Raw genomic sequence first — 123202 nt, forward strand, 5'->3', positions numbered from 1 at the left:
AATCAGTAGATATTTTATTTTCTTTCACATTTCCTGTTCCATGTCGAGTTATAGTTTTTCCTTCTTCACAAAGCGCTGAAATATATAAAATTACAAGGATGCATTGTAATTCGAAAATGTGTTAAAGGAAAGCATGAGGCTTTTACGATGTGGGTAGCGAAGAAGTACTTTCACAAAATAACGGTGAAAGCAATGTTTTGAAAGTAAAAATCTGCTCTTGGACTATCACACTGTTATCACTTTTAAAAAGTTTGGCAGGGACGTCTCCACTAAACTATAATACTTGTTTTTAGAAGTTCTTTATGAGGTAAGGACAATGAATATCTCTACAAGAGTATGCTTTGAAATGCGAAATATGTAGATTGAAAAAGGTCTGAATGTATCACTTAATTAAACCACAACAAAGAAGGGAATGTCTTGTCAACTCGAGCGTAAATCATGTCGGCTCACCATGCACTTTATTATATAATATTCCTACCCAAGCAGATTACAGTTTGTATGCTCATATTTATGATCAACTTGTAACTAATTACTACATAATTTATGTATGTTACATGCAATGTTTTTGTTTTTTGTATTTTAACCCTGGATTTTATGAGTGCCTGTGTAAATTTTTACCTATTTGAATTTTCTGGGAAAATTGGGGAAGGGGAAATTGGTGCTTTTGGAGTCTTCGAGCACCTAAAAAAATAAAAAAAAATCGTCAGCTTCACACATAGATAAACAAATTAGTAATGCAATAAAAGAAATGTTGTTGTAAAAAATTAAATTCACAAGTATTTAGTTGCAACAAATTTCGCTTTGTTGTTGCTTTTAACCATCACAATGTGTGTTCAAGCGCACAGTTGGATACTCAGTGCGTTTTGGAGGGGAGGGAGGAGAATGTGTAGAAAGATGAAAACAAAATATACTAAGTAATGGTAACTAGTCACTAGGGTTCATAGGCGAAAATGTGAATGCAAGTAGTCACAGTGCGAAGATGTGCGAACAATGGAAGGAAATGCGGCCACAAAAACAATTTATGAGATTTCAACAGCGACGAATTGATGCAATCAACAAAACAGCGAAATGAACAAAATAATTTAAACAAATTTGGAGCATTTAATAATTGGTGAGTTAACAAGATTCAACGGACATGTTGCCATTTGAAAGAGTTACTCGAAACTAAGTTAAACTAAGTGGAATATAAAAATATTTGCATTTGGTGTAAATTGCTTTGCAGTTAGACCCCTTGATAGTGAATATAATATACGGGCTTATAAAGAAATCTGAAACAGACAGATGTACATAATTCGAGGCGAACCTGCAGATTTCAGGCTTGATACCTTTTATTGATAGCTAAACTTACGGAGGGAGTATTTTATTATTATTTATATTGCTGTATGGCTCTGAAACCATTCTCGTCTTTTCTAGGTTTTTTTTAAACTCTCTCAAATAATTTTAATGTTTCTGGGATTTTAATTGCTATATTGCAATTGGAAACGGTGAACAGCGATGCCAAAACTATTTATAAAGCGCTTTGAGTCTATCGCAAATTCATTGATTCTAATATCGATTCAATTTAATCGTCTGATTCGTTGAAGGTATGACTATATTTCAACCCCAGTCCAGTAAAAGTTGGGCAGTAAAGGAAAAAGTGTGGAAATTTGTTTGCCTCTATGGAAACTGTAATGTACTACATTTTAACAATTTCAAATTCTCTTCCAACATTTTTTTAATCTAAAATATATGTTTTAATATGTAAGTTGGCAACTCTGGCTAAAATAGTTTTTGATCTAAATATTCTCTAAATCACATGCCGTAGATAAATATGTATGATTTTTCTTCTTTTCTATTCCCAGCGTAATATTTTATTTCTTCAATTTCTAGATTCATTGGATCTGCTCTTTAAGGGAGGGGTCTGGGTTTCAGCGCAAAAAAAAACACTTTTTTGTGACAGAGCTTCCCCTAGGATGTCTTAAAAAAAAAAACAATTTGCGGTGTTCACTGTAACTCGGCCGGAAATTATCCGAAAATGAAAAACCATACACATTTAGTTAAATTTTAAACAAATCTTCCCCCCAACGTTCTCTGATTATTATCTAAAAGTGAGAACCGTTATTTTCGACTAAAATTTCCGCCATTTCGACTAATGTTAAAAAAAAAACGTAGTGAAGAAAATGTGTACCAAGTTTGAAATGAATCGGTCGAGTAGTTTTCAAATGGCAGTGAACACGGACTTCAAAAAAGTAGTTTTCAGAAAAACGCGTTTAAAGCCGTAGCTGTTAGAGTTAGAGCGTTAAAGGCCCCTAGACTAATTAAACAGTAACTTCAAGAATATTGCTTGGATCGGATTCAAATTTTGAGGACATATTCTTGAAATGTTAAACAATAAGATAAAACAAAAAAATACGATTTTTCGAAAGTGAAAACCCAGACCCCTCCCTTAAAGCCTAACAATAAGTATTAAAATCATAAATATGTATATTTAAAACTAGACAAGCTCATGCATGTGGTTGGACTGTTTTGGCCGTACGATGCGTACGATCTTTTTTTGTAACGGGTTAGATTACAGGAATACACCAAGGCATTGCCAATGGATTTTGATGTTCACGGAGTATAGATGGAACTTCTATAACTCGAAGTTCTCCATAACTCGAACAAAATTCATTCCGCAAATCGAACTTTTCGACCAGGACAAAATACAACATTTAAAATTTTACTATCGAGGCAGTATTTTAAAAGAGTCTCTCTATATCGTATGGAGGCCAACAAAAAATATAATATTACCCTTATGGATTGCATAAATCATGTAACAAAGGCATGGGATACAGACGTCAAGAGCCAAACAATAGCAAACTGCAACCAACAAAATTACAAAAAAGGTGTTTTAACGTATGAACATAAAACTTTTTGCGAAGTAAATAAATAAAACTGTATTTAAATCTATATTTTACAGATTTTTGAAAAATTGGATATTTCAATGAAAATTCTATAACTCGAGGTTTTTTTTGGATTATGGTGGTTCGAGTTAGAGATGTTCCACTGTATATTTCTTTCTACTGCCCTCGACCTTTATCATAGGCATATCGAGATCTGTGTGGATATTACACATGTACCATGGTGAACCCGTGATTGTTCGTAGCATTTTAGATTGGAACCTCTGTATTATATCAATGTTGGTTATTCAGGTGGTACCCCACAGTTGAATACCTTGCATTCCAAACGACTTTATTACCGCATAATATAACAGGACTTTGTTGTCTTGGCTAAGTTTAGATTTTTTTCCCAAGACAACTTACTTTATTCGCTTGGGGTACCTGGGCATGATGTTCCCTGATCCGGTAAATACGATATTCAAAACAACTAATGCAAAGTTTGTTTTTGTTATTTTATTAAAATTTATAAAACCCAGCGTTGCTCATAGCACTTATATGGGAGTTAACGATTGGCAAATACGATATTTCCATAAGCGGGAACAAAACACAATAATGGTTTATGTATGCAGGTACACATATGGAGTCATCATTTAAAACGTTACATAATAATCGCGGCGTGGAAGAAAACCAAAACAAATGAAAAGATTTTCGACAAAAAATAAAATAAAGACATGATATAAGAAATAGGTCAACACATGAGAGTGTACGAGATGAATGTTTCAATTTTTCCAAATCAATTTTCAACGATAAAGCGATCAATAAAAACTAAAATAAACGGAATGGAGAAAAATGAAAAAAATATTCCAATCCAAAGCGAACACGAAAGAAAGAAACAAACGCTGTAAAAGAGGCCAACTCAAGCGGGCTATAATTAGCAATGGCAATCGTTTGACGTCATGAAGGTACAAAATGTAAATTGGGCATAAAAAATCATGACTCACGATTAATGGTGGCAAGACGGTGGTTTTGCAATCACTGTTGTGACTTATGGCCGTACGAAATGTGTGTTTCGAATAAAGTGCAAAGTTGCGCTGAAAAACCTGTGAAACAGCCAAATTCATGAATGAAATCAAAATAAATGCTTTAAAATAATGCAGATGTACACACAAACCCATACATACATATATACATATTGAGACAAAATAATAGGATGTCAACTGTTGAAATCAGTTAAGCAGTATACGAGGGCACCATCAGAAGTAATGAAACTCAAATTTAATTATTAAAAACAATTTAAATTATTTTTCCTAACTGTTTTAAATCGAAAAAAGTTCAAATTATCACATTGTCGGCATACTTACTGTCTGTCACTGTCTTGTTGCGGCGCACGCATACGAAATGGGGCAGATAGATCGCGAAGACTGCAGGAAATGTCAAGAGCAAGGTACCAGAAAAACAATGGAGCATCACTTATGTGATTGTCCTGCATTATCAAGACAACGGCTTGATTACTCCTCATTAACTACGTGACGGCACTCCATTTGGTATTGGAAAGGACCAAAACTGATGTATCTGGCTTTCTGGCCTACCAGATTAACCTAATGCTTCTTTGCTTTACCGAATATCATAAATAATATATTTCAATTTAATACTATTAAATAATGTAAATATCTGTGTTGGGCCTCCCATTTTCCCGCTTACTCAATCCTTTGAATCTGGTCACAGTTTTTGATGTAGTCCTTGTAGGTTCTTCACCACCTTGTCTTTCCAAATGTGTCTATATCGACGTATAACTCGTACAGCTCATCGTTCCATCGTCTGCGGTATTTGCCTTTCGCAAAACTTTTCTCTTGAAAACTCCTAATGTCGTCTCATCGGATGACGACATCGTTCACTCTTCTGCACCATAAAGCAGGACGAGAAAGATGAGCAACTTGTAGAGTTTGGTTTTTGTTCGTCGAGAGAGGGGTTTATTTTTCAGTTGCCTACTCAGTCCAAAGTATCACACGTTGGCAAGAGTGATTCTGCGTTGGATTTCTAGGCTGACATTGTTGGTGTTGTTGATGCTGGTTCCCAACTATTTGGTATATGTACGTGTAAATCAGATCGAGTACTTTTGGGCTACCCTCGTATACGATATTTGTTTGCATGAATAATATTAGCACAGCAGCTGAGTCGGTGGGAAAACTCAACCATTACCCCAATGACGCCTTTGATTTAAATACGCCGGTCGTAGACTTTTCGGAATAACCGAAACATTCAATATTGGCGCTAAATAGTGGAAATAACAAAACATACCCCAGTTGAATATGATTAGTATGGCTATGAAAACCGAAAACGATCGATACTAAAGCTAAAACCATTAGCTTTTACTAACATTTTCGCTGGTTTGTATGGTTACGCGTGCCACATTATTAATTTAAACCACAACAACAACAGTAAATACTCATTTTGTCAGCATTTATTGAATATTCCGCGTTCAGCTCACTCGCATGTTTGCTAGCTTCGTGCTGTTGTTGTTTCTTTGTTTACCCAATTCATTCGTTGTGGACGTTTTGTTGAGTATGGTCAGGGCGACCTTCAGCGCTTCAACGACTCTTTCGGTTTTTTTACAACATACTCATGTATTTTGTCAATTTTAAGTTAATCATGTCTCTCATGAGTGCAACAATAACAATAAAGCGTACTTATTTTTTGTTTACTTCCAACACTTGATTATTTCATGCGGTTTGACTCCAATTTTCTGAATAAACGCACAGGTTAAATGTTTGGAAGTAAACGCACAAAAGAGCTTATCACCGTTGCTCATTAACTGTTTGATTTCTCTTGAAACGTTTGAGCAGAGTTGACCATCGGGTTTTCTCCTCACCGGCATTTCAGATTCAGTTTCATTGAACTTTTCTTGAAATTTGAAGAATGATTGATGCGGGCTGATTCATAGAATTATGGAAAAAGCTTTGGACGAGTTTATGAAGATCTTGAAGTAGCATTGTGTGTAGATACTTGGACATTTCCTTATCAATACACATATACTACAATATCGGGATGTGTAAATAACAGTCTCGGCATAGTGAGTGTCGAGAAAGGGATTATGAGTCAAATACCAAGGAAGATATGAGAATAGAAATCTTCTTCATATAGTACTTTAAATGTGTTGTAACTCTCCTTTAAAAAAGGTCAAAATCATACCATAAATTATGAGCCCCCTAATACTGAGTATGGGTCTTCATTATCAGTGCAAACTTTATACCAACTCATTTACCCAATATTGAGATGTCGACCTTCGGGTTGTCTTTATACCATTTAAAGTGGCCAATATGTTCGATACTTAGTGTATTACAATTACCACAACAGCCGATTCTGCGCTATCGGAATTGACCCGGATTTTATCCGGCCAAGAGCTGTATTTCGACAATCGAAACCTGTTTAGATTGGTAAGTTTTAAGTTTAAGTTTATACTTAGTGGATATGTTTTCTTGATCACAATGTGGCTTATTTTTAATATAAACGAAAACGTAAACCTGGTTTTTTCATAATTTAAATTTAGACTTAATTGGCGGTACAATATTTTGCTGCACTTCCAAGCGAATTTCATTCCAAAATTGTTTTTCAAACCCAAAGTTTGTTTCAAATAACAATTATTTGTGATTTTGTTTTAATTGATGTTAATTATCTTGGAAACTAATAAGAAAATATCAAAATTTTTTTTTGAAAACATGAAATGCATTTCTTCTAATAAACAAGTAAGTTTAATATCATAAAAATGATTTACATGCATGTCACATTGAAATCCAGCAATTGGAATGACCTTCACTCCAATGAAATCGATATGTAAACAGACGGTAACTAGAAAAGCAACTGGTAAATAATGCCGCGCCTAGTGGGCTACCTGGATACACGCGTCATGAATTAAAATGCGAAGCACACTGCAAACACGGGTGCGCGACCCAAAATAAATCAAATTTCAATCAATCAAAGCACAGTGAGTCATCATTAAAAAGAGTACATATGTATGTGAGTATTTAATAGTTAGTTTTTATACTCTCGCAACAAAAGTTGCTAAGAGAGTATTATAGTTTTGTCCATATAACGGTTGTTTGTAAGTCCTAAAACTAAACGAGTTAGATATAAGGTTATATATACCAAAGTGATCAGTGTGACGAGTAAAGTTAAAATTCGGATGTCTGTCTGTCCGTCTGTCCGTCCGTGCAAGCTGTAACTTGAGTAAAAATTGAGATATCTTAATGAAACTTGGAACACGTATTCCTTGGCACCATAAGAACGTTAGGTTCGAAGATGGGCGGAATCGGACCACTGCCACGCCCACAAAATGGCGATAGATGGAAAAACACATAAAGAGCTATAACTAAGCCATAAATTAAGCTAAGAAATTTGATACAAAGGATTGTTCTGGGAAGGAGCATATTTAGATGTTTTTTTTTTTTGGAAAGTGGGCGTGGCCCCGCCCCCTGCTATGTTTTTTGTATATATCTCGTAACTACTAAAGCTATATCAACGAAACTCTCAGGAGTCGTTTTTTCAGGCATTTCCTTATACAGTCCAAAAATGAAGGAAATCGGATTATAATCACGCCCACCTCCCATACAAAAGTTATGTTAAAAACTACTAAAAATGCTTTAATTCAGTAAGGAAAACCAACAGAAAATTTTCATTATAAAGAAGGTACAGAAGACCTGCACTCAAAATAGTATACACAATTTTAAATGGGCGTTCTATATATATATATGTATATTAAAATTTGAATTAGAATTTTTTTTATTGGGACAAACTGGAATTACTATATCATTGGGTTGAAGATTTGGTACATCGACAGTAGCAATTATAAAACATTTCCCAAAAAACATTCTCGAATCCAGCTGAAGCCACTCAAATATTTCATTCAAATCGGTCCAACCGTATGTGCATCAAATTACCGGAATGTGTAGTAAAGTGATTGTCGAACAACGAACTTGAGACGAAATATTTTGTAAATTGTCCATGGTTAAGTCCACTAAGGCTCTAATTGAACTAGAAAACTTAAATATCGAGAAGAAAACATAAAAAAATATTGTGCATAAAACACGAATAGTCAGTCGTAACTCCAAACAAGTGAGGATGAATGTACTCATCTCGTAGACGACTTCAGCTAAGGCTAAGGATTTTGTGCAGTTTGTCAGCTCAAATCGGGGTCAAATCCATTCCCCCATAATATGTGGACTGTAAAATAACGGGTTGTTGGCACAATTAAGCGAGTTTTCACTGTGGTTCGACACGCATGCGCATTTGTACCAAACTCGCATATAATTTTACCCTTTACCAATTCAGATTTGCATTAGTGCATGGTACTGAGCGGTGGACTACGTATTTGGTGCTAGCAACAGTTGATGGATTTGTGTATATTATCATAAACAAGTTGCCTGCAGTCGGCTGACTAAAAAAGCGTGGTGCTTTCGGCTTTAATTTCGTATATTTTCATAAATAATATGTATATACGTATGCATCTGCGCACTTTTGAATAAAATCAAAAAAATAGACAAATGGCAAAAATCGCTCAAAATCGCTACACTGACGCTGAGTCAATGCTTTGTTTTCCTGCATTTGTTGTTGTTGGGGAAATCCCCATGGTTGCAAAGCAAAACGCGGCAGACGGCTGTCTCATTGCTGGTTTAATGTTTCAGTTGGCCAAGAATGAGCCGAAGCATGAAACTATTGTCTCAGGAAAAAAAGCTTCAGAGCCGAATAACGCAAGCGAAGTGAACGGGCGATTAAAGTCGATTGCTTTATTTCTTATAATTTTTTAGCATCTTTTGTTGCAATTATGTTGGTGTTATGTACATATGTCTATATATCTAAATCTGCAAATGTTTACTTGCCAATCTCGGGATTTTCCCCAATTGTGTGGCGTTGCATATTCGTTGCATTGGCGTTTGCACCACTTCGCTTCCTGCTTAGTTTGGTATTTTGTTTTCATTTTATGCAATTTCTGGGTTTTTCGTGCTTTTATGGGTGTTGCAACCTCTTATTGCCACTCTTGCAACATTGGCTTGTTTACAAATTGCTGGGAATCGTTGCAATTGTTACACTGTTTCCATTTAGAGGTACATCACTGTTCAAACAAAAGATTTATCAATTTTATTTTCATTTTTAAAATTATCATAATTTCCTTATGGAGAATCGGGCATGAGCGCCGTTATCCACATATAGGCATATTGCTGGTACGAGTATGCTTCGGTATGCTTGCTAGGTCAAAAGTTATGGTCAATGTTACAACATTTGTCCCAGCCGCTGCCTTTCAAACGTCCGAAGTGTGGGCGTTTGACTTAAATGCCAACTGTGTTAAGTGCTTAAATGTGGTAATTATAAAATAAATATGCGACGAAATATGTATATTTACAAATGCGCTAAGGCCACATGCAACCTTGATATGTGACAGATTTCCGAAATTATTTGATCGTATTTACATGTCGCTGACACTATTCGCAAAAACGGTTGCAGAAAATTGCCAACAGCAGCAAACAAATGAAGCAACAAATTAGTGAGGTTAACTGCACTCGAAGCTGTGTTCCCATGACTTTCAATTATCACCGTGGGCGTTTTGACATTCAATCTTCAGGTTATAGATCTGATAGTAAGGGGGGATGAATTTCGAGCTGGATCGAAATACAGCTCAAGCAAAATAAGCTGCGCTTGACATGGGGACTTCGGAGGAGTTAAGAATGGTTGGATGGTTGGTTGGTTAAAAAGGAAGGCGCAGAGAGCCTGACCGCAAGCGTCCGCACTTATATTATTAAAGCGAGTTGTGATTGGTTCAATAAAATATGAATCAAACTGTGTTACAAAAGATGGACAGAAGAATTCTAATTACAGTAGTTTTCCGAAATAACGAATATTCGTTTTAACGAAAATCGCTTATAACGAACAAGCAAATTTGTTACATTGAGTACCTTAAATAACGAACATCGGGGATTTGTAAGTACTCGGTTTAACGAACAACATGAAGAAGACATATGAAGAAAGAGGAAAAAATCAAATAACATCGAACCAGAATTAAAAATATAACTTGAAAAAATTCAAAAGAAATATGCAAATTGAAAAATAAATGAGTTTTATAAAAAAAGTTCAAAATTATTGATCAGCACCAAATAGAAGTATAAGTGTCAGAATTGGTCCATTTTGGAAAAATTTAGGTGATATGAGTTGTTTTATTATGGTTTTTAATATTTTAACAAATAATTAATAAAACAATTTATTAAACTGCAATTTACGGATATTTCACTCATTTTTATTGAAAAACATACCTCTAAGTGAGTACTCGAATTAACGAAAAATTCGATATAACGAACAGGCCTGAAAATTAATGTGTTCGTTATTTCGGAAAACTACTGTGTAAGCTTTGAAGGAATAATAAAAAAACTAGTAAGGAAAGGCTAAGTTCGGGTGCAACCGATCTTTTTATACTATCGCAATTTATTGATGTAATTTTATAAAGATAACACAATTCGACCCATATATTCGGCATAAAGTCCACTAAAATAACGAAAATCATCATATATAGTATATGAGAGCTGAGGTAATTTCTGAACCGATTTTACTCATTTTCACCACCAAGGTACACTATATCCAAGACTATACGCTCACTTAATTTTGCTAAGATATCTCACATGCTAACCATTATATGCGGAATAAAGCCCACCGTATTTCTGAAAAATCTATAATTAGGTATATGGGAGCTAGGAGAAGTTATAAATAATTTTTGGTACAGAGACACACTATTAGAAGAAAATGATTTCCTCTGAATTACATTGAAATATCTGAGACGAGATTTAACCATATTTTCGATGAAAAATTACCCTTAGGCATTGAGTTCTTCATGTTCGATATCCGGGGCCTTGAAAAGTTATAGTCCGATTTCGACAATTTTTCCACAAGTGGAGCCACGGATGATATACAGTATTTTTGTAAAGTTTCTATTTTCATCGGTTCCTTATGTATTACATTATAAAGCGAAGGAATCAGAACCATTTACGTGTCATCAGGTGTCAATATTATGTAACGAATTTCATTGAAATCGGTCGAGTAGTTTCTGAGATATGGTTTTTGATCCATTAGTGAGTGGGAGACGCGACGACCATTTTCCATTGTTTTTAAATCTCCTCTGCCGTTTCTTCTGTAAAATTTAGTGTTTCTGATGTTTTTCGTTTTTGGTTTTCGCCATTTCTAACTCGTTTAGTTTTAAGTGTTACAAAAAACTGTTATGTGAACAAAACTGTAATACTCTCTTAGCAACTTTGTTGCGAGAGTATAAAAAAAGCGCGATTTATGTGGCATGCGAAAGAAGTTAAAAAATCGACTGTAAATTGGCCAAAAATTATCGATGCCGATGCCGATGCCCACACTGAAGCTGATTAATTGGTCGAACTCTGATATAATGTTAAGAAAATATAATGCAATTTTTGAAATTTAAGAAGACATCTTTACGTAATAATAATGTGACTTGTTTGTAAAAAAGAATATAATCGGTTCATTATTTGCTCTAACCCAATTTTATAAACTTATTATCTTTAATCTATACTGTTTTTTTGGTGTCGCAAATTGGCAAAAAGAGGGAGTTAAGCTGGAAAAATGCCTATTTTGAAGGTTCATACCAGCGAACCGGTATCGAAATGTTGGAGGACCCGTAAAACTAAGGTCATTACTCAATATTTGTGGAAGAATAAAGCCATATTTTTATTGAAAAATTACCTTTCATTGTTAGGACACAGACTTTTCAACACATGTACTTGCTGTTGTAGACAACAAATTTATTTATGGAATTAATGGTTAAACATTATTTTTCGTAGGCAAAATAAAATGTTCCCTTATAGAACTGCCGACATGCTTAAATGAACCAAACTCAATTATTACTCGAAGCAATGTTAAAAGAAACTGCTTTAGACTCCATTGTATTCGATAAATAAGATGAAAATTTCATACATGAGCCCCCATCTCTACTTCCTATCATATAAGTGAATGGCCAGCCTTGAGGAGTCACATTAAATTTGAATAAAAAAAATTCTGAATCGTTCAATTTGTATTTAATACTACGCAGTAGCGTAAACAAATTCATATGCATATGTATTTCTCATACATATATACTCATCCATCCATAGATGTGTACGAATCCTTTGTGCGCGTAGATTCTTCAACATCAATACAAGTGAATCGTTAGGACAACAAGTTAAATGATAATGACACCCGCAGCGTCATTAAAGGTCATTTTCGGAAAAGCTTTTCACGTATTAAAGTGCATTGTGATGCCGTGTGTGTGTGGATGTGATATGTAATAGTGCTGTGTACTATAGTTTAAGTGCTTTTGCTTGAATTTCGTAAACATTGTTTGTATTTTACTGCAGCATTTTTCACATTGCAACCAATAATATATTTATAAATATATATCATTATGGCTGATAAATATTATTAGTTAAAAATTATTTGTATTCCAGTAGCTGTATAAATTTCATTTTCTACTGAGCGGCTTTCGAGTTACAGTTGTCACCCGTTCAAAAAACATAGTTTTGAGAAAAACGCATTTTAAGATTCACCTAGCGTTTTGGATATAAGGGAAAAGTTGAAAGAAACCATGGGTGGTAGCTTGACGGTGGAAAATTTGACTGCACTTATGTGCCAGTCCTCTGTTAAGTGGAAAGCTGTTAGCGAAGCGGCAGCCTTAATAATGATGGTACTGAGACATCGACAACAGTCAGTCAGTTAGGCGTTATTTAAGAGTCAATCAGTCCGCGCTATAGAGGAGACGACTTAAATTGTCTTAACACTCCCACGAAGTAATACTTAATCAGGTGGTTCCATGGGTGAGTGTTTGTGTTGAGAGTAGGTTAGGTTTAGCGGATTAAAGTTCCGCACTTCGGCTTTCGATGCTTCCTCCTACTATAAAAAAATAGCGTTTTGGAGTGCCTTTGTTATGTCGAATAACTCGAAAAGTAATTATCGGATCTACTTCAAATTTTCAGAGAATATTTTTAATATATTTCATTTAACGAAAATGCAAAAAATAAAAAACAAATATTTTTTTGAAAATCCTGACTACCTCTAACCCATTAATGAAGACCTAGTCGCAGTAATATATTATATTGATCAGTGATCAAGAGTTTAAAAATAATTAATCTATGGAACTGTAAATTGTCAGACAAGAGCTTTATTGTTTACCGGAATCAACATTAATATTTGCTGGGTCCACTAACCTTGTTATAATATATATGTGAATATATGTGAAGAGGTTAAAAAATCTTTGGCCCAATTTATAAGTATAAGTGCTTCGAAAATTTTCTGGATTTATTCAAAGATGTATTATTTACAGTTAATTTATGGTAATGTCAGTTTCAAGTGACGAGAAAACCCCATAAGCTGCAATGCTGAGTGCGCTAATTATATTGCAACTTCTTATATTTAATTAATGATTAGACTGAGTATTTAAATAAAACTCCTACTTCATTTTATTTCCTATTTTTTTATTTGTTGTGTTAAGCTACATATACGTAATAAGTATAACTGCTCCCACTATCGAAGCTTTGTGAACTCCTTGCGAACTAAGTAGAAGCCTTCAAAATTTGTTTTCCATGAATTTAATGTTTGCTAAGTGATGCTGCAGAAAACACCTCACCAGCATAGTTCCTTGTTTTATTCCGAGTAGTCAAGGAAATTACCACAATTTAGTGCAATCATAGCAATTCACTTGCTGTTTGCACTTTTGTAACAGCGATTTGGATAATTCGACTAACAAGCGCAAAGTGGATTAGATTCCAACTGTTCGACGCCTTGATTGGCAACATTGTGACAGTCTAGAGATGTTCATATGTATATGTATATGTATACATATGTATATACAACATTTATGTATGTACTTGTATGAATCGACATGCAGATTTATGTGCAACGGGATACCAAATAAATGTTAAGGCGGCTCCATTCTTAGATTAAGTTCATTTTAATCTAAAGTGGTCACTAAAATGTATCAGATCTTATTCTCTTCATATCAGTTAAACTATGTTGTATGATGAATATATCCACGTTCATGTTTTAGGCGTCTAAGAAGTCGAATACTTAATGTTTCATTGAGGAATTGAAATTGGTTACTTAGGTGCAAAAAGTATCTGTTTGGTTTCGGCGATTTTGCCGAAAGGAATGTGTAATCTCCCATCACTTTAAGTGTAGACATGTCTGTATTAAACTTTTATATCATAAACTAGTCAAATTAATTGTGTGAGTGGCACCCTAATGCGGTTTTGATGCCGACAAAATTAATATATGCATAATTTGAAAGGCTGCTGGAATCTTAAATGAATAAAGAATATAGATATTCTATATGTATATATGTGCGTGTATACATATATGAATATGTTCTCATTTAAGTAGACATAACAACATCTTTGTAGAGACGCCTTAATAGTGAAATCATTGAGGTAATTTGTCGCCCAGCATGTATAAGTTCAAGAAATATATTTTATATCGCAAAAATGAAAAAAATATACGCAAAATATTTTAAACCGCAAATAGGTTTGCTACACAAAATTTAATCTTTAATGTTTTATTAAAGCTTCTTCTATATTTCAGCGATAGCTCCTATCTTGTATAGCATTATTACATAAAGTTGAAGCAACTAGCGTTTGGCTTGATTCCTAATCTCAGCGCATGTCTGCCTATCGGACAGTGACCAGTAAGCACTCCAATGATTGCCGCATTCTCTAGAACTCTGAAACATTTCAAGGCATGTTCTCCTATTTTGGAACCATACGATTCTTTGATTGTTCCAAATAAAGTAAACTTCTTAAACTTGTGTAATCGAGCGCACAATGGCTGAGTTGCTCACAAATATCACATTTATCGCTATGATATTTAACGTTGACCTATCTGATTGCCTTTATTTTCTCTTAACTAGGCATTGTTGGATTCATCGACGTTGCCTCCGATATGGAGGTGACGACAGGAGAACCCTGCTTTCGCCATTCATTTAGATTGATCTAGCAGTTCATTACATCGTTGCTACTGGGGATGTCCTAAGCCTTGAACCTGTTTGCTCCACAGAAGATAGAAGATACTCACAGAAGATAAAAGGCACACTTGACACAAACTATGAGTCCTAGTTAATCATTATTTATAGAGTGGATAAATCAAGAAATTTCTTAAAATTGCGGAATAGTGCGCGATGACAAGATAGTTCGCATAGTTCAATAGCTTTAAAATTTGGGCACTCCATTCAAGATTCTTGTGTTAGCAATAAAAGGCACTGGAGTGAATTTAAGCTTGCCAAAATATTTCTTTTTCGAGTGAAGCTATAGGGTTGGAGCTTCTCGAAGCACTGTCAACCAATTCGGTCCTTTTACCTTTGGTTGCTGAGTTCTGTATAATTCCTTTAAGCTCATTAGTCTAGTTAAAATTTTCTCAGTATTTTTGATTTGTGCTAATGTGGGCGTGGTATTGGTTTCATTCTTTCTTTTTGCAATACCATTAAATCAACTTTTATGGAAGTTATCCACCGCTCAATTTCCTTTACACACTCTTTAAATAACAAAACATTTTGTAAGTGTTACAAAACTGCTTTAACCAGCGCCAAATATAGCACACCCCAATGTAGATTTGTGTATTTCGACAGCCCAAGTAAATAACAGTTTTTGTTTACTATTATTATTTACACATTTATAGTAAATCTTTCCAACGCCGACTTCCAGCAGGCCTTGACTGTTCATCAATGTTGCGGTGTCAACTTTTAGGCGCGAATTTTACGCATCAACTTCACTTCTCTAACGAAAGCTTCAAAAATAAGCTTCAACCCAACGCGACTTCATATGTATGTATGCGTATGTGTGTGTGAATTGGCATAAGTAAATCAACAAGTTGAAGTTGGCCAAAAATAACTGGGGTAAACAAAAATGGATAACCTACTTTTGCTGAATATTTTGCGGCGCAATTTTTGCTACCGCTATCCACACACACACACATGCACATTTGTTTTGTCAACACTTCCGGCTGTAGTTCAAAAGTTTTTGTTTATGTTTCTTAGCAAATACAAAAATATTTGCCTTGTGAAAAACTTTTCCATCGAATTTTTGGCGCTTCCTATGTCCAAAGCCAGTGGGGCTGGTCGGGATGAAATACACACATACACGTTTAGCTAAACCAGACTGTCATATGTAAATGAGCGTTCAAGAGTGATTTCCATTGACCGAAAGTGCGCCGCTAGTTGTGTGAAGCTCCTCCAAGATGCTGTCTATCCTACGCATATTGAACATACCTACACACATACATATATCTATATTATCTATATTACGCAGCTCTTTCTGTCTTCTGACGGCGGAAAATGTCAGAACGACCGCACTTTGGTTCGCCCAATCTGCTCGCACAGCCCTAATAATGGGTGTGTGTTTTTGTTTTGTCTCTTTTGAATGGACCACAATCCATAGAAATATATAAGTAAAGCCTAAACAAAGAATATTGTTACCGCATTTCAAAAGGATTAACACAGAATTGTTGCTCATGACGCAATAAACAAGTGGGCTCGCCGGTTTCGATCTATCAGCATGAGCGAGTGAACCTACTGCGGTATCCTCAAACTAATTTGAGTGCCTTACTACTTTTCCATTATATATTATAGGCCTCACTGTGTTAAGTTGTCTTCAATTTGCTTGGATTACACTCATGCGATTCGAACTAAGGATTTACATTCAGTTTGTCGAGAGCAAAGAGTTTCGTTAGCACAATTTTCACATTTCTTATTCAATCAGCCCGTCATCGCTTCTTTTCTTAGTTATCTTCTGCTGCAATAACGGTTTCCTGGTTACACAAACGCAGTGTTAAGGCCCCCTTTTGGCTGACCTAAAGTTTGTCTACGCCTGCAAGGACCTTGAATTGTGTTACTGACATTGAATGTTGTGCGTGCTTTGCATGGTCAAATGTAAGCCAAGGCTATTGTACAGTTAGTAGAGATGAACTCGTAATTCCAAGTAAATAAATCGCTTTGTTTGCTAGATTTTATTGCATTTGCTGAAAATGCTTGTGCATGGATCCCTTTCAGCTGTCAATTGCAAGTGATTGCAATTCATTATATATATGAAACATCTTTGTAGGATTGCCGGTGGATAGCAATTTACGAGTTTAATATCGAAAGAGAGCAGTTCCTTTTCAATACCACACAACTAAAACACATTTCTTTCGATAGAAGTTATTACGTTAAAGGCTGTTAAACTAGACGTATGTGCAAGTACAGGTTTAAATATAAATTAAATTAGCTCTTAAGCCTTCTACATGGCAACGCCATCTTTCTGTTCTCAGCATAAGTCTAAAATTGTTTGTAATGAATGTGATTTAGAATGAACCATGTTTTTAATGATATTTAAAATCACCTTATGATTGTTTATTGTCAAGTTAAATAATTTAGGATATACAAAAATCAACAACGATCCGAATATGAATACCTCAATTCTTGGTTAAATATTATTTATAGTGATTTAACATAAAAATGTATGACGAATTTTATTCAAATATATGGTTCCATTAATATTGCGATGTTACCGAGGATCATCTATTTATTCCAAATTTTGAAAAAATCAGAAAACACTCATATTTTGCAAAACTTTGCATACCGAAAATAAAAGTCCAAAAGAACACGTTAGTCGTTCACGAGACGGGCAGTTATTTTCATTTTTAAGACACGAGAACTTATCACTGCAGTAGAGACATGAATTGATCCACTATTGCATTACAAAAGTATATTTTGTAGAGCAGGAACTCCAGTATCCTCCATATGAACTATGAGTTTATATTTCATAATCAAATTACTAAGCGGGATTCTGTTATATAAGTGGTAACTATCCACATACATTCCACAATTACGTGGTTTTATTATGTAACAAAAGGCAGCCTTCTTACTCATACCACAAAATACTAGCATTCAATGTGAAGCATATTCTACGTTATTATTCTGTGTGTATGTATGTATTTCGGTTATTGCACTGCGGATGTGACAAAGAACAACACAATCTCGATAACATTATTTATTCGCATGTACAAATGCATCAAAATGACGCTTCCTATTGCATTTCAAGTATTCGATTATACTCCATTTTATGCATCTATATGTGCACAAAAATCATTTCATATGCATTCATATAGGAATTAATAAGGATGGAATGGTACGCTACTGCCTTGGAAAAACAATATGTACGTATTTACATGAGAGTGACATTGTATTGTGCTTTCAAAGTTTTGCGCACTAAATAATGAGTGGAATATGTTTCGAAGCAGCGAACTAAGTAAGCGAAAGAGAAACGAAAATTTCTTTGTAATGGCTGATGAAAGCCGCTACCAAAAAAAAATTAAATAACTTTTTTTCTATTTAATGAATCTGGTTAATTTTTTTTTATTTTGCAGATTGACTCTTACATTTAACAAAAATGGATAACTGGAACACTGAGCAGATGGACCATAATGAGAATTGTAAACAATTTTGCCGAGCATGGACAGTCAACAGAAGACCTTACTATCGAAACCCCTTCAGTTCGAACGGAGGACACAATCGCTGCTGTCATACAAACGAAAAAAAGGTAAGATGCCGCACATGCATCAACGAGCAGGGGGGGGGGGGGGGGTCATTTAAATTCCATTATTTTTTAAAGTAATTAAGCTATATTTAATAAAATTGAATGAGCTTTAACATGAATAAAAGAAAAATGAATTCCATACACTGAAAAAAAAAAATATTTGAGTTTCTTAATGTAGCGTAGCAAAATTCATCAGCCACCCTGTATGTAGCATTTGGGAGTTAGAATAATTCATCAAATGTTTGACTAAACCACATATTGAGCGATACATATGTTACTAAGTCAACCGAAAGATTGAAAATGTCTATATTAGGTATATGGGGCTAGAGAAATTACTGAATAGATTTTATCAATTTTTAGTCTCAAGTTATAATAGCAAAATAATCCAAAATATGGATATAATCTACAGTTTCCTCTTAATTCAATGTTTTATAAAACTTCTACCATGTGTAGAAGTTCACGCAAGTGAGGAAAGTTTTTGATTGTCATTCACTTGGGAGTGGCCAGAAACGATTCTTCTCCACATGGTTCAAGCAGCTCACGACTTCCGGTTTTAGACCAAGTATCCTCTGGGTAGCCAACAGACATCCGTTTGAAGGCGAGCTAAAGTGAGAAGGCGATGCCCGCTTATGCGGTTGTGCGTAGGGCTTGGGACCCACCACATAAAAACGAAGTACCAATGAAAAAATCTACGAAAGCCTCGGATGGTGTTGGATTTGTGGTGGGAGAGAGACTCCTTCGCAGAGTCCTGGCATTCACCCCGGTGGATGAACGTCTTGCCACAATCCGCATCAAAGCGAGGTTCTTCAACATATCGCTGATTTGCGCCCTCGCCCCAACGGAAGAGAAGGACGATGTCGTGCTTGGCGATTTTAACGCCAGGGTGGGTAAAGAAGGTGTATTTGGTACAACAGTCGGAAAATTCAGCCTCCATGACGAAACATCGCCAAACGGCCTGAGGCTGATCGACTTCGTTGGGGCCCGAAATATGGTCGTCTGTAGTACCAGATTCCAGCATAAGAAAATACATCAAGCTAATTGGCTGCCGCCTGATCGAAACACGCGGAACCAAATCGATCACGTTGTGATAGACGGAAGACATGTCTCCTGTGTTTTAGACGTGCGTTCGCTCCGAGGATCAAATATAGACTCGGACCATTATCTGGTCGCAGCGAAAATACGCACCCACCTCTGTGCAGCAAAGAATGCCCGTCAACAAACACAAGGAAGGTTCGACGTCGAAAAGCTGCAATCGCGAAATACTCTACTCGACTTGCACTCCTGCTCTCTGAGAACACTCATCAGCATCTCGGTATAAGGGAACTGTGGAAGGGCATCTCAAACTCACTGCGTACCGCTGCAGCCGAAACAATTGGTTTTCGGCAACGACAAAAAACAAGCTGGTACCATGAGGAGTGCCGTCTCGCAGCGGAGAGAAAATAGACAGCCTTGCAACGTTGCAAACGACCACAACACGTGCGGGATGGGATAGATACCGAGAGCTGAAAAGGGAAACGAGACGCATCTGCAGACAAGAAAAGAAAGAGGCCGAAATGCGTGAGTACGAAGAGCTTGAGAAGCTGGCAGTCAGAGGGAATGCTCGAAAATTTTATGAAAAAATGAAGCGACTTAACGAAGGTTTCAAGACCGGAGCATCCTCATGTAGAGACCAAGGTGGTAATCTGGTAACCGATGTCCACGGCATACTGGGATTATGGAGGGAACACTTCTCCGACCTGCTGAATGGCAGTGAGAGTACAACACCAGGAGATGGCGAACCCGATCCCCCAATCGATGACGATGGAACAGATGTTCCATTACCCGACCATGAAGAAATTCGAATAGCAGTTACCCGCTTGAAGAACAACAAATCAGCGGGGCCGATAGATTACCGGCAGAACTATTCAAATACGGCGGCGAAGAACTGATAAGGTGCATGCATCAGCTTCTTTGCAGAATATGGTCGGAAGAAAGCATGCCTGACGATTGGAATCTCAGTGTGCTCTGCCCAATCCATAAAAAAGGAGATCCCACAATCTGCGCCAATTACCGTTGGATCAGCCTCCTAAATATCGCATATAAGGTTCTATCGAGCGTACTGTGTGAAAGACTAAAGCCCACCGTCAACAAACTGATTGGATCTTATCAGTGTGGCTTTAGACCTAATTTCGTATACCTGGGAACAAGCATCAACAACACGAACAATGTCAGCCTCGAAATCCAGCGCAGAACAACTCTTGCCAACAGGTGCTACTTTGGACTGAGTTGGCAATTGAACAGTAAAGTCCTCTCTCGACGAACCAAAATCAAGCTCTACAAGTCGCTTATCATTCCCGTCCTGCTTTACGGTGCAGAAGCTTGGACGATGTCAACATCAGATGAGACGACACTAGGAGTTTTCGAGAGGAAAATTTTGCGCAAGATTTATGGTCCTCAGAACATTGGCAACGGCGAATACCGCAGACGATGGAACGATGAGCTGTACGAGTTATACGACGACATTGACATAGTTCAGCGAATAAAAAGACAGCGGCTACGCTGGCTAGGTCATGTTGTCCGAATGGACGAAAACACTCCAGCCCTGAAAGTATTCGATGCAGTACCCGCCGGAAGAAGCCGAGGAAGGGGAAGGCCTCCACTCCGTTGGAGGGACCAGGTGGAGAGCGACCTGGTTACACTTGGGATCTCCAACTGGCGCCGAACTGCGAAGGAGAGAGAGAGGTAGCGCACTATCGTCGATTCGGCTATAACCGGCTAAACGGTTGCAACGCCAATCACACATACATAAAACTGTTTGGTCAAGCTTATATGACAGATGCTATGAAAGGTCAAAGTTTGATCTTTGGCGAAAAAGTTTTATATACCATTGCATTAAGAAACAAATATGGATTATATCTATATTTTAGATTTTTTAGAAGCTATATCCTGTTATCAATAATATTTTTTTGTACTGTTTTCGAACTTCGAATCCAAATATTTCGATTTGGAGGCTAACTTTAAAAATCGGAGAACATTTTTTTTACTTATGACTCAATATCCCGGTCAAAATTAGTTTGGTCCAATACCCAGCCATGTCTCGTTCAGTGTTCAAAATAAGCCCAGGAAATTTTACTAATATTGTTTACAGATAGAGCGATATTTTCGGTATAAAGTCAGTCATAAACACTATAGTAGTCACAATCTGTATACGGGGCCCTTGAAACACGAACAGATTTTAGGTGAGAAGTGTAGTACCTTGGATGTACTATTTCTGCAAAGATTTACATATTGTTTAGTAAGAGAATCATATTGAATTTAAAATTGTGTTGAATACAAAGTTGGCGTGGTTGTAATATGTTTTCATTTATTTTTAAACTTAAATAAATTAATTGATCGAGTAGTTGCTGAGATATGGAATCTGACCAAAGGCGGTGGCACGCGAATTGTCCAATTTTCATACGAACTCATATGCAGACACATTAAATGCCAAATTTTATGCTGCTTTAGCGAGTTGACGCACTTTTGACATTGCAGTATCAGACACAAAGTGTTGACAGGCAATTTGGTTGGTATAACTTTAGTCGTTTGTGAGAGATATAATACGTACATGTACATAAAACCTAAGCCCACGTCCACTTTTCAACCACTTTTAAATCACAGAAGCACCTTTTAATTGGTTTAAAATCTCAGTTTTTGTAACAAAACTATCGTCAAATCAGAATTGTTTCTGGATCTGATTTTAAGATTTATTGCCATCTTCTTCTTCTGAAATTTTAAGAAGTTGTTATGATAACTAAATAGAAGATAATACGGATGTGTAGGCATTCGTTTATATAGTAATTTGTATAGTAATATTTCATAAAATTTTCTCCAACTGTTTATACAAAACCATAATAAATGAAGTACCTCTGTGAACCAAAGGCATCATTATTGTACTCCTGGCAGTTCAAAAGCACCAGAACAACACTTGTGTCTCCAACCGGCTATGGCTAATGACATGTGTACATACAAACATACAAAGTCATGTGGAGCCCAGTTAAACACTTCGCCTCAACCCGCACGACCTTCTGCTGACCAATGCGAATTCTTTTCGTACACACATATGCTTTCATTACCACTCGCCAGCACAACCTGTCGAAAGGTCAATCTATTCAATTGTTTATTAAGTTTCCATTTGAAATTCACAGAATGTTGCAGGTGAAAGGACAACAGCCAAACACCCGATATGTGTGCATGGAAAATTATGCTTCTGAGAATTGATCACTCACCTCTGTGGAAATGAATACACAAACACACGACGAGCTCTGCACGCGCCTATATGTATACTACAGAGCGACACAACAAAAACGCTGGCGCTTTTGTAAATGCATTCTCCCGACTGGACTGGACTGAACTGGGCTGGACTGGACGCCAATTCTCCAATTGTAACATGCGTATTGTTTTGAGATATCCTTGACGTTTGCGAGTGCATCGACACTGTGCCGTGTGTTGTTGTGGTTGGTGGTGGCTGCATTGTTTCGTGTTACTCCCATCACCGCGCGCTTGACCAGCGGCCATAAAATTGAGTTGTTTACCATTCATTGCCATGAACTGAATTTCCTTGAAAGGCAGGCATTTTCATAGGCCTGAAAGTACATTTAAAACATATTAAAACGCCGAGAATTCATATATGTATGTGTAAGTGTGTTTGGAAAAATTATATTATGCTTTTATCATGGAAGGAATTGTTAAAACAAAGCGCACAATGCCAAGTTTGGCCTTAATGAACTGTTGTTCGTCGATTTTTTGTTGTTTTTGGTGGCGGACCTCTTCCATACGAGTATCGGGTGTATTGACATTGTATTGCCAACACTGTTGTGATTGACGCACACATCTTACATTGTTGATGCATTATTTTTAAATCTCGTTCTTTCGTTTTCCTTCTCGCAGTTTGGAGTGAGCTCATTGCGCTACGGTAACCAGCTGTGAGAGTATCAGAGGCCAAAGTCCTCTGCTGTTTACATTGTAGCTTCGGCTCCAAACTCTACAGGATTATAACGGTTCAAGCTGCGAAAGGTAATTGTTATGACGTACATATATATAGTACTTTTATCCTACTGCTACCTTCTCACTATCATACTTTATTAGCCGATCAGAAGTACGTTGTTTATGACGGCACTGTTAATAGTTTAAACAATTTTGAGTACATATTGTAAGTACATAAGAGTCAACTTACTCATTATCGGCGTAAATATTAATATTTGATACATTTGGATCATTTGATTTATAGATGAAAATTTGGGAGAAAAATGAGCCAACGTTTAAACCATATCCGCTAAGAGCTAAGATATAGGGTAGAATCTTGATTTCCATACGATACAGTGTCAGTTTGGTCTAAGCTTCATAACGACCCGAAACAAAGCTTTAACTGTGGTCGTTACAGTGAACATTTAATTGAATGATCCACATCCACATTTTAAAATTATTTTGTGGTCTGCTTTTCTCGAATTAAAGTAGCGTAGTGACAATATTCCAAGCTTCTGAAATCATATATGAAAAGATGTACAAGAAACTTGTATTCGACCAGGCTCTTATTAATTTTAGCGTTGTGGTATAAAATCTTTAAATGATGGAAAGTTTCGTAATTCCAGTTTATTTTACACACATATAACACAGTTTTGGAATCGATTTTATTGCTCACAGTACACTGTGGTTCCGCCCATAGGCCATCTCACAATTTTTTGTCAAAATGTATGTATATAAAGGATCAAGATTATTTTTAATGGAGTTTGAAGTTAATGGTATTTATTTTAACTTGTGAAATTAATTAAGACAAACGTAATTTGTGTTTTTAGTGCAATAAGTGTTTTATATCAACTATTTTTTTGTACTTTTTTTGTTGCGCCTTCTATTTGTTTACATAAAGTTTTAATTGTGTTCCCCGCGATAATTATATTTTATATAGTATTTAGCAGAGTCTTAAGGTAATAAAAGTGTTAAAGTTGCGGATGTATTTGCGTTCGTCAAAATGATAACCCCCTTTGGATCAACTATTTTTAAGTTCAATCTCATCATAATTGGACAAAGAAAGCTTGGAAAGAAGGCTAAATCGTCGTTATTTCAATCTTTGTACGGTTCACTAGAGGAGACATTATAAGTTTTTGTTCTAAGTATAATGGCTGTTGAATGGCATTGAAAAAATGAACTGTATTAAATTTGTTGATTATTTGCTTTTTCCCTAGATGATTTTTTTTATATGATATTATTCTTATAGGTTGAATGTGGGGGTTGGATGAGGGAAACTATAACGACAAATCATGTTCAGCTTTTTTTCTCGCTTTCTTAACTTTTTTTCCAAAGCCTTACTGAATGTTTTGACGCTCCAACTATGACCAAGAGAAGTATTTTTGCGCACCATTACCATATAATGGCAATTACTGTTCTATGGGATCTATAGGACCTAGTAGTCCGATGGGGAAGGTTGCTATCGCAGTTGATTCACTGATTTAGTAGGTATCACTTTTCGATACCATTCCCATTTGAATCAAAATAGGTTTTGGTCTCGGTGCTTAATTCTTCATCTTCTAGAATATAAAAATGAATCGCTAAATGTGTAGCTAAGCGTATAACTCGAGAACATATGAATCGATTTCGCAAATTTCTCTTTTTAAATATTTCTTGAAGTACAAGGATGGTTCTTACGGAGAGAAAATTACAGAAATTCCCTGAAAAAGTCAAAAATTCACATTTTTCTAATCTCCCATACAAACAAAACATACATATATAAAAACGAATTGCTGTTCGTTAGTCTCGCAAAAAGTCGAGAACTGCCACACCGATCTGGCTAATTTTAGTCTTGAAATATTCAAGCATGGCCAAGAAATGTTTGTAGAAAAATTGCGCGGAAGATTGCAATAACAGAACTTTATATGAGTTGACAACAAAATTAAAAAAAATAGAAAAGAAAAAATAATAATATTTTGAAGGTAGTCATTGTTGCTTTGTTAAAATATTTTTGTCATTGTTCAATTGTGTAAGGTTGTGTCGATAGCTCAAAACAATTTGTAACAATTAAGGAAAGTCTAAGTTCGGCTGCAACCGAACATTTTATACTCTCGCAATTTAATGATGTAATTTTATCAAGATTACACACAATTTGACCCATATATACGGCACGAAGTCCACTAGAATAACGAAAATCATGATATATAGTATATGAGGGCTGAGGTAATTCCTGAACCGATTTCACTCATTTTCACCACCAAGGTATAAAGTGAATAGGGGCAACTTGGCACCTGTTAGTAGGCAGATGAACGGTACATTCGGACTTGAAATTACTCGCATGCCTAAAATCATCTAATTTATGGCAACACATAAAGAATCGCCAATTAACAAAAATATCAAACAGGATTGGGAAATGGCGGTGTGATTAATAACATTTACAACAGATTTCTGTCACTCTCTATTGGTGGTAAAAAACAAAGATGTCGATGTTTTCAATGCGACAATTTAGGATTTCGTTCTAGCAGAGTTGACACAGCTACAAACCAGGATGACGTAATCAATTAGAGATTAAGGCAAGCAATATCATCACCGAAGCCAAGATTGAGCCAACTATGAAATTTGCTCATTTGTTACGTATTTCAATATACGATTAAAAAAATTCAAAGTTTAACAAATTATGATGATTTACGCATTTACAGATCTACAATAATGTATATCAATCAATACACAGGTTATAACGTTTTCATATATTGAAAAATTTACTAATTTAATGTATATCTCAGCCACAAAAGCTTGTGGTCGAGTCTGCTAGTTATGAATAAATTCCTTTCTTGATTGCAAATTGGGAGCCAGGTCTGGAGCTTTGTTCGTAATAACCTCTTTTCTATGTGTTTATCGGTGCTTGTATAGTCTGCATGCAATGTAACCAACCACTAACGAAAGGATGCCACATCTGACCCAGAGTCTGCATAGTTCAAACAACTTTATTACATTATTCCATCTTATGTACTAAAACTCAAGATCGCAATGGGAACATGACTTCTTCTGTTGAAGTTGGTGTCAACTGACGAAAGATATATAAATACATGAATTAAATTCACACAAATTTCTCTAAGTGTTCCCTCAGCTGTCAATGCCCTTGCATGATGTGTTAAATCGATGCAATAGGATTAGAGCGGATTACATTAAGCCGATATTTTGCAAAAAGAGCGAATCGAATAATGCTAGCTTTGTGTGCGCATTCAGCACTCAACGGCTTGTCTACGCTGAGTGGCGATTGTGATCATTTGAAGCGTAGGCGTTGTATAGAACACGCTCAACGCCACATTAAATGGGATGATGTTACAGACCAAATGTGTCGTACCAAAGGAATCCCTTAGGAATGAACTTGAGGTATTCGCGTTACGTCTGCCACAATAACAAATGACTTTGGGCCGAGCGATTGAAGTGTGACACACAATTGCTCTTGCGCTCTTGCCAATCAGCGCTAACTATCAACAGTTCGGCGTAGAACTCAAGCACACACCCTTCGACCAGAGTTGCAGAGGTTAGCACAAGTCAATGGAGGTGTTGGTTTACGATCTCATAATTGCGGAATCGGCATTGATGCTCGTTGCGCGCAGCTTCAGCGAAAGTGAAATCACAGCACACGGCCACTAGAATGGCCAAAATGATTGCGCGCTATCGGCGTAATGCTTTGGGGCTTAGGTGGATTTTTGCTTCATTCTTTCATTTATAGCGTTTGTTGTTAGTTTATTGTTGTAGCTGAAATATGATCATTTGGTTTGCTCTGCTATCTTGATGCCGCACGTGTTTGAGGCTTAAAGGCCTGTCTTCCGCTGAAGTTTTTTCCTCTCATTTGGTTCTTATGCCACTTGAGTTTCATTCTTAAAATAATCCTAGAAGTTTTTGCCTCCTTTTCTTTATTTTTTATTGATCAATAAGTTCTATAAAAGCGCTAGAAACTTGTGGTAAGTATTCAATGCGAGTGTAGCCTTCTAGTAAGAAACTTTGTTTAATAGATTTTTATTGTGACAACTCTAGTTCCAGCAGTAAAAATGTTCAAAGTGGTGAGTGCTACAACAACTGCAATTTGAATTTATTTCTGGAGAATAAGATTAGTGCTACTAAAGAGAATTTGGAAAATTTCAGAGATTTGTGAATTCTATATTCAATATTAAGGTTCTAAAATATTTGAATATCCAATTTGATTATTTTATTCTTTCAAAAATATCGTTACTAAATGGAAAAAATTTGGCAAATCTTGAGACAGTTCTTTAAATTTATTTTCTTTCAGTTCAGCATCCTGTTTGTTTGTGCGCTGGCTAATGCCGCACCGGATGAAATAGCGGTGCTACCGTCCGCTCCATTGGCAGCAGCACTGCCGCTCTACAAGTCTACACTTGTCGCCGAGCCCACACACGTTGAAGTGCACGAACCCGCTTTGGCTAAAGTTGGCGAATTGGTCGAGAGTGTGCCCACTGCTGTTTCCCATCAGAGTTCAACGGTTGTGCATAGCAAAGCCCAACGCATTACACCAATAGTGACACCCGCCGTCCGCTCATACGCCGCACCTGCCATTCAAACTTTTGCACCGTTCCTGCAGCACGCACCGCTGTTGCGCACATTGCCATTCGGTTTAGGTCCAGCCGCCGCCTTTGTTCACGCCAACGCTCCAGTACAAGTGCGCTCGTTCGCTGCGGCCGCTCCACTCCCAGCACCAGTCTATCGCTCCTATGGATTCACCGCCTATGGTCATCCGCTGGTCTATGCCTCCACCGATTTTAAGAAATAAACTGGCAATAACTTCGACATGCGGCTCATTCCAGGAACTTTCAAAAAATATATGTATATTTTAATTGATTTATCCAATCCATTCTTTCTTGCGTTCGATAAATGTATACTGAGAAAAGAAGAATAAATCCGGAATTCTGTAAATAGAATGCATACAAATGTTTTGTAAATTATCTTCGCACGCGCTTCCTCTTTATTATGCTCTCACTTTTGCTTACCTTCGTTGCTATTTTTGTCCTGCGGCATAATTAAGTTCTCGTAATCGCATAAATCTGCACTTTTGCAAATGGAGGTATATCTTGTCGAATTCTGCTATATATAGAAATCAGTGGACGCAATCCTTCTTACCAACAGAATGCTTCGGCCAGAAAATTTGATTATTCTCAAACACATAATTATGCCCGTTTCGAGGTATGTCCTGCGTCACTTGGCATTAATATTGTTGGGCGCCTGGTTTCGTTAATAAAATTGAGAGAATTGTTGTTATGCATATTTTATTAATTAATATTCCACCTCGCGCGAGTGTAATTAAGCAGACTTCCTTGTGAATCCTACAAGAATAAGAGATGTATCACAATGCTATTGATAAGGCTAACTTGGTGGGGTTGTTTAAATGGAAAAAAAATAAAAAGGAAATGAAAATATTTTTAACAAGTAAGAAAGAGCTAAGTCGCGTGTAACCTAACACTTTATACACTATTTATTAATTTAATTTTATTAAAATAACACAAAATTTTTTCCCCTATAACAAAAACAAATAGAATAACAAAAATCAATATATAAGTCCAACGGGGAGTTTGAAAATCCGTATATGGGGCTATATTCGGCGATAAGCTATAGTTTGTCCAATATAATACGTTTACTAAATTTGTTTTTTAAGATGTATGTATATATTGCACAATATACATATCGCTCATTTACATGAATAGTATCACAACTCAAAAAAGGTGATTTGTCAGGAGAGCGGTTTAAAGTTTTTAATTGTCTCTTATTTACCAAATATAAACTACTACTAGTAGCCTAAAGCTTTTTCTTGGATAATATGAATTATGTCGTTATTTGTGAAAAATATAAAACAATTTCCATGTCATAAGTTAAAAGTGTCGTTATTCCTGAAAAAGAACGTGAAAAATGTAATTATCTTTTCACAAATATCGTTGTAACATAAAATATGTCGTTCTTTTTGAAAAGAAAATCAACTTCTCCCAATGACAAGAATATAACTAATTCTGGCACAGCAGAGAAGTGTCGTTGTTGTGGTTAACGTCACCTTCTTATTTCACGGTTTATTTTTCTACCTATCCGAATAGAATTTTCACACAATATGGACGATGACATTGCGAAAATTTCTACAAAATCGTGTTTCTTAGTGGTATTGGCTTTTGGAAAGTGCAGTTTTTTCATTGGATACAATCCACATTTTTGCTATGAAGAGATGCTAATACATATAACACAAGTCATTATTTTGATATCTATGGAATATTACGAACCAAATTGTATTTAAATTAGGTTTGGAGTGGCATTTCGCCAATTCTGCTAGTTATCACGCCAGTTTGCTGTCCGATTCACATGTAAACTTTTGAATTAAATTTAATGTTTTTGAAAATATTTATTAGTGACTTCCTTTTTAAGTAATTTTGAACTTAACAGATGTATAAATTATTACCAATTATTTCAAGGTGTTATAAGCAATCCTTAATTCTCTCGGCGAAGAATTACAGTACTGCTTTGATTTTGCTTGGATTTCTTACTTATAGTATGCTTACATATAACGAGCTTATCTGCATTTACGGACTTAACTCGATAATCCGAGATTAATCTTTTGTGCATCCGAGATTAAACAAGTAAGGTAGGGCTAAGTTCGGGTGTAACCGAACATTTTATACTCTCGCAATTTATTCATATTATGTAAAATACAATTTGACCCACATATTCGTCATATATATTGTATAAAGTGCATTGAAAGTTGGAAACCATAATATTAGGTTAGAAGCACCGAGGATTTTTAGAATGGGGCTGCCACACTATAAAGGTAGTATTTGTGCAAAGTTCTGCATCGATATCTTCACTAGTGCTTACTTTATATATTGCAAAGTTAACGATTCAGATTGTCTTCAAAGTTCTGGTATATAGTCAGTAGGCGTGGCTGTGAAGCGATTTGGCCTATTTTCACAACATACCATTGGGATGTAAAGAAACTATTACAAACCAAGTTTCATTGAAATCGGTCGAGTAGTTCCTGAGATATGGGTTTTGACCCATAAGTGGGCGACGCCACTATTTTGTAAAAAAATCTGACGTTTTTCGTTAGTGAGTTAACCCACTTTTAGTAATTTTCAACCTAACCTTTGTATGGGAGGTGGGGGTGGTTATTATCCGATTTCAACTATTTTCATGGTGTGTGGTGGGGTATGTAAGAGAACCGACTGCAGAAAGGTTGGTTTATATAGCTTTATTGGTTTGCGAGATATATACAAATAACCGATTTGGGGGCGGGGTCACGCCCACTATCCCAAAAAAATTACATCCAAATATGACCCTTCCTAGTGCGATCCTCTGTACCAAATTTTACTTTTATAACTTTATTTATGGCTTAGTTATGACACTTTTTATGTTTTCGGTTTTCGCCATTTTGTGGGCGTGGCAATGGTCCGATTTTGTCCGTTTTCGAAAGCAACCCTCTCACGGTCCCAAGGAACGTGTGTTCCAAGTTTCATCAAGATATCTCAATTTTTACTCAAGTTATCCGTTGCACGGACGGACGGACGGACGGACAGACAGACATTCGGATTTTGACTCGTCTCGTCACCCTGATCATTTTGATATATATAACCCTATATCTAACTCGTTTAGTTTTATGACTTACAAACAGCCGTTATGTGAACAAAACTATAATACTCTCTTAGCAACTTTTGTTGCGAGAGTATAAAAATTATGTCGCATTATACAACAAGATTTTCGATGTTATTCTTAGTTTTATCGATTATTTCGCGAAGAGGAGAAATGTCAAATGAAAATGTAAACCAAACTGGCCGACAGCGAGGAAGAGAAGTGTAATACAACAACAAATACAGCTGATTTGACAGTTGATTGATAATCTGCTTTGGTTATATGTAAACGGTTAGATTATTGAATGAGCTTAGAGCGAGATTATTTTCATATGTAATCATAATTTTATCTTACTTATCATTGGGTAATATTGTGGTTTCCTGATGGGGCTTTTAAGATAGTCTGTATTAGTTATAGATTCTATCTTAGTTGGATCTTAAAGTTCAGATCATCAATTAATCTAATGTATGGTAATATTTCTTACGTCCTACACGGGTATACACACACTATAATGAATCGTCATTGCATAACTTTTTAAATGCGATAATATTTAACGCCGGCGGCACCTATGAAGAACGCTGACACATACTTGTATACACACAGGTCAGACATAACATTCACGCAGCAGACAAATTGCGGCAGCGAAATATACAGTAAGTGGGAGCTTATACATATTTACACGTATGTACCTACTTTCATATTCGTTTTGCCTCTTATATTACCTTCTATGATAACAAGTATTTTGTAATACTTGTGCGCATCACAATGAAATGAAAATATTTCAGATGTTTGTGTGTGTGAGTATGTTCACAAGTGTAGGTGTTTGTATTTTTGTGGCTTGTACAAACATCCTTAATTATGTCTAAAAGTGTATAGCTTATACGCCTAAGTGGCCCAATCACACATAGATATGTTTGTGGAAGAGTCGGTGCGCTGTCTGTTGCTGTGGGAGAAACAAAAAAGAACGGAGCAGACGATTGTGGCTGTAGCTTTGAACATAACGCCAGTCACAACAATGTTGGCGTCGCGACACCAATAATAAATGCAATAAGAGAGGTATTAAATACACCCCATCAATAGTTAATGATTGCTTTGCATAATTTCGTATATGAATAAATAAATATATACAGATGTGTTCGACTAAGAATTGTGATACGTTAAATCCTTGTAGGACCATGTTTGTAATTGTTAAACTCAGAGTAGGGTATAATCATTAAAATTTTGCATTTTTACTTAATAAACTAACTCATCCCATTATTCCGGGATTTTTATTTATCGGTACAATAGTTGTAAGCTCAAATATAGAGCATTTACGCCTTAATTAAGCAACCCAGTTAAGTATCGTTTACTCTTTCTCATTCTTCAAAATTTCCGAAGCACCAGAACATATTTATAGTTACCAGTTTTTTTAATAGTCAGTGTAATTTAGATTGAATAACCTTATATAATAGGAGAGAGGTAACTAAGTAGAATTCTACTTTTTACATCTTGATTAATCAGTATGTCAATATTCGAAGGTGAGACCGATAGTGAAAAATAACGAAATATTTTGTTTATTGTGAACTGTTTCACATTATTTAATATGTACGAAGTAATAAATAGGTTAGGTAAGGTTAAGTTTGGTGGTTGTACTCCAAAAGACAACACACTTAGGATATTAAGGACAGTCTTTTGTGATGCCAAAAAATGTGTAGCCCCTCATTTAAATTTAAGAATCGATTAAGCGTTAGAACCTACCACAACTCGGCAGATGTTTTTTACTTCTATAACCGCTGATTCACGAATATGCCCAAAAAGTGAGATTCAAGGAACTTTTGCCTAGATCTTTGCCAACGCTGGGCATTCGAAAATGAAAAGTTTGGAAGATTCAACTTCATCCTCTTTCAAGTAGCTTCTGCAGCTAGCATCCTTAAAAATTTTTAGTTGGACCGCGTGAATCCCGTTGGGACAATTACCAGTTAGAACTTCTATGACTAGGTGAAAGATTGACCTTACTGAGGGTGAAGGGGTTCCCTTGACCCCTTGCGATTTACAGTATCTAGCGACAGAAGTATGGAGCGCACAGTCAGCGAGAAGGTTATCAGAGTGAATCGACAGCAGTGGATCCGCTGCAACCTTTATGACAGCCCCTTCCGCTTGAAAAACGCTGAAATAGTACGGAAGCCTGAATCTGTGGTTGATGAGAAGTTACCGACAATAAACTCCTGCTGAAGCATTAAGTAACTGTTGTGAAAAATTTATGTAATACTTGCAAGATGTTTTTCGAGATATGGTGAGTCTTACTTGCACCTCCCACAAAAAGAGAAAATATATCACAAACAAGTAAGGAAGGGCTAAGTTCGGGTGTAACCGAACATTTTATACTCTCGCATACTCTCGCAATTTATTTATTTAATTTTATTAATATAACACACAATTTGACCCACATATTCGTCATATATTATATTATATATGATATAAATTCTATTGAAAGTTTGAGAACTCTAACAATAGGTATATGGGAGCTTATGACCCGATTTCTCATATTTTAGACACTTATAAAAGAAAGATATTCCCTCTGAATTTCTTCAAAATATATGAGAGACTTACCTACATTTTCGGTAAAAAAATTGTTAGAAGCACTGAGGTCCTAATATTCGATATATAGGGTCTTGAAAACTTATGGACCGATTTCGACGATGTTTAGAAGGGCGATGCCATTCTTTATCGACTTCTAGCTAGGAAGATATTATAAACCGAATTTCAATGAAATTGGTCGAGTAGTTCCTGAGATATGGTTTTTGACCCATAAGTGGACGGAACCACGCCCACTTAAAATTTTGTATACCATTTTGAGTGCAGCTCTTCTGTAACATCTTTATAATGAAATTTAAGGTTTCTGGTGGGTTTCATTACTGATTTAAAGCATTTTTAGTAGTTTTCAACATAATCTTTGTATGGAAGGTGGGCGTGATTATAATCCGATTTCTTCCATTGGACTGTATAAGGTAGTACCGATAACAAACGACTTTGGAAAGTTTATTTGATATAGCTTTAGTAGTTTACGAGATATGTACAAAAAATTAGTAGGGGCGGGGCCACGTCCACTTCCCCAAAACAGTTACGTCCACATATGCCCCTTAATAGTGCGATCCTTCATACCAAATTTTACTTCAATAACTTAATTTATGGCTTAGTTGTTGCACTTTATGTGTTTTCGGTTTTCGCCATTTTGTGGACGGGGCAGTTGTCCGATTTCGCCCATTTTCGAACTTAACCTTCTTATGGTGCCAAGAAATACGTCTTTCAAGATGCATCAAGATATCTCAATTTTTACTCAAGTTACAGCTTGCACGGACGGACGGACGGACAGACAGACATTCGGATTTGAACTCCACTCTTCACCCTGATCACTTTGGTATATATAACCTTATATCTAACTCGTTTAGTTTTAGGACTTACAAACAACCGTTATGTGGACAAAATTATAATACTCTCTTAGCAACTTTTGTTGCGAGAGTATAAAAATAAAGCAAAACATCTTTGGATAATCGATGGTACATCATACATTTAAGGGTTAAATATGTGTATAAGAAATGTTTCGAAGATTGGATGAAGCTATAAGTAAGTTGTAGTTATTGATCATTCAAGGTCATAAACTGAACAGTTGATCTAGTAAATCCAAATACTGAAATAGGTGAAATCGGTGCATCAATTTGTAGTTTTGTCCATCGGGGGTAGTTTTAGAACGCATTAACATCATTCATTTCCATCAGTCCCATTTTCAAGAAGAACTTTCTTATAGTTAACCAATAAATTAAAACACTATCCGTATAATTAAATTAAAAAAAAAAACAGTCATCGACTGATGCCTGAAGCGAACGGTTGTGTTTGGTGCTATTAGTGAGTTTCTTTTGCTCTTTCACTCCCTCTCTCTGAACTATATTTAAAGTGTCATATTTTTCATTTAAAACGCGTGTTATAGAGTGCTAATATATAATCACTGTTTACTACAAGAAATAAGCCCCAAGGGGGACACTCTCTTGGTGATAACAGGTTTGCCCTGTTATCATCAAGTCCCAAACCAAAAAGAAAAAAAAACCCAATCATTTCCCATTAACGATTTCCCAAATCTCCCTCCAACAACAAAAGACAATCCGAAATACCTAGTGTTAAGTGCAATAAATTCACAAAAGCCGATAAGCAAATATTCGTGTTTTGCTGTACATAAAGCATTAAAGATCATTAGCAGTGAAATAATTAATATATCAGAACTAAGAGACGGGAATCTTCTATTATTAGTTAAAAACCAACAAATAGCCAGAAAATTCATAATTACAAAAACATTACATGGCATTTGCGATGTAGAAATAAAACTCCACAATAACCTTGCTGTGCTCTCCACCCTCACCAACCTATCGCTTGCTCTCGAACCTCTTGCGTTAATTGCTCAGGTAATCACCCCTCTTCTGACAAAACATGTCCCAAATATTTACAAATGAAACAAATAATAACAATAAAAACAGACAAAAAATGTTCCATGCGTGAAGCAATAAAAATACATAAATCCTACTCATCTCCTCCTCTCTTTGAAAACTCCACTACATTTGCCAACATAACTAAAAATAATTCTGACAACTCTCAAGAAAACAACAAAAACACCCAAATTACCTCTACAGAACTCTATCTTCTAAAAATAATGAAAAAGAAACAAAAGAAACCAACGAAAACAATTACACCACAGCAAATGCCACAACAAACACAGCAGCATCAGTCGATGACTCTCAAACACAAGCAATGATCTCCTCGTTGCTCTCTTACCTTACATCTCCAGCACTAACATCTTCTGCAATTTTCACTCCACTACCTACAGTATTCTCCCCTCCGTCAACAAATAATGAAATGATAGAGTAAATTATGCGAATTTTGCAATGGAACATAAACGGTCTACTTAATAACTACCCTGATTTAAATATTCTTATTAATGAATTTGGACCAGAAATTATATCACTTCAAGAAACTCATATACCTATTCATAAAAAGATTTGCCCTCCTAATAAATACTTTAGTTATTTTCACAATAGCTCTCAACATACATGCGTTAAATAAGGTATCGCAATATTTATTAAATCAGTAAATCATAAGCAAATTCCTATCAACAGCAACATCTCTTGCTTAGCCATAGAAATCGAAATCGGATTTAAATTCACTATTGTTAACTGTTACATTCCACCTCATCAGAATTTTTCTTATATAGAACTTTCTAATATTTTAAACTCATTCACTACACCAATTATTATTTTGGGAGATTTTAACGCATGGTGTCCACTTTGGGGACCGTGAATAAAAGGGGTGAAATCATTGAAAATATAATTCTTTCACATGACCTTATTGTTTTGAATGATGGGCTCCCAACACACTTCTCTACACATGGCACCTTTACCCATCCAGACATTATCCTAGCCTCATCCCTTATAGCACCAAAACTTTCTTCACATACAATAGATGATCTTCACAATAGCGATCACTTTCCAATAGTTACTTCCCTCTCCATTCCTAAATCTTACAATATCAAACCAAGGTCTAAATTTTTGACTGATAAGGCTGACTGGACAAAGTTCTGTAATATTTCAACATATTTATCTAATACTAGGCGCCCTTGTGAAAATGTAAATGCTGAAGCATTTGCCATTAAAACAATTATTCGATCTGCAGCTCATTTTGCCATACCCTCAAATAACACCAAAATGTTCTCAACAAAGCTGCCTTATTGGACAAATATACTTTCAACCCTTAGAAACAAGAAAAAATATATGTGAAAAAAATTTAAACTTAACAGAACTGACCCTAATCTGATTGAATATAAAAAGGCTAACGCGATCTTTAGAAAGGAGTTAAAATTGGCTAAAAGGCAATCATTAGAAGAGTTAACAGCCAACATAAACCCAACTAAGAATTCTAAAAAAATATGGTCAGACATAAAAATGCTAACTGGGTCCTCACAAAAATTTAATATATCCCATATTAACACACAATTTGGACCTGTTTATATGTCTCAAGAAATCGCGGAAAAATTTGCAGAAACGTGGTCATCATACTCTTCTGATCCAAATTCCCCCCCTAACTTTAACTCATTGAAAGCTCAAAGCGAGAAAGAAACATATACTAACCCAACACCTTCATCAAAAGCGCTTCATATTGAAGCTGATATTACGCTTAATGAATTCGAAACTACAATCTCAACGCTGAGAGGAAAGACCCCTGGTTCTGATAAAATATCCTATCCCATCCTAAAAAATATCCCATACTCCCTTAAATATAGACTTGTCATACTATATAATAAAATACTAAACTCTGGTGTATACCCTCAGCAATGGAAGATTTCCACAATCATTCCTGTTCCTAAACCCAATAAACCAAGTTCCTACATTGAGAATTACCGACCAATTTCCCTTTTACCTTGTATATCTAAGACTTTAGAAAAAATCATCTCTACCCGACTAATGTGGTTCGCTAAAGCAAATGGACTCATAAGCCAGCACCAATTCGGATTTCAAAAAGGGTTGGGAGTTATAGACCCCCTACTACATTTCGAACATTTCGTATCCACAAACTTGGCAACCCGTAACCACGCTTCGGTACTTAGCCTAGATTTCGAAGCGTTTGATAGAGTCGGAGGTCACATGGTACTCAGTGAACTTAAGCGCTGGAAAATTGGCATCAAAATGTTTAACGTTGTAGAATCGATTTTCTATAATCGAAAATTTACCGTATGTGTCAATAAATGCACTTCACAAGTTTTTAAATTATACAATGGTATATCTCAAGGTTCACCGCTCTCCGTTACGCTTTTCATAATAGCATTTAATAAAGTCAGCACCATTATTAGTTCCAACCCTCGAACGCATCACTTTATTTACGCAGATGATGTTGTGGTTTTTACAAAAATTAAAGATCTGAATCAAGTTAAACGTATATTTCTAAAGATACTAAATGATGTCAATAAATGGTCTGAAATATCCGGAGCAAAGATATCATTAAACAAAAGCTCCACATTTCATATTTGTAGAAAACACAACTGCTCCTTCCCTATTCTATCAATTTCTAATATCCAAATCCCACATACCCAAAGTTTAAAAATACTAGGTATTATATTTGATAAAACTCTTTCTTATAAAGAACATTGTAAATATATCCGATCAAACTTATTTCTTAGACTAAATATCATTAAATTTTTGTCATCGAAACATTGCTTATGTCACACAAACACGCTCATTAATGTCACAAGAGCCTTAATATTATCAAAAATTGACTATGGACTTGCTATTTACAGACACAGTGCCAAAACCAATATCAAACTCTTAAAAGCACCAACATCACCGATCAAAGCAATTTTAGCAGAATCCGGATTACCAGATATATCCCAGAGAATCTCATATAACACTATGTTACTCATCCCAAAGTTGCTTCTGTGTCGAAATGAGTTAATACTTAAGGATGTAAATAGCGCTATCCAAAGTTCACGCACGTACCACAAACCTTCAACCATCGTACGCTGTCTCATGACTTCTAAACAAATAGGATTATTTACGTGCCCTTCATTGATTCAATCACCATTAACTCCACCATCGCTGACATTATCGTCGTGCCGGATTAACGACATACAACAGCACCAGAAGAATTCCACCAGCAACACCGAATATATACAACTATATAATGAAAGTATAGGACCATATAGCGATGAGTGGGATTTTATTTTTACAGACGGATCTAAAAGTGATACCTCTACCACGTTTGCTGTGACAAATAAGGTCGGTGCCACAATAGCTGCCTTTGTTTTGCCATCGTACTGCTCAATATTCACAGCTGAAACAGCTGCCATATTAGAAGCTGTACTCTTTGCTTTGAATAGTGGAAATAAAACCATTATCTGCAGTGATAGTAAATCCGCCATAGATGCCATTTTCAACCAATTAAACGATTGCCCTATGGTCACTAAAATTCGAAACCTCATAAACAAATGTAATAACAAAATCAAAATTATGTGGGTTCCTGCACACGTTGGAATCAAAGGAAATGAAATGGCCGACATACGTGCAAAAGCAGCTAGCAAAGAACCACTACATATGTCAGCTTATTTTACCATGAAAGATATTAAGCAGTATGTCAAACAACACATCAACGACTGTTTTCAAAACGATTAGATAAGCTACAACCATCATTACAAACTTGCAAATCCATTAGGGAAAGCACCTCATTATTCAAATAACAACACCTGCAAGAATATAAAAACATTTATACGCATCAGGATTGGACATACACTTGCCACACATGGACACCTTTTGAATGGTACAAACAAACCTAATTGCCCTTTATGTGGCTTTGGAGATTTCACAATAAACCATATCCTCGACAGATGCTCACCTCTACAACAGCTCAGAGTTTTGATTTTTGGCAACATGAAACCCTCGGACTTACTTAATCGTACAGACGACAATAACGTTAACCTTTTTGTAAAATTCTTAAAGTCTAGCAAGTTAAATATTTAAATTTTAAGTAATTGTATATATCATTCTTAACACACTATTAACTATTTGAATTGCAATCGTATTAATTATATACCTTAGATTTATGATTATTCAAGCCGAAGGCCTTGGCAGCTAGTGCTTTGTATATATAAGTGGAGTAATTGTTTATAATTATTTCTCTTCTAAATAAATAAATAAATAAAAAAAAAAAAAATTAAAAAAAAAAAAATCATTAGTTACTAGGATAGCTGTGATGTTATTATACAAAAAATTATATCACACTTATTGTCGCAATGTTGTAATGCACAAACAGGTTATACGTAATATGCGCTCATAATTCAAAGCTTCAATCATCTGCCCAGTGAACCGATGATGCGATGAAAATATAGTATTATTCTATTTCATTGGTACTGCATAGAAATTTAAATGAAATCCAAGACGTTCTGTTCTGTGCGATTGACGTCGAGTCACTCAGCTGCAACGGCATTTAATGAGTATAAAAGCTTCCTGAAAACAATGCTGGAGCATCAGTAAGACACTGGTATTTTCTAAAGCAAACATTTTGAAAGATTGTGCGATATAACAATGTTCAAATTGGTGAGCCTTAATTAAATAACTTAAGAGCTCTTGCTTATACATATTCCAACTCATAAATCTCCATCCGCAGTTGCCACTACTACTAAGCACTTGCATTCTCTGCAGTGTTGCCTCACCGGAGCCGGACGGTCTGTACAATATCATCGGCGGCGGCAGCAGCAGAGCAGCCACTAAGCCATCCCAGACAATATCCTTGACAGCCAAAAGCCAATATCCCCAGCAACCGCAGCAGCAGCAGTTACAATCAAACACTGTTACATCGTGTGAAGACGAGGAGGAGAACAACGATGTGACGGGCCCCGCAACAGGCGAGCAGGAACCTCTGGCGCCCGCATCAGTCACAGCGTTAGCCAACTCTGCACCAGTTTCAGGCACTGCAGCTCCCACACCATCCGCCGCAACTCGCCTAAAAGCCGTCGCCTCTGCTGGTTCGTCTGTAGCCTCTGCATCGGCATCGCGCTCGTCATTGCGTGTCTCATCTTCGATAAAACTACCATCTAGCGGCAGCTCCACAGCAACCCTCCAACATCACATCTTGCCCGCAGAGACTCTGTCTCTGCCCATCACCATCTCGACACGTCCCGGCTTACGTACTGTTATCGCACCGGAAACAATTACCATTCACGAGCCGACCGTCGCCAAGGTAGGTGAAGTGGTGCAGAAAATACCAACTGCCGTGTCGCATCAGAGTCAGACGGTGGTGCATAAGCATGCGCGTGTGGTCACACCCATTGTGGCACCCGCAGTGCGTACAATCACGTCACAAGTGTTACGCGCCTATCACACCCCGCTCATCTTCGCACCTGAAACCACACTCGTCCGTTCCGGCAATACAAAGGCAAGTGCAAGTGCTAGCGCCAGCGTCACCTCGATTGCAAGCAACGCCAACAGCAGTGTCAACTACAAATACAAACAATGAGGCAATGGATGCTCTCATCGCTGATCTAGCAACAATTTACTTAAAAATCTTTTGAAACTGCTTACTGTGTTCCAGGCTGATAATTTAGAAGAAATTTGTTTAGAAATTGAAAATTCAAAATTGTATATCGCGTGTGATTTCTAACCTTTAAATTCACACATGCTTTTTGGCCTCATTATTTTCGTTAAGTTAATACTTTTTGGAATAACAAAATTAAACTCTAATCACATTGTTTTCTTTAATACTTACGACATAGCGCCTATACACCATTTCAGTGCCAACTTCTATAAAAAAACTTTTATATTTCATATATAATATATATTTTACATTTCGAGGTTCCCTACTAAAAAAAAAAAACACAGAAAATACTAATTTATTGGTCTAAAGACCGGCACAATAAATTGATGCCATTCAGGTTGCTCTCTGTCCAAATGCGGTAATTTTCCTTGTTTACATACCCAGCCAGAAATGAGCCTCATCTCTGAACAGAATTTGGTTCAAAGACGTCGGATATCCTTGTACAAGCTGTATTTTGTACCCTTTCAATTTTAGATGTCGACGTAAAATGCACCTTAAGTCAGTGAGACTCACTACGGTCTTCGTGTACACTCTCAGCTACGGCTATATTATATCTTTACTGCGGGGGGCGTGGTCTATTCGGTGATGGTGTTGCGAATAGTACGCTCAGTAGGACGATTACATATGTTGACCATAAGTTGAGAGAAGCGCGCGAAACACTATCCTTACAGAATGTGAATTTTAAGTAAAGTTTAACAATTTGTAAATGTTGTTCAGGCGTAAGCCTTTCCATGATGAAAAGCCAAACAATACTGAACAAAAATAACATGACAGCTTGACACTACTCACCCGTGATTTGTCAAAAAAAAAAACTATTGAAAAAAGTACCTCTACTGGGATCAGCGGTTAGATCCTTCGCTACGGAGTGGAAGACCCAAACAAAGGAGTAGTTATTAAAACTTCGGATTTTGAAAGAATTTATCGTATTTATTAAAATTAAAAGGACCATATATTCTATCACCAATATCAGGTGGAGGCTTATGAATCCAAATGAACTCCAGTTGTCTGAAGAAATCATAATGACTCTGGCCCATTTACGTTCATTTAAGATTGTATAAATTAGGGCTCTTAAAATTAATCGATTAACCTGAAAACCGATTATTCGAATATCCGGTTTGTAACCGTTCGTACTAATATTAACCGTTCGTTCTTCTACGATTTTTCGAATAGTTGCTCTGCTGTTATTATTCGAATAGTTGCTCCGCTGCGAGCATTTGAATAATTGAAAAGTGTTGGAAATCCAAGCAGCCTTTGATTTTTGTTTGTTTTTATTTGTTTTAGCATATTTCATGAGTCTCACATTTTTAAATAAACATAGAAATATAATGAACTTTCACTATTCGAATAGTCGACAACGAACGGTTAATCGAATAGTCGACAACTTACGACTAACCGAATAGTGCAAACCGAATATTATTATTCGAATAATGCCCTATTCGGTTAATTCGGTTAGTCGATTAGTCGAACACCAAGAGCTCTAGTATAAATAGCATGCATAAGTGACTACGAAAATCTTTTTCTTTTTCTATTTCTATATTTTATTTTATTTATGGCAACATTTCAGTTCTGTTCTCAATTCTACTGAGTGCGGTAGTAATGCTTATTCCTTGGACTAGGTACCGATTCTTCGAAACTAATTGCTCTCACCGGTTTTATTTCCGGAAGCATCTGATATACAATGGGCCGTGCCGAGTATGCCAAATGTGCCGGCGTATGTGTCAATGAGTTGACGACGGGCGTACCACCAGCGACAGCTGCAGCTGGAGATGCAATATTTTCCACCAACTGAGCTTTTGGCAAGTCATGCTTTATAACGGTTGTTGGGTAGACACTCAATTGTTGCGTCGTGTAGACGGGTTGGACGACAACGGACGGCTTCGGCTGATGCACCGCCGTTTGTGTGGCTGCCGTGCTGGCGAGTTGCGGCTGCGTGGTCTGGCCGAGTTGGCTGCCGCTGCCGTGCGGATTATGCACGCGTGTGAATGTGGTGTGGGAGACGGCGGAAGGGGTGTTGTGTACAATGGTTGCGATTTTAATGTCGCCCGCTTGCTGGAAATCATCGGGAGACAAGGCCAATAAGTCGGCCCGACATGTGGCAATACAGGCGAAGAGAATAAGCAGAAACTGCTGCAAAGAAATCAAATAAATATATATACAAATGTATGTTTATAGTTTCGAGATGCAAATTTAGATATTACCATTATGTATGTATGTGTTTCTTTTATTCGTTGTATTTTGTTGTTGTCTTGAGACAATGCGTTTGCCGCGCTACGCAAATTGAGATTAGCAGCTTTGATGCGCGTGAATTGAATTTATACGTTGCAGTCGCATTGGCAAACCCATTTGTCTGGCTGGTCTGGGTCTGGCTGTGTTGCCTGGCGCCTTGAACTGGAGTCGCGCTCGTGCAACAGCCACAAATGTTCACGCGGTTTTACATTTCGAAAATGTTTAGTCATATATTTACCTGCTTGCGTATGCAGATGTAGATACTAACGGTAACTGTCTTCACAGTTAACGTAAAAACATATTTCTGCTCTATGTTTTTGTCAACGGTTAAGGTCAGTTGCAATCATGCGTGTATCTCACCAAGAAATATAAATTACTCTTAAATAAAATTTTTGTGATTACTTTCGCGGCGAAGTTGTGTCCTACAATAATTTCGTCGAAAATGTTTATGTGCTTCGGCAGTTCCGTTTTTATGTACAAAAGAACACCCTGTAAGAAAAGCACAGGGTATTATAGTTTTGTTCACAAAACGGTTGTTTGTGTCACCAAAAAATAAAAGAGTTAGATATGGGCTTATATACATTTATATAAATGATCAGGATGACGAGTGGAGTTGATCCTGATGTATGTCCGTCCGTCTGTGCGTCTGTCCGTGCAAGCGATAACTTGAGTAAAAATTAAGATATCTTAATGAAACTTGGAACACATATTCCTTGGCACCCAGAGGAAGAGAGGTTGCTTTCGAAGATGGGCAAAATTGAACCAATGCCACGCCCACAAAATGGGGAGAACCGAAAACACATTAAGTGTCATAACTAAGCCATACATAAAGTTATAAAATTTGTAATAAAGGTTCGCACTAGGAAGGGGCATATTTGGATGTAATTTTTTTGGGGAAGTGGGCGTGGCCCCGCCCACAAATCGGTTATTTTTATTTAACTCGCAAACTAATAAAGTCATATAAACCAACCTTTCTACAGTCGGTTCTCTTACATACCCCACCACACACCATGAAAATAGTTGAAATCGGATAATTACCACGCCCATCTCCCATACAAAGGTTAGGTTGAAAATTACTAAAAGTTGGTTAACTCACTAACGAAAAACGACAGAAATACTAAATTTTACAGAAATACTAAATACAGAAATTGCAGAAGGAAGCTGGACTCAGATTTTTTTTTACAAAATGGAAAATGTGCGTGGCATCGCCCACTTATGGGTCAAAAACCATATCTCAGGAACTACTCGACCGATTCGAATGAAATTCGAAATATAATATTTTCTTGAATCCCTGATGACACGTGTGGAAAATGGATGAAATCGGTTCATAACCACGACAGCTTCTCATGTAACTCAATTTTGAACTCCATCTTATTCCTTCATTTTATAATATATACATAAGGAACCAATGAAGATTGCGAAATAAAACTAAACAAATACTGTATATCATCTGTGGCTTCACTTATGAAAATGTTTTCGAAATCGGACTATAACTTTTCAAAGCCCCGAATATCGGATATAAAGAATTCAGAGCCCCATGGTAATTTTTCACCGAAAATTTCGGTAAATCGCTCAGGTATCTTAATTTAATTCAGAGGAAATATTTTTCTTCTAATAGTGTGTCTCAGTACCAGAAATGGTTAGAATCGGGTTATAATTTCCCCTAGCTCTCATATACCTAATTATAGGATTTTAAAATTGGGTCAAATTGTGTGTTATCAATAAATTGCGAGAGTATAAAATGTTCGGTTGCACCCGAACTTAGACTTTCCTTACTTGTTCTTATAACAGTTTGTCTCTGTACCAAAAATGGTAAAAAATCGGGTTATAACTTCCCCTAACTCTCATATACCCAGTTTTTTACCAATAGCAACGAGAGCTTGTCTTCTTGAAGGTAAACCTATAGAAAACAAAACATTAAGATCTGGCTTCTATTTAGATATTCACTTTAAGACGATTGGTGATTATGTAATGGATACTGCTGAGCATTTTATAAGTTAACGCTGAACGCATATGTTTTAGATCCCAGATTAGAGTACGGAACTTCAGTAACAAGTAAGTTCGTGAGAAATAAGCATGTTTTTTACATAGAAGAGTGATGGAAAAGTAATAATTGTTGAGAAATCATAAACCAATTATCTTTATCTATTAAATATTCAAAACAATTAAAATTATATCCCTAAATATTTATAACGTTTTATAGCCCTCGTTACCCTCAAATGCTTTGACTGTTGCCTCTTTTCCCAGCAGGGCTTGTTAAGGAGTGTGTTTCTTGCTTTTCATTGCGGTTACAATTGCCAATATTTCAACTGAGATAATTTGAAAGCAATTGGTTTTTGGTGGTTTTGAATACATACATACATATGTACATATATATTTATAATATATACCTATACCTCGTATATGTATGTACATAACTACATCTGACCGTGCTTATGTTATAACTTAACTAGATGCTTTGCTCATTTGCTGCGGGCAATTTAAGCTTTTAATGTAGTTATTTAATATATTTTGAACTTAATACTTTTATGCATCCATATGGGTGTGTGTGTGTGTGTGTGCATATTTGACTCAACTCAACTCAACGTCGTGTTCAATCAACCTTCAATAGCTTATTTGTTATTTTTTCTATTTTCATCGTCAACTTGCATTTTATTTTTATTTACTTACGTTTACTTCTTTCACGAAAGCCTCTTACGCAACTTAAGCTTGAGCTAGGAAAAAGTCAACTCCACAATCGCTTTGCTGACACCTACAACCGTAACAATTTAAATAGCTTTGCTTTTTGTGTTTTTTTTATTTATTTATTTATTGCCTTTTATTGATATTTTCTCGTGTACCTTTGCAGTTAGTAAATGTCGGGGTTCTCCCACTATTATGCTATACCCTATCATCATAATTTGAAATGAAAATAAAGTCGAGTCAAAGTATGAATATCGTCGGACATTTTGGAGCTTGTGGGATTCGAATTTGCATATTCAATAATTTAAATTGACGAAATGGCTCATTATAGGCTGTACTTATTCTTATTATAGGCTATTTACTAAGCTTCCAAGTGAGTCTCAAAAACGTACAATCCAGCAGTTCGCGGAATTGGATAATTTTCTGAGTTTCTCCACCTTTCTGAACAATTTCTTTTGGATTTAAACATTAGAAGCCGCGGAGATGTGCCTCGTAAACGCTTTAAAGGTTGAACGGTCTCAGATCTACATTAAAACACGTTTCAATATCTTCCTCACATACATTCGGCCAATTGCGCTTTATTACACTTCTGAAGGTACGATCTCAGTGTAATATTCCATAATATATGTATTTATTACTTAATTTCCTCATTTCTGAAAGTAGGAGACTTTTTGTCTGTCTTCAATTCATAATGTCCCATGTATTTCTGGCGTGTTGCTCTACCATATATTGTCTCAAGAAGCCGAGCGATTAAAGGTTCTGTGTTGTCTCTGGGAATGCATGATCGGTCATTCCAGGGCGAGGCAACTCTTCTTACTTTAATATCGAATTCGACGAAGAATTGAGTACTTGGATGGGTTCCGAAATGTGTGATTGTTTAGATCGTCTCAGAAACGGTAATTCTGTTAATGAGTATCAATGAACTACGAACAACTCGACCATCAGTTTCGTGAATTTTACAAGGTACAATTTTAGCCACAACATAATGCGCACAGAAAGAATAGGTGAAGGGTATCACCATTTAGGCGCTGTTCGCGAGTGTTCCTCCACTTCTCTGCTTGCCAGCCACTCCTCTAATGGCGCGAAAATTACGCATAGTGTGCGCGCCATTGACGTTTCTTATTTCTGCTTCATTTTACACGCTTCCATTGCATTGTTATTACCACTTTTTTTTTGCTTTTGTTATTGACTATTCCAATAAAAGGCATAGGTAAATACAAATACCCTAGAGTACTACTTATCTAGTCACTTACATTTATATATATTTACCCATGTTTTTACTATATTTATTACAATATGTACGTGTTTGTGGGCATATGAAATCAAGTTTTTACCGCAACCGCAACGATACATTGCTGGGCGCATTCACTCGAGTAACGCGTACCCATGCTTTATGGCAGCGATCGCAAGCGTCGACCGGCGAGCTAAGTACCCACTCACCGCGCTCATTCGCTCAGCTGAGTTAGTCAGTCTGTGAGCCAGCAGCGGCAGGCGAACCATCAACCCAGTGATCAGTCAGCCAGTCAGTCTGTCCGCGGCATTGCGCTTTCCTAGTCAACCGTCATTTCAGCAGCGCGCGCTAAGTATCGAGCGTTTTGAAGAATTGGAATTGTTCGAGCACGTAAACATGAAGCACGTAAGTACAACTGTATAACTGTGTAAACGGGATTTAGCCAATCCGCTGTGCTGTTGCAATTACCATTCACATTTTCACACACACACACTCGAACATTTTCGTTTTTTTCTTGCAGTTTTCCACATTTGTCGCGCTTTTCCTCAGCTGCGTGGTTTTCCATTACCATTGTATGGCTCAGCCGGTGGAGCGTGCTGTAGCGGCGGGTATTGTGATCGACGCGGCGCCTTCGGTGGTCTCCTATCAGGGTTCATCGCAGACGCATGCGCATCTCGTGCTGGCGCCTATGGGTCGTTCGTTGGGCTATGTGGAACCGTTGGATGTGAATCGCACGTTGGCGCGCAACGAACGTTTGGACGAGCGGCATGAGGTGCTGGATATCAGTCCCGTCTATGTGCCCGAGTGAAGGGCGCGTGGGCTCTATGTGGGTTGGGATATATGAGTAATGCGAGCTGGTGTACATGTACTACAATATATAAACGTACTTAAATGTGCGCTTGTGCAATATATGTATATGAGGTGAGGAGATCGCGAAAAAGCAGCGATTAAAATGCTTGTTGTTTTTCCTATACTTAATAGATAGTTGTAAATATATATACGAGTTCTACTGTTGATATTATGAGCTAAGAGTACTGTGTATTAGTGAATGTGGTTTGCTTTAGTAGTTAGTAGAAAGAAGCTTACGAAACGATTATTATTGAATTAATTCTGTAGTGAATATGTGTGAATACCTGGAATAAAGATTTTTATGCATAAACGTGTTTAATTTCGAGGAAGAGTTGTTGTTACCTGAAATCTACAAAATTAGAGATCAAAGCATTTATGTGCGAGTGCAAGAATGAAAAGTGAGAGGAGAACCTTACTACTTGTGGGCTAGTTTCACAGTGAACTCTGTAAGAGTTCTCCAATCGTCTTAAAAAATTGTAATTATTGGGTAAGCCGCTAAGTCATATCTTGTTGGACTAAACAACAACGTTACTAGTTCCGCTTTCAAATATTTGATAAAGACTACGAACTTATTTCAAGTTTCCAGTATTTAAATTTAGTAAAATAATCTCCTTTTGTATTTTTGGATACTGAAACTGTGCCGTGTACTGTACTGTTTCTCAATTATTATTAAAAGAGCTCACGTTGGTTCTAACATAGACCTCTACAGTGCATACGTCTCAGGAGGAATTAGCACAAGCGTGCAGTACAAGGTTTTTATATTCTTTACTTTTTAACGATTTGCGAATCGAAAAGGGCTACAAGGTGCTAGTGCACTCTGCTGCTTTGTGATTTACCAGAGCTTTAATCAGTCTTCATATGATCAGTCGTCATCATGATTATCTCGTATCCTTTTTTCCAGCAATAGATTGAAGAAGTCGCACGATAGTGAGTCGCCCTGTCTGAAACCTCGTTTGGTATCGAACGGCTCGGAGAGGTTCTTCCCGATTCTGACAGAGCTTTTGGTGTTGCTCAACGTCAGTTTATATAGCCGTCTTTTGCGATATTGAGGAGACTTATACCACGGTATTTGGGGCAGATTGTGAGGTCTCCCTTATAGGGTGATAATGTAATTGGACGGGATAATAACTCAAAATTCGTATTCTAATAATATAATTGTTTCGCCAATTCGGTCACACTTTCACAACTCGTAGCAAAGTATACCGAATATATGCATTTTTGTCCAACTCAAAATATGTTCGGATTGATGGATTAAGTTATCACAGAGTTATTAAATCACGCAGAAGCGAAAATATTAAAAAAATAGGTATTTTTGTTCATCGTTAGCAATCTCTTCGATTAAATACACAAGAAAGTAAACAATTTTAATTTGAAGATATAAAATGAGGAATATTTCTTGCTATTGAAACCAGCGGTCAATTTCTATAAGAGTAAATATCTGAGAGTTTAATTTTTCATTCCACTAACTTCGGGTAAAACATTAATTTAACTTAAAAAACTGAGAAATTCATTTTCAGATAGAAAAACCAAATGAAATCAATGGGTAATTAAGTTGCGTAATTTTTACTATTCAATTAAGTGGAGAATACTGTATGGTACACTTGTGCGTCTGCCGCGACATACCTGTAGATTTATGTAACGTAAATAATCGTATGAAACATGTTCGCATTGAACTTGAATATCAAATGTTGCGTGTCGTTCAGCAACATTGTTTCTTTGCCACATCGCTTGGGCATACCGAAACCGAAGTGTGCACTGGTTAGCTTCAAGTTTCCCAAATTTAACGAAACCCCTAAACCAAACGCACCCAAATCAGTTTATGAGCGGTTGGCGAATTTGAGTGGTAAATGTACTCAGATACTCTCGTACTTGTACTTCGACTTAAAAACTCAGACTTACTCGTATATACATGATATTATATCTAACAACTGTATTGAGTCGGCTATGCTTTTCAAGTCTGTGTTGGTGATCACGAAGTAGGTGTAGACCTCATTCATTTACACTCTGTGACAAAAGTATACAATGGAATTTTAGCTTATTTTGTTTGAGCCCAAAAACAGTATTTGTACATATTAGGATGACCTTTAAATATAGAAAGTTCATCCATAAAGCATACTGCACAAATTAACCGAAAAAATACTGCTAAAGTTGAAGATTTCGGATATATAGTAATTTAAAGAGTGGCGCAAGAGGCCGCAATTCAAATATTCCATTGGAGATGACGAGAGTTTTTACCGTGAATTTTTCAGTTTAGAAGCTTGTTCGTTCAGTGACGTCTTAATTGAGATATGTTAATGTTTTTGCTGAAGACTACGATGAAAGCGCGACAATTTGACTTTGGTATCTTCCTTTGTCCATTCGCTTATGAAGTTACTTTTTCTAATTTATTACTCTTAGGAGTTAGTTTAGGATCCATTTACCTAATCAATCGTTCAATGCCAAAATTTAAAAAAAAAAGGTGTTTTAGTGTTCGGCAAGTCCGTAGTTCAGTTGTTTTTCTAACTTTTTCAATTAATAAATTTCCTTCGAGTTATTTTTTAGAAGACGATGGAGTATGAATTGTTATGAGCGATTGTCATTTTATGGCTTTGTACAGATCATCTATTCCATCCAAAAATTTGTGGAAATTCGAAAGTCATTTCATTATATTGACATATGTATTTCGGTGATGATCTTACCTTGTATCTTAATAAATACCGTCGACTAGAACACGCAACCTTCCATTTGTAATCCACGGAGAAAAAAGAAAAGGCTACGAGGCTTTTTCCAGTCAACCATGTTTTATTTTAATAACCAATCTAATTTTTAATGATGTACAATGTGAGCAACTGGAGCAGCAACAACCGATTTAACCACAGGGACTACTGGTGCAACCACTGACTTTACAACAGGAACATGATGAACCACAGGGGTAGAGTATGTCTTCACAATTGGAACCACCGGGGCAGCATGAATTACTGGAGCAGAGTATGTCTTCACAACTGGGAAGACCGGAGCAACAGTCTTGACTACGGGAACCACAGGAGCGGAGTAGGTCTTCACAACTGGAACCACGGGAGCTGAGTAGGTCTTCACAAAGGGGACGACTGGAGCAGCATGCACCACTGGAGCCAAAGTTTTCACTACAGGTGTAACAATATGGGCGTTATTATGCACTTGAGTGATGCTCTGGTGAGAGGTTGCCGAGGGAACACTATGAACAACGGCACCTACTTTAGCTACCACAGGTTGAGCGATGAAACCGGGTGCAGCGGTGGCGAAAGCGAAGAGGGCGATAAAAGTTACCTATTTTAAAGAGAGGAATTTTTTCATGTACAGTTATCGTGAATTAAGAACCCTAATTTGTAAACTTACGTATTTGAACATCTTGCTTAGTTAATAGGCTTGTTGAAGCTGAAATGAACTACTTAAAACGTAGAGTCTGACTGATGCTAATTCCATAAATTCGAGCAAAATTTATAGTTTGAGTGTAGCCTAAATTTTGCCAAATGCAGTATTTGTAAAGGGAGAAAAAAAATCATAAACTAAACCAAAATCATCGAAAAAGAGCCGGTTTCCTTCCATTTGTAGTAACAAAAGTACTGCTGCAATGAATATGACAAGTACTTGCATCAAATAACTAAAGTAGAAGACTTGTTGGCGCTTAACATACCAACAATGACAATACACTGTCCTTGGCAATCAATTAATTTGGAAGTTTGAAAAAATTGCCAAATCATTAAACTTACTGCTGAATTTCAAAGGGACTCTGCGCACTTAATTAACGGAGTAATTGAATTGCGTCGTGAAGTAGCGCTTGATGGCAGGTTTTTGAATGGGTATGTGGTGGCGCTAATTAAATCACCTGCTGACTTCACAGGTCGGGCACTCTTTTTCTGTTTTTTGTATTTATTACTAATCAAAAGATTATTCAAAGAGAAACCTTGCTGTAATTAAACCGGCCTCTATTCTCATTTCACTGCTACTGAAATAATAGTGAATTTGTGATTTTCATTCTCAGTTTCATTTTCGGTTTTTACTTTTCGTTTCTCTTCCGCAAATTTGAAGTTCAAGTTCAATACGAATGTATTGCCTAGTTCCATAAGCTCAACTGTGCATGAGCTTTATTTTTTTGCAGTATAAAATTCGCACGGATTTATTAGGAAATTATCAGTCAGCTCCCACACTACTAACTGTAAGGCACCAAAACCACTACCAAAACAGCAACAACATGGTCAAATACGTAAGACCATTAATAGATCAAATTAAAATAAGCTACACTATAATGTACAACTTCATTTCAGATCACATTTGTCGCCCTTTTCGCTATCGCTACCGCTGCTCCCGGTTTCATCGCTCAACCCGTTGTGACTAAAGTAGGTGCCGTTATACACAGCGTTCCCTCGGCAACTTCTCATCAGAGTATTACCCAAGTGCATAACAATGCCCATATTGTAACACCTGTAGTGAAAACATTGGCTCCTGTGGTCCATGCTGCTCCTGTCGTTCCAGTTGTGAAAACTTACTCAGCCCCTGTGGTTCCAGTTGTGAAAACCTACTCAGCACCAGTAGTGAAGACTGTTGCCCCGATCTTCCCAGTTGTGAAGACATACTCTGCTCCAGTAATTCATGCTGCCCCAGGGGTTCCAGTTGTGAAGACGTACTCTGCCCCAGTGGTTCACCATGTTCCAGTAGTGAAGTCTGTTGTTGCCCCAGTGGTGCCAGTGGTCCAGGCTGCTCCCGTTATTAAATCGTTTGTTTCCGCTCCAGTAGCACACTTTGTTCATCACTAAATTTAAATTTTGCGTTCTTCATATACCTTCTTGTTTGTTTTAAATAAATGTACGACATATGCTTAACCTTACTTTGACTTAATTTAGTGTTGTTTTTGTACACTCGTCAAATTGTGGACATATATAGTATATATAATAGTTTTGTTCATAATACCAAAATTTATCGCGACATAAAGTAAGGTACATGTTTCTTTTTCTGAAAAAAAAATAAACCATTTGATTTAAAGGATTATTGCTTGAAACATACAAATTAATGCATTATAGAGGCCTGTGAGCTGTGGTCTCCTGCACATGCGACCACCATATTCATATCGGTCATTTGCGGTTTCCTTCGTTCTATATGTTAATCTTTTTCATGTATTTCTCAAGTTTATCAATCCATTCTGATCTTGTTCTACCCCTTGCTTGAGTGGTGAGTGCTTTGGCTACTACAATTTCTATCTCTTTTCTCGTTACATGTTCTAGCCAGCTTAATCGCTGCGTTTTGAAAAAGCGGATAACATTTAATTTTAAAAGTTGGTATAGAGTCTTCATCATGGTTTCACCATACGCCACTCATTACTATCTTTGACTGCTCCAAAGAGTATTCTGATGATTTGTCTATCGAAGTATTTGTAGTTTGGCTTTGCCTTTTCGAGTAGCGTTTATGTTTCTGCTACGTAGCATAATATGGGTAGAATAATGGTTTTGTACAGTGCAAGTTGACATTGCCTATTGGGCAGTTTTGATTTGTTTGGCTTGTATTTTCTTTTCAATAGTAAGGCTTGGCAAGTTTTCGCTACTGAGTTTTATTCCTAAGTAAGTAAAATACTTCACAGTTTTAAATGATTGGTTAATTTTCAGTCTTGGTGCTGGTTCACCTAATAACATATATATATTTGGTTTTATCTTACTTGATTTTGAGAGCAATTTGGGGACCTCCCGCTTGAATGTCAGCGAAGATACATAAGATTGTTTAAAATTAGTAAACAGCATATATAAATAAACGCTGGACTCATAACATTTCGACATGGGTTGTTTTTTTTGGTTTTTTGGTCTAGTATAAATCTGTCATGTCTAAATCCGTATTGATATTCTAGATGGACTTTTCCGCATGGTCTATTATTATACTGTTATCAATGCTCGCAAAAATACCGTGTTAAGAAAGTGGCTTACTCGTAAATCAAAAGTTGTTAAAAAAACTTATGACTTCACTTTACATAATGTAATCGTATTACATAAATTTTTGATATCTAGTTGAATGCTTTGGCTTTCTGTCACATTTCTAATATTGGTGAATAATTTAAAGCCACTATAACTTATAATGTGCTTTATTGAAGATTTTGTTAACAGTTGAAATTTTGTTAGTTCAAAAATAATATTAATCAATATCCTATCTGATTTTCAGAAATCAACTGAATGTCTCACGCGACATATGCAGATAAAATTTCGACCATTCCTACCGTCATTATTTTTGGAATGGTTCACCCAAGAAATTTGGCTTCAACAAAATTTTTCCTTTAAATAGTTTGTATCGTTTTTATTTTAAGTTGTCAAATCATTTTTGTTTTTCTAAAAATTACAATCCAGTTATTTTCTGACTTAGTGGTGGATGCTGTAGGCCACTGGAGCTGAGGCTACAGTTTTGACTAGAGGAGCTGTGTGGACCACGGAGTGTACAACTGGGGCGGCATGTACGACTGATGCAGCATGGAAAACGGGGGCAGCATGAACCAATGGAGCGGCATGGACGACTGGAGCTGAGTGTACTACGGGGGCGGCATGCACAACTGGTGCGGAGATGGTTTTCACAACGGGAGCAGCGTGTACGACGGGAGCGGCGTGGACAACTGGCACTACAGGCACCTTCCTGACTAGGTTAACGTGGCTCTGGTGAGTTATGGCCGAGGAGGCGCTTGTATCGACGTAGGCAGTTTTAGCAACCACAGCTGGTTGGACGATGGTGTGTGTCTCGGCGAGCAGACCAGGCTTGGCAGCGGCAACGGCGAGGAGAGCGAAGAATGCGAACTATATATAAACAAAGATAAATTTAGTTATTGAATTTTGATAACGAGAATTGAATAAGGAACAGTTCACTTACGTATTTGAACATTTTGAGATTTTGGTTGATTTGTTGCTTGAATTGCAATGAAGTTGGGACTGATGATTTTGTCGGTTCGGCTTAGCGCTTTTATATGGAATCATTCGCTGCTTAGCATCAGACATGGCATCAATCAAATTAGTTGTCAAATCTAATTTGTTGTTGGTAATGAGATTAGAAAATTACACAAATAAAATTGGCGTAAGAAGGAAAGAAAGAAACCTTAAACTAACACTTGCCCTACACCTATGGATATGTGTAGCCGAATACATACATATGAACACTCAAGTGCATAATAATGTTTTGAAGTTAATGAGAGTTAAAGAGTAACCGGTTTCACACTTTGCAATCTATGCTTTATACACAAATTTCAAATGAATAGATAATGAGCGAAAATCTAACTGACCTACGCCTATTGTAGTATTGTTGACATCGTGAAGTGACTCAGAAGCTACACATCTCAATCTCAAAGATAACCTCGGTAAGTTTGCGCAAGTGTAATGAAGTGCAACTAGCCTGTTCCTGAGGACTACTAATGCACAACTTGTGGAAAATAATATTACTTACCATTCTTAGTTTTGACGTGAAAATTTACAAAAATTAAGTTATACTAACTTTTGAGTTTGAGTAATATGTAAAAAAAGTATACATTATTATTAATTACAGGTAACTATATCCTAAGAATCCAAAATACGGATATAATCGACATTTTCCTCACGGGTGCAAGGTGTAAAATTAAATTTAGAGCCATGGTTGGTGTTGTTTTTAATCCTCAGATTCCCATGAGATCCACACTCTAGATACTTAGCAAGTGTGACCATTCCAAGCGCCGTCCACCAGACGACAAAGCCAGGAAACCAATGTTGGTGAGAGTCCCAAGCTTTTTCCCAATAGCTCCTCTACAAAGGTAAAGGTTCACTGAAGCCTTACTCACTCTCTCCTCAATGTTTGGCTTCCACGAGAGCTTCCTGGTTTGAATAACCCGCAGGCATTTCACCTTGTCCACGGGATGCAGATTGCAGCCTTCCAAAGCAGCAGGTCACCACATTTAAGTAACCTTTAGTGATCTTATAGACGATATTTATTAATACGTGGTGTCTACCACGTAGTCTTTATAGCCTTAAACTTTTTGTTTATGGGGATTCTTTCCCTTGTGTACTAGTCAATAGCCTCTTCAGAACTTTCAGAAGAAACGAGAAAAGGCTGATGGGTCTTTGGCAGTGACATGGAAGCCTTTTCTTGGTGTTTATCCAGAGGGTTATTGTATATAAGTTACATCCAAAGTGAAAATACGGGCACAATTAACGTTATCTTCTTATTTCATTGGTCAAGCTTATATGACAGATAATATAAGGGATCAATGCCAGATATTCTTAAAAAAATTATATTTCAACAAATACCGGTCCGATATACGACTATTTCGACTTCTTAAATAATCTAAATTAAAGGTAGTTGCTATATTATTTAGTATATATATTGATTTGAATATATTTCTATGTATATATGCATTTTTCTTCTCATCCAAAAATAAATATTTTTTCATTCATTTTGGTTTTTTACCAAGTACATCCAGTAATTAATAATAATGTTTTTCACAATATTTTTCGAAAACATTGGTTAAGTCCAATATCACTGGTCGACACAAAAAATGAAACAGAGATCAGACAATGATATTCTTATAGGATTTTCATCGCTGAACACGAATATGACCTCCAGAAGTGCCCATCACGTCGAGATTTTGAGCAAAATGGACTCAAAGTCTCAAAAAACCCTGTCTTTGACCTTTTTTGATTACGTGTAGAGAATTATGCTGACGTGCTAGAAGTCTCTAATTAGGCTTAAATGCAAGCTTAAACTGTCAACTATAAGAATAAAATCGAAAAAGTTCTGAATCAGTCAAAAATTTCATATAGCACAACTTTTTCATGTGCGCGCGCGCTCTACTTGCACTCATAGAGCGGTACACTAGGGCACTCTTACATATTAATGAACTAGCACAAATAAATTTCATTCGGGAATAATTTAATCAAATACCTTAACAATCTTATCAACTTCAACTGTGTTTTGTTAATATAACTTAGGTTAGGTTTAATGGCTGTCAGAAAAGTCCAAAAAAAACCCTAATAGCGCAGTGAACCAACTACAAATTTGCATATGTTTCTATACTCTCGCAACAAAAGTTGCTACGAGAGTATTATAGTTTTGTTCACATAACGGTTGTTTGTAACACCTAAAACTAAAAGAGTTAGATATGGAGTCATATATACCAAAGTGATCAGGGTGACGAGTAAATTTGAAATCCGGATGTCTGTCCGTCTGTCCGTCTGTGCAAGCTGTAACTTGAGTAAAAATGAAGATATCTTGACGAAACTTGGCACAAATATGCTTTGGGACCGTGAGAGGGTTGCTTTCGAAATCGGACCATTGCCACGCCCACAAAATGGCGAAAACCAAAAACACATAAGGGGCCATCCATAAATTACGTCACTCGAATTTAAGGACTTTTTACCCCTCGCCCCCTCCTTGTCACAAGTTGCCACAAGTTGCCACATTTTGAACTGAATAAAAAAACAGATTATTCTATTGATTCTTATATTTATTGTATAATCCTTAATAAAATCAACATTTAGTTAAATATTAAAGTACAGAGACAACAGATGACTAGTCAAGAAAATAAATAGATACTTAATTGTGCTAATTAAAAATACAAAACTTAATCATCTTGTGTCCATGGACTTTTGACCCACTCCTTTATATAATTTTTTATTGGTAAACCAGGCACTTCATTTTCGTTCTGAATTTGGATGTCAGGAACATCTTTCGCATCAACATCTTCTTCTTCCATCCATAAAGCATCGTCATCATTCATTAAACAGAGAATCTCTCGGGCACGTCTAGCCGCAATTCTTTGAGGACGAATTTTCGCGATAGGTAACAGCTCTTGTTTTTTATGTGATTGTTTGTGTTGTTGGTGGCTTTATATGAAGGAAAATATAGACCACATATGCTACACGATCTTTTAAATAAGTAGGACTCGACACTAGGGCAATAACTATCATATGGAACTTGTTTAGATGGGATGATGCTTGGAGATTTAATAATATCTGTAGTAATAATGGAGCAAACTTAGCGTCGTTGTCATCACTCCCTGAGACTCCTTAACCTTCTGATGCCTGTTTAATTAACACAGGTGGTGGGAAAAATTCTTCTTTTAATAATTTCCAAAGACTAGAACGTCTTACACCGCTACATGCAATAGTTTCACATTTAATTATTTGTAAAAAATATTGTGTCTCACGTACATGTTTAGCATACCAAGTTGCATTATTTTTCAACATCAAACCTGTTCAATATCCAGTCCAGTAACAGTTGGTGCAACATATTCAGCAACGACTGGAAAATTATCAATGACTAACTTGCTCCAAATCTCAGCCAACACATTGCCCGCACTTTCGAAGTTTCGTTTTTCTAGATCTAAGTCAGTAGTTCGATTAATTGAATCAAGATGTGACCCAAAAGCATCATGTTTTAATAGTACACCAGTAAGTGATCGGCGTGGTACAGAGCAGTCAGTCGTCTAGCACCCAAGAGCGCAGCAGAACGGGAAACAATATTGCTCTAAATTTTGAAATGTGATGTCGCAAAGCTTTTGACCCCTCCCTGCCCCTTGTCACGCAATGTCACTTCTGAGTGATACCCTCCTCCCCCTTCAAGGTGTGACGTAATTTATGGATGGCCCCTAAAGTGTCGGTTTTTTGTATATATCTCGCAAACCAATTTAGCCATATAAACCAAACTTTCTACCCATTACCCCACTACACACCATGAAAATAGTTGAAATCGGATAATAACCACGCCCACCTCCCATACAAAGGTTAGGTTGAAAATTACTAAAAGTGCGTTAACTCACTAACGAAAAACGTCAGAAACACTAAATTTCACTGAAATATTAACAGAAGGAAGCTGCACTCAAACTCTTTTACAAAATTAAAAATGGGCGTGGCATCGCCCACTTATGGGTCAAAAACCATATCTCAGGAACTACTCGACAGATTTCAATGAAATTCGGGGGCGAAATCGGTTCACAACTTCGACTACTTTCCTTATAAATCAATTTTGAATTCCACCTCATTCCAAATTGTTTTCTTCTAATAGTGTGTCTCTGTTCCATAAATAGTCTTGGATATAGTGTACCTTGCTGGTGAAAATGAATGAAATCGGTTCAGGAATTACCTCAGCCCTCATATACGATATGTGACGATTTTTCTATTGGACTTTATGCCGAATTTATGAGTAAATTTGTATGTTATTTTAATAAAATTTCTTCAATAAATTGCGAGAGTATAAAATGTTCGGTTGCACCCGAACTTAGCCTTTCCTTACTTGTTTACTTCTAAATTCGCTAATTCGCAAGGATGCTCAAAAAAGTGAGATCACAGGAATTTTAGTCTCAATCTCGCATAGGCTGGGCATTCCATAAGGAAGTGTTGAGATGATTCCAACTCGTCTTCTTCTAGGAATCATCAGCAGTAAGCACCCGATAAAATTTTTAATGGGTCAATGACCTCTGCAACTACGGAGGTACTGAGAATGAAGAGCGCCCTTGACATATTTCGATTTTCCTAGGGTTAGAAACATCTTTTGACTGGCCAACGTTTACCCAGGTCAGCTGAAGCCTAATTGTCCAGTAGAAGTAATTGAAAACGAAACGTTTGATTTTTATATTGTATTTATTACCCTACTATGTAGGGCAGCCGTTACCGACGATCGAGTTCTTATGACTGACTTTTCGGTGTCTGCACCTAAATGCCTAACGCCTACCAAAACATACTTAGCCAAAGCCTCACGTGGATTGCCGCATGATCCAGAATGCTGATTTGGCAATTCCCACGATGTAAACTGCTGGTGTTGTTTACCACTGGCTAGCGTTTCCACTAGCTTCCGTTTCCGTTATGTCTCCAACATGAGCCGCGCTTGTTGTTGTTTGTGTGTGTTGTTATTTGCGCAGCAATCACAGATATAGTTGCACTTGTTTAGTGCTTTACTGTGATATGTTAACTTAGATCACAAGGGCGTAGGTGGTGCTTCTACGTATTCGCATTCCACTGTAGTTAAGACTGACGTGCCTAGCCTTGAAAGCTCAATAGCCTTACGTTATTACCCAGGATTCCTCCGTGACCAGGCTCCCAAACTAGTCTAATCGTGAAGATATAACTGGTATCGACTGAAAGTGAGCGTAGACATAGTTTACCAGTCTCGAGCGTGAATCGTCACTTCACCGAAGGATGCTACGCTTTGAAGGAATATATCCACTGCTACTTTTTTAGCAGCCTCTTGCGTTTTAAAAACACTAAAATAGTCGTGAAGCGTTTTGAAGCCTCCACCACAAAAGAATCCCGCCAAATATTAATTTAACTTTGGGTTCATACCCTTGTGTGGTGAAGGGCTCTTCAAAAGACTTCAATACTATTTTAGCGTTTTTAAAGTGCAAGTGGCTACTAAAAAAGTAGCAGCGGACCTACTGCTTCGAAGCGTAGCGTCCTTTAGTTTAATGGCAATTCAGGAAATTGTAGGATTACACATGTCAGTCTTATCGACAGGAGAATGGAAACAAGTAGGAGCACTATTCTATTCTGATTTTCTATTGGACAGTTGGGCTTCAGCTAGTCTGCACAAGCGCTAGTCAGTAACAAGATCGTTCTGACCCAAGGATAATCTCGACATCTTACGATTTCTCGACATCTTGGGAGCTCTTTGCCCTCAGTAATATTTTTTTTCTTAGTTGAAGGGGTTATTGTCCCATTAAAAATTAGAACCGGTGCAGAAGTTGGAAGAAGATGAGGTGGAAACATCTCAACACTTCCATATGGAATTATAATTTATTGTTTTATGTAAAAACAGTCGCGTAATTGGCTTTATAAACGGAATCTTCATTTTTAGCCCCAATACGAATCATCAAAAAACCAAAACAAAAACAAAAAATTTAAAAAATGTAAAAAATTTCATTCACACGAAATTTGTAATACGAAATTTTCTTTCATGTGGAAATAAAAATACATGGGAATGCTTTATTCACATGAAGTTTACAATAGGGCTGATTGTATTATTGCATGTATTTGGTGAACTATATATATACCGAAAAAATATTGGTGGTCCATATTTGCCTACATTCCTATACCCATAAATATTAAAATAAGTTAAGGAATTATAAGAACCACTATTAAACTAACTAACATTTTATATTTACTTTCTATTCTCATATAATCTTGGAAGCCATCTTGTATTTCAGCGTAAAACCTGCAAATTAGCTTAACTGACCAGTATCTCCTCGCCAACACTTCTTAAATACTTCCTCTTTAACATATTAATAAGTTCTTAAGCTTCTAAAATTTTAATAACATTTATTCAGTACTACAGAATCATTAATGATGGACAAAGTGGGCAACTGGAGCTGCAACAACCGATTTTACTACTGGTGCAGCATGAACCACTGGTACCACGGGAGCGACAACAGACTTCACAACTGGAACGTGGTGAAATACTGGGGCTGAGTAAGACTTTACTACTGGAACCACAGGAGCTGAGTAGGTTTTCACGACTGGGACGATGGGAGCAGCATGAACCACCGGGACAACTGGGGCAACAGCTTTCACGACGGGTGCAACAATATGGGCATTGTTGTGCACTTGAGTGATGCTTTGGTGGGAAGTGGCAGATGGAACGCTGTGTATAACGGTACCTACTTTGGCCACAACCGGTTGAGCGATGAAACCAGGAGCAGCGGTGGCGAAAGCGAAGAGGGCGACGAATGTGATCTGAAATGGAATTGAAGAATTATTGCACAGTCTAATTTAAATTCATCAATTAGTGCCTTACGTATTTCATCATGTTGTTGATGTTTGGATAGTGGTTGAGGTGCTTTACAGTTTGAAATGTGGAAGTTGACTGATAGTTTTTCATTAAATTTGTGCGAAATTTATAGTGCGAAAATCAGAAGTATAAAATGAGCATAACGTCACTTCATTGGTTTGTTTAGGTCACATTCACCAACCTGTTTAGGTCACTAACATTTTTATGCGCCTAGAGGTGATAAGCCCATATTATATTAATAATTGTATTGGAATAAATTGCTGTTATCGGCACTTATTTTCACTCAATTACAAATAAGAGATACAAAATTGATTTCAAGATACCGAATGCTGATTAATTTCATAGGGAATATTTTACATTTTGCGGGTTGTATTTCATCAACAAGAACAGACAATTATTATTACAAGAGCAATCCGTCAATATAAAAGATATTACGACACACACATTCTGACTCAAAGTCCATCTCATCAGTTTTTTGGTTTAATTTTAGAGATTCACAATGTATACTCGTTCGAATTGGTGAAAATTTGTGTAGACCAGTGTTGCTAAAATTGATAAATAGTATAATGTATCAATAGCACTGCAATGAGTTGCTATTTTAATACAATTCAAACACAACTCCCAGTGCTGAACGAATAACAGAAAAACAGCCAACAAGTGGCCAAAGACCTTTAAAATTGTTTGTGGAAATAAGTGCAACCGTAATGAACTTTATTGATTTTCCGATACTTTATATTTTGCCGTTATTTTTATAAAACGTGTTCTATTTTTATTTGGATAGCAATGAAATTATTTTTATGTACAATTAACCTTGTATTTTTTAAAAAAGTTTGGCAAGAAAATTTTCGAAGATTAGCGTGGAACTTGTGAGCAAGCGACCAAATTGTGGGCGTCTAAGGTTCGTCTAGAGCGTGTTCTACGTTGTAATCCATCACTGTCAATAATAATTTCTTACTCCAAACATTGATATTTCCTCCTCTACTTTTGCGCACTGCTGACGCCGCGACTTATTTCTAATAGGCTTTAAAAAGAGTGTAGCGTCTGAAGCGCATGCGCTGCCAATCACATTGGATTACTGAGCAGAATAGCGGTGCTTACAGTTGCATAACGTAAAAACTGGCTGTTTGTTGCTGCTCAAGGTTTGCCTAGAGAAGGGTTCAAGTTCAATGCTGGCCAACGGGGCATTGAGATTTGCAACAACTAAATTTAAACTAAACAAAATATAACAACCACTTTATGTGAAAGAGATTAAAAAAATGGTATTCTGCTTTCTTGGTAGTAAAATTACCCCAATAGGTGGGACATCGGAACCCATTGCAAATCGTATAAATAATGTGCGTGTATCATTTGACCAACTGAACAATACATAGGCGTTAATTTGTTTATCAACAAAAACCATACTCCGTATCCTCAATTCCCAAATCAAAACCATGCTTATATGGCTTTGAATGTTGATCAATGAAAACTAAAAACTTTCGTCAACTTCGTAGAATTGTGAAAATTTGGTGACCAGATTGACCAGACCCTACATAAGGATGTTGACGAAATTTACCGAAGTACTCTCTGGTAGAATCTGCAGGGTCGAGAAGCTGCGTGGGACCGAAAACCACAAAGCGGCGCATGGTTGAATCCGATAATGAATAAATCCTGTGAAATGTGAAGGTAACAAATTGATAGACTATTTTATTTCTCACGGACTTATCAAACTGCTGGTATCTTATAATAATTATTTAAACAGTGTGAGTTTAAATATGTACATAATCCAATTCCCTTGCTGAAATTTTGTCAAATCACGTTTCAAGATTTAAAAGAGTATGGCTTTGTGTTTTGCACTGTAACTCAATCAGTTCAATTCAAACGACAAAGCTTGCCAACAAAGGTCTGATACTTTTGTATTTAAAGCTGACCTTATATTCATGTGAGTATGCTGCCATTTAAGTAATTGCTTATTGTTAATTTGTCAAACTTGTTAAGCAAATTTGAAGTTCAAGTTCAATGCAAATGAAGTATTAATACCGAACTATGATTCGCTACTATAAATTTCGCAATAATTCATTGGGATAACGTCAATCAGCTTCCACACTTTAATCTGTAAGCAACACCGCCTAAAAAGCCGCAACATGTTCAAATACGTAAGAGCACTAATTGGTCAAACTGAAATAAATTGTGCAATAATTCTTAAATTCCATTTCAGATTACATTCGTCGCTCTTTTCGCCATCGCCACCGCTGCTCCTGGTTTCATCGCACAGCCCGTCGTGACCAAAGTAGGTGCCGTTGTACACACCGTTCCATCTGCCACCTCTCACCAAAGCATCACTCAAGTGCACAACAATGCTCATATTGTTACACCTGTAGTGAAAGCTGTTGCTCCAGTCGTCCCAGTGGTTCATGCTGCACCCATCGTCCCTGTTGTGAAGACTTACTCCGCTCCTGTGGTTCCAGTTGTGAAGACCTACTCAACCCCAGTAGTACACCACGTTCCAGTTGTAAAGTCTGTGGTTGCCCCCTTGGTGCCAGTGGTCCATGCTGCGCCCGTTGTAAAATCGGTTGTTACTGCTCCAGTTGCCCACTTTGTCCATCATTAATGAATCTGTATAATACGAGCTAAATAGTACTGAATAAATGTTAATGATTGAAATTAAAAAAATTCAATGGCCCTCTTATGTGGCAAAATCCCAATATCAGCAACTATTGGGTTAAATCGTTTCACAACCACGTCTTCTTTCCATATAACAAAATTGTGGATTCTATCTTCAAAATATATTAATCAGACTTCGACGCAAATATTTCAATAAAACGTTGCTTTGTTTGTAGCATTGGAGGCATGAATATATGTATATACTTAAAATTTTTCGAAATCATAGCAAACATCTCAACTGAAAATATCTTTAATATCTTATATATTTTATAGAAGTTCAGAGAGATTTTTTATAATAATATTCATGTGTGCCAAATATGGGCAAAATCGGGTAAATACTTCCATTAGTTCCATCTACACTATTATTATAAAGAGGAAAGATTTCTATGTATGTTTGTAATGAATAAACTCAAAAACTACCGTGTCGATTTCAAAAACTTTTTCACCATTGGAAAGCTACATTCACCCCGAGTATATTTGCAGATTGCCTCTTTATCGGCCTCCAACTGCAGTGTGGTGCCCAATCTGGCTAGTTCATCTGCCACACAGTTCTCAGGTATGTCACTATGTCCTGGGACCCATTGCAGGTGTATCGTGAAACATAGGCTATATTTATTGATAGAATCTCAACTTTCTGGAAATAGTTCCCAAGTTAGGGTATCAAAAAGACTCCGGACACCAAAGGCTAGAGGTCGTAATCAAGTTTTAGGTCACTGCAAATAAAATATAATTTCATATTCGAATTTTCCTTCTTTTATTTTTCTTATATACTTATAACTTTTGAAATATTTGTTTAAACCTGTGCGAAGCCGGAGCGGTCTGTTAGTATTATATATTATTATTATTAAAATACAGTGAAATTTCTCTAACTCGAATCACCATAACTCACAAAAAAATTTCGAGTTAGAGAGACTTCAAGTTATAGAACTTTCATTAAAACATTTAAACACAGTTTTATTTATTTACTTCGTATAAAGTTTTATTTAAATACATTAAAACAGTTATTCTGTAATTTTGTTTGTTGCACTTTGCTATTCTTTGGCACTTGACGTCTGTATCCCATGCCTTAGTTACTTGATTTATCAAATCCATAACCGCAATATCATATTTTTTGTTCCCATCCATACGATATAGAAAGAGTCTTTTCAAATTCTGCCAAAATTGTAAAATTTTTAATTTTGTATTAAGTTATTGCCAATTCCAAAGCTCGAGTTATGGAAGTTCCACTGTATGTATGTATATCGATTAATATCTTAATAAAATGAGTATTGTACAGAGTACAATAGTTTTATCGAAATTTTGGTTTTAAAAATATATAAAGTAGGAAAGGACATCTGTGGTTTAAATATATTTTAAAGGTGGGTGTGGTCTTGTCCGAATATGTATGGTGTACATATAGATATGTCTCAAAAACACAAAAGCTACCAACCAAACTTACTAAAAAAATATTTTAAAATATGGCTATTGATCATGGAACCACCGATTTTTTGGAGAAAATTCCAAATCTTTCAACAAATTTAACTCATCAAATCTGGATATCTTTATATTATTGTTTAATTAGGACACAAATGTAATCAAACGACACACGAAAGTAATCAAAAATTTTCCGAAACACAAATCTTTAACTATTCGAGTATTTGAACTATTTCAAATATAAGCAATCACATTAAATGAATTTGAAGTCATCCGAAGATTGAGGTATTAATGTAACTAAAAAATCAACATTTCTTACTGATAATGCTACCAATATGATAAAAGCTGTAAACATAGCCTTTGGAAAAATATACTACATCCTGTGTTTTGCATACACAAATCAACATTTCTTACTGATAATGCTACCAATATGATAAAAGCTGTAAACATAGCCTTTGGAAAAATATACTACATCCTGTGTTTTGCATACACATTAAATTTAGTTGCATATCAGCATTAGGATTCCAAGAATTAGAAACCGTTTTATCAAAAATTAAAGCCGTTTTAGATGGTTCAAACAGCATTGTTTTGTACCTCCATTAATAATAAAGTTAATGCCATTACAGAAGCAGACGTGTTCTGATAGTTCTCATAAAGCTGAAAACTCCTTTAGTATTCGGAGTCATCATCATGAGCATTGTATAAGTAGCTAAAGAATCAGTTGGTTAACGGGACATTTTTCACAGCTGAGATCACCTGATCGATTTACTACGTATTTCTACACAGAGTTTTTAATAAACGTGGAATCTTGTGGATTTGGAAGGAAAATATTAGTGAACAAGTAAGGAAGGGCTAAGTTCGGGTCTCACCGAACATTTTATACTCTCGCAATTTATTAATTTAATTTTTTTAATATAACAAACAATTTGACTAATATTCGGCATATATATGGTATAAAGTCCATTGAAAGTTTGAAAACCCCAACATTAGGTACATCTAGGGGTAGTTATTACCCGATTTCACTAATTTTTGGCACGGAGACATATTATTAGAAGAAACTGGATTTCTTCAAAATATCTGAGAGACTTAACTATATTTTTTCGTGAAATAATTTGTTAGAAGCACTGAGGTCCTCATATTCGATATATAGGGTCTTGAAAACTTTCCGACCGATTTCGGCGATTTTTAAAAGGACGATGATACTCTTTAAATGCAAAGTTCTGTTTCGATATATTCACTAGTGCTTACTTTATATATTTGTAAACTAAACGATTCAGATCGACTTCAAAGTTCTGGTATATAGGAAGTAGGCGTGGTTGTGAACCAATTTGAACTATTTTCACAACCTATCATTGGGAAGCTAAACAGGTATTATGAACCGATTTTCATTGAAATTGGTCGAGTAATTTCGGAGACATGGTTTTTGACCCATAAGTGGGCGGAACCACGCCCATTTAAATGTGTTTGGACTATATAAGGTAGTACCTAAAAAAACGAACGAAGGAAACTTTCTCCTTGATATAGATTTAGTAGTTTACGAGATATGTACAAAAAACTTAGTAAGGGGCGGGGTCACACCCACTTCTTCAAAAAAATACATCCACATATGCCCCTTCATAGTGCGATCATTCATCCTAAATTTTACTTCAATAGCTTAATTTATGGCTTAGTTATAGCTCTTTATATGTTTTCGGTTATTGCCCTTTTGTTTACGTGGCAGTGGTCCGAATACGTAAATCTTCGAACTTAACCTTCTTATCGTGCCAGGAAATACGTCTACCAAGTTTCATCAAGATATCTCAAATTTTATTCAAGTTAGAGCTTGCACGGACGGTCGGACAGACAGACATTCGGATTTTGACTCGTCTCGTCACCGTGATCGTTTTGATATAAATAACTCTATATCTAACGCGTTTAGTTTTAGGGCTTACAACCAACCGTTATGTGAACAAAACTATAATACTATCTTTAGCAACTTTGTTGCGAGAGTATAAAAACATCATTCATAACAATAGTCAATTGCGTATCTATTGCTCTTCCCCACCACCTCTGTGGTTCCAATAGAGGCGAAGTACGATACATAGCTTTTACAAGTCATTAAACAAATATTTGCGAAGTATTTTAGATAAATTTGAAAACATTTTTTAATGCTTTGATACAAAAAATGGAATTGTGATCAACACCATATAAAGTATTCTTTATTATTTAAAATAAAAGAAAAATATTTCAAAAATTACTAATTGTTTATTTAAAGTAATAAATTGTGTACTATAACACGGTCATGAGTCCAAATAAAATGGAAGATAAGCAAAACAATTTGTTAAATATGTTAGACGAGCTATCCTTATACATTTGCGCACTCCAGTTGGAAGGCTAGTGGAAAATTTGCTGGAAATTTGGAACGATTTACAAACACAATTTCCTAAATTATATAAATTAGCCTTCAAATACTTAAGAATTGTTGCTACATCATTATTTTTATAAACTGAAAATATTGAATAACATTATTTTTCAATTACTGTTACACTCCAAATTTATTTAGCAAAGTTGTTTTTAATAGTATTCTTTCAGAAATTGCATAAGTAATATTCCGTAAATATAATACAGTGGAACTTACATAACTCGAAGATCTCCATAACTCGAACTATTGAATTGGCAATAGCAGTCAAATTTCATACAAATTTATTTCCATACAACGAATTTTTCGACCAGGACATAATACAAAATTTTAAATTTTACTATCGAGGCAGCATTTTAAAAGAGTCCCTATATATCGCATGGAGACGAACAAAAAATAAGATATTACATTTTTGGATTGCATAAATCAAGTAACTAAGGCATGGGATACAGACGTCAAGAGCCAAATAATAGCAAACTGCAATACACAAAATCACAGAATATACATTTTAACGTATGTTCATGAAACTTTATGCGAAGTAAATAAATAATACTGTGTATAAATCTATATTTCACAGCTTTTTGAAAATTTGTATGTTTTAACGAAAGTTCTATAACTCGAAGTTTTTTTGGATATGGTGATTCGAGTTAGAGAAGTTCCACTGTATATGCAAACAATAAAATGTAATTCATTTTGCAGTTTTAATGTTTTTAAATCAATTTTTTATACTTTTTTGATACTTTCGATGTGCCGATGTTTTTATTCGATGCATCACATGACATCGATGTCAAGTTTCGATGCATCATATCGAATAAAACATCGATGTTTTTTTAATGGCCATCTCTATTTTAAGGTTTAGGAGGGTTTTCTGCACAAACTATCCCTTACATGATGAGGAAATAATTATAATTTGATAATCCCTAATATAAAGGCTTTACGGAAATTTTATTAAACATTTTCTAAATTCGCATTTTTATTATTCTAATAAAATTGTATCAATTCCAATTCGTTATTTTTTAAAATCATATTTAAGTTATTTCCTTAGTGGTGGATGCTGTGGGCCACTGGAGCTGACACTACAGTTTTGACTAGAGGAGCTGTGTGGATGACGGAATGTACGACTGGGGCGGCATGTACGACTGGTGCAGCATGTACAACGGGGGCAGCATGTACCAAAGGAGCAGCGTGGACGATTGGAGCCGAGTGAACTACAGGGGCGGCATGCACCACTGGAGCGGAGATGGTTTTCACAACGGGAGCAGCGTGTACGACGGGAGCGGCGTGGACGACTGGCACTACAGGCACCTTCCTGACTAGGTTAACGTGGCTCTGGTGAGTTATGGCCGAGGAGGCGCTTGTATCGACGTAGGCAGTTTTAGCAACCACAGCTGGTTGGACGATGGTGTGTGTCTCGGCGAGCAGACCAGGCTTGGCAGCGGCAACAGCGAGGAGAGCGAAGAATGCAAACTATATTTATACAAAGATAATTTTAGATATTAGGTTTTGATAACGAGAATTAAATGAGGTACAGTTCACTTACGTATTTGAACATTTTGAGATTTTGGTTGATTTGTTGCTTGAATTGCAATTAAGTTGGAACTGATGATTCTGTCGGATCTGCTTAGCGTTTTTATATGGAATCATTCGCTGCTTAGCACCGCGTAGGGCATCAATCAAATTAGTTGTCAAATGTAATTTGTTGTTGGTAATGAGAGAAGAAAAGTACACGAATAAATAAATAAGAAGGAGTGAATAGGAGCATTAAGTTTATACTTAACAAACATTTATGTGAATAGCTGAATATGTATAAACACTCAAGTGTATAATCGGTTTTTGTAGTTGAAAAGTAACCAGTTTCTGCACTTAACATTTTATGCTTTGCACACAAATTTCGAATAAACAAATAATAGACGAATCTAACTGACCTACGCCTATCGTTTATGCATTTTGGATGCGTTGGATAATTCGTTATTCTTTTGTTTTATTCGCCTAATATTTGTATAAAACAACTTGAAGTATTCGATCTCCAGTAAATGTGTTGGATCATAGCGTTGGCATGAGGGTACTCAGAACGAACCGACCATAAGAAAATATTTATCCAATTTGGAGCAATAACACTGTGACAAGACAAGACATTGATAGATGAGTCTTATTATTGAAAGAAACGTTAAATGCTTGCCTAAGAGTCAAAATTTAAGCATAGATTACAGAGAATTGAGATAGAGGGAAAAAACATTAAAAAAATGGATTAAATTTCAGTTTTTTCGACATATTGGCTATAAGGACACAAAAAACATTGATTTTGGGGTTTACAGTCATCTAAGAACTTAAAGACGGACTTATTCTGAGAAGCTTTGCCAAAGAAAGTTTACCAAAAAAGTCAACATTAAACAAGTTAGAGACCGAAGAAAAATGTGCCTTTCTCTTACAATGGGCAACTTTGATGAAAAAATTGAACAAAAATTTTTGTATAAAACCATGATTGTAACTCAAAAGAGTAATGATGCAGTTCGATTCGTAGGACCCGAAATAGGGGGAAACCGTCGAACTTGGTCTTGTCTTTTTTTTTTGACTATCACAGTGTAATTGACTGAGGGATGCTTTTATTGTGTTAATGAACACAAAAACCCCAAGTGAACTTGCTTGAGATTTATATCACTCAGATGATATATTATTTTATTATCTACATATATTTACCATCAACACAAGATCACAAACTATATTGACGGAGGGCTTATTTGAAGTAGTTTAATCTAAAACTAATATCTAATACCGTTAAATTCAATATATATCAATCTACACAATCTGCATTCATATTTGGATATCAACAGGAAATATGAAAATTCTAATATCAGATGTATTTTGGCTATATGAAGTACTGCTCCAATTTTATCCAGATCAAATTATTAGTAGGAAAAGATATCGCCCTAATTTCATTAAGATGTCTAAACTGCCCGATAGTTTTGATAAAAAGTCATTCATAGGCACTCTTGTTAAATTTGGACAGGTGGTTGCCAATTTAAGAAATTTCACATAAATGTCGTCGGTGGCATGCCTATTTGATGATTTTTATATCGATTCACATGAAAATCTATTGTACCACCTAACGGTCATAGCTATTATACTCAGCGCAGCATACGTCGATAATGAAAATATGCGTAATCCACCATCAATAATTCATATTATTCACTTCATTTTCAACATCATTATTCTCTAACCTACTTATTCTAGTTTCTGGTTCTCGTAAGAAGTTTAACCGGCAAACAATTACATAGTAGGCCCGTAAATATCTCTCACGATCTAATATCACATGTAGTAGTCCCAAGCAATTAATGTGTTTTTTGAAGGATGTCAAGTGTGGCATGCTTATCAACTTAGTTGCCTTTTCAAAAAAGTATTTGCCGACGCCTGAACAGACTTGTTGTATTTCATTAAACAATTATTTTATTTTTGTAAATTGACAAGTTTATACTAGCTTTTCTCGGTTGTGACGGAAAATCTAAGTGCTGTTTATTCTATCCTGTAAAAGCTTTGATATTTCAATGGTATATGTATGGTTAGGGTCCGTAGACGGAAATAATATTTATAAATCTGAATCATATTTGCCTTTATCATACCAATAAAATGTAATAAAAATACTGTTTCTAAAATTGCAATAATATTTATGCAGTTCTTTTTAACTCGCATAATATATGGGTTCATTAATGGTGGACAAAGTGAGCAACAGGAGCAGCAACGACCGATTTTACAACAGGTGTAGCATGGACCACTGGCACCAAGGGGGAAACCACAGACTTTACAACTGGAACGTGGTGAACTACTGGGGCTGAGTATGTCTTTACTATTGGAACCACAGGAGCGGAGTAAGTCTTCACAACGGGGACGATGGGTGCAGCATGAACCACTGGGACAACTGGAGCAACAGCTTTTACGATAGTTGTAACAATATGTGCATTGTTGTGCACTTGAGTGATGCTTTGGTGAGATGTGGCAGATGGAACGGTGTGTACAACGGCACCTACTTTGGTCACAACGGGGAATACAAAAGTATTACAGCTTTTGCGGACAACGTTTGCGTTTGAATTGAACTGATTGAGAATTGTATTCCTTGATTTCTCGAAATTATTTGGTTAACTATTTTTTCTTTAAGCAAAATGAAGCAAGTCTTTTAAGGTAATGATTTCACAAATTTTCAAAAATTTAATTGAAAGATACATAAATGTAAACACTCGTATTAGTCTACCGGCAGGTGGCTACTTGCGTACACATCTTTTATTCGTTGCTTAAGAAAATAAAAAATGACAATTACACTGCCGTATGTTGGTCAGCTTTTCCTTTCTATAATCGGTACATCTAGATGCAAGGAATAGTTACTTAGTGTAAAATGTAAATTTCGACCGTTTTCGAAAACTGGAACTTCAAACTTGAACTTAAATACTACAACATGTCTAGAATGTTGTAGTAAAATTTCAGCTCCTTCAATCTGACGACGTTATGATCCCCAAGGTTGTTTTATCGTTACCCAAAACTTGAAACGCGTTTTTCTCAAAACTGTGTTTTCAGAGTCTTTTTTTATTTTCACCTCAGATAATCCTGCTAAGAGTTATGTCACAACCCCGAGAACTCGCAAGAAATGACCCGACAATGGCAGGTAATGCATACAAAGCTTCAGTATCTAATATTAAATGGGTGTCTTTAGATAATACAAAATTTGAACAAAATATTAAATTGTACCCTATTGATTTGGCGCTTCTTTCTGTCTATGAATTGCAGCTCCTGTTCTTATTTCATCCTTTAATCCGTTCGTGATTCGTGTGTATTGACCATTGATTACGCTATTGGTACAATCCATGACCGTGTCACTGGTTCTGTCAAATTCTCACTACATTATTTTAATGATTGTAATATTAGCCAATTTCATAAATTTGAAATTTGCCTTTTCAGGCTGGTTAAAGAAATAAATCGACATTTTTCTTTGCAGACATTAAACACCTTGAACAATCTATATTCTTGCCCAGTCGGAGACTTATTCTTAGCGAATTAATAAGCACTGTCTAATATTGCATTTAAGTGTTTAGTAACCAGATACGGGGAATGATCGTTACGACACCCTGTCAATGAAAACTATTACGTTGAATTCTTAATTGTTTACAGATGTTTCGATCATTTCGACGTCATCATGTAGGACAGTATCAACACATTTACCAATAGGATTCTCATGATGCCAGATGGTTACATGTTCGGATGTTGATGATTAAACAAAAAACTAATAATAATAGGACCGCTCCATGTAGCAATAAAGCAAGTAATATACTGGTAAAACACTGGTAACAAATAGTATTTGTTGTTTCATACTAGGTCAGCATATTGATAAGATACCTTCCATGGATTGTCAATATTTTGTGAGAAATTTGTTTCTCATGACAGTTTTTGAATCTCCAATAATCGATACTATGCATCCCTCCAAATCGTTAATGCAGCCGGTTCGCAGTAACTAACACTGTATTTATTTTAATTAATTTTGTATAAACTTTAGATTCACGATATTTAATAAACTCTCCGAGTTTTGCTTGGTATGGTAAAATCTTATATATTTATTCAACAAATTCCCGATCACAGTAATAGATTTAGTGATGTACAATATGGGCAACAGGAGCTGCAACAACAGTCTTGAATACTGGAGCTGCATGGACCAATGGTACAACGGGGGCAACAACAGACTTCACTACTGGAACATGATGAACTACGGGTGTGTGGTAGGTCTTGACTACTGGAACCACAGGAGCGGTGTAGGTCTTCACAACTGGGGCGATGGGTGCAGCATGAACCACAGGGACGACTGGAGCTACAGCTTTCACGACAGGTGTAACAATATGGGCATTGTTGTGCACTTGAGTGATGCTTTGGTGGGAGGTGGCAGATGGAACGCTGTGTACAACGGCACCTACTTTGGCCACAACGGGTTGAGGGATGAAACCAGGAGCAGCGGTGGCGATAGCGAAGAGAGCGGCGAAGGTAATCTGCGATGGAAGAATTGATTATTACGACTTTTCTTAATCCAACGCTAATTATAACTTACGTATTTGAACATTTTGCTTTTTTGGTGCTTGCGATGTTAACTACAAGAAAACTGTGTGGAAACTGATTTTTCAACGTCCCTTACAGTCTATTTATAAGAATTCTTTCGCACGTATAAAATTTGGCATACAGTTGCTGTTATCTTTTGCTAATCATGTTAACCCCTTTGATGTTTTTGTTTAGTTTAAACCAAGTTGTTGCAAATATCAATGCCCCGTTGGCCAGCATTGAACTTGAACCCTTCTCTAGGCAAACATTGAGCAGCAACAAACAACCAGTTTTTACGTTATGCAACCGTAAGCACCGCTATTCTGCTCAATAATCCAATGTGATTGGCAGCGCATGCGCTTTAGACGCTACACTCTTTTTAAAGCCTATTATCAATAAGCCTATAATAAATAAGTCAGCAGTGCGCACAAGTAGAGTAACAAATATCAAAGCATGGAATAAGAAATTATTATTGACAGTGATGGATTACAACGTAGAACACGCTCTAGACGAACCTTAGATGCCCACAATTTGGTCGCTTGCTCACAAGTTCCACGCTAATCTTCGAAAATTTTCTTGCCAAACTTTTTGAGAAATACAAGGTTAATTGTGTATTAAACAAAAAATTCATTGTTATCAAAATAAAAATAGAACACGTTTTATAAAAATAACGGCAAAATATAAAGTATCGGAAAATCAAAAAGTTCATTACGGTTGCACTTATTTCCACAAACAATTTTAAAGGTCTTTGGCCACTTGTTGGCTGTTTTTCTGTTATTCGTTCAGCACTGGGAGTTGTGTTTGAATTGTATTAAAATAGCAACTCATTGCAGTGCTATGGATACATTATACTATTTATCAATTTTAGCAACACTGGTCTACACAAATTTTCACCAATTCGAACGAGTATACATTGTGAATCTCTAAAATTAAACCAAAAAACTGATGAGATGGACTTTGAGTCAGAATGTGTGTGTCGTAATACCTTTTATATTGACGGATTGCTCTTGTAATAATAATAATTGTAATAATAATGGTCTGTTCTTGTTGATGAAATACAACCCGCAAAATGTAAAATATTCCCTATGAAATTAATCAGCATTCGGTATCTTGAAATCAATTTTTATCTGTTATTTGTAATTGAGTGTAAATAAGTGCCGATAACAGCAATTTATTCCAGTACAATTATTAATATGGGCTTATCACCTCTAGGCGCATAAAAATGTTAGTGACCTAAACAGGTTGGTGAATGTGACCTAAACAAACCAATGAAGTGACGTTATGCTCATTTTATACTTCTGATTTTCGCACTATAAATTTCGCACAAATTTAATGAAAAACTATCAGTCAACTTCCACATTTCAAACTGTAAAGCACCTCAACCACTATCCAAACATCAACAACATGATGAAATACGTAAGGCACTAATTGATGAATTTAAATTAGACTGTGCAATAATTCTTCAATTCCATTTCAGATCACATTCGTCGCCCTCTTCGCTTTCGCCACCGCTGCTCCTGGTTTCATCGCTCAACCAGTTGTGGCTAAAGTAGGTGCCGTTATACACAGCGTTCCATCTGCCACCTCTCACCAAAGCATCACTCAAGTGCACAACAATGCCCATATTGTTACACCCGTCGTAAAAGCTGTTGCTCCAGTCGTGCCTGTGGTTCATGCTGCACCCATCGTCCCAGTTGTGAAGACCTACTCCGCTCCGGTGGTTCCAGTAGTCAAGACAGTTGCTCCTGTCGTCCCATTGGTTCACACTGTCCCAGTTGTGAAGACCTACTCCGCTCCTGTGGTTCCTGTTGTGAAGACCTACTCAGCCCCGGTAGTTCACCATGTTCCAGTAGTGAAGTCACTTGTTGCCCCCGTAGTGCCAGTGGTTCATGCATCCCCCGTAGCCCATATTGTTCAAAATTAGTTATTGTTTACTGTTACTGTTTACTGTATACTTTTGATTGTTAAAATAAATACAGTACCTAATATTAAATTCTAATCTAAATATTATTTCGCTGTCGCAAATTTCTGTGCAGCAAGTTTTTAGAAACTGATTGTATTTATAATATTTTCCTATTACTTTTAAGGCACTATTACGAATGTCACCTTATGGATCATCATCTTCGTACTCGCTTGGGTATAGAAAACCCCTTCGATCCCATTGTACTCACTTGGTTTTTTTTTGTACCCAAGCGAGTAAAAAAGGATCCAATGGGTTAAATTCGATATTGTTAGAATGTATGTGTATGTTTGTCGGAGTTTGAGACTAAACTAGAGGTTTCCTATCTATAATAGGCCGGAAATATTTAAACAATTAAAAGCGATATAGACATTTTAGAAGCTATTGAATCATAATTTTATGCATCACGCATCTCTCCTTTTGGCAGATTCGCGCCAATTGGTAGTACCAAATGAAGACAATTGCCAATGTTTAAGGGACCGTAAATCGTTCCCAAACCTTTCTCTAGAAAACTCCTAGTGCCGTCTCATCGGATATTGACATCGTCCACGCTTCTGCACCATAAAGTAGGACGGGAATAATGAGGGACTTGTAGAGTTTGATTTTTGTTCGTCGAGAGAGGACTTTACTTTTCAATTGCCTTCTCAGTCCATAGTAGCACCTGTTGGCAAGAGTGATTCTGCGTTGGATTTCAAGGCTGACATTATTACCGGTGTTGATGCTGGTGGCTAGGTATACGAAATTATCTACAACTTCAAAGTTATGACTGTCAACAGTGCCGTGAGAGCGAATGCGCTGACTGTTTGTTTGATGACAGGAAATATTTCGACTTGTCCTCGTTCGCCACCAGATCCATACGCTTTGCTTCCTTATCCAGGCGCAAAAAAGCAGAACTAACGGCGCGGGTGTTGTTTCCAATGGTATTGATATCATCGTCGTACACCAGCAGCTATACATTCTTATTGAAAATCGTACCATCTCTATTTAGCTCTGCAGCTCGTATTATTTTCTCCAGCATCAAGTTAAAGGAGTCACACTATAATGAGTCACCTTGTGCGATGTGGCGATGCGGAGTTTACGTAATAATTAATCTGTATGTTAGAATAATGAGTTTTTGACATGACATGCATCCGTCATAATTGCAAGACTCTCTTTTATTTTAGCCGCTTCTCAGGAACTCTACGATTGTCGAATTCGTGTGTTTGCTTGTGTTAACAGCCACGCTTTCTTTCCATATAACACAATTTCGAATTCCATCTGATTCGTTCACTCTATAATATATAAATCAATTACCAATGAAGATATCGGAAAAAAAGTTTACACAAATACTGCATTTGAGGAGTGGAAATCGGGCTATAACTTTTCAACATCTCAGATATCGAACATGCTCAGTGCCAATGGATAATTTTAACAACGAAAATGTCGGTAAATATTTCAGAATTTTAAAGAAATTCTGGAGGAAATTGTTAAAATACAGAAAATACTATTTGTGTAATAAGCTCTAAAGATATTATACAAAATCACTTGGTTTGACTTGGCAAATATTCAAATATTGCATTGTTTCAACATACATGCCACATACATGCATTAATCCCATAGAGAAAAAATATCATAGATATCTTTCTAAATTGTTATATTTATAATATTAAGTTTTTGTTAACAAAATTATTCCGTTCTAGTTTTCATATCACAAACAATAGCATGTCCTAATGGTGGATGCTGTAGGCCACTGGAGCTGAGACTACAGTTTTGACTAGAGGAGCTGTGTGGACCACGGAGTGTACAACTGGGGCGGCATGTACGACTGGTGCAGCATGGAAAACGGGGGCAGCATGAACCAATGGAGCGGCATGGACGACTGGAGCTGAGTGAACTACGGGGGCGGCATGCACAACTGGTGCGGAAATAGTCTTCAAAACAGGAGCAGCGTGGACGACTGGGACCACAGGCGCCTTCCTGACTAGGTTCACGTGGCTCTGGTGAGTTATGGCCGATGAGGCGCTTGTGTCGACGTAGGCAGTTTTAGCAACCACAGCTGGTTGGACGATGGTGTGTGTCTCGGCGAGCAGACCAGGCTTGGCAGCGGCAACAGCGAGGAGAGCGAAGAATGCAAACTATATTTAGACAAAGATAATTTTAGTTATTAGATTTTGATAACGCGAATTCAATGAGGTACAGTTCACTTACGTATTTGAACATTTTGAGATTTTGGTTGATTTGTTGTTTGGATTGCAATGAAGTTGGAACTGATGATTTTGTCGGATCTGCTTAGCCTTTTTATACGAAATCATTCACTGCTTAGCATGAAGCATGGTATCAATCAAATTAGTTGTCATGGGTTGTTTGTTGTTGGTAATGAGAGAAGAAATGTACACAAATAAATAAAAAAAACGAAATAAAGGGAGGAATAGAAACATTAAGCTTGTTTTTAACACACACCAGCGATTTGTATATGCAAACGGTTTGTGAAGTTTATATGCGTTAAAGAGTAACTGGTTTATGCACTTTACTCTTTATTATTTATACACAAATTTCAAATGAGCGGACAACGGGCGGAAATCTAGCTGACCTACGCCTATCGTTTATGCAGGCGTTGGATCATTTGCTCTTACATTTGAGTGTAAGCGCGCAACTATTATTTAATTGCATTTGAGGGAAGTGAATTTTTAAATTTTTTAAATTTTTTTTGTTTTCCGTAATTTGCAAAATGTTATAATAACAACTTGTAAGAAAGAATCACTTTGAGCAAAAATTAAGAATAGGAAATATATATGATAAGTTCGGGTGAACCGAACATTCTAAGGGCTTAGTGTAACTCAAAATCTATAATTTTTATTATCAGATAACATAATTCTAATTGATATATTCTCACTTAATGCGACATCTGTAGTAATATAGGAAAAAGTAAACCAAATGGGCGAAAATCACTGTACTGGGGGTATGACTACTAGATTAAGGTCAAGAACGATTTTATCACCAATTTATTTCGATTTTATTAACCAATTTTGTAACTAGGAGAATGTCTATATTAAAAAAACATGTTTCCACTCTCATTATGATAACTCACAACTTGACCGATATATTTGGCATAAAACTACAATATATACGATGTTGTACGTTCATCTCCTTTTTTTATATCCTTATATCAGTTATAGCCCCCATATATTTGATATATTTTTATTAGGAAAAGATAAACAATATAATTTCATAATGATATCGCGGATATTATTTATCAATATTTTCGGTAAAAAGTTTGCTATAAGCCCGCAGGTCCTTTGGGTCAGGGCTTTGACGCACGATATGAATAATTTTTAGACTAGGTATGCCAAACTTGGAACTAACTTTTTTTTTAAGTTTTAGTTTGAAATCTTCATTGGATCTTTAAATATATACATAAGATGTAAGTCAGATGGAGATAAGTATTATGTTATATGGGAAGAAGGCGTGGTTATGAACAGATTTCGGAGCCATAGATGACAATCCACACTAATCCTAGCAACAAATTTTATTTGTATAGATTAATTTGTGTCTTTATTATAGCTCTTTATTGTGGGAGTGGCAATTCTCCGATTGCATCCATCGACAATACCAAGTGACATGGAACGCGAGATCAGAATAAAAGATTTTAACTTCCTAGATTATAGATTTAAATAAATAAGAGTGTAAAATATTATTATATATAATTTTGTGTCCTTATAGTTAGTACATTGAAGTATTATACATAACAATTAATAACATTGCTTATCGAACAACTCTTAATCGAATGTATTTTATATTTTTACTTATATACTAACATTTATTTATTTGTACAGATATATGTTTGCGCATATATCACATAGTTATCTGTAAGCTACACTTACATATGTGTTAATTAAGCCGAAATCCAAACCAATTTTAGTAAGCAATTTAAACTGAATAAAAGTCAAGCTCATCTTTATTACTGTCCCAAATCGATCACAACATTTAATTAAAACCATATTATTACCGGCTTATTTAATGAATGAATTCTCTTACGAGGTGTGGCGGTGAAAAAACGAATGTGGAGTTCCAAGCGAATCAAAAACAAGTAAGGAAGGGCTAAGTTCGGGTGCAACCGAACATTTTATACTCTCGCAATTTATTTATTTAATTATATTAGTATGACACACAATCTGACTCACATATTCGGCTTATATGTATATAGTATTAAGTCCATTGAATGTTAGAAAACTCTAATATTAGGTATATGGCTAGGGGAAGTTATGACCCGATTTCACGATTTTTAGAAGTCGTTGCCACTCTTTAAATGTAGTAGTTTTGCAAAGTTCTGTTACGATATCTTTACTAGTACTTACTTTATATATTGTAAAGTAAACGATTCAGATTGACTTCAAAGTTCTGGTATATGGGAATTAGGCGTGGTTGGGATCCGATTTGAACTATTTTCTAAACATATCATTGGGAAGCCAATCAGACATTAAGAACCGAATTTCATTGAAATTGGTCGAGTAGTTTTGGAGATATGGTGTTTGACCCATTAGTAGGCGGGACCACGCCCATTTAAAATTTTGTAACCCATTTTGAGTGCAGTTCTTCTGTACCAGCTTTATAATGAAATTTAAGGTTTCTGGTGGTTTTCCTTACTGAATTAAAGTATTTTTAGAAATTTTCAATATAACCTTTGTAAGGGAGGTGGGTGTGGTTATAATCCGATTTCCTCCATTTTTGAACTGTAAAAGGTATCACCTAAAAGAAACGACTCTAGAAAGTTTCCTAGATATAGCTTTAGTAGTTTGCGAGATATGTACAAAAAACTTAGTAGGGGGCGGTGCCACGCCCACTTCGCCAAAAAAATTACATCCACATATGCCCGCCCCTTCATAGTGCGATCCTTCATACCAAATTTTACTTCCATAGCTTTATTTATAGCTTAGTTATAGCACTTTATAGGTTTTCGGTTATCGCCATTTTGTGGGCGTGCCAGTGGTCCGATTTCGCCCATCGAACTTAACCTTTTTATGATGCCAAAAAACACGTGTACCAAGTTTCATTAAGATATCTCAATTTTTACTCAAGTTACAGCTTGTACGGGCGGACGGACAGACATCCGGATTTGAACCGTACTATGGGAAACCTCTTTGGGTCTTAGTAGTAAGTAATAAAGTAATGAATTTTGTGTATGATATTAAATGAGCATGTTATGAACCTAAAGAAATCTGCTTTAATTTTAGTATTCGAATTTAATACTCACACCTTCTAATGACGTACTTTATTACTTATACTTACTTATTGTATGTTAATTTAACTTCAAAGCATTACAAAGGATTACTTCCAATTTTTGCTCGGAATTTATTACATCTTTTTTAAGCACTTTGCATAACCTTATTAAAATGTATTCGATTTTCCCAAGATGAGCCCGGTGGACTTTATACCGGATATATTCTTTAATATGTGGTATATTTTAGCAAAATTAATCGAACATATAAACTTGGATATGATGTACCTGGGTGTTGAAAATAAGTTAAATCGATCTAGGAATTACCCCAGCCTCCATATACCATATATAGTGATTCTCGTTATTCTAGTGGACGTTATGTCGAATATATTAGCGGAATTGTGGGGGTACTTGGGGTCACAGCATTCACGGTGTTTAACGGTGCAAAGTTTAATCCGGTACATATTGTTCATATATTTTTATAATGATGCTATATAAATATACATACATTTAGATACGAGCATGAATGTTTTGGCAAACCAAGTTGATGGCGCAAATAATCAGGTCATACATTCGAATCATCTTAACATCAACAACAACAAAAACCCAAGTTTAAAGAAAATAAAACTCCTTTAAATGCGAAATTAAATAAGCAGAAATTAAGGCAATAAAAAAGCATTAAAGTAAACAGAGAACAGCAGCACTAAAGAGAGATTAATATCACTTTTGTTACCGTTTGATGTTGCACTCAGCGGTGGTGATTACGGCGTCAGTTGCAGTTGTCAAAATTATAGGTTAAGTGCTTTAGGGCAACCTTGACATAGGGACATATACACATACATCTGTATATACAGCACTAAGCTCTTGAAAACATCATCAGCCTGCGGTTATTTTAAATCACAAATGTGTGTGTATGTATGTGCATTTCCCTTGGATGCTGCGGTTAGCTTGTGGGCCGGTTCTACGTACTTCAATTTGAAGTGAGCTTAATTGTCTCGCCTTTATTTAAATGTATCTTTTATTTGTACTTTTAATGTTGACCGTGAATCATTCAATTGGATTTGGCTGCAAGTCTTTGCGTGCAACATTTAATTGTTTATTATGATATTTTATCATATAAGTGCAGCTAGAGCGTGACTGAAGGGCATGGAACTTAAGCAGTTTACCAAAATGCAGCTTAAAATTGGTAAAATATTCAAACCCAGCAGAAAATATTACGAGGTACTGATTGTAGTCCACTCAGACTCTGTAGAGGGTGGTATAAGCATGAAGTGTAAGTTCAGTTACCGCTTAAGGCAATACGAAGCCCTTAGCTTTAAAGTAGTATAACTGTTTTCATTAGAGACTTTGGAGACTTGCATATCGAACAAACAATTAAACTGTGTATTCTCCTGATTCATGTCATGATTTGAAAATGGGTGAAAACGGTTCACAACTACACCCACTTGCGGTAAAACACAATTTTGGATTCCAGACCTGGACCTGGTTTTCATATTTATGGGTCGAATTGTGTGTTATCCTAATAAAACTTAATTCCCTTCCTTCCCACGTTCCCACTAGCAAGGAACTAGTTAGTTATTCTGCCTATGAGCTACATATATCTTCTACATACGCACTCGCATAGGAATTGTTGAACAAATTACACGTTACATTTAATGTTGAAATACGTAAATTTCTTTATATCGATAATATGACTTAATCTCATAGAATTAATTCTCCAACAAATTGCAATAATTAATAATTTTTTTTAATTTTTTTTGTGTTTTGTGTATGGTTGAATTGAAGGGCTAACCACTTAGGGCTTACCCAAGGGTAATCTGATTACAATAACAGCCGTGTGATTACTTGATGGAACATGAAAAATTGCTTGCTCATGTTTGGGTGCTACGAAAAGACACACATATAGACATACCTAAGTATACGCCCACAATTAGATATATGACTATGTATTCATGTAAAGTACAATAACTTGAACCGAGTAAATTGTTAAAACGTTTTTAAATTTTGTCCAACTAGCGCGTTGCTCTTCAATTGCACTGAGCCGTAGTCGCTCAAGGTCTAAACGCGGGTACACACAAATAAAACTTGTTAGCAATAGTTCGCGTTGTCGAGTGCTTTAACCGTTTATTCTCTTTGCTCATTAGATTCATATTGTCATTTATTAGAAAAATATAAAATTGATTACTTCAATCAGGTAATTTCAATTTGATTTCCGTCAATTTACTTCCGCTTGATTCGTTTCGGCCATTGTCTATGACTGTGAGCTTGAAAATATTTTTGACTAAAAATCATTAACAATTTATCAACGACTATCTACAATTGCACCCTTTATCTTAGTCCATTTGCAAGGAAAACTAGATATTGCTATTTCCTTAAGGAGTAATCACCTATTTCGGTTTTAGTGTATACCAGGCAGGTCCAAATGTCTTCAATTGGGTGCATTACTGTTTTAGTAGTTACGTAACCGAAACTGAGGTCTTTTCCAAGCCTTTCTATAGAAGTGTCGATCTACCTCCCTGGAGTCTAAAATCCACTTTTTTAAGATAAAATATTTATCTTTAAAATGATACGACCTCCTTTTATAAGTATCTTCTTTTGTTTATAAACAATTTCTTTTAATCAATAAATTTTTTGTTGTTAGAATATATTTCTTTAAGAAAGGAATTTAAAAATGTTGCTAAGAGAGTATTATAGTTTTGTTCACATAACGGTTGTTTGTAACACCCAAAACTAAACGAGTTAGATATAGAGTTATATATACCAAAGTGATCATGGTGAAGAGTGGAGTTCACATCCGGATGTCTGTCTGTCCATCCGTCCTTCCGTCTGTGCAAGCTGTAACTTCAGTAAAAATTAAAATGATGCAACTTGATGCACATATTTCTTGGCACCATAGGGAGGTTGTTTTCGTAAATGTGCAAAATCGTACCACAGCCACGCCCACAAAATGGCGAAAACCGAATACACATAAAGTGTCATAACTAAGCCCTGCGTGGCCCCGCCCCCTACTTAGTTTTTTGTACATATCTCGTAAATACTTAAGCTATATCAACAAAACTTTCTAGAATCGTTTCATTTAGGTACTAACTTATACGGCCCACAAATGGAGGAAATTGGATTATAACCACGCCCACCTCCCATTCAAAGGTTATTTTGAAAACTACTAAAAATGCTTTAATTCAGTAAGGGAAAACACCAGAAACCTTAAATTTCATTATAAAGAAGGTACGGATGAGCTGCACTCAAATTGGTATTCAAAATTTTAAATGGGTGTGGCTCCGCCCACTTATGGGTCAAAAACCATATTTCCGAAACTACTCGACCAAATAGGACAAATCGGTTCACAATCATGCTTACTTCCTATATACCAGAACTTTGAAGTCGATCTGAATAGTTTACTTTATAATATGTAAAGTATAATATTAATAAAACTAAATAAAAAAATTGCGAGAGTATAAAATGTTCGGTCACAACCGAACTTAGCCCTCCCTTACTTGTTTTCATTTACGGTTGTGTCTAACCTTACAAATTATTTTAGAATAATCGTCACACCTACATAACGGTGTCTTTCAAATGTAAAGTAAAGTAAGTCCCTGAGCGGAACTTTCTTCCGACAAATTAGCCATAAATAGACTGCAACTTCAGTTTTAGTGATTTAAAGCTCAATGGTAGTTTTGATCATGTATAAATTATGCGATAATATGAGGCTAAGAAGAAAACCATTATAATTCATAGCGATTTTAGTTAGTCGACCCAACGGCGGGTTCGTGCAACTGCATTCCTACAAATAATTTAAGTAATTTTTTGTTATGTACCATAGTCTACAAGTGTTGACTAAATATACATGATGGAACCAATCTTTATCATTTTAAAAGTCGAAATTCCCAAAATCAAATTTGATATTCCTCAAGGTGTTTTCACAATAACACCAGCAATTTCTGACGACTTCAACTACATATGTACATATATCAACTTTATCTCTTTTGGTTTTAAAAGCAGGTTTCAAAATAAAATAGCTCATTTTTAATTTTTATCACAACTATATTTTCTTTTTATTTTCGCATAACATTCGACAATCAGTGTATCAATCCAAAAAACGTTCTAATGATGCAGAGTGTAGGCAAGTGGAGCTGAAACAATGCTCTTGACGATAGGAGCAGAGTGTACCACGGGCAAAGAGTGCACGACTGGAACGCTGTGGACAACAGGAGCGGCATGAACAACGGGTGCGGCGTGCACAACGGGAGCGGCGTGAACGACGGGAACAACTGGGGCGGCATGAACGGCATGAACGGTTGTCTTGACGGCGTGGGCGAGCACGGGGCTTACAACAGTTTTGCTGTGGACCTGAGTGATGCTTTGGTGCGAAACTGCCGACGGGGCGCTGTGGACCACAGAGCCGACCTTGGCCAACACTGGCTCATGGACTACGTGGTGAGTTTCGAGGAGTCCAGCACTGACGGTGGTGGCTACGGCGAACAGGCAGACAACAGCAAGGATGGCGTTCTGTACAGGAAGGTATTATTGATTAATGATTAGTTGATTAAATGTAATTAGAAGTATATTAACTTACAAGCTTGAACATTTTTGTTTGTTTTTTGGAGTTGTTTGTTTGTAAGAGTCTGAAATACTTCTGATGATGAATGTGTATAACTGAGCTGCTTTTATACGTTGCAGATTGCGTGAATAAGCGCTGCAGGTGCACTATTGCTCTGATGATCGTTTATAGCCAAGGGAGTCGGCGTCAAGTAAACAAAAAACTATGAGCTTGCGATTGCAGGAGTTTACACGTCAACTAGAAGTTGGTAAAGCAAAACAAAATATTTTAAGCACACACATACTCGCACCAAAGCCATCATTACGGGTAATAGCAACAGAAAAATGTTCAGCGCGTAGCTTGCGCAGCAGCAACTTTTTAACGCCAATATGGGTTAACGCCTTTGATGAATGAGTTTTTGAACCTATAACAGCTGTTGCGCCGCGTCATTATGTTGAGAACTTTTACGCACACACGCACGCAGACTCAAGCGAAGCAGCTTTAATGATATTTTAACATTACTTCATTTTCCCGTCTTTCATTTACCTCATTTACCGTCATTTAGGTATAAAAGTTAACGGCACAACAGCATCCAACATCAGTCATAAACCACCAGTTCCAAGCTCAACTAATCAGCAAGCTTCAACAACTCCAAAATGTTCAAATACGTAAGCATACAAATAAATACAACAAATGCCGTTATTAAAAAAAGTATATTTTTAAAAACCATTTATAGTTCGCCCTCGTCTGTGTATTCGCCGTATCCGCCGTCAGTGCTGGACTCCTCGAGACCCACCATGTCGTCCATGAGCCAGTGCTGGCCAAGGTTGGTTCGGTGGTTCACAGTGCTCCTTCAGCCGTTTCCCATCAGAGCATCACTCAGGTCCACAGCAAAGCTGTTGTGAGCCCTGTGCTCGCTCACGCCGTCAAGACAACTGTTCACGCTACCCCCGTTGTTCCCGTAGTTCATGCCGCTCCTGTCGTTCACGCCGCTCCCGTTGTCCACAGCGTTCCAGTCGTGCACTCCGTGCCCGTGGTACAATCTGCTCCTATCGTCAAGAGCATTCTTTCGGCTCCTCTTGCCTACACTGTGCATCATTAGAACGTTTTTGGATTGCTACACTGATTGTCGAATATTTTACGAAAATGAAACGAAAATAAAATTGTGATATATATAAAGAAATCTTGTTAGATTTTTTACTGTATTTTTAGATATACATAATTGTAATTAATGAACTTTTGTACGATATATGTACATATAGAACTTCCTTTTCAGCCACAGACAAATAACCATTTCTGAGTTCTGTTTTATTTGGATACATAATCATTTTTCATCTTTTTTGAGCATTTTTTCCGAAAAGATATCAACCGTTCTGATGGGACACTTTTGACTTATTCTTGATAGGACGATTTTCTCGATGAATATATAGTTTAATTAATTACATGGCTCCAATGGATATCCTTGGTCACCTAACAACCACGAAACAATTTGTATGTTATATGTACTTATGAGGCTGCGCGCTTGAGGGGAAAAGAATTTCACTGCCTTTAACATCCACAATTATTTTAGATACAAAATGTAGAGCTGTAAACACAGTGCCTCATAGAAATTATATAGCTATTTCCAACGCATTTTTGGTAAGGGCCATGTCTGTAAAAGTATAAGCACGTCAGGAATCGCAGAGTAAAAGATATATTTGACTTCTGAACATCATGCGGCATTAATTCAGCGATTTGGGTAATCGAAATGTACTTGTAAATGATGTTCTTGCATGGTAAAAGGATCACTGTTGTCTCGCAAACCTTTCAGAACTTTCCTCCTACTCCCCGATTCCTCCTGCCCCTAGTGCTAGTTATAACACTCAAATATTTACATATTTGTTTTCAAAAATGGATGTAAAACAAAACAAACACAGATGTTTTTGTAATGTGATGGCTGCTTTCACACGTCACAGAGGTTTGAGCAAATTGTGAGCATTTGAGCTTTCGAATTTTCGTCAGCATAAGGTAATCATCACAAAAGTCAAAAACTTCACAGTAGTGAGTGTGGTGATTTTTGTGAGGGCATGAGAAAAGGGATAAGTATATGACATTTAATTTTTCTTTATCCGAATTTGACATGTATGTTGCCATTGATTTAACCCATATTTATTCAAAAATCCAAATTTCAAAATTAATAAAAGAAAATGCCGAATACTTTCTGCTTGTGAAATACAACTCGTGGAAGCAATTTATCAATGTTTTGTGCTCAGACTGACAAATTGCTACAAATTGTATCAATATATATTATATTGTTCAAGATAAAAATATATGATAGATATACCTGGGAAAGACTTGACATAGCCGTCTTCATACAGACCAATCAGTATTCTACACTGCCTTTCTAAAATATTTGAAAAGGTGCTACTATCAGAGATGTCTCCTTTCCTCCACGAAAATAATGTAATACCAACGCAACAATTGGGGTTTCGTGCAAAAAATAGTACAATAGAACTAGTAAATAGAATTACTAACGAAATAAGAAAAGCATTCGAGCAGAGAGAGTACTGTTCAGCCACATTTCTAGACGTAGCTCAGGCATTTGATAAGGTGTGGCATGAAGGCCTTTTATATAAGATTAAAAACTTTTTACCTTTAGAATTGTATAAAATATTAGAGTCTTATCTAAAAAATAGACAATTCATGGTTAAACTAGGAGATTTCTGGCTGGAGTACCACAGGGGCAGTGTTTTAGGCCCTACTCAATACATCATACATATATAAAGCTGATCTTCCAACTGCTAATAATGTTTTGACATCAACTTTTGCGGATGACTTTAGTAAGCATCAAGAATATTAGCGGGGCACTTAAGTTCTGTCGGAGAATGGCTAGCAAACTGGCGTATAAATGTGAATGAACAAAAATGTAAATCAGTTACTTTTTCGCTAAGAAAAATGCAGTAAAAATGAACAATATTCTAGTGCCTCAAGCGAACGAAGTTATCTATCTTGGTATTCACCTAGAAGGCTTACGTGGAGAAAACATATATCTAGTAAAATAACTTGCATGAAGATAAGAGCTGCAAACTTAAATTGGCTTTTAAATGAAAACTCTAAATTAGCCTAGATAACAAAGTGCTTTTATACACTGCGGTCATAAAGCCGATTTGGATGTATGACATTCAACTGTGGGGTACGAATTGTGCAACTAATATTGATATAATACAAAGGTTCCAATTGAAAATGCTTAGAACAATCACGTGCTCACCATGCTACATGCGCAATGAAAATATCCATAAATTAAATATATATGTATCTAAACTCCGTGATCACTCAAACACATTTAGTACATTCCTGCGATCAAACACGCCTAAAAAAGATATATATATGCCTGCGTACTAAAAACAACGTTTCACTAATCCAATTAATTTTCTGTGAAGTTTGTCGAAGTTTTTTTGTCGATTATGGTTATTCGAGTTAAGGAAGTTCAACTGTACTTATTTCTGATACATAGATAAATTTGCCCTCCTGTATAATACCCTGCCAGCCAGGCCTAACCACTTTCCCCTCATGTTTCTTCAATTACTAACACCAACGCACACGTTTGGGTTGTTTTGTTTTTGTATTCCTACGTGTGAGGGGAATAGTGGTTAAAAAACTCACAAGGAGCTATGCTGGCCTATGGCAAACTCACCACTTTTTTACCACTTTTGTGGGTTTAAAAAACTTCGGTTTAACCAGCTTTTTCATCACCTTTGGCTGGCAGGGTAAAATCTCAATCACTTATTTAGACAAATAAAATGTCGCCACAAGTCGATCAGTGTGCATACTTTTAGGCATTATGAAAATGATCGCCATATACTGATGCAGATTGGCAAAACCTGAGCTCAGTTTAGGGCGCTAGTGTTATGATCATTAATTGTTTGTTAATCATTATCTTGTGAAATATTGGTCCTATTTGACTTTATTTTTTACGATCATTAATCAAGTTATTTACTTCATGTCAAATTGTTAATACCCAATACAAATAAATACCTTTTACTTCTCATATAAAAAATACAAAAATAAACAAAGTTTTAAATTTTTTCATTGCATTGGATTTTATTTAAAGGTTCACAGGTCTACATTCAAACTAAGTGTCTGTTGATTGCAAGAGAAGTCAACAAAAAGAAAATAAAGTCTCCAATAAAAATGTTCACCAAGAACTGCACTGCAACGCAACGAGCGCAAGATCGGAAGAAAGCATGTTGGCGCGTTTCAAACAACAAACATAAATATATGTGTACTTAGTTCTATGGATATGACTGTACTTATGTGTGCTACTATGGAAGTGCGACTGTGTGTGTGTATGAAAATAGGTGGTGATCGCGTGTGGCATCGTGGTGCTGAGTATTGACGTTGTAGAAGAGTCCATTCGCAGTCGTCAAATGGCGGTCAATATTAACTGTTGTTCGTGCAACAACACTTTAACCAATAACAATGTGCTCAGGATGATGGAGGATGGGTGTTACAATCGGATGCACCGCGGTGACGATTGGCGTGGCGACGAGCACAGGGTGATGAGTGGCATGCACCTGTGTGACACTCTGATGCGAGACGGCGGAGGGCGAGACAAGTATGGGTCCCAGAATGCTGGGCTTTGCGGCAGTGAAGCTCAGCAGCGCAGCGAACACCACGAACTGTGAAAAGTAAGTAAGGAAAGAGCATTTAAATATTATATAATTGCTGCTTGCGATCATAATCGTTATCCTTACCAATTTGTAGAGGTTGAACATGTTTGCGCTAAAACCGTTGCGTTGTACTTGCAGTGAACACGAAATGTAAGACTTTGATGCTACTGCTCCAGCCCGAAGGTGCTTTTATAGCGCGACGAATTATGCATTGTTCTTACTGAGGCAGCGCTGTCGTTAAGTCATATGCATTGCATTGCAATATGAACTTTTCTCTCGCAAACTGCTTGCAACAACAACAATTGAGGCGTTTACTATTGCATTTTCGATCTAGCATAACAAACGTAGCCATTGCGGAAGATAATATTTTCTCGAGCGGCATAAAGTAGCAACATAACTCGAGCATATTGGATTGCCTTTGAAGTTCAAATCTGAAAACTGTTTCGTTATTGTTGGGCTTTGCACGGTGGGTGTCATTTCAATATTAACGCTGAAAATATTTTTACGAAACAAAATGAAACACTTTCAACTATACTCTTCAAAATGAGAGCAAGCCAACTGCTCTCATGAACCTAAAATATTCTTATGAGAACATATCCAAATAAGAGAGTGAGAGAGGGGAAGAGATACATATGTTCATAAAACGTTAGTTCAAACAAACAGTCAGCACATTCGCGTCTTAGCTCTCTCGTCACTGTTGATAGTCATAACTTTGAAGTTGTAGAAAATTTCGTATACCTAGGAACCAGCATTAACACCGATAATTATGTCAGCCTGGAAATCCAACGCAGAAACACTCTTACCAACAGGTGCTACTTTGGACTGAGTAGGCAATTGAAAAGTAAAGTCCTCTCTCGACGAACAAAAACTAAACTCAACAAGTCCCTCATCATTCCCATCCTACTTTATGGTGCAGATGCGTGGACGATGTCAACATCCGATGAGACAGCTGTAGGAGTTTTCGAGAGAAAGGTTTACGGAAGATTTATGGTCCCTCAAACATTGGCAACGGCGAATGCCGAAGAAGATGGAATGATGATCTGTATGTGTTATTCGACGACATACATAAGACAGCGGCTACGCTGGCTAGGTCACGTTGTTCGAATGGATGAAGCTCTGAAATTGTCGATGCAGTACCGGTGCAAGGACCAGGCGGAGAAGGACCTATCTTCACTTGGTATTACCAATTGGCGCCAAAGTACCAAAAGGAGAGATGCGTGGCGCGCTGTTGTGGACTCGGCTATACCCGCGTAGGCGGTGTCTACGCCAGTCAAGAAGAAGAAGAAGAGAACTGAAATCCTTTTCTTCGTTTAAAACTGGTTTTTAATAAAACCGGGCAAACTAGGTGATCTTACCTTCTATATTATTCGAAACTAATTTCCGTCCAAGGAACATTTCTTGATTCATGAAATTTTTAAGAATTCATGATTTGGATGATAGACAAAGTTAATTGAGTTATGCGGAGTAACCATAGCGTACGTGTCCCTGAAATCCAAACTTTAGAAATTTGCAACGTCTCATATGCTAACGTCCAACGGTTGAGTCGAGATACTTCGGTCGCTTGAGACATACTTTTGACCTTATTTTTTAACCAACCAACTAACCAATCACTTTATATTTGGTAAACAGTAACTTCCTATTCGACAACTACGAGAAAAAGCTTAATAACTTAATCGGATAATAATAATTACTAAGATTTCGCTATCCTTAAAACACTGTACGCTGATTCTTATTATGCTTATAGTTCAATTTAAGATATGAATTGCAATACTATTTACATATGTACATACATGTAAATATGTATCTAAGTATATATAAATCCATTTGATACTTAATAAAATATAATATTAATTTAAACTGGTTTTGCAATTGCAATAAGCTCCATTAATCTCGTATATCCACATATACAGCTATGGACAAAAATTTAGCGCATTTGCCTTTACAATTTGAAATACAGTATTACTGTATGTAGCAGTTCCACTCAGGCGTAGTTACGTTTTGTTCAACAGTTATGCTCGGTTTCATAAATATCTACTCTCAGTTGTGAGCTGTTATTTAGAGTTAGTTGAACGAAGCTATTTATGCAACATACTCAAAGGTTTTTAACAGTCTTGGTTTCAATCAATTAAACGAACGAATTTCTTGTTAAAGAATAACCTATTAAGGGATTTTCGTTTCAGTATTGAATATACGAAGAATCCTTAATAAGGGAATGTCTGTTTCTTCCAATTGTATCCTTAGTTTCTGACTGATTTTGTTCGAAACATTTAGTATAGGTATTTGCTATTGGTTTTTTGCATATTTATTCAAATCAAATGAAAAGAAAATACATATTTACAAAAAGTTATTGATAATTGATAAAGGAATACGCAACAATGCAACGAACAAAACACAAGGATATACTAAATTTGCGAAATTCCAAACATTCACGAAGTCATCGATGAAGTAAGGTGAGAAAAGAATAATGGTGATTGGGTGTACATACGGTAGTTGTCCAGGGGAGAATGTTGGCAGTCGAAATAGTATAGTTTAGATACTGTAACCTAACCAACAAGTACAGAGCGATGACCAGCAATGGCACCATGGCCCCAACCCAGTCCGACTGCACCCACTGGTCCGACAACCACCCCAGAGCCAATACCGGGAACGATAGCTGGTCCCACGATACTAGGGTAGGCAGCAGCGATGCACATCAATGCGGCGAAGACGACGAACTAAAGAAAAGTTTAATTAGTGAAGCATCCTTAAAGGAGACGAAGGCTGGTCGGGTCCTTACCACTTTGAAGAGGTTGAACATTTTTGCGGTTAAGTTTGCTGCGGAAGCGAAGACTTGTAATTGATATGAAAGTAAAAACTGTTTGATACCTTTTCCAAACTGCACTCGAGTTTTTATACTAAATCTTTGTCACCCAAATGCAAAACCACAACCTTTATTGAATATTAAAGCCATGTATGCACTTTGAATTATTGCCACTCAGCTGCAAGTCAATTGCATTATGCAATTGGGTGTAGCCGAAAGCCGGTTGCACGTGATTTGTGTTCGTGTGGGTGTGAATTGGTCCACAGGGGTATTTGTTAGTGTTCTAGTATGGTCACTTTGGTGCCTAAGAGTTGAAGTTCAATGTTGTCAACTCGCCTGTCCCGACTGCCGCTTGTAGTTGTTGCCGCGTTGTTTGCAAACATTAGCATATCTATCCATTTGTTGATATTGTTGTAGGTTGTTTGATCGATATTTTGCACGCTACACTGGACATTTCGAAATGAGCTGACAGCGGGTAATGTGATACGCACCGTGAAGTGTTGGTGAGAGTAATTGAGAGGGCCCGCGTACACTGTTGAATTTCTACTTAAGTAATCAGATTATTGGAAATTTGTTTTGTCGCTATACGATTTATTAAGTTAGTACTTTTATGTTCTTGGGACATTTTTGAAAATTTTGTGTGACCCGCCTTGTATTAGTGATTTTCTTTTTTTTTACCATCAAACATGTTTTCTTGCACAGTCTCAGTTGGTTTAAGAATAGAGGCATGATCACTACGAAGCTAATCTTAAGTCGTAATTGTATGGTTGTACAGGCACATCCAAGAGCTACAACTAATGGCATGAGGAATTTCTTTTCAGTTCTACCAGGGATATACAGAAAATATAAACCACCATTTCCTTCATCATCAACTCCGACTCGGACCACTATCTTGTAACAGATACGCAACCGTCTCTGTGTAGCAAAGCGCATAAGTCAACAAACACAAGGAAGGTTCGACATCGAGAAGCTGCAAAAAAAGCTTCGTCAGGACCGGGAAGGACCTCTCCGAGCCGTTCGATACGAAACGAGGCTTCAGACAAGGTGGGTCTGGTGGTGAACGAGGACAAGAAGAAATATATCCAGTCATCAAACAAACAGCGCATTCTCGTCTTGGCTCCCACGTTACTGTTGACAGTCAGACAGTCACATTGAAGTCGTAGATAATTTCGTCTAGCTGGGCAGCATCAATAATGCCAGCCTCTAAATCCAGCGCAGAATCACTCTTGCCAACAGGCAATTGAAAAGTAAAGTCCTCTCTCGACAAACCAAAATCAAACTCTACAAGCCGCTTATCATTCGTAACTTGCTTTAGGGTGCAGAAGCTTGGACGATGTAAACATCTGATGAGACGACACTAGGAGTTTTCGAGCGCAAAATTTTGTGCAAGATTTATGGTCCTCAGAACATTGGCAACGGCGAATACCGCAGACGATGGAACGACGAGCTGTACGAGTTATACGACGACATTGACATAGTCCAGCGAATAAAAAAAAACGGCGGCTATGTCATGTTGTCCGAATGGACGAAAACACTCCAGCCCTGAAAGTGTTCGATGCAGTACCTGCTGGTGGAAGCCGAGGAAGAGGGAGACCTCCACTCCGATGGAAGGACCAGGTGGAGAAGGACAGAATTTAGGTATAACCAATTATAGCCAAACTGCCAAAAGGAGAGATTCGTGGCGCGCTGTTGGGGAATCGGCTATATCCGCATAACCGCATAAGAAGCAGAGAACTGGAATCCTTTTCTTCAGTTAAAACAGGTTTTTAGTAAATTTAAATTTAAAAACCCAAACTTAGTAAAAATGCACTAAATATAAACGAACCACTCACCATGAAAATAGTTGAAATCGGATAATAACCACGCCCATACAAAGATTAGGTTAAAAATGACTAAAAGTTCGTTAACTCACTAACGAAAAATATCAGAAATACTAAATTTTACAGAAGAAATAGCAGAAAGAAACTTCACTCAGGTTTTTTTTTAAATGAAAAATGGGCGCGGCATCACCCACTTATGGATCAAAAACCATATCTAAGGAACTACTCGACCAATTTCAATGAAATTCGGTATATAATATTTTCTTGACATCCTGATGACACGTGTGGGATAAGATGAAAACGGTCCACAACCACAACAACTTCCCATATAACTCAATTTTGAATTCCATATTAATCCTTCACTTTATAATATATACATAAGGAACCAACGAAGACAGCGCAATAAAATTTTACACAAATACTGTATATGATCTGTGGCATCACTTGTGAAAAATTTGAAAATCGGACTATAACTTTTCAATGCCCCGGATATCGAATACGTGGAACTCAATGCCTTATGGTAATTTTTCACCAAAAATATTGTTAAATCTCTCAGATATCTCAATTTAATTCAGAGGAAATTCCTTCTAATAGTGTGTCTCTGTACCAGAAAAAGTTAAAATCGTCATAATAGTCATCCTCTAGCTCTCATATAGCTAATTATAGGATTTTCAAAAATACGATGGCCTTAATAGGCCAAATTAAGTGAGATATAGATATAATGTATGTTGGTGGTGAAAATGAGGGAAATCGGTTCAGGAATTACCTCAACCTATAAACTATATTTGAGGATTTTCGTTATTCTATTGGACTTTATGCCGAATATAAGGGTCAAATTGTCTGTTATCTTAATTACAATATAACAATAATTTGCGAGAGTATTGAATGTTTGGTTGCACCCGAACTTAGCTTTAATTGTTTTTTTTTCATGAAATGAACGCCTACTCTTATGTTTTGAATAATAAGTTTGTGTTTTATATGAAATGTCAATTGCGTTTTTAATCCACAATTTTTTCACGTTCTCGTCACAAAATTGGAATAAAAAGTATCCCCCATCCTAAGCTAGCTCCAAATCAAATTTAAGCCAAGTCGGTTCAGCCGTTCTTCAGTTATAAATAGTGTACACGACTTCCTTTTATATATATAGATTTGACATTATATTTCAAAATCCTGCAAAGGAATTGATTGTAGTACCGAAGCTAATGGAAGACGAAATCATTAAGTTGGCACATAGACAGGGCCATTTCTCTATAAATAAAGCTCAAGATCTGTTAGAAAAGTCGTACTATATTCCCCAAGTCAAGGATAAAGTTTGTCAGGTAGTCCGAGGCTGTATTGAGTGAGAGAGTGATTCCTCAATAGCATAGATAAGGATGATAGACTTACAAAACAGGCAGCTGTATTCGGTAACCCAAGACGTATTATTTCAGCTTTTACAACATTTACGAATAACGGGAGTTCCAATAGGAAACGGACAAGAACATTTTTATACCTAGGTTATCAAAGTTGTGTACGGAAATACCAACTAATTTGTATAAACACGTAAAATATGTGAAGAAGTATATAAACAAGCATGAGTACGAAATAGTCTCCGTTAATGTTATTAACGGGACATGACATGCGAATGCCCAACATGCCAGAGTCAAAGGACATACTTGAATATATAGTTTTAAACGATTTAAATGTTTATTTTAAAAATTCACGAAGAAAACCGGAAGTGATATAACTTACGTAGTCAGAGGGAGAAAAACTAGAAAATAAACGATTTGGTCAAAACTCATTAAAATTACTCAAGTAAAACTTGTTTAAATCACAAGCCAATATTTACATTGAATATGGTAAACACGTTAATAGAAGCCAAATATTCGTGTCAAATCAAACTAATTAATTTCAATCATTATGTGAAAACTTTAAGGGAGTTCATACAATAAGATCTTGCGAAATTTAAAAAAAAATCTCAATTTTAAATTGGAACAATCTTGTCCGTCGACACAACCCGACTCATTACTCCATATTACCAATTTTCGAAATATGAAGCAAACTTAATTTCATAAAACCACGGAGCTAGTCGCGACCAGCAAACTGCGGTCATCATTATGGAACATAAGGGTGATTTATTCAAATCATTAATAGATCAAGGCTCTCAAATCGGCTTAAATTGCCAATAAAACATTCCAATTATTCAATATTCAAATAAAATATGCCAATCACCATAGTATTTCCTAATTCGGATATCAGAATAGATTCACCAGCCAACAATAAGAAACAAGTATGGTCATTATGTCGTGCGACTTCCATTCAAATCCACTTTTCTAGAAATCATAGTTCTAGGCCACTCTAGAATATCAACAGTCCAGCAATTCCTAAGCATGAAAGAAAACTGATCTCATGTTGCACTTTTGATAACAATTACGCACCCTATTTAGCCATTAGGACATCACATCAATTGGTAAAATATAAAATGTAAATAACAGGGTAATTTTCTTTAAAGTTAATTTTATTAAGCCTTGCATTTCACTATTATAAAGTGCGCTAAATTTCTGTCCATAGCTGTATGTCTAACTTCAAAAATAGGATAGTTTATATATACAATTTTAGTCGGAATGTCCATTTGTCTGCCCGATCGGCCATTCGGTCCAGCGATAATTTGTATTAAAATCTAAATAATAATAGAACTTAGTACACTTTACAATTAGCAACATGAGATTGCATTAGAGATAGGCAAAACCGGACCAATGCCAAAAAATAAAAAAAGCTAAGAAAAAACGACTTTTGAGACAGATATTCACAGCGCGGAAGGAATTAGGATTTACATATTTTTAGGTAAGTGGACGTGGTCACAGCACAGACATCCGCTCACACTTAAACCTTGATACTTTGAGAAGGTTGGTATTCTTTATAGCCAAAATCGGACTTCTGCAACGACTAAAAATTAGTAGTTCAACAAGAAGCTACAATTTAAGTTATAAAATTCGGTAAACATGACCTATGTTGGTTCGGAAGAGCATATGTGATTAATTGATAAATTGGCGAGAAAAAACCCAAGAGAGAGTTTTGGTATATTTATCGGTATTTATTTATCGGAAAGGAAAGTAGTAGAGACTTCTCAAGATAGCAGAGAAAGGCTTCACTGAAAAATAGACAATGGACGTAATACTGCCCACTACTCTTTGACCGCTTTGATCCAAATTGGATGCATCCTATTTATAATTTAACATACATATACCTTATCCACAGCAATGCTCGGCCCGGCCAATAGTACATATTAATATATAATAAATATTTTGAGTACATGATAATCATAGCTTACATACATATACATATCGCTCATTTACTTGAATAGTGTCACAACTCAAAAAAGTCGATTTTTCAGGAGAGCGATTTAAAGTTTTCAATTTTCTCTTATTTAGCAAATATAGAAAAATATAGAAAAATGCCATCAGCTTATTGACAAATCTAGTGCCGTGTAATGTATTAAATACAATGTTGAGCATAAATAGACCAAATATAGTGTACTAATGCTTTTTCTTAGGCATAAATGTGACCCACTTTGAATAATTTCGTTATTTGTGAAAAATATAAATCAATTTCGACGTCATAAGTCAAATGTGTCGTTCTTTCAAAATAAAATTCACCTTTTCACAATATGTGCTAGAACACAAAACATGTCATTATTTCGTAAAAAAATATAACTAATTCTGGCACAACTGAGAAGTGTCGTTATTGTAACATAACAAGTTTAAGAACGGCACATTCTTATATCAAAGGTTTATTTTCCTACGCATCGGAATGACATTTTTATACAATATGGACGATGAAATTGCGCACATTACTGCATACTCAACTCAAAAATCGTGTTTTTTGAGTTATGACATTATTCAAGTAAATCAGCGATATGTATATTTTTCTCTTCCAATCACGTTAATATTTTTATTTTTATTTGACAAAAAAACTTCTGCTTTGGGAATATTTGTACTTAGCAGGTCTGCATAATGTAGAGGATCCAGGGGGTTTTGGTTTGATTAAATTTCTTTTAGACCGTAAAATGGGATAAAATTTCTTCAAGAAAATTAGCGGTTTCAGCCGATTTCTTAACGAAATCGGATCGTATACAATTCTGAGATAGTACCACTTTGACTGCTATAAATTTATGTTAATGAATAATCTATTATGGGATTTCATTTCAGCATTGGATATACCAAGGGCCCTTATTAAGTGAATGTCCGTTTCTTTCAATTGTTCCTTAGTTTCTGACTGATTTTGCTTGAAACATCTAGTGTAGGTATTTACTATTGGTTTTTTGCATATTTATTTAAATCAAATTAAAAGAAAATACAGATCTACAAAAAGAATTGATAATTGATAAAGGAATACGCAACAATGCAACGAACGAAACACAAGGATATACTAAAGTTGCGAAATTCCAAACATTCATGAAGTCATCGATGAAGTTAGGTGAGAAAAGAATAATGGTGATTGGGTGTGCTTAGGGTAGTTGTCCAGTGGAGAATGTTGGCAGTCGAAATAGTATGGTTTAGATACTGTAACTTAACCAACAACTACAGAGGGATGACCAACAATGGGACCATGACCTAAACCCAGACCGACTGCTCCCACTGGTCCGACAACTGAGCCAATACCAGGTATGATGGCTGGTCCCACGATGCTGGGGTTGGCAGCAGCGATGCACATCAAGGCGGCGAAGACGACGAACTAAAGAAAAGTTTAATTAGTGAAGTATCCTTAAAGGAGACGAAGGCTGGTCACGTTCTTACCACTTTGAAGAGGTTGAACATTTTTGCGGTTAAGTTTGCTACGGAAGTAAAAACTGTTTGATACCTTTTCCAAACTGCACTCGAGTTTTTATACTAAATCTTTGTCACCCAAATGCAAAGCCACAACCTTTAATTGAATATTTAAGCCATGTATGCACTTTGAATTATTGCCACTCAGCTGCAAGTCAAATGCATTATGCAATTGGGTGTAGCCGAAAGCCGGTTGCACGTGATTTTTGTGCGTGTGGGTGTGAATTGGTCCACAGTATATTTACGGTATTTGTTGGTGTTCTAGCATGGTCACTTTGGTGCCTAAGAGTTGAAGTTCAATGTTGTCAACTCGCCTGCCCCGACTGCCGCTTGTTGTTGTTGTATATGTATATGTAAGTTTTTCTAGAATATTTGTTTTGCTGCTATACGATTTATACAAAACCATATTTAAGATAAGTTCTTTTATAATCTGGGGACATTTTGGAAAATTAGTTGTGATCCGCTCAGTATTATTGAAGATAACGAAATTGCAAATAGTGCATCACTGATATTCGGCATTAATCATCAGCAATTGAGCGTGTTTCCCTAACAAACTTAATATGATGGGTTTATTCATTTAAGTCAAAATGTTTTCGTGACACATGACCTACTCGTATGATCTTGTGACATCACCTGCGTAACACATTAAAACTCACATCTCGTATCACACACATCCACAATATCATACAACACACCAACCACTATCACCACCGATTCATAATCCAAACTATCAAAAGGGATTGATCCTAACGGGATTAGCCTCTATTCGCTTGAAATTGAATCAATTAGCATAATACTTCATGGTATACAAGTTTAAAGCCAGTCGTTAATGAATAATGAATTACATTTCAAAACAGTTACTTTAAACAGGTTTAGGTTCGAAGCTTTAATTGATACAGGGCGGTCATTCAATTTAATACGCTACAATACGTTGCTACTAAGTGGGCTTAAACCAATATTAAGCAATGAGAAAAGAAAACTGTATAGCGCTTGATCAAATGTGATTGAGGTAAGTTGAAGTTTTGATACTTTTATGCATATATATTAATTATTAAAAGCTATCTTAAAATACGAATAATTGTTTTAACAGACGATAAAGAATTATTTAAGAAACAAGGTAACTCAAGAAATTATAAATCAGGTGGTGGCAAATTGAGGCACGATTTTAAATATGTTACAAGGCGAGAACGAAAGGCACAAATATCCACAGGGAATAAGTGAAGTCAGGAATTTGATGCGATCAGTTTACATGAAAGAAATAACGAGACTTCATTGAATTTAGGACATTTCAGTATGGGATTCGCAAGCGTCAGTAGATTCACAATCTACGAAGTTAACCGCTTTCATTACCACAATGGGCAAGCGGAGTTTTGTGTAGATCCCTTCGGTATTTCAAACCCACCAGCTTTCTTTTGTTGTTATATTAATACTGTTTTTCGGACGTAAATCCAGATGCGTATGTATATATATGAACGACTTGATTATCTCCGCAAATAGAGGAGGCGGATGGTATTGAAAAACTAGGAGAAGTTTTAGAAGTTAGCGATTCGAACGGATTAAAGATTAAATGAAAAAAATGTAAATTTCTCCAACGAGGTGTTGAATTTCTTGGGTACATAGTAGGAAGTGGTATCATATAAGTATCGGAAGAAGGTGACTGCTGTAAAAAAGTTTCGGCTTCCGCCCGACAGAAGAATGTTACAGAGGTTTTGATGTGGACTAAACCTTCTGAGGAAAGATTCGGTTTTCAAGTTAGGCGAAGAGCAAGTCGAAGAATTTCAACAACTAAAAGCTAATTTACAAAAGGCAGACATATTACAGTTATTTTCGCAAAAAACAGCTACTGTGGTCCATACAGATGTTAGTAAATGGGGTAATTTTTTACATAAAAATACGGACGATCAGCTCTTACATCCGGTACTGTATATGTATGAGCTGGAAAACAAAGCCACATGTCATCTAGTTTACGTCGTCAAGGGAGAAAAACTTCAAAATAAACGATTTGGTCGAAATCATCAAAATTACTCTTTTACATGAGTTTACCTGTTAAATCACAATCCATTAGTAATATACAATATAATTGACACGTTAATAGAAGCCAAACATTCGTGTCAAATCAAACTACCCAATGGCAATCATCCAAAATCCAAATTCGGATATAAGAATAGATGCATGTATGTGATTGGCGTTGCAACCGTTTAGCCGGTTATAGCCGAATCGACGATAGTGCGCCATCTGTCAAATCAAACTACCCAATGGCAATCATCCAAAATCCAAATTCAGATATAAGAATAGATGCATAAGCCATCGTTCTACCGCAATTAAAAATTTGCATCCAAGCTATGAAGTAAATAAAAAACACTGGGAAAAATGCTCACATCTCAAATTAGCAGATGCCAATTGTCATACCCCATCACAAATTGACATATTATTAGGCAGTAAGTCTCGTACGTATAGAGAAAATCTTCAAAATTTTTGGCACAAAATACAATCTTTTGGTGGATTTTAAGTGGCCAAGTCACTGCAAGAATTAATTCTTTCCCAACACATTTGGATAATATATCAAACGAAAATTTTTGGAAGTAGAAGAATTATCTCAGATCACCCAATCTTCAGAAGAAGAACAGGCATGTGAAGCCTATTACAAGTCTACAACAATAAGAAACAAATATGGTCATTATGTCGTGCGACTTCCATTCAAACCCATTTTTCCAGAAAAAATAGCTCTAGTTTACTCTAGAATATCAGCAGTCCAGCAATTCCTAAGCATGGAAAAAACATGATAAAAAAAATCGAACTTAAATCATCTACACCTAGATAATTTGGAATAAACTGTGCCATATCAAAAAATATCTAAGTGTAGATATTTATATTTTTATCTTCCACATCACTGGGTAATAAAACCAAATAAAATCTTAACGAAAATACGAGTTGCTTTCAATGCATCAGGCAAATTACACGATGAAACGATGTTTAAATCCAATTAATAGCCCAATCAGCTACTACAAAATTAAAATAGTTACCTTTGACAAGAATTGCGCATGCTATTTTGCCATTAGGACATTACACGAAGTGGTAAAAAGTAAAGGTGAAAATAATAAATAATTTTTTGTACAACGTAACGGGATAATTTTTTTGAAATGTAATATTATTAAGCATTGCATTTCACTATACTGAAAGTGCGCTGGATTTACCCTAACGTATTATGGGATTTTCGTGTCAGCATTGGATATATGTATGAAGAGCCCTTATTAAGTGAATGCCTGTTTATATCCAATTGTATCCTCAGTTTCTGACTGATTTTGTTCGAAACATTTTGTATAGGTATTTGCTATTGGTTTTTTGCATATTTATTTAATTCAAATTAAAAGAAAATACATATTTACAAAAAGAATTCATAATTGATAAAGGAATACGCAACAATGCAACGAACGAAACACAAGAATATACTAAAGTTGCGAAATTCCAAACATTCATGAAGTCATCGGTGAAGTTAGGTGAGAAAAGAATAATGGTGATTGGGTGTGCATAGGGTAGTTGTCCAGGGGAGAATGTTGGCAGTCGAAATAGTATAGTTTAGATACTGTAACTTAACCAACAAGTACAGAGGGATGACCAGCAATGGCACCATGACCTACACCTAGTCCGATTGCTCCTATTGGTCCGACAACGACCCTTGAGCCAATACCGGGTATGATGGCTGGTCCCACGATGCTAGGGTTGGCAACAGCGATGCACATCAAGGCGGCGAAGACGACGAACTAAAGAAAAGTTTAATTAGTGTATTATCCTTAAAGGAGATGCATGCTTTTTGCATCCTTACCACTTTGAAGAGGTTGAACATGTTTGCGGTTAAGTTTGCTGCGGAAGCGAAGACTTGTAATTAATATGAAAGTAAAAACTGTTTGATACCTTTTCCAAACTGCACTCGAGTTTTTATACTAAATCTTTGTCACCCAAATGCAAAGCCACAACCTTTAATTGAATATTTAAGCCATGTATGCATTTTGAATTATTGCCACTTAGCTGCAAGTCAATTGCATTATGCAATTGGGTGTCGCCGAAAGCCGGTTGCACATGATTTGTGTGCGTGTGGGTGTGTAATCATCCACAGGGCTATTTGTTAGTGTTCTAACATGGTCACTTTGGTGCCTAAGAGTTGAAGTTCAATGCTGTCAATTCGCCTGTCGCGACTGCCGCTTGTTGTTGCCATGTTATTTGCAAACATTAGCATAAGTGTCCACGCGTTGTTATTGTCGTGGGCCCTTTGATCGGCATTTGCACGCTACACTGGATATTTCGACATGAGCCGACAGCGGGTAATGTGAACCGCGCTGTGAAATGCTGACTGAGTACTTAAGTAATGAGATCATTGGAAATTTGTTTTTATAGAATGTTTATTTTATTGCTATACGATTTATACAAAACCAATATTAAGATCAGTACTTATACTTGGGTGTGATCCGCCGATTATTAATGAAGATAACGAAACAAAACATAGGGTGAATAGTGCATCCGGTAATAAGCGGGAACCATCATCAGCTAACGAGCATATTTGATAGATTTAGTTGATATGTTTTCGTGAGCATACGTTACATGACATACTCGTATGATCTTGTGACAACGCCTACGTAAAACATCATAACTCACATCACGCATCGGATACAGCACACCCACAACACATCACACAATACACCACTATCACCAACGATTCAACCCAAGGATTCAACAACAAGGATTCAAAAGTTGTACGGAAAAATCAATAAAATTCTTGTCGTGAGCTGTGTGTGTGTGTGGTGAATCACCATCACAGCGAAAATAATTATTTATAGTAGACAGAAGCTGGTGTAATTATTGAAAATTCCAAGTGCATTCCGTCTTTCTAACGGAGTGGAAGTCTTCCCCTTCCGCGGCTACAAAAGGCTCGGTTTGATTTTTCATTGGGGAGGCTTTTTATTTCGTCCCTGGCCACTCCCAATTTAATGGCAATCAGAAACTTTTCTTTTTAGCTTCCCTTATTAGTACCAAGTTAGTTGGGGGATGGGGTCATATGTAGAAGTTCACGCAAGTGAGAAAAGTTTCTGATTGCCATTCACTTGGGAGTGGCCAGGAACGATTCTTTTGCATATGACTCAAGCAGCTCACGACTTCCGGTTTTAGACCAAGTATCCCCTGGGTAGCTAACAGACATCCGTTTGGAGGCGAGCTAAAGTGAGAAGGCGAAGCCCTCTTCTGCGGTTGTGCGTAGGGCTTGGGACCCACCACATAAAAAAATCTCCCCAATGAAAACAAACACCGAGCCTCGGATGAGAAACCCTCTTTTTGATGACGACCCTGCAAACGTACTGAGGATCATGATTTGAGGGCATGCACCTGGAATGTCCGGACTCTTAATTGGGAAGGTGCCTCTGCCCAGCTGGTTGATGTCCTCATACAACTAAAGGCTGACATCACCGCCGTCCAAGAAGTGCGATGGACGGGAGAAGGTGGGTCCTTGTGACATCTACTACAGCGGCCATATAAAGGAACGCAAATTTGATGTTGGATTTGTGGTGGGAGAGAGACTACGTCGCCGAGTCCTGGCATTCACCCCGGTGGATGAACGTCTTGCCACAATCCGCATCAAAGCGAGGTTCTTCAACATATCGCTGATTTGCGCCCACGCCCCAACGGAAGAGAAGGACGATGTGACCAAAGATGCTTTCTATGAGCGCCTAGAATGCACCTATGAGCGCTGCCCCCGCCACGATGTCAAAATCGTGCTTGGCGATTTTAACGCCAGGATGGGTAAAGAAGGTGTATTTGGCACAACAGTCGGAAAATTCAGCCTCCATGACGAAACATCGCCAAACGGCCTGAGGCTGATCGACTTCGCTGGGGCCCGAAATATGATTGTCTGTAGTACCAGATTCCAGCATAAAAAAATTCATCAAGCAACGTGGCTGTCCCCTGATCGAAACACGCGCAATCAAATCGATCACGTTGTGATAGACGGAAGACATGTCTCCAGTGTTTTAGACGTGCGTACGCTCCGAGGACCAAACATTGACTCGGACCATTATCTAGTAGCAGCAAAGATACGCACTCGCCTCTGTGCAGCAAAGAACGCCCGTCAACAAACACAAGGAAGGTTCGACGTCGAAAAGCTGCAATCATAACCGACAGCCGAACGATTTTCTACTCGACTTGCACTCCTGCTCTCTGAGAGCACTCATCAGCATCTCGATATAAGGAAGCTGTGGAACGGCATCTCAAACTCACTACATACCGCTGCAGCCGAAACAATTGGTCTCCGGCAACGCCAAAAAACCAGTTGGTACGATGAGAATTGTCGTTCCGCAGTGGAGAGAAAACAGACTGCCTACCTCGCAACGTTGCGATCGACCACAACACGTTCGGGGTGGGATAGATATCGAGAACTGAAGAGGGAAGCGAGCCGCATTTGCAGACGTAAAAAGAAAGAGGCCGAAATGCGTGAGTATGAAATGCTTGAAAAGCTGGCCGACATGGGTAATGCTCGAAAATTTTATGAAAAGATGAGGCGATTTACAGAAGGTTTCAAGACCGGAGCATTATCATGTAGGGACACCGAGTAGGTAATCTGGTAACGGATGTCCAGAGAATACTGGGATTATGGAGGGAACACTTCTCCGACCTGTTCAATGGCAGTGAAAGTACAACAATAGGAGATGGCGAACCCGATTCCCCAATCGATGACGATGGAATAGATGTTCCATCACCCGACCATGAAGAAATTTGAATAGCAATTACCCGCTTGAAGAACAGCAAAGCAGCGGGGGCCGATAGATTACCGGCAGAACTATTCAAATACGGTGGCGAAGAACTGATAAGGTGCATTGCATCAGCTTCTTTGCAGAATATGGTCAGAAGAAAGCATGGCTGACGATTGGAATCTCAGTGTGCTCTGCCCAATCCATAAAAAGGGAGATCCCACAATCTGCACCAATTACCGTGGGATCAGCCTCCTAAATATCGCATACAAGGTTCTATCGAGCGTACTGTGTGAAAGACTAAAGCCCACCGCCAACAAACTGATTGGACTTTATCAGTGTGGCTTTAGACCTGGAAAATCAACAACTGACCAGATATTCACCATGCGCCAAATTTTGGAGAAGACCCGTGAAAAGAGGATCGACATACACCACCTTTTTGTCGATTTTAAAGCTGCTTTCGACTGCACGATAAGGAGCTGCCTTTACGCCGCGATGTCTGAATTTGGTATCCCCGCAAAACTAATACGGCTGTGTAAATTGATGTTGAGCAACACCAAAAGCTCCGTCATAATTGGGAAGGACCTCTCCGAGTCGTTCGATACCAAACGAGGTTTCAGACAAGGTGACTCACTATCGTGCGACTTCTTTAACCTGATGCTGGAAAAAATTATAAGAGCTGCAGAGCTAAACAGAGAAGGTACAATCTTCTACAAGAGTGTACAGCTCCTGGCGTACGCCGATGATATTGATATCATCGGAGGTAACAACCGCGCCGTTTGTTCTGCTTTGTCCCGCATGGATAAGGAGGCGAAGCGAATGGGTCTGGTGGTGAATGAGGACAAGTCGAAATATCTCCTGTCATCAAGCAAACAGTCGGCGCATTCGCGTCTTGGCTCCCACGTCACTGTTGACAGTCATAACTTCGAGGTCGTAGATAATTTCGTATACCTGGGAACCAGCATCAACAACACGAACGATGTCAGCCTCGAAATCCAACGCAGAATAACTCTTGCCAACAGGTGCTACTTTGGACTGAGTAGGCAATTGAACAGTAAAGTCCTCTCTCGACGAACCAAAATCAAACTCTATAAGTCGCGCATTATTCCCGTCCTGATGTATGGCGCTGAAGCGTGGACGATGACAACATCCGATGAGACGACTCTTGGGGTTTTCGAGAGAAAGGTTTTGCGCAAGATTTATGGTCCTCTAAACATTGGCAACGGCGAATACCGCAGACGATGGAACGATGAGCTGTACGATTTATACGACGACATTGACATAGTTCAGCGAATAAAAAGACAGCGGCTACGCTTGCTAGGTCATGTTGTACGGATGGAAGAAAACACTCCAGCTCTGAAAGTATTCGATGCAGTACCCGCTGGAGGAAGCAGCGGAAGAGGACGACCTCCACTCCGGTGGAAAGACCAAGTGCAAAGTGACCTGGCTTCACTTGGTGTCTCCAGTTGGCGCCAAAAAGCAAAAAGGAGGAATGAGTTGCGCGCTCTGGTGGATTCGGCTATAATCGCTTAAAGCGGTTCCTACGCCAAATATATATATATATATATATATATTAGTACCAACACCGAATCGGTTACCCTATTTAGCCATTAGGACATCACATCAGTGGTAAAATATAAAATATAAATAACAGGATAACTTTCTTTAAAGGTAATTTTATTAAGCATTGCATTTCACCATTATAAAGTGCAATATATAAAATAAATATTTTGAGTATGTTACTACGTTTATGCTTCATTTCTACTCGGTTATATTATACACGAATGGATGAAAGTGCTTCAGCTCTGAAAGTATTCGATGCAGTACCCGCTGGTGGAAGCCGAGGAAGAGGGAGACTTCCACTCCGATGGAAGGACGTGGTGGAGAGGGACCTGGCTTCGCTTGGTAAAACCAATTATCGCCAAACTGCCAGAAGGAGGGATACGTGGCGCGCTATTTTGGACTCGGCTATAACCGCGTAAGCGGTGTCTACGCCAGTCAAGAAGAAGAAGTTCAACCCACATGCATAAACACTTTTTCACCACGAGTTAAATGATCTACTCGGATAGAATATACACATTTTCTTTACGTATGTAGACGAGTTAACTCGGATGCATAAACTGATTTAGAGTTAAGTTGAACGTGAAATCAGCTGATTTTTTGAGCCGGTATATATTGTTTTGACAAATTGCATATACAGGGTTCCCGTATTGCCAATTTTTCGCTAAAAATTTAATTATTTACCAAAAATTTTATCAAAATTTATAATATGCCCTCCACAATTTAGCTAAATAAATGTCAATGTGAAGAACTTGAATCAAACAATTATAAAATAAGTGTACTTTAAGATGTAGTTATTGTTTGCTAATATTGAAAACAATTCAAAACAAGTAAGGAAGGGCTAAGTTCGGGTGCAACCGAACATTTTATACTCTCGCAATTTATTGCTATATTTTTATTAAGAAAACACACAATTTGACCCATATATTCGGCATAAATATATTTCGCATATTAAACGATTTATAAGCTATTAAGTCCATCGTATTTTTGAAAATCCTATAATTAGGTATTCTCATATATTCATATATAAGGGAAGTTATGACCCGATTTTAACCTTTTCTGGTACAGAGACACACTATTAGAAGAAAAAATATTTCCTCTGAATTAAATTAAGATACCTGAGGGATCTACCGAAATTTTCGGTGAAAAGTTACCCTTAGGCACTGAGTTCTTCATGTTCGATATCAGGGGCCTTGAAAAGTCATGGTCCGATTTTGACAATTTTTCCACATGTGATGTCACAGCTCAAATACAGTATTTGTGTAATGTTTTATTCCGCTATCTTTATTTGTTCCTAATGTATATACATATGTATTATAAAGTGAACGAATCAAAAGAATTCAAAATTGAGTTATATGGGAAGTAGACGTAGTTGTGAACCGATTTCGCCCATATTCCACCCGTGTCATCAGGGTGTCAAGAAAGTGTTATATACCGAATTTCATTGAAATCTGTTGGGTAGTTCTTGAGATATGGTTTTTAACCCATAAGTGGGCGACGCCACGCCCATTTTCCATTTTGTAAAAAAATCTGAGTTCAATTTCTTTCTGTCATTTCTTCTGCGCAATTTAGGGTTTCTGACGTTTTTCGTTAGTGAGTTAACGCACTTTTAGTAATTTTGAACCTAACCTTTGTATGGGAGGTGGGCGTGGTTATTATCCGATTTCTTTCATTTTTGGACTGTATATTTCCTTATAAATAAACGACTGCCGAAAGTTTGGTTTATATAGCTTTATTGGTTTGCGAGTTATATACAAAAAACTTATTTGGAGGCGGGGTCACGCCCACTTTTCCAAAAAAAGTTACATCCAAATGTGCCCCTCCCTAATGGGATCCTATGTTCCAAATTTCATTTTCATAACCTTATTTATGGCTTAGTTATGACACTTTATAGGTTTTCGGTTTCCACCATTTTGTGGGCGTGACAGTGGACCGATTTTGTCCATTTTCGAAAGCAACCTCCTCAGTGTGCCAAGGAACATGTGTTCCAAGTTTCATTAAGATATCTTAATTTTTACTCAAGTTATCGCTTGCACGGACAGACGGACGGACAGACATCCGGATTTCAAATCCACTCGTCATCGTGATCATTTATGTATATATAACCTGTGCAACAGGTTGCGAGAGTATAAAAAAATTAAGTTCTTGCTTTTGGTTTATTGTACTCGGCAGATTTTCATAAGGTAGAAGATCCAATGGGAGTGTTACACGCATAGACCAGTTATGGTCCTTTGCGATACCAGAATGGAGTGTCTTCACATGTTCCCTGAGTAGTAGTCATCGTTTAGGAAGCCTGCGCCTCATGTGAATTTTAATATTTATACTCTCGCAACAAAAGTTGCTAAAGAGAGTATTATAGTTTTGTTCACCTAACGGTTGTTTGTAAGTCCTAAAACTAAACGAGTTAGATATAGGGTTATATATACCAAAGTGATCAGGGTGACGAGTAAAGTTCAAATCCGGATGTCTGTCTGTCCGTCCGTCCGTCTGTCCGTCCGTCCGTCTGTCCGTCTGTCCGTCTGTCCGTCCGTGCAAGCTGTAACTTGAGTAAAAATTGAGATATCTTAATGAAACTTGGAACACGTGTCCCTTGGCACCATAAGAAGGTTATGTTCGAAAATGGGCGGAATCGGACCACTGCCACGCCCACAAAATGGCGATAACCAAAAACACATAAAGAGCTATAACTAAGCCATAAATTAAGTTATGAAAATAAAATTTGGAACATAGGATCGCATTAGGGAGGGGCATATTTGAATGTATTTTTTTTGGAAAAGTGGGCGTGACCCCGCCCCCAAATAGGTTTTTTATATATATCTTGCAAACTAATAAAGCTATATAAACCAAACTGTTTGCAGTCATTTCTTTTCGCCGTTTCCTTATACAGTCCGAAAATGAAAGAAATCGGATAATAACCACGCCCACCTCCCATACAAAGGTTAGGTTGAAAATGACTAAAAGTGCGTTAACTCACTAACGAGAAACGTCAGAAACACAAAATTTCACAGAAATGATAGCAGAAGGAAACTGCACTCAGATCTTTTTACAAAATGGGAAATGGGCGTGGCATCGCCCACTTATGGGTCAAAAACCATATCTCAGGAACTACTCGACAGATTTCAATGAAATTCGGTATATAATATTTTATTAACACCCTGATGACATGTGTGGAAAATGGATGAAATCGGTTCACAACCACGACTACTTTCTTTATCACTCACTTTTGAATTCCATCTGAATCCTTCACTTTATAATATATACATTAGGAACCAATGATGATAGTGAAATAAAACTTTACACAAATACAGTATATGATCTGTGGCATCACTTTTGAAAAAATTGTCGAAAACGGACTATAACTTTTCAAGGCCCCAGATATCGAACATGTTGAACTCAGCGCCTAAGGTTAAATTTTAACCGAAAATATGGGTAAATCTCTCAACTAATTTAATGTAATTAAGAGGAAATTGTTTTCTTCCAATAGTGTGTCTCTGTTCCAAAAATTATTAAAATCGGGTCACAACATCTCTTAGCTCCCATATACATAATTATAGGTTTTGCAAAAATATCATCCCCTAGCTCCCATATACCTAATTAAAGGTTTTTCAAAAATTCGTTGGGCTTTATTACGCATATATGTATTGGTTAATATGTGATATATCTTAGCAAAATTAAGTGAGCGTATAGTATTGGATATAGTGTACCTTGCTGGTGAAATTGAATGAAATCGGTTCAGGAATTACCTCAGCCCTCATACACTATATAGGACTAAGCCATTTTCGTTATTCTATTAAACTTTATGCCGAATTTATGGGTAAATTTGTGCGTTATCTTAATAAAATTTCTTCAATAAATTGCGAGAGTATAAAATGTTCGGTTACACCCGAACTTAGCCTTTCCTTACTTGTTTATATATATATTTTATATTTATATATCTCCTCTAGTTTATCGTATTGTGGGGCGCCTAAATAACTGAAACGCTGTCTCGCTAAAGCAGGTCAAACGCACAAGAGATGCTGCACTGTTTCCATGGTGCCCCACTCTACACCCGGTAGATCCTTCCAGCGAGCATGCACCTGTCTATGGCGTCGTCAGACAGTGTATGTATTTACGAATGTCGATCATGTTTCCTGGTGACAGCTGTACACCACTCTTGGCAATCCCATCTACGATTTCGCACCCAGTAGAAATGTAGCCTCATATTCCTGGCGACACTCTCCACTGTTGTTCTTCTGCTCAAAACACTTTTGGCCGATATTCGAAACGAGGTTACTGCCTTGATTGCTGCTTGGCTGTCTACATAGACGTTAACTTTGAACTATCTGGATGTGCGTTGGAGGCTAGCTCTGCTGCCTTTCCAATAGCAAAGACCTCTGCTTGAAATACAGTAATCCCCGCTTAAGTGCCCCTTCTTAATATGCAAGACTTTTGAGACACTTAAGCGGGAAAGGCACAATCCCGCTTTAGTACATCGAGGTACTTACCAAGCTTTTTCTTAAACACTTCAATCTAATATTTTTTCTTTTTAAATTAAAGTCACATTTATTTCTTATTAATAAAAAAATACTTTCTAATAACAATGAATATAAAAAAATATTACAAAACTATGTATTTGTTTTCCTTTTAACAATACTAAGTGCATTATATGTCAAAAATATTAAAATGAAAATTGCAAACAATTTTGTTTTTGTGGCTTGGATATTACAGGTATTTAAGCGGCAAAGGCACTTAAGCAGATGCTCTTAAGCGGGGAATTTTATATGTAAATTTAGATAAAAAAAACAACGATGCCGCATAATGCGCACACTTAAGCGGGAAAGGCACTAAGGCGGGGGACTTATCACTATATGCTGCAGTGACTCGGCAGTTTGAACGGTTGTTTTATGCCTAATTCTGGACAGTATATTCCTGCACCTACTACTTCATCCATTTTAGAACCATCCGTATAGATATTTAACGTGTTTAGCGCAGATTTCCATGTACCCGTCCACCACACCAGAACACCGTAGAGTAGAATTGGTCTCACTATTGCTGTGTAACACCAGTGCATTAGAGAGGGAGAAAGGCCCCATTTAGTGCCGAGCATCTTCCTGCTTGCATAAAGAGCAATACTGGCTTCCCTTACTCTCTCTTCCACATTGTACTTCCACAGAAGTTTGGTTCCAAGACTACTCCCAGATATTTGGTACGGTCCTTGGGCGGGAGCTCGGTCCCATTTCCCTCCATTCAGGTATTTTGTACCTCCTCGTAAACATCAGAAGGTCTGTATTTTCCGCATTATACTGCTGACAGTATGTAGACACTTTCCCCTTATTAAGATGGCAATGTCATCCGCATACGGTGTTATCTTGGGAGCTTTGTTTTTAAAATGTTTTAGTAAGTTGTTTTCAACTAATGTCCATAATAGTGGATATAGCACTCCGCCTTGCGGAGTACCTCTACAGACTTCCTTGGTCACACTGGCATCATTCCATTCTGCTTTTATCTTCCTAGAAACCAAGAGGTTTTTTACCCACTGTTGTATGACAGGCTCAACGCCCATTAACTTGATACTACGCAGAATGGATTCCGTAGACACAGCATTGAGTGCTCCCGAAATGTCCAGGAATGCTGCCAGTGTATATTCCTTGTATTCTAGAGATTTTTCAATGTTATATATCAGTGAATGGAGTGCAGTCTCCACGGATCTGCGTCTTTTTGCCCATTCTATTTTATCCTCCGTAATTATGTAGTCGGGCAGGATAACAGCAGTATATCCTTCGCGTATAGAGTTAACCACATCCTTGCATCACGGTAAGTGTACGCTAACTAGAATCTTTAAAGAATCCCTGCAGTTATCCGTCCACTCTAAATATTGTCACCTCCTTTATCTTTTTAAAGCTGCTACAAAATTTTTTCCAGGACTGTCGTTTGCTCCTGCGCACCAACTTTTCGTAATCCCAACAGCGCGCTCTCCGCTAATTTGGCCAAGTTGAAGATTTTTCTTACACTGCATCTACACGCTTCGAGCTCCATGTTCCACCAAGGGGGTCTCGTTGTGCGTTTGGGCCACAGCATAGGACAAGCGGAATGGTAATCCTTAATAAGAGCACTGCAGAAGAGATTCCCATCCTTCTCTAAGGAGAAGTGTTGGTTGGATTAAATTTTTCTTAGCCTATAAAGTGGGATAAAATGAAGATGTTTCTTCAAGAAAATTAGCGGTTTCTGTCCATTTCTGAACGGAAACGGATGATTGCCACACGCATAAAATGTCCTCGTTCAAAAAAAAAAAATAAATAAAATAATAGCTACAAAAATAAAATTCCGATATGTTGGGTTCTTCATATATTTTGATCATACAGTATTAAATTTGGTAATATCGGACCGCAGTCATGTTGAATTCGGAAATAGTACCATTTTAACCTATAAACTTCAAATATACTTTTTAAAGAATAACCTATTTTGGGATATTCGTTTTAGTATTTGATATACGAAGAGCTCTTATTAAGTGAATGTCCGTTTCTTCCAATTGTTCCTTAGTTTCTGACTGATTTTGCTTGAAACATCTAGTGTAGGTATTTACTATTGGTTTTTTGCATATTTATTTAAATCAAATTGAAAGAAAATACATATTTACAAAGAGTTATTGATAATTGATAAAGGAATACGCAACAATGCAACGAACAAAATACAAGGATATACTAAAGTTGCGAAATTCCAAACATTCATTAAGTCATCTATGAAGTTAGGTGAGAATAGAAAAACTCTGATTGGGTGTACATAGGGTAGTTGTCCAGAGCAGAATGTTGGCAGTCGAAATATTATAGTTTAGATACTGAAACTTAACCAACAAGTACAGAGGGATGACCAACAATGGGACCATGACCCAGACCCAAACCCAGTCCGATTGGTCCTACTGGTCCGACAACCACTGAGCCAATTCCTGGGACGATGGCTGGTCCCACGATGCTAGGGTAGGCAGCAGCGATGCACATCAAGGCGGCGAAGACGACGAACTGAAGAAAAGTTTAATTAGTGAAGTATCCTTAAAGGAGACGAAGGCTGATTGCATCCTTACCACTTTGAAGAGGTTGAACATGTTTGCGGTTAAGTTTGCTACGGAAGTAAACACTGTTTGATACCTTTTCCAAACTGCACATGAGCTTTTATAGTAAATCTTTGCCCACCAAATGCAAAGGCACAACTTTTAATTGAATATCTAAGCCATGTATGTACTTTGAATTATTGCCACTCAGCTGCAAGTCAATTGCATTATGCAACTGGGTGTCGCCGAAAGCCGGTTGCACATGATTTGTGTGCGTGTGGGTGTGTAATGACCACACCGTTTGCCTAAGATGGTGGTTCTATATTGTTGTTGGTGTTGGGTTTGAATTGAAGTTCAATGTTGTCAACTCGCCATTGTTGTTATTGTTATAATATTTGCAAACATTAGCATATCTATCCATGTGTTGTTATTGTTGAGATTATTGATAGACATTTTGAACGCTACATTGGACATTTCGAAATGAGCTGACATCGGCTAATATGATACGCACCGTGAATTGCTGGTTGAGAGTAATTGAGAAGTCCTGCTTACATTGTTGAGTTGGTACTTAAGTAATACGGTTATTGGAAATTTGTTTTGTTGCTAACGGTTTTTTTATTGCTACCAAGTACTTTAATATTCTGGGAGCATTTTCAGTAAATTAGTCTTTTTTCTGTCATATACAGAATTGAAGGGTATTACTTGATATCAGCTGGCAAAATCCTATTTAATAGATGAATTCGAATATTAAAAAACTATTCGAACTTTGCAACCAATTTTGAGAGTAATATTATATATGAAAATTTTCATAGGAAGTAAAAATCGATTTATATTTAATTATAGTATTAATAATAATTTTCGTAATGCCAACATTTAAAACAAATTTTACAAAACTGGAGGGGAAGAAGTATTTTTATTTTCGTAGTTATTAACCGTGGTTGGAATATTATTAAATGCTAAATAAAGTTCTTTATTAAAACATACAGGCCGAAAATGCGTGAAAGTTTATTCTGGTTTTATTTATATTATATACTTATACCGATTTGCGATTGTCACTATTGCCGGTTGTACAACATGAGAAATCCTAACAACATTTTATTAATACTTATAAAATGATTTAGATATTAATAAAGTACAAATATGTAATAGATCATGTTCAGCCTCTGCTGCTCTAATAAAAGTGGAAATTGCTGTCAAGCGACAAAGACACATAAAAATGCAAAAGAGCAGAGCGATAATAAAAAAAAAAAAGAAACCAAAATGTTAGACGTAGGGAAGGGTTAAGTTCGGATGTAAACGAATATTTTATACTCTCGCAATTTTCAAGGCTTCAATGTATGGTAATATTTTCACGTATTGGTAAAACATTATTAATGCAGTTGTATGGCGACTAAACCAAGGCTTAGATCGATTTCATAACTATATTGGGTGTATTGACTAGGGGAAGAGGAAAGTGAGGTCTGAGACAATCCCTAGACCGGTTTAACTCATAACGATTAAATCCAAGATATGTTAGTTTGTTCAGACATCTTACATATTAACCGACATATACGGAATAACGCCCCCGGAATCTCCAAATTAGCTAGATGAAGGAATGGATCAAATATACCCACTTTTGAATACAATTAAAAAAAGGATTTCCTCTGAATTTCTTTAAAAAATATTATAGATTGAGCGATTTTTTTTGTAAAATCTTATTATATTTTAACCGCTTCATCAATTTACACTGTATGATGCGCAGCCATAGGGAAATTACATCAGAAAGTTTCATTTAAGTAGCTTCACAAGTTTGCGAGATATGCATAAAACTTATTAGGGTGCAGCGTCACGCCCACTTTCATTAAAAATATGCATGCCTTTCCAATTTTAAATATTCTATGTAAAATTGGATTTTTCACTTAACGGTCCGATTTCGCATATCTGTCCGATTTCGATTGCACGGTTTTTAATTCTACTCGTCATCTTGATCTCATTTATATCTTATAACCCTATATCTAATTTACTTAGTGTTAGTACTTACAGTTAGTAGTTTAATCTTGATTTCAGTCCATTAAAATTAGGTAAACAATGTATATACAAATGTATTATGTGTACCAGTATCTAAAATATTGTCTTTGAAGTTAACCGAAATATTGGAAATCTAAATATTTAACATATGATGGCACAAGAAAATATTAACTATTATTAACCAGTTTGGGTATCTCATTATATTGTACCATTTATTGTAAAGGGAGGAATTTGGCCACCAATTTTTAGAAGAAGTGATGTCATAAGTGGTGATAAAAGGTGATCTAGGTAGCACTAATATTTGTGATAAATTTAGCTCCATCGGATGGTTGAAATGTTACTTAAATTAAAAAAAAAAACAAATGTTAACTCATAAATACAGCTCTGCACAGAGAAATAGCACACTTCTTGATGAAAATATTTGAGGTAAACATTTTCTTATTTCCAATACCTGAGTAATCACATCGACCGGTGCAATGTGTAACGGAAAACTATGTCCCGTGTTCATACATAATTTTTTGTTGTTTGCAGCTTTTTGTACTAATATGCTATTGCAGTTGTTCAGAGAAATAGCACACTTGACAATCTTTCATCATTTCTCAATTTAAAATGGAAAGTTGTACAAGAAAGTTATTGATTTTAGTGTGCTATTTTAATATGCATAAATTGTACAAAATTGGGCAGTGGAATGCATTATTTTCCAGTAAAATGGTGCGATATTATACGAACTCTTTAAAAAAAATCCTTCTCAAATCGCATAAATAGTGAAATGTTCTCTAAACATGTTATATATTACTATTGATTTAGTCAATTATGATCCAGAGACATAAAAAAAAATAAATCCCCGACGGTTCCTCCTTGTAAAATCTGTAAATGTAAAAAAAAATCTGTAGTATGTAAAAGTAGAGAGAAAGTACAAGGCTGATATATTTGAGCCCTCGGGGCCATTTTGTCCGAAATAAATGAACAATTTGGTTTGAACGTATCCGGTGTACTTGTTAGAAGACTTCTCAGCCCTATGGAATCATCATCCGAAAAAAAACACTTTTATCTAAACAACAACAGAAAAAAGCGGATTAGTTTTACTAAGGCTCATGCAAGGAGGGATGAAAAATTTTGGAAGAAGGTATTATGGACCTATGAAATAAAAGTAAATCGCTTGGACCAAATGGTAAGAAGTTTGTGGGTAACCTGCAAGCCAATGCTTAAACCCCAGATGCCCCAGGAAAGGGTCTTATGGTGGAGGTATTGCCATGGTGTGGAGTACGTTGCCGGGGTGTGGAATGAACCCATTGGAAAGAATTTATGGTAGAATGGATCATTATTCGTACTTAAATACACAATGGAGCCATTCTCATTTGAATCAATGCCTGGAAATTATGTGTTTATGCATGATAAAGATCTGAAACATTCAGATAGGCCAGTAAAGGATTGATTACCATTTTAAACTGATAGAAACTCTCTGAATCTAAAAGTAAAGATCGGTAAAAAAAAGTTGTTCGTTTTCGAGTGGAATTAATGGTATTCGTATCCAAGAAGTAACTAAATGACAGACACTGGTGGAGACCTTACCTCATAGATGTCAAGCTGTTATCAATATTCGATCTATACAACGGAATATCAACTTGGTAATAAGTTATAACTTAACTTATGTATAAATACATTATTATATTTTTCTTTTTTTATACTCTCGCAACAAAGGTGCTAAGTTTTATTCACATAACGGTTGTTTGTAAGTCATAAAACTAAACGAGATTGATATATATATATCAAAATGATCAGGGTGACGAGACGAGTCAAATCCAAATGTCCGTCCATCCGACCATCCGTTGTACAACGGATATGTATGTGATTGGCGTTGCAACCGTTTAGCCGGTTATAGCCGAATCGACGATAGTGCGCCACCTGTCTCTCTCCTTCGCAGTTCGGCGCCAGTTGGAGATCCCAAGTGTAACCAGGTCGCTCTCCACCTGGTCCCTCCAACGGAGTGGAGGCCTTCCCCTTCCTCGGCTTCCTCCGGCGGGTACTGCATCGAACACTTTCAGGGCTGGAGTGTTTTCGTCCATTCGGACAACATGACCTAGCCAGCGTAGCCGCTGTCTTTTTATTCGCTGAACTATGTCAATGTCGTCGTATAACTCGTACAGCTCATCGTTCCATCGTCTGCGGTATTCGCCGTTGCCAATGTTCTGAGGACCATAAATCTTGCGCAAAATTTTCCTCTCGAAAACTCCTAGTGTCGTCTCATCTGATGTTGACATCGTCCAAGCTTCTGCACCGTAAAGCAGGACGGGAATGATAAGCGACTTGTAGAGCTTGATTTTGGTTCGTCGAGAGAGGACTTTACTGTTCAATTGCCTACTCAGTCCAAAGTAGCACCTGTTGGCACCTGTCTGCGCTGGATTTCGAGGCTGACATTGTTCGTGTTGTTGATGCTGGTTCCCAGGTATACGAAATTATCTACGACCTCGAAGTTATGACTGTCAACAGTGACGTGGGAGCCAAGACGCGAATGCGCCGACTGTTTGTTTGATGACAGGAGATATTTCGTCTTGTCCTCATTCACCTCCAGACCCATTCGCTTCGCCTCCTTATCCATGCGGGAAAAAGCAGAACAAACGGCGCGGTTGTTGCTTCCGATGATATCAATATCATCGGCGTACGCCAGGAGCTGTACACTCTTGTAGAAGATTGTACCTTCTCGGTTTAGCTCTGCAGCTCTTATAATTTTTTCCAGCATCAGGTTAAAGAAGTCGCACGATAGTGAGTCACCTTGTCTGAAACCTCGTTTGGTATCGAACGGCTCGGAGAGGTCCTTCCCAATCATGACGGAGCTTTTGGTGTTGCTCAACGTCAATTTACACAGCCGTATTAGTTTTGCGGGGATACCAAATTCAGACATCGCGGCGTAAAGGCAACTCCTTTTCGTGCTGTCGAAAGCAGCTTTAAAATCGACAAAAAGGTGGTGTGTGTCGATCCTCTTTTCTCGGGTCTTTTCCAAGATTTGGCGCATGGTGAATATCTGGTCAGTTGTCGATTTTCCAGGTCTAAAGCCACACTGATAAAGTCCAATCAGTTTGTTGACGGTGGGCTTTAGTCTTTCACACAATACGCTCGATAGAACCTTGTATGCGATATTTAGGAGGCTGATCCCACGGTAATTGGCGCAGATTGTGGGATCTCCCTTTTTATGGATTGGGCAGAGCACACTGAGATTCCAATCGTCAGGCATGCTTTCTTCCGACCATATTCTGCAAAGAAGCTGATGCATGCACCTTATCAGTTCTTCGCCACCGTATTTGAATAGTTCTGCCGGTAATCTATCGGCCCCCGCTGCTTTGTTGTTCTTCAAGCGGGTAATTGCTATTCGAATTTCTTCATGGTCGGGTAATGGAACATCTGTTCCATCGTCATCGATTGGGGGATCGGGTTCGCCATCTCCTGGTGTTGTACTCTCACTGCCATTCAGCAGGTCGGAGAAGTGTTCCCTCCATAATCCCAGTATGCCCTGGACATCGGTTACCAGATTACCACCTTGGTCTCTACATGAGAATGCTCCGGTCTTGAAACCTTCGTTAAGTCGCTTCATTTTTTCATAAAATTTTCGAGCATTCCCTCTGTCTGCCAGCTTCTCAAGCTCTTCGTACTCACGCATTTCGGCCTCTTTCTTTTTTTGTCTGCAAATGCGTCTCGCTTCCCTCTTCAGCTCTCGGTATCTATCCCATCCCGCACGTGTTGTGGTCGTTTGCAATGTTGCGAGGTAGGCAGTCTGTTTTTTCTCCGCTGCGAGACGGCACTCCTCATCGTACCAGCATGTATTTTGTCGTTGCCGAAAACCAATTGTTTCGATAACTTGAGTAAAAACTGAGATATCTAAATGAAACTTGGAACACGTAGTTCTTGGCACCCTGAGGAGGTTGGTATTGAAAATGGTCGAAATCGGACCATTGCCACGCCAACAAAATGGTGAAAACCAAAAACCTATAAAGTGTCATAACTAAGCCATAAATAAAGTTATAAAAGTAAAATTTGGTATAAAGGATCGCACTAGGAAGGGACATATTTGACTGTAATTTTTTTGGTGAAGTGGGCGTGGCCCCGCCCCCAAATCGGTTATTTGTATATATCTCGCTAACAAGCAAAGCTATAGAAACCAAACTTTCTGCAGTCGGTTCTCTTACGTACCCCACCACACACCATGAAAATTGTTGAAATCGGGTAATAACCACGCCCACCTCCCATACAGAGGTTGGGTTGAAAATTACTAAAAATGCATTAACCCACTAACGAAAAACATCAGAAACACAAAATTTTACAGAAGAAATAGCCGAAGGAAGCACTCAGATTTTATACAAAATCGAAAATGGGCGTGGCGTCGCCCACTTATGGGTCAAAAAACATATCTCAGGAACTACTTGATCGATTCGAATGAAATTCTGTATATAATATTTTCCTGTCACCCTTATTAATATCGGATAAAAAATGGCGAAATCGGTTCACAGCCACGACTACTTTCCATATAACTCAATTTTGAATTCCATCTGATTCCTTCACTTTATAATGCATACATAAGGAACCAATGAAGATAGTGGAATAAAACTTTACACAAATACTGCATATCATCTTGTGAAAAAATTGTCGAAATCGGACGAGAACTTCTCAAGGCTCCAGATATCGAACACGATGAACTCAGCGACTAAGGGTAAATTGTAACCGAAAATATGGGTAAATCTCTCAGATAATTTAATGTAATTCAGAAGAAATTTGATTCATCTGTCTCTGTCTCTGTTCCACAAATTATTAAAATCGGGGCATAACATGTTCTAGCTCCCATATACCTAATTTCAGAAAGTCTGCTATTTCTGTGTGCAAGTTTCTAAAAATAAATATAAAATTCCTTGATCTGACAACTGTAGTATGGAAAAAATATTTGTAAAAGTGTTTTTTTTAGCTGTATACATAACCTCCTTATTATTTTTATTATCGAACTTAGGACTTATGGGACTATTTGACTATTTGACTTGGCATATTTTCAATTGTTTTGAATTATCGTTCCTTATCATACATAGGTTCTCACCGCCTGAGTTGTTAGATGTTGATGATGAAAAAAAATTAAATTTACACCCATATTTTGCACAAAATTTAAATATAATCGAGAAAACACATCTAGACCATATTTTTTTAAATATCTACCAAATACATTTGTATCTTTGACGAAAATCAAAATCATCAAATGAATTTTTGACAACAAAGTGCTGCATTTTTAAGAAAACGTATAATTTCCATTATTATGAGCGATGCTTATGGTATAGAGTCAACTGGAATATGGATGGTTTGCATCGTTGATGCAAATATCAGAAGATTTTCATTTCAGTTATCACACATTTTTAAATAATATTTCTAATGCAAAAAAATGAATGTTATCCTCGGAGAAACTTCTTTGGCCAAATTGAATAAAATAGTATTGCTAATATAGAATTAATCAAATGTCTCTGGATCTTCAAAAATGTAAAGTTATCAACTTCTCGCGAATAAGTATTTAACCAACTTAATACATTAATGAATATTCCGTAGAAACGGTATAAAATCGTCTATCGGCATTAAAGTGACAAGACGACACAATGATCAAAAGAATTAGCGACCCTTATGCTATAATATTAGTTGGACTCATTCTTGAATAATAGTCAATAATTTGGTAGATGTGAAGTTCTTTAAAATGCAATTATTATTTGGCTTGAGACGAAATTTGCTAGA

General features: G+C 36.8%; 15 protein-coding genes across 16 annotated transcripts; 7 read left to right on the plus strand and 8 right to left on the minus strand.

Annotated features, from left to right (window-relative positions):
- Positions 1–27344: 27344 nt before the first annotated feature.
- LOC105214425 (uncharacterized) lies at positions 27345–28354 on the plus strand. The gene is made up of 2 exons (XM_011187853.3): positions 27345–27480; positions 27708–28354. Exons 1-2 carry the CDS (start codon positions 27469–27471, stop codon positions 28203–28205), a joined length of 510 nt encoding a protein of 169 aa, XP_011186155.1. The 5' UTR covers positions 27345–27468; the 3' UTR covers positions 28206–28354.
- Positions 28355–39981: 11627 nt separating this feature from the next.
- LOC105214426 (retinin) lies at positions 39982–41280 on the plus strand. The gene is made up of 2 exons (XM_011187854.3): positions 39982–40137; positions 40208–41280. Exons 1-2 carry the CDS (start codon positions 40126–40128, stop codon positions 41054–41056), a joined length of 861 nt encoding a protein of 286 aa, XP_011186156.1. The 5' UTR covers positions 39982–40125; the 3' UTR covers positions 41057–41280.
- Positions 41281–42525: 1245 nt separating this feature from the next.
- Positions 42526–43469, minus strand: LOC105214438 (uncharacterized). 2 transcript variants are annotated; one of them, XM_054229607.1, is made up of 2 exons: positions 43333–43446; positions 42526–43258 (listed from the first exon to the last, which is right to left on the minus strand). In XM_054229607.1, exons 1-2 carry the CDS (start codon positions 43333–43335, stop codon positions 42713–42715), a joined length of 549 nt encoding a protein of 182 aa, XP_054085582.1. In that variant the 5' UTR covers positions 43336–43446; the 3' UTR covers positions 42526–42712. The 2 variants fall into 2 exon arrangements, with proteins under 2 accessions (XP_054085582.1, XP_011186171.1); XM_011187869.3 differs by having other exon boundaries at positions 42531–43261; positions 43333–43469.
- Positions 43470–47357: 3888 nt separating this feature from the next.
- LOC105214437 (uncharacterized) lies at positions 47358–48442 on the plus strand. The gene is made up of 2 exons (XM_011187868.3): positions 47358–47678; positions 47794–48442. Exons 1-2 carry the CDS (start codon positions 47670–47672, stop codon positions 48079–48081), a joined length of 297 nt encoding a protein of 98 aa, XP_011186170.1. The 5' UTR covers positions 47358–47669; the 3' UTR covers positions 48082–48442.
- Positions 48443–50927: 2485 nt separating this feature from the next.
- On the minus strand, positions 50928–51745 carry LOC105214436 (calphotin). Its single transcript, XM_011187866.3, has 2 exons — positions 51477–51745; positions 50928–51407 (listed from the first exon to the last, which is right to left on the minus strand). The coding sequence occupies exons 1-2, from the start codon at positions 51486–51488 to the stop codon at positions 50928–50930; spliced, it is 492 nt and encodes a 163-aa protein (XP_011186168.1). The 5' UTR covers positions 51489–51745.
- Positions 51746–52210: 465 nt separating this feature from the next.
- LOC105214435 (calphotin) lies at positions 52211–52971 on the plus strand. Its single transcript, XM_011187865.3, has 2 exons — positions 52211–52344; positions 52406–52971. The coding sequence occupies exons 1-2, from the start codon at positions 52219–52221 to the stop codon at positions 52892–52894; spliced, it is 615 nt and encodes a 204-aa protein (XP_011186167.2). The 5' UTR covers positions 52211–52218; the 3' UTR covers positions 52895–52971.
- A 1413-nt stretch (positions 52972–54384) lies between these two features.
- Positions 54385–55074, minus strand: LOC105214434 (A-kinase anchor protein 14). The gene is made up of 2 exons (XM_011187863.2): positions 54975–55074; positions 54385–54901 (listed from the first exon to the last, which is right to left on the minus strand). Exons 1-2 carry the CDS (start codon positions 54984–54986, stop codon positions 54476–54478), a joined length of 438 nt encoding a protein of 145 aa, XP_011186165.1. The 5' UTR covers positions 54987–55074; the 3' UTR covers positions 54385–54475.
- A 5969-nt stretch (positions 55075–61043) lies between these two features.
- On the minus strand, positions 61044–61977 carry LOC105214433 (uncharacterized). The gene is made up of 2 exons (XM_011187862.3): positions 61851–61977; positions 61044–61789 (listed from the first exon to the last, which is right to left on the minus strand). The coding sequence occupies exons 1-2, from the start codon at positions 61932–61934 to the stop codon at positions 61397–61399; spliced, it is 477 nt and encodes a 158-aa protein (XP_011186164.2). The 5' UTR covers positions 61935–61977; the 3' UTR covers positions 61044–61396.
- Positions 61978–63857: 1880 nt separating this feature from the next.
- Positions 63858–65178, plus strand: LOC105214432 (uncharacterized). Its single transcript, XM_011187861.3, has 2 exons — positions 63858–63976; positions 64039–65178. The coding sequence occupies exons 1-2, from the start codon at positions 63965–63967 to the stop codon at positions 64429–64431; spliced, it is 405 nt and encodes a 134-aa protein (XP_011186163.1). The 5' UTR covers positions 63858–63964; the 3' UTR covers positions 64432–65178.
- A 4095-nt stretch (positions 65179–69273) lies between these two features.
- On the minus strand, positions 69274–69933 carry LOC105214431 (A-kinase anchor protein 14). The gene is made up of 2 exons (XM_011187860.3): positions 69836–69933; positions 69274–69762 (listed from the first exon to the last, which is right to left on the minus strand). The coding sequence occupies exons 1-2, from the start codon at positions 69845–69847 to the stop codon at positions 69337–69339; spliced, it is 438 nt and encodes a 145-aa protein (XP_011186162.1). The 5' UTR covers positions 69848–69933; the 3' UTR covers positions 69274–69336.
- A 3925-nt stretch (positions 69934–73858) lies between these two features.
- Positions 73859–74533, minus strand: LOC105214430 (A-kinase anchor protein 14). The gene is made up of 2 exons (XM_011187858.3): positions 74375–74533; positions 73859–74315 (listed from the first exon to the last, which is right to left on the minus strand). The coding sequence occupies exons 1-2, from the start codon at positions 74384–74386 to the stop codon at positions 73923–73925; spliced, it is 405 nt and encodes a 134-aa protein (XP_011186160.1). The 5' UTR covers positions 74387–74533; the 3' UTR covers positions 73859–73922.
- Positions 74534–75650: 1117 nt separating this feature from the next.
- On the plus strand, positions 75651–76285 carry LOC114804251 (uncharacterized). Its single transcript, XM_054229793.1, has 2 exons — positions 75651–75777; positions 75839–76285. The coding sequence occupies exons 1-2, from the start codon at positions 75694–75696 to the stop codon at positions 76283–76285; spliced, it is 531 nt and encodes a 176-aa protein (XP_054085768.1). The 5' UTR covers positions 75651–75693.
- Positions 76286–77935: 1650 nt separating this feature from the next.
- Positions 77936–78641, minus strand: LOC105214467 (A-kinase anchor protein 14-like). Its single transcript, XM_011187909.3, has 2 exons — positions 78509–78641; positions 77936–78435 (listed from the first exon to the last, which is right to left on the minus strand). Exons 1-2 carry the CDS (start codon positions 78518–78520, stop codon positions 78028–78030), a joined length of 420 nt encoding a protein of 139 aa, XP_011186211.1. The 5' UTR covers positions 78521–78641; the 3' UTR covers positions 77936–78027.
- Positions 78642–85535: 6894 nt separating this feature from the next.
- On the minus strand, positions 85536–86230 carry LOC105214429 (A-kinase anchor protein 14). Its single transcript, XM_011187857.3, has 2 exons — positions 86089–86230; positions 85536–86021 (listed from the first exon to the last, which is right to left on the minus strand). The coding sequence occupies exons 1-2, from the start codon at positions 86098–86100 to the stop codon at positions 85617–85619; spliced, it is 417 nt and encodes a 138-aa protein (XP_011186159.1). The 5' UTR covers positions 86101–86230; the 3' UTR covers positions 85536–85616.
- Positions 86231–86588: 358 nt separating this feature from the next.
- On the plus strand, positions 86589–87214 carry LOC105214428 (A-kinase anchor protein 14). The gene is made up of 2 exons (XM_011187856.3): positions 86589–86720; positions 86789–87214. The coding sequence occupies exons 1-2, from the start codon at positions 86709–86711 to the stop codon at positions 87152–87154; spliced, it is 378 nt and encodes a 125-aa protein (XP_011186158.1). The 5' UTR covers positions 86589–86708; the 3' UTR covers positions 87155–87214.
- The last annotated feature ends 35988 nt before the right edge of the window (positions 87215–123202 follow it).

Source organism: Zeugodacus cucurbitae, chromosome 4 (assembly GCF_028554725.1).
Source record: "Zeugodacus cucurbitae isolate PBARC_wt_2022May chromosome 4, idZeuCucr1.2, whole genome shotgun sequence".
Classification (NCBI taxonomy): Eukaryota; Metazoa; Arthropoda; class Insecta; order Diptera; family Tephritidae; genus Zeugodacus; species Zeugodacus cucurbitae.

What these genes read in the sequence shown, in the direction of transcription:
- LOC114804251 (XM_054229793.1), top strand. Translation starts at nt 75,694, where the DNA reads ATGAAAAACTATCAGTCAACTTCCACATTTCAAACTGTAAAGCACCTC. An exon ending in TCAACAACATGATGAAATAC is followed by an intron (nt 75,778 to 75,838) that starts GTAAGGCACTAA and finishes ATTCCATTTCAG; the next exon opens with ATCACATTCGTCGCCCTCTT.
- LOC105214435 (XM_011187865.3), top strand. Translation starts at nt 52,219, where the DNA reads ATGAGCTTTATTTTTTTGCAGTATAAAATTCGCACGGATTTATTAGGA. An exon ending in GCAACAACATGGTCAAATAC is followed by an intron (nt 52,345 to 52,405) that starts GTAAGACCATTA and finishes ACTTCATTTCAG; the next exon opens with ATCACATTTGTCGCCCTTTT.
- LOC105214433 (XM_011187862.3), bottom strand. Translation starts at nt 61,934, where the DNA reads ATGAAAAACTATCAGTCAACTTCCACATTTCAAACTGTAAAGCACCTC. An exon ending in TCAACAACATGATGAAATAC is followed by an intron (nt 61,790 to 61,850) that starts GTAAGGCACTAA and finishes ATTCCATTTCAG; the next exon opens with ATCACATTCGTCGCCCTCTT.